This window comes from Anopheles ziemanni, chromosome 3, assembly GCF_943734765.1.
Source record: "Anopheles ziemanni chromosome 3, idAnoZiCoDA_A2_x.2, whole genome shotgun sequence".
Lineage (NCBI taxonomy): Eukaryota > Metazoa > Arthropoda > Insecta > Diptera > Culicidae > Anopheles > Anopheles ziemanni.
In genome coordinates this window covers 73,286,355-73,395,470 of record NC_080706.1, presented here as the reverse complement: position 1 = coordinate 73,395,470, position 109,116 = coordinate 73,286,355, and the positions used below count along the sequence as shown (strand labels likewise).

At 44.2% G+C, this 109,116-nt stretch overlaps 5 protein-coding genes across 6 annotated transcripts in view; 2 read left to right on the top strand and 3 right to left on the bottom strand.

The window, feature by feature from the left end:
* Positions 1-4,009, bottom strand: part of LOC131285439 (chromodomain-helicase-DNA-binding protein Mi-2 homolog) — a 9,044-nt gene extending 5,035 nt beyond the window's left edge. Inside the window, exons 1-3 of the mRNA XM_058314294.1 lie at positions 3,763-4,009; positions 330-2,443; positions 1-203 (exon numbers count right to left, since the gene is read on the bottom strand). The exon at positions 1-203 is cut by the window's left edge and continues 3,872 nt beyond it. Of these exons, the coding sequence (XP_058170277.1) occupies positions 1-203; positions 330-2,443; positions 3,763-3,799 (2,354 nt within the window). The 5' untranslated portion in view covers positions 3,800-4,009. The remainder of the gene's footprint in view (positions 204-329; positions 2,444-3,762) is intronic.
* A 795-nt stretch (positions 4,010-4,804) lies between these two features.
* On the bottom strand, positions 4,805-11,111 carry LOC131288518 (DNA-directed RNA polymerase I subunit RPA1). Its single transcript, XM_058317658.1, has 7 exons — positions 10,325-11,111; positions 9,014-10,237; positions 8,530-8,722; positions 7,952-8,451; positions 6,625-7,880; positions 6,345-6,543; positions 4,805-6,005 (listed from the first exon to the last, which is right to left on the bottom strand). The coding sequence occupies exons 1-7, from the start codon at positions 10,993-10,995 to the stop codon at positions 4,889-4,891; spliced, it is 5,160 nt and encodes a 1,719-aa protein (XP_058173641.1). The 5' UTR covers positions 10,996-11,111; the 3' UTR covers positions 4,805-4,888.
* A 3,510-nt stretch (positions 11,112-14,621) lies between these two features.
* Positions 14,622-32,907, top strand: LOC131287349 (Na(+)/H(+) exchange regulatory cofactor NHE-RF2). Its single transcript, XM_058316390.1, has 2 exons — positions 14,622-14,700; positions 31,412-32,907. Exon 2 carries the CDS (start codon positions 31,756-31,758, stop codon positions 32,695-32,697), a length of 942 nt encoding a protein of 313 aa, XP_058172373.1. The 5' UTR covers positions 14,622-14,700; positions 31,412-31,755; the 3' UTR covers positions 32,698-32,907.
* A 9,807-nt stretch (positions 32,908-42,714) lies between these two features.
* On the top strand, positions 42,715-60,553 carry LOC131285437 (zinc finger protein Eos-like). Its single transcript, XM_058314293.1, has 2 exons — positions 42,715-42,944; positions 58,514-60,553. The coding sequence occupies exons 1-2, from the start codon at positions 42,789-42,791 to the stop codon at positions 60,551-60,553; spliced, it is 2,196 nt and encodes a 731-aa protein (XP_058170276.1). The 5' UTR covers positions 42,715-42,788.
* Positions 60,554-63,998: 3,445 nt separating this feature from the next.
* Positions 63,999-102,865, bottom strand: LOC131286166 (protein phosphatase 1 regulatory subunit 12B-like). 2 transcript variants are annotated; one of them, XM_058315061.1, is made up of 9 exons: positions 102,455-102,865; positions 89,444-89,612; positions 82,554-83,000; positions 82,356-82,481; positions 82,197-82,272; positions 81,991-82,111; positions 80,358-80,454; positions 67,429-68,278; positions 63,999-64,828 (listed from the first exon to the last, which is right to left on the bottom strand). In XM_058315061.1, exons 1-9 carry the CDS (start codon positions 102,532-102,534, stop codon positions 64,359-64,361), a joined length of 2,436 nt encoding a protein of 811 aa, XP_058171044.1. In that variant the 5' UTR covers positions 102,535-102,865; the 3' UTR covers positions 63,999-64,358. The 2 variants fall into 2 exon arrangements, with proteins under 2 accessions (XP_058171044.1, XP_058171045.1); XM_058315062.1 differs by having other exon boundaries at positions 63,999-64,813.
* Positions 102,866-109,116: the final 6,251 nt, after the last annotated feature.

Sequence of the window (109,116 nt, the reverse complement as noted above, 5' to 3'; positions counted from 1 at the left end):
CCCAGGCCCATCTCATCGGCCAGGATCGTGTCGGTGCCGTTCGCCCACGAGTAGCGCAACCAGTTGATGCCCTCCAGCTGGTACGGATGCAACCGCATGCCGGTTTCGTCCAGGTACGGTGGTTGCACTTCGAACTTTTTCTTCAAATCCGTCGTCGGTTTCTCCGGTGGCGGCGTGTAGCGCTTCAGCCCCGTCGTACGCTCCTCCTCCTCGAGGTCACGCACCCGGCGGCTTCCTCGCTTCTTCTTGTTCTTCTTGCTGCTACTGCTACCGCCACCGCTGCCTCCACCACCACCGCTTCCGCCGCCGATGTCCTGCGAGCAGTTGGCGCGCAGATCGAGATAGTACTCGATGGTCATCTTCAGCCCGGGAATGTCCTCTTCCTCCTCCTCCCAGGTGGCCTGATCGTACGGCAGCTCACGCCATTTCACCAGGTAGAGCGTGCGGCCGTCGCGCATCGTCCGGTGGTTGATCACGCGGTGCACCATCAGCCATTCCGGTTTCACGCCGTACCGGTAGAACTTTTCCTCCAGCTCGGTTTCGTTCACGTCTCCCTGGATGTCGCGCATGCGTTGGATGCGCTTGTACCGGTTGTCCTGCTCGTCTAGCGCCTCCTCCAGCTTGGGCGGCTCCTCCATGTCGTACTTGCGCGTGTAGTAGCGGAACATGAGCGGATGGTGCACGTCCAGCTGCAGCTCGGTGATCCAGTCGCAGTGCCAGTACGACTTTTCGGCCCACTTGACAAAGTACTCGCGGCGCCTCGTCGGCCCACCCGTGCCCTTCGACGTGGACGGCTCGTCCGGGTTGATCGGTTTGTCAGTCCAGCGCCAGGTGAGAATCTTCTGCACCTTGCCCGGCAGCGGCGGGCAACTGCAACGCGGACACCGCCACTCCCCGTCCGGAATGTCATCGAGGGGCGGATTGAGGCAGAACGTGTGGTACGCCGACGGGCAGTTGTCGCAACACAGCAGCTCGCCGCCATCCTTGCACACCCGGCAAAACTCTTGATGCTCGTCGTCATCGTCGTCGGCCGGACCTTCCGCTTCGCACGTCGGGCAGGACCACTTGCCTTCCGGCGTGTCCTCCAGCTCCGGATCGAGACACACCAGATGGTACGCCTTCGGGCAGGTATCGCAGAGGATAATCTCCCCGCCCTGCTGGCACACCTCGCAGTAGTCCTGGTGTTCGTGCTCGCCTTCCTCGCCGCCGTCCGGGAACTTGCTTTTCTTCGATTTGCTCTTCTTCTTCGACTTGTTGCCGATCTTCGTCTTGGCCTTCTTGCGAACGGGCGGATCGGACGTGTCGTCTCCGGCGCCGCCATCGGTGGCTGCCAGCCCGGAAGAAGATTCGCCCCCTCCCCGCTCCGGCTTCTCCGGCTTCTCTGACTCCGACTGCTGCAGCATCTTCTCGAATTCGGCATCCGAATCACGCTCCGAAGCGCCGCTCGCGTCCTGATCCTCATCCGACGAGGCGTTCTTGCGCTTGCCGAACTTAATCTTGAGGGTTGGAACTTTCTGCTTGCGCCCACTGCTGCTGCTTCCTCCGCCCTTCTTGTTGCTGCTGCTACTACCACCGCCACCGCCGCCACCACTCTTGCCCTTCTTGCTTTTACGCGTCCTCTCGCGCTCCACCTCTTCCTCGTCCTCCTCGTCCTCGTCGTCGTACACCATGTCCTCGTGCTTGTTCTCCATCTTGCTTCGCGATCGGCTCGACTTGGGCACGTACTCCGGCGTGGCCGGTGCGGCTTCCTCTTCCTTCGCCTCGCCCCCCGCCTCTTCGCTCGGGATGTGCGGGTTCTGTGTGCAAAACTCGCGCCACTTGGCCGCCACTAGCATCATCAGCTTCGCCATCGGCACCTTGGGGTTTTCCTTCGTCAGGATGGGCCGGACGTGCGTCTGGAACATTTTGAACGTAACCAGATTCTCGAAGTCTTCCTCCGAGTACTCGATCTTCACGTCGGTCAGATCGAACGAACTGCACACCTCCTGAATCGAGGGCATCTTTTCCTTCTCCTCCACCACCGCCGACTTCTTTTCCGACACCTCGGTCACCCCCCGGCTGCTGCTGCTGCTTCCCTTCTTGCGATCGCGACCGCGCTTGGGGCGCGCCTCATAGTCGGATTCGGCTTGGGCAGCCGCAGCCGCCGCCGCCGCCGCAGCACTTGCCGCCGCACTGCTTCCTCCATCGTCACTCTGCTTCTGATCGCTTTCGTCGCCGCTATCGTTCTTCTTGCGCTTTTTCTTTTTGCGGCCACGCTTCTCGTCGCTGCTGCGGGCCTTTCGCTTTTTGCCCTTCTTTTTCTTCCGACTGTCTTCCGGCTCGTAGTCGTCGTCCTCGTCCGCCTGTGTCGCACCCTTGGCGTTCACCTCCTCGTCCGAAGCGTCGTCCGCGTCGGCCGCCAGCGATGCGTCGACCCCTTCGTCCGCCAAGCCACCGTCTTCCTCTGCGAAATAATTCAAATTATATATTCCAACATTAAAATTGTGTGTTGTGTCTGGGTACAATAAAATACTTCAAGGCAGTAACCCAGAACTTTGTGTCCAGAGCACAATGTGAAGTTTTTTAGACGGTATAAGCCCTTCCCTCCCTTCCTTTTAAAGTCAGAAAAGGAAACCAGAACCAAAAGGCCTACACTAGAGTAGACTCCATCACTGATAGAGGACTGGAGGATTTTTCAAAACTCCTTGCTTTAGTGCCTAGGATAAGTGAGGCTCCCCAGAAGTCGTTTTATTTTCTATAGAATCCTTGGCGTTTCTCATTTGATTACTCTTCCAGGAAGCTAAAACTGCCCAATTCCTGACTAAAGGTGATAATCGACAGAAAAGATTAGACAGGATTATGCCATCCTCGAGTATCCTTTTTTCCCCGAAAACGTGCACTCATCATTCTATTTTTTACAATACAACATTGTTATAACTCCACCAGACGGAGGTTCCTCCTGCTTCTCTCCTCATAGGACAGTGTCCCTTAGCCTCGCAAACTATGATGAAGAAACAAAACAAGGAAAAAACAAGAAACGACCTCGGGAAAACGGGAAGCGACGAGAGGAGGTCACGAATGGGGACAAAACAGAGAACACGAAAATGAAAAGGAAAAATGGTGACCGGTGCATAATCACATTGGAGTGAGTGGGAAGATCGCACTAGGAAAAGCACGGCGCGGAGGAGGGAGGGTGAAAAAGCAGGCACACCTCGTCCTCCTCCCGTCTACCTTACCCACGGTTAGCCTACGTTTCTCCCCTCACACTTCTTCGCACAGGACCCACCCTTACACCTCACTCCCATCTCTTCTACGTTCACGACTCACCCTTCCTCCACTCAACTTCCCTACCCTCACATACATCCATTTACCACAGCAACCCTGTGACGATTCCTTCTCACGTCTCACCAAAAAAAAACCCACGGCCCCATGGCAGAACGCTAGCGCTACGCAACGCATTGTGGTGGTGAAAGGTTTACGCGCTCACAACCGGGTTCTCCCATATCGTAATTTTTTTTTTGCATAGTGTTTTCAGTAGTTAATATGAAATCGATTCTTGCTAGATATGTTTTTCTACCACAGGCAATCATGGCTTAACAATGGATCAGTGAGTTTTTGGCAGAAGAATGATTTTCCCAACCCATTTCAATTTGTTCCTCTCCCCGACCGGCATATTTCGTTTTATGATGTTTTGATCATCATCCGTAACCGGAAATCAAGTGGATCGTGTACATTCTCGAAAAGAGAACTATTATTTGTTCTATTCCCACTTCTTCTACTTACCGGCAATGGACTCGTCAATTTCCTCGTCGGAAGCCATCGTGGACGTTTGGAAGTTTTCGCACCGCACCGATTTGCTTATTACACTGCCTTTCCCTGGTACCAGGGGATTCGCGCTCACTGTTTACGTCCGATGCTGTACACTTTTCGGTTCGTGGACAATAGTAACAACAAAATAAAAAGGATTTTTCGACCGAGAACGGAGGAAAACGATCACAACCACGGAACGACAAACGCACGGTTCCGTCGAATGTTGCGGTCTGGCTGTCAGAGCCTGCTGCTGCTGCTGCCGCCTTCGTGTTGCGCTTGCAAACCTATCCAAAATCCAAGATGGCGGACCCCGCGGACCACAAACGATACGATCTGCCGCAAAGGGAGACGAGAGTGCACAAATGCGCGGTGGGTCGCTGCGAAAAGAAAAGAGAACGGCGTACACCGCACCACCGACATGGACGAACTGGCCTTCCTACCCGGAACGTTGGTAAAGTACGCGACGCGCGTTCGATGCATTTTGACAGCTCGGGTTTGACAGCTCCGGTGTGCTTTGTTTTCAAACAAATGTGCAAAATTTGCTGGTTTTAATCCCGCGGTCCAAGAAGCATGGCAGCAGATTCTTCTTCGCAATAGAGAAGATAATAGATACATGCAATCAAATTTATGGCGAACTAATATTATCTTGTAGGATTGCATCTCTGTTAACCTGCGGTTCATAGCTTGACATCCCTGTCAGCCCAGGACATCCTTTCTACCGTTATTAAAATTAGGATGAAACAATCCATCAGATCGGATTATATTTCTTTTTTACCTCACACAATTTTGGTTTTTTTACGTTACATACTAATCTACCCATTTCTTGTACTATTCTATCTGCATTACGGAGTTACAGAGAAAATCCTTGGGACACATCGCTGAAAGATAAAGATGCAGTGGGTCTTGAATATTGAAGTTCCTTTACATCTGTGCATATTTTTGCTTTATCTACTTGTTTCCAAAAAACACACACCAACATAAGCGCACAGCCAAAAACAATATAAACACTTTTCGATAATACAAAGTTTATTAAAAATATATAAGCATAACTTTTATGAACGATTCTTCACAAAACATCTCAAAAACCTTAATGCAGTAACTACTGGTTTGATTTAGCGAAATCTTGCAACGCTGACGAGTACAGCGTGAATGCTCCAGTGCCGAGCTTACACGGCTGTCCTACCATCAATCGGGCCGACGGTGACATTAACGGGTCATTTCGACCTTTCAGCATCGCGGCTTTCAAGAAAGTCAGGGAAGATTCGAACGAAATCTGTTGCAAAGGCGATGCATCGACCATGCCCGCGCGGTTCATTGCGACGAAGCGCCCGCTCGCGGTCATGTAGTCCGCCACCAGCAGCAGATGGCGCGGATCGATCGTGATGCCGTACACGCTGAACACATTTTGAATTTCTTTCACAACGACACGCGACGCTGCCTCGATTCCGTACCGCTTGGCCATCGCGTGGATGTCGTTGGTGTACAGCCGGTTAACATCAAGCAGCTTGGCGTGTTTGGCGAGCTCCGGAATGTTGATGCCGTCCGTCTTCAGGTACAGCTGATCGTTTTGCGTGTACGTGATGGCGCGCTTGATCATCGGCACCTGCCAGATAACGCTGTGCGCAGCGGCATCACGGATAACCTTGGTCATATCAACGTCTTTTAGCTTGAGCGATATTTGCAACACGATCTGACACCAACTATAGTTTTCCTTGTCGAAAGTGTATGCCGAAACTCGATCAGTTAGTCTCCGTAGCATATGAATCTCTTCCGATTCATGTAGATCCTTCGAGACCGTGCTTGCGTGCGTTCCTAAAATTTCTTTCCCTATCTGCTCTTCATCCTGTTCGTTTCCGATAGCTGCTTCTTCTTCTGGCTTCGTTTTCCTGCCGGTAGATTCAACCCCTTCATCATCACCATCACTTTCATCTGTGTCTGAGGAGTCGCCGGTACTGGCTCCCTTCGCTTTGTTTTCCTCATCAACCTCGCTCTCTTCGTCGTCATATCCCACATCATCGGTTTTCTTTTTGCGCATGTTCGATTCGGTTGCGTCCGTATCGGTGTTCATGACGCGATCATCGTCATCCGATTCGCTGTCCGAGGCACGGTTATCATTCCGCCCGGTCGTACCTTCTTCCGGTTCATACTGATCCGCTTCGGTGTCTTCCTCGTCCGGGCCTTTCTGTTTTTTTCTACCGCCCGTTTCGTCATCCACTCTGAGAAAACAAAGAAACATAAGAGAAACTTGATTTAGTTATGAATTTCATGACTGTTTAATTTTTTTAAAGTTGTACAAATCTAATAATTTTACTTGGACAAGGCCAGTTTTCGTTTAAACGGATTGGGTATTTGTGTTTCAGTTTTCAATTATAAAAACATACTAGATTATTTTATGCAAGAATGATCTTAAAATACTGTTAAATATTTTACAAAAGAAACCAGAGATTTCGAATAAGGACCAATTTTAAGCGTGCCATTTTTGCGTGTTATTGTATCGTAGGAAATAAATATAAAATTATCATATTGTATTTTTTTTTATTTTGAAAAATACTTACAGGACATTTTTAGTACGCTCTGCTTTTGCCATGAAGGAAAAAAGAATCTTGAAGAAACCTCGGGACATGTGGCTCATAATTTCTTTCGGTGTTACGCGATAATCATGACAGTATGCATCCTGCGGAAGGAATTTGAATCGCAACGTGTGATGCATGCAACGTGTCGGTTGTAAGACAAGCTTCGATTTGATGGTAACATCTAAAAAATTGAGATTGAACGTAAAAAAGTAGAAAAGGATCGACAAAAATAAAATAAAAACAAATCGATCCTGGAACTTACTTTCTAGGACATCGGCAACCGTGACGCGGTTCAAAGATTTGCGCAGCTTTTCAGCGACCGCAGCGAGACGTTCCGGTTTTTTGTGCGGCCGGAATGGAATCTCCAACGAAGGTGTCTTGATTTTTTCCGTCGCTGTCATTAAAATTTCACGCAGACGAGGAATACCCAGTGTGACGTTCATCTCACCACGTCCTGCAAAGTGGAACGTGTTGAGCGTCATCTGCGTCGACGGTTCCCCGATCGATTGGGCCGCCAGCACGCCAACCGGTTCACCGGGTGCGACCAACGAAGTGCTGGCCTTCAGCTGCATCAGCTCATCGATATCGTGCAGTGGCTGCTGCTCACGTTTGTACTCTCTTACCAGCTCCTCGAGTCGCTCCGAAATGACACCGTAGTGCGCATCTGGGCGATACACGGCCGCGGCCGGATCCGGGCAGTGGCTAGTCTTTTTGACATACTCGCGCTTCTCGCTCGGATCGAGCTTTCTCCAGAGCTTGATTAACTTTTTCGTCAACTTCGTGCGCCCCGTAGAACCGTGCAGCTTGTCTGGCTTCGCAAGTTCTTGCCGAACGGCGTCCGATTGGTCGACAGAAAACGCAGCAAACGGTGAAATGCGTTGCTTTTGCACCACCGACCCATGATGCTTCTTCCAGCGCTTGATCTTTTTCAGGTGCTTACGCAGGGCGTCGTTCAGCGGATCCTCTTCTGTTGCCGCCGTCAAGCGCTCCATAACATCTTTGCGCACTAACACGTCCCGGTTTTGGTCGAGAAAGCGTGTCTGCTTCACATTGCCGACGAACTGTACCTTGGAGATGTCCATGCCATCCTCGCCGAACATAAACTGCACGATGCTCCCGTCACTGTCTCGAACGGTCATATCATACTGCACCGACAGGCCTTCCAGGTGTTTGACCAGGCAGCGCTGCAGGTACCCGGATCGGCTGGTCTTGACAGCCGTATCGATTAGACCCTCGCGTCCGGCCATGCAGTGGAAAAAGAAGTCTTGCGGCTGAATGCCAGTCATGAAGCGCCCGTCGATGAATCCGCCCGACTTGGGCGAGGTTTCGAAGTGCGCAAAGCTGGGCAACGAACGGCCCGAAAGCATCAGTGGTGGACGTTTTCCTTCGAGCTCGATTTGCCCGAGCAGGCACGAGATTTGCATGGTGTTCACGGTAGAACCCTTGGCACCAGACTGCACCATCAGCTGAAGGTTATTTTCCGGGAACTGGCTGATGAGCCCTTCGGGCAAGCAAATACTACGGAAATAGTAATTTATATGAAGAAAGTTCTTTTCATTTGTTGGCATTCTTCTGATGAATTCACTTACTTATTAATACGGTTCGTATACGTATCAAGTACGGACTTGTACTTTCGATCAAGAATGGCACGAAACTTGGGATTTTTTGCGTACGCTTCGGCCATCTTTTTGGACAATTCCTCAGTGGACACGGTCGGAGGAAGCTCGAGGGCAGCCGCGGTCGCTTCGTGGCCGGCCGTCGCTCGACACTCACGTATAATCTTCGAGCGCTTCCGATCGGCCTTCTCCTGCACCAGAATGTCCTTCACGCCCAGCGTAAACCCTTCCCACTGGAGGTAGTAGGTGAAGAGGCGCGAAAGCGACGACAGTAGTGCCGTCGAACAGACACCGCCGTACAGCTCGTACATACAATGGATCAGACCGTACGGCGTTGCACCAAAGTGGTTCTTATCGAGAATGCCGCACAGCAGCTCTCCCGCTCGAATGTGGACTTCCGATTCGGACATTTCATTCTCACCCAACGGTGTTCCCCCGTACTGCCAGGGTCGAGCCGGTTGCACAAGCCAATGCTAAACAAAATAGAAAACAAAGTAGGCGATGTTTCACACCTCCAGGGAGCGGCTTCCATCCTCTTACGACATCCTTACCTTGTTGTTGAGCTTCGATTTGCCAATCATGTTGATGTGCGGCAAGTCCTTCGGTATGCTGTTCTTGATGATAGTGGAAATGATTTGTTTTCCCGACCAGAGGCGCACCGGTTTCAGGATTGATGGTGGCAGCAGCTCAATGTTGCCCTTCTTATTGCTTAGTGCCTGGAAGGTCAGTTGTTGGTAGTCCTCCCTATGTGTTGGAGATATTTGTTTTTTTTACATTTTTTAACATAGCTTAGCTAAAAGAATTAACATGATTAACAGATACTGGAAAGGTGAGCTTTTGCAACATTAGTGTAGCGCATGAATGAAACATTTCGTTGCACTCATTGTATCGATCGTTAAGCGATAAATTGATAATAAATTGGTAATTGGTAATTGGTATGGTAAGCCAATATACAGGGCGCGTAACGAATTTTTAGAACAAACTAAAAAGTGTAAGTAAAACAAAACCATAATAGGTTTTGTTTCGTTAACTTACCGGTTGAAAAATTTGCCCCGAATGAACAACTTTACCGCGGACACAATATGATCCTGAATCAATCCACCGAGCGGTGTGCCGTCCTTTGGGACCAGATACTGGTACGGCACCGCTACCAGTCCGTACGCTTCGCTGCGTGCCACTTCGTTCTGCGGCAAGTGGGCATTCATTTCGTCGCCGTCAAAGTCCGCATTGTACGACTTGCAGTTCGAGTAGTGCAGGCGAAAGATCTTCTCCCCCGACAGAATTTTCGCTCGGTGCGCCATTATACTCGGCCGGTGGAGCGTTGGCTGCCGGTTAAGCAGCAGAATATCTCCGTCCTGCAGATGACGATGGACGATCTTGATCGAATCGCCATCTGTCGCGGTACCGTGCGGTGTTAACAGCGTTTTAGCTATCGACTGTCGCTGGGTGACGTTGATGGCCGATAGTTTGCTCTGGCGGCCGTTAGAGTCTTCAATCATATTGGCACCCGGGTACACGGCCGGGCCATTCAGCACCCACTGCCGTAGCTCGGAAACGTTCCAGGGCGTCACCGGCACGGGGTAGGTCAGTTTCTTGGCGAAACGCATCGGAATGCCGATTTCCTCCACGCCGATGTTTGGATCGGGCGTGATGACCGTACGAGCGGCATGGTTCACTCGCTTACCCATCATGTGCATGCGGATCAGGCCTTGCTTTTTTTCTATCAAACGCTTCAGCGAAAAGGCGACTTGGCTTCCCTTAGCCAATTGATTGACGTCCAGCACCTGGTTTACACTGGTCTGGAGGGAGTACCATGCGTGGAACAGCTTCTCCTGCAACGTCTCACCCTTGGCTATTTCTACGATCTGCTGCACTGTGGTGAGAGACGAAGCGGAATCTTCCTTAGGGGCAGACACGTCGAATTGTTTATCCTCGACGGACATTAAAATGGCACGCACGGTGCTGTTTGTAATTAGGATGTTACGAAGCAGTAGCGATTGAGGGTGCTCCACAACAGTTCCTTTTTGCAAACGCCGCTCGGGACGCATCTTCGGTGGTGGAACGGGAATAGCTTCCATGAAAAATATATCCGTCGGGTAGTCGCGTCCGGCATGTGAGACGAGCATCGGCACCAAAAGCTTCAAAATGGAGCCCTCCGTATCGTACAGCTTGCGGAGCTGCATCTTACATTCCCTTGCCAACAGTGCTTCGTTGAATGCTTTCAGTTGGTCATCCGTCGTTTCAATGTTTTTCGCTTCACTGAAAATGGAGACAGATTTTATGAACTCAAATCATGTAAATGAAACGTAGAACAATATGCATATGCTTCCAAAAATGTAAACTTACTAGTACAGTTTCCTATCGCCTTGTGTCCAGCGGATCTTTATCTTTCCATCGTTCATTATAAATTTTGTCATCAGCTGTTTGCAGTGGATGCACGTCTTTACCGTACAATCCCTTATCGTACTGTTCACGATAGCATTCCGGATCGCGCTAGACAGCTTCGTATCGCCCAGCTTATTGTACGGTTCCTTCTGCAGCAGATCCTCGTAGGAACTTAACTCCTCCGGAATCTCTTCCATCGGATTCTGCCGAAGCTTCGCCTTGTACAATTCAATCTCTTCCGCTTCCACAATGTAACCAGCGTTGGCGAGGCGGAGCTGCAACTCTATCAGCGACTTCATCCCATCGCGCAGTTGGATCCGCATGCACGGCATACAGCTTATGCGTAGAATGCTGAACACATGGCGCACGAAAAACGGATTGTAGACGGGCAGGTCGAGTTCGATGTGCCCAAAATGCCCTTCGCATCTCTGGCTGTCGCGGCTGCACGTGGCACAGATTTCACCAAAAGAGCTCGGGCCCATGCATGGATCGTACAGTCCACCGCGAAGGCCTTGGCCCAGTTCATTGAACGAACGAGGTAGAGTTATCTTCGTCACACTTATTTTTCGGATATCCTCCGTACTGAACACGGAAAATTCCAGGTTGGTCGGATCGAGGTTAACAATCGTCATGTTGATGGAGTATACTGAATATTACGTTTGAAAAACCTGCTCAACCGTTTGCCACACGCTTTACGACTGCGCAACAGTCCAGATTAAATAATTCGGAGTTGAATTTACTACCGAATAGTTACACTTTTCACAACAATTTGCACAGGAAAACTTTTGCCGAAAGGCACATGTTCAACACGCGCTAGTCAAGAAAAAAACATCGGAATGAGCAATCTGTCACTTTGACAACCACCAACTTTGAAAGCCGGTACGCAACAAAACAAAATCCAAGGAGCCTAACTCGGGGTCCACACTACAGCGCGACGTCCCGTCACGAAACGCGACGTCGCCTGACAGGCGGCCGAACTCCATACAAAAAAATTTCGCACAAATCGCGCTAGTGTAGAAACAGCGAAAAACGCGACGTTGCGCTAGCTCTTGTCAAATGTCAATTCGAAACGAAAACAAACCGACAGCTGGACAAAACGTAATCAAACCGAATCACAAACGCCAGTTCCAGTTCGGCGTCGCATCAGAGCGGATGGTTAGCAGTGCACGAGGTTCCTGAAAGGGTTAGCTGAAAAGTAAGGTTACGGCACGACCGCGTGGTGACGCCGAGCTGGAGCTCAGGTCAGACAAATCCTAGCTGCCGCACATCTCGTTCTGTTTGAGTCAATCAAGCGGACCACGAGTTCTTGTGTCCTGACAACGGAAGGAATTATCCCTCCCGTGGCCGGCGGGTGGACATATGGCTATTATTAGCCGGTCCTAAAGGACGAGCCCCTTCATAGGAGTTCGGACAGAGTTGGTACGCCTCTGATTACGTGTAAGGGAACAAATTGTTCGACTTAGCGTAGGAGGATATACCCCGACTCGCATATCGAAAGAAGAAGAAAGAAGAAGCCTAACTCGGGGTCCACACTACAGCGCGACGTCCCGTCACGAAACGCGACGTCGCCTGACAGGCGGCCGAACTCCATACAAAAAAGTTTCGCACAAATCGCGCTAGTGTAGAAACAGCGAAAAACGCGACGTTGCGCTAGCTCTTGTCAAATGTCAATTCGAAACGAAAACAAACCGACAGCTGGACAAAACGTAATCAAACCGAATCACAAACGCGAACAAAACGAGCCAGTTCTAGTTCGGTAGTGCATCAGAGCGGATGTTAGCAGTGCATAAGTTTCCTGAAAGGGTTAGCGGAAAAGTAAGGTTACGGCACGACCGCGTGGTGACGCCGAGCTGGAGCTCAGGTCAGACAAATCCTAGCTGCCGCACATCTCGTGCCGTTTGAGACAATCAAGCGGACCACGAGTTCTTGTGTCCTGACAACGGAAGGAATTATCCCTCCCGTGGACGGCGGGTGGACATATGGCTATTATAGCCGGTCCTAAAGGACGAGCCCCTTCATAGGAGTTCGGACAGAGTTGGTACGCCTCTGATTACGTGTAAGGGAACAAATTGTTCGACTTAGCGTAGGAGGATATACCCCGACTCGCATATCGAAAGAAGAAGAAGAAGAACAAAACGAGCAATATTATTCACGAAACATCGGATTTTTCGTTGTACTACTTATTTTTAGGCTTCACAAATGTAATTCAGTTATGAAACTCAGTTTTAATTGATGTTTTTACCAAAGTTTTTTCGGGTGCCGAAACGTAAACAAACTGCTATTCACCAAGTATAAGATGATGTGGAAATATATACCTCCTACGGCGGGTCAAAATATCGTCGTTGCCCGTTTAAGTTTGTTTTCTCAGTGAATTTCAAATGTAGAAGCGCCAAACTCACTCAGGGTGCATAAAATACGTAGCTAAACAAATATCATGCATTACTACCTCAAAATTCAATAAAAAATTTTAGCCGAGTTTGCGCCCCAATGTGATACATAATTCCACATACTCTCCTACCTCTGTCGCGCTTGGCTTGCGCGATTGTTCTGCCGAAACTGGGCTACTTTTAAAACGGGACGTCGCGCTGCAGTGTGGACCCCGAGTAAGTGGAAGGTGGAAACAACTCCAACAGAGAGAAATAAACAAAATTTTGACAACTTTTCGTGCGTCCTATTTCACAACAAATGATTTTAAATTATAACCGCTCATTTGTTGAACCATGCCATTTATTATTTAATTTTTAACACATTCATCAACTAAAGTTGGTTTAGCTTTACAGGCTAAAGAAAAAAGGATCGAATCAGGAAACAGAAATCAACACCATTCGCTCCTCGACGGAATTGAATGGAAAAACATTCTTTCGCCTTCATTTGCCGGTACCGTTACCAATCGGTTTCGTCACTTGGAAAATATCTTTTCTTTGATTTCTTTCGATACGCGGTGTGATTCATGCGATCGTTTTGGAAGCGTTTTTGGTGCAGAGTTTTTCTTGTTTTCGATTACCGCGTTTTTCTTTGTCTTGAACGAAAATCCTTGATATAGGATTCTATGTTACAGGATTCTAAACGACTTTCTCACGTTGTGTATGTTTATCGGTTACATAACATAGGTCGAATTGAATGTTTTCATCGCCCTGGATAACAAAAGTACAATAACATGAAAGAAGAAAGAGCATCAAAAATGTCCACGATCGATTAATTGAGCGAAGTCAAGATGAAACTGGGGCCACACGGTCCCGCTACACCAACACTATGTGTATGATCCTACCGTGTTCGGAATTAGATTTAGTTCATTTTGAACAAAACATTTTTATGCTTATGTTTTGATATTTTGAGAAAACAAAGTTTTCTTTTGTAAGCCACAATACTGAAGGATCCCACCAACCCCATCGATCGATGATTTTATGCAAAGTGGCAACAAAAATGTAAGCATCCGCGGACCGTTCTCTCCGACCGTCTCAGCGTTATACGCGCGATCAAAACACGCGTATCGAGCGGAAAACGTGAGTCGGACATTTCTCGATCTCGCGGCGCGCAGGTGACGGCTCTGGTGGGCCTTTCGGACGACCCACCACGCCAGTCTTGCTGTGACAGGTATCGAGTGAAGTCGTACGGAGCTAGTTTGTCCCGGCCGTTGTGTTTCTTTTTGCCTTGTGTCGCGTACCTGGAGGTGAACTGCGTCGCGGCCTGCAGTTCACGGTGAAAATAAAAAGTGTTGGTTTGCATCGGGAGAGTGAGTTTTTCCTACGTTTGTGTCTGTGGCGGGTTTGCAGGCCCTTTCCTGTTGGGAGTACCGAAAGCTGCGAAGTTCTTGTTTTCTTTCTTCTTGGGCGTCCGCGATCTTGTGCGACCGGGTTCCTTCTGCTTCCTTTTTGCTTCCCATCCTTCGAGGCAACCTGGAAGATAAAACCACGACCGTATATAACATTGCCTTCCCGCAGGTAGCCAGGAAGGGAAGGAACAAGGAGTAGAAGCAGAGGCAGATAGGAGGAGAAGAAGTTTTCGTTCGTTCCGGCCACGGCCAGCGGAACACGACTGGCTGGCAACTAAAGTACACAGTTTATCCAATCGGTAAAGATCAGTGCGTTTGATCCTTTCTCTGTGCTATAGGGTGTGGTGAAGTTTTACCCTTTTCTTTGATGTGAATATTTAAAGAGAACCATCTAAAAAAGATTACCTTCAAGATCTTCTACACTTGCACCTACGAAATAGATTTTTGATGAAGATCTAGACTAAGGCTAGCATATTTTCTTTGCAGTTATCCGTGGTGAAACGTATTTAACGCGGTGTGCCGTACGAGAATATATTTGGTAACACCTTATCAGTAGATCTCAGAGGTAAGAACGGTTCAATTTATAGTCTCTCTAGTTTTTAGCTAACGACGCGAAATAGGCTAAGAGATGAACGTATAGAGCCGTTTAGTTAGGCCTCGACAATCCAGTAGGAGCAGAAGCGCTAAATGGTTTAATAGATATTTCAGCATTAGGAGTGTACGTGCCTGGTTGGTAAAAGAATAATTGCCGGGCGACGATTGCTTAGAAGTATGATGAATGTAGTCTCCGGGGCGCTAAGCACCACTGGCTGGTGGTACGTGACCGATGGGCCAAACTGTGAGCTATAAGCGTGGCGTCTCTGCAGAAATTCCGTTCCACAAGCAACTCTGCCTGCGCACACTGTCGTCATGTCGCCTCGAATGGTATGGCGCGGATGGGGAAAAACATAGCGACGAATTACATTGAAGGGATTGGACACCAGGAAGACATTCCAGGGCGCAAGTGTGCTTGATATCTAGCTGGCTTGTTGGCTGGCTGATGTAGTCAACCGCTACGTGAAGTTCTTTTCTTTAAAACAAAAGTTCAGCCTAGCTGAACACATTTCACACACATTTGAATTGAAGCCTCTGATAATCTTCAAGGCCATTTGGATTACGAAACACAAATAGAGAGAGTCACAATACTATCAGGTTTCTCTAAATCGGCCTGTTTCGATCTCCAAACCACCGTCGACATCAAGTTTATTTATATGCATGCGGATCTGAAACACAACATGCGGGCACGCGAACCCAAAATCTGCCCGAAAAACCTCCGAGCCATCGACACCGCTGGCTTCAAGGTGGACAAGGTCACCACGCGCCACCAGATCTTGATCGGCGACTACTATAGTCGCTGCTTCTGGGGCACCTGTTTTTAAAACTGGAATCGGTTTCCCCGGTTTGGATGGGAAACTTTTAACGCATCAGCAGCGGGGGCTAGCCGTTCTGTTTCGATTTCATTTCGGCCATCGCTTTCGAGCTCCGAAGTTATCGCGTCGCCATTGCCACGACTGATAAATCACGTGTGCGCCATCCAAGTAACCCCTTGCGAGGCGTTGGAAATGGAAGAATCATGGTGTAGAAACGATCGAAAGATTTTGATCTCAACACGACCCCTGCTGCCCAAAGTGCAAATTAGTGTCGCTGGGGAGGGCGTTTGATAGGAAGGCCCGCAGCTGAAGTCGTGGAGGGCGGGAGATCGCGCTTGTTGTTGTCATCCATATTTATCAGCAATGCGCGAAACTTCACAATCTACAGCAAAGTGTCGCCGCGGAGAGGGACAAGAAAATAAAAAAAAAACTCGATTCCGAACAGCACACTTCGCGTAATTCGAATTCGAGAAGGAGAATCAGGTTCCTCTCCAGGCAGGTTGTGCGTGTTTTGCGCATCACACAATACTTTATTCTTATGAATCACCAGCAATCGATCGCCCAGTCAGCATGGTATGGTGAAGGTTCCTGTATCGTGGTATCTCGTTGCCGCGAATTTTCTGGAACCCGCTGCCCGGGAAGACGCAATATGCATGCACTCGATCCGGCTCACCGTTTGGCAGCGAATTTGGTCACCTTTAGTCCCACCCAACCCGAGTGCCTGGTCCGGGTGACAGGTTGTTACGCTGCTTGCCACCTTGGGTTTCGGGTGTACCGAACGCGAACCTGGAGGGTCTTAGGAAATCGCCCCCGAACACAGGCGCCTGCAGTGGAAGAAAATACGCAACACTTTACGCAAAGCCAGTTTCTCGTTCCACTCGCAGAAATTGTGGGGAGTCGTTTGAGAGGAGAAACCCGGCGAACCACGATCACATAATCGTTTGCCAATGAGAAACCGCTGCAAGGGAGGTCTTGAACGGGTTTTGTATTTTCTTTTTTCCTATCTCGGCATGCACTTGCTGGAAGATTTTGGATCAGTTCGAGTGCTTTTGTGGGCTCGCGAAAAGATCCCATCGAACCAAAGTATTGGAAGACAAGCTCCACTGCCTTCAATTAAATCTTGATTATGCCTATAATTTTTTTTTATACTTTTAGATAGACTATAACTATTCGAATGTTATTCTAAAAATGTTTAGAATTCAACAAACGTCTCCCAAACATCTGTTTTGCATACGTGCCTTGTATTCGAACAAACACAATTCCCAACCATCTGTGAACAGAGAACCAGAGAACCTCTATTTGCTCATCGATGATTGGCGCTTGGGTTCCCATCCATCTTTGAACTTCGCAGCTACCGTTTCAGCAGTAGCTACAGTGTGTTTAGGTTCTTCTGCATCCCATAAAAAGAGAGTCACACTATCCGGGAAGCGGCACGTACTTTGTCCCGTTCGGGGCCGGCGATTCAACATGCCAACCGGACATGGCAAATGGTGTGTTTTTTCCATCTTTTTTCGCTGGTGTCGAGTTGTTGTCATTTTTTTTCAATATCACCCATTAAATGACGGCGATCAAGTTACGTCACCTCTAGCAGGCCGGTTTGTTCGAGAAGGAGAGGTCGATACTTGCGGAAAAATGGAAGCCTCGTGATGGGGTTAATTTTTGCGAGGAATTGGATGTTTAACTTTTCGAGACAAAAAGAAAAAAAGCAATCTTTAAAAATAAACATGATCAGCAGAAAATTCTACCTCAAAAACATCCGGGAAAGGAAGTGATGCCAATGATCGTGTCGGAGAATAGACATCGGAATGATTCTTCGTAAAGGCAAATCGTCACAATGAGGTTGTTGCTAGTCTTCCTTTAGTTTCCGGAGTTTAAAGGCCCATTCGGAGTATTAACATTCCTCCAGCTAGTGATGGTGATTATGATGCTACCCATCGAATGAATCATACTTTAGATTTATCCATTTTGATGAGAAATATACTATACCAATCAGTCGCGTTTCCGGATCCTCAAGCTCGATGAAGTGACGTGTTAGATACCTTTGTGATAATCTGTACGTCGTGAGTCATTTATTACTTTGTTATGATGTACGTATCCAATAAGCGTGATGGGAGGACGCTCGCTAGAATGTCCATATTTATTACTAGAATTGTCGAAACTTAGACTTGACTTTTGGTTGATTCGCAAGGTCGTGACTAAATACTTTGCTAACCAGGTAACCGGTAACGATTGAAATCGTGGACCACATCGGCCAGAGCAGACCCAACGGTGCCCTTCCCAAACAATTGCGGAACATATTGTGCTGTGTGTTACGTCCCCGGTCATGTCCGTGTTCATCGAGACGGTCCGTTCAATTCTAGTCAGAATTGAGGTCATCTAACTACTTCCGACTGGCGCGGTAACCGTTTCGATTTGGCGCTTGATGAATAAAAATCAGCAAATTAAATGACGGGAAGGGTAAAGCTATTTTCGATACGAAACCAATCGTATCTCGGTTCAACGGCTGTGAAGAGTAAACGGTGGAGATCAGAGGTATAACAAATAGTGGGGACATTGGGCGAGTGGAGTGAGACGTGACCAAACTACGGACAAAATGCTGGTGTCCCCTCCACTACCGCACCGGCTTATTGGCTTGTCCATAGGGGCCGGTGAGGGCCGTTTGTGGTCCACCGGGAAGTTCGCTGCTGGTGAGTGATGCGGAGAATATTGCCTCGCATAACAATCACGACAACGGTGACCAAACGGCGTGGCACTGACCGCTGGAGCGATCTTATATCCCGCAGATATAGTTCCGTGCCGGGCTGCTTTCAAGTTCACGCAGGGGATGCGAGGGCGCATACCGCCAGGGTCGAGGACTGGCATGAACTATTGGAAAATTTCAATTCGCTTCACGTGATCGGAAGAACTTTAGACGCCACTAAAGTCACAAATTTAGTTCTATTTTCAAATTTCTCGAACGGTAATGATCTGCTCAGAATTATTTGGAGAAAAACTAGTAAGTCCCAATTAATACAGAAAGTCAAAAGGGTTGCTTTTATTAGGCCATGGTTCAGTGAGTCAACTCCACGGTTCCTCAAACCGTCCCGACAACACTAAATCATCGCAACCGGCACGGATTAGTTCGAGTGGAAAAATCGTATTCACACGTAATCTTATTAACGAAAATGAAAACGGGTGAGCCTTCGGATGATGTGCACTATGAGACAATTTATACGAGAGAGAGAAATCTTTCCAAATACCGCCCACCCCACGCCCCAGCCTGCTTTCCATTTTCCTTTTCGAGCCCTCCCGCCCTGACGTGTGGAACCATTAAGAAACGGGCGCAAGTGGTCGTTTGAATTTTTCCGTTTAATTTCGATTTGCAATGCGGACGATCATATCTATACGATCAACCCGTCAAAGCAGGAAAGGGGCACCCACGGATCACGCTGGATGTGGCTGTGTGCATCAGGTGTGCACAGCTAATGAGGATAAATGATCAAATTCATTAGGCGCGATCAGCTGGCTGCCAAAAAAGCCTGAGCTTGAAATCTGTTACGGCTCGAAGATAGGAAGCCGAAGGAGCGGCGCTTGGTTGAATAAACGTTGCTTGGGTTGGAAAAAAGTGAAAACTGCAGAACGGCCGCTAGATCGGATGAAATGAAAATACATTTTGGTGGTTTGAGAAAACAAAAAACAAACCGGACCGGTGAAGTAATGGGGTTGCGAAATGAAAAGTGAAAGTGAAAATCGATTACAATGAGTGCTCCAAATGGTGTGCGTTTTCGGTTTAAGTGAGTGAAATTGGTTCCCTGTTTGAGCAACGAGATAAGGTGCGGAGGACAAGGAACTTATTTCTACAACTTATTCTAATAAGCGTTGGAAATCCTGCATCCATTTGGACCTCTTTTGCTTTTACTTTTGTGACTCTTTGCTTGAAGACACAAGAACCTTCCAAAAGATTACCCTATTGAGGACCAGAGGATCGTTTGTGCAAAGCGTTAAAAAACCATCAACATTCGGATTGTTCCATGCAAAGATGCGAAGAATTTACCTCATATGTCTGAACGTTGCGATCGTTTTAGCCGGAAAGGGCATTTTGTTTGACGATCATAAAAATGAGCTCTAGAAAACCTTAATCTGTTACTTATGTTCTCGAATTAGCCATAACGGAATTTCGTAGAGCATGAACTCCGGCTTGGGTTGATGATCGTTTGGATCGGTAAAACGACCAAACATCAAACTACAAATTGCATTCTCGCCTCGCTGGGCGCTGTGTGATCCTCTAGAAGCTTTGGGTTAGGTTTACTCCACTTTTTGCTCCCAGGAAGCATCAGATGACGCAGGGTAAAAGCTGTGATCATGGGCTACGAGCCAATGACACGGTAGTAACCCACGGTTTCCACATCGCAGGCGCATGTATTCGTGTGGCGCATCGTGGCGCAAAACCGTCCAGGTAGCGTACAGGACTTGGTTCGCGATAGTTTGCCATCGCCTGAAAGTGGATACGAACTCCGGTACCGGAATACGAGAGCCCTTTTCGGCTGCGACGTCCCACTACCTTCCGTCGTAACCCGTATTGGCGTTCTGCAGAGTGTATGGCTGTGGTCGCTGATGTGATTTCCGACCGAGCGTGTATGTGGCGTGTTCCGTGGCCGAGGTATATGACGGTAATAAATATCTAGACACTCATCCTCTACGGTAATAGCACCGTGGAACCGGTTTCGGACCGACGACGAAAGCGAAGTCCCGTGTGATGCCCCAAAGATCCAGAGGAGCAAGCACACCACCTGCAGGCGAAAGGGAGGAAGATCACGAACACATATGAAAGTATTGAGCAATTTCTGGGGAACAGGAGGAGGACGGTCGTTGGAAAAAGAGACGCTTTTCTACACAGGGAACGATCGGAAAGAATTACATCAATCTCTGCTTGCCTTTGTTCGGTCTGTTCTACCTTTTGCCCTGGCCAATGTCGGTAGAAGAGTGCGCGCATTTAAGTCACGCTTGGGAGAAGAAATGACCCTTTACCGGGTTCCGTTCGGCCGCAAGTCAGTTCTGAATTGGTCTGCCCCGATAATTTGCGGGACACGAAGGCACGAAGCTTTCGCGAAGACGATACTATTCGTATTCAGAAGACCTTTAGAAGCGAAGAGAACGAAACAGAACCAATTGGACATCACAGTATATCGGAACCTGGGAACTGGTTGCGACAGCAAAAGGCAGTCAGAAATGACGCCCAAAGCCTAACAACCTTCGTGGAGCACACGATGGGGGGTTGTTAGAACTTGCGGAACTTCGATTTGGTTGACTTACACGTTGGTTCCGTCGCATCCGTGTGTTGGTTCCATCTGGATGGCTGAGGATTGCTTTTGTTTTGAGTTTCTGCCTTCAAATGATTGGCCTCATGTGGATCGCCTGCTGACGGACCATCGGCAACGTCACTTTGTGATGATGAACAAGCCATTTCGGGATGGCCGATGTAGACTCGGCGGTAAATGGTTCCCCCGTGATGGCTCGCTTAACCTTCGAGCGGGACTTCAGGCCTCCAACTAACCTCTCTGTGCTGCTGGTCGCCGTGTCGTGAATGTAATCGTGGCGATCGCAAGATCAGGGAAGATAAAAGTAAGTGGACAGGAGATCTGATAGGTACCGCCGGCGATGATGACGATCGACCGTGCTTTTCTTGGGCAGCAGCACGCAACCTTGGTTGGAGAGTGCTGTGGAATTTGGGAGGAAGCGCTCGCGTCCATTGTCGCACCGTCGCTGGTGTTCCGTTGCTGTACGTTGCACATCTTCGGCATCGTTCGGAGGTTTGGATTACGTGATGCGCTCACGTCATAAGCGTTGTATCTCAGGGAGTTCGTGCGGACCTTATGGCAGCGACGAATGGCGTGCATCGCAGGAATTCGTGCTATGGCAGAGGAAGGAACCTTCGAGTCAGGGTTTGGAGAACGGAAAAAACCAGTTCCGCGGCCGATCGAGTGGAATGCAGTGTGGCGAATATGCAATTTCGGAGAGTGTTATGCAGTGACTTGAACATTTTTTAACCTGTTGTTCCTGACATTCGTAGCAAGGAATTCAAGCTAATGCATATTCATGAAGTTAGGATCGGGCGGGATTATCAATTATCAATGTTCTTTCCGATTCCAAACGACCAAACCGCGGCACAACGTGAGCTACCAAACGCACACTACCATGCTATCCAAGAAGGTGTCGCAACCAGGTCTGTTTGATCAGTTGGACTGAAGCATTTGGCTTATACTCGTTTTTGTGTTCAACGCTTTTTCAAAGTAAAACGCATCTCAAGATGAGCAGAGGAAAAACTGGTTGCATGGAAAGCGCCAATTCTACACCCTTTTTCCCGCAACTAAAGCCAGATGATGATTAGTGTCCCTCTCTCTCTCGATAGTACAAATGATGGTTGGCGCTGAAAGTGTGTGAATATAGTGCTCGCGTGACGATTTTGCAACTACTTTCACTACTTGATCATACCGGGAGAGGCTATCATTAGTCACCCGTAGCTATTTGCTTCCCACTTCGGCCAATTATATCACTGGTCGATTTGGTCTCCGTTGGTACTGTTTTACTTTTGCTCGACGCTACGAAAACATCCTGCACAAATGTGGTGCAATCTGCACTGGAGCTAAAAATAAGCCTACTGGGTAGGAAAACGCTGCAAGATGACTCAGATGCCGCAGGAATTCGTTTAATGTCTAGTCCAGGGATGTCAAACATGCGGCCCGTAAGAACATTGGATACGGCCCGCGACCCCTTTAAAACAATACACCACAAGTGTGGATCCTTGAGTATTGGCTTTCGTTTGAGTAGCAAAATATTCTTTTGTGCATCGTTTCACGAACTGCGAATTGCAAGAGAACTGAATGAACGTCAATTTAAACAATTTCTATACGAAAGTGATACACAAGAGCAAAGGTTATAAATAGATTTTTCTAGAAAAGCGAATTAATAGTGTTCATAGAAAACAAACGTGATAAGCTACAAGAGCATTTTAAATTAAATTACAGATGTGGTGCAATAAGTTAGCTGTAGTAATAATGCACCTTTACATTTCTAAAGTCTTCACTAAAAGCACAATAGTGTTAAACTGCATCATCTATTTAAATAAACTTGATTTTATTTCGTTAAAATTTGGAAAACGATTGATTAAGAAACCTTCTCTTTTACTCGAAATTATAAATTTTATAAGGAGTACAACAAATTAAAAAATGTGAAAGTGTAAAACAGGATTAATTGTTAACATAAAACCACACTGATTAGAACATATTTTCATCAATGCGATCAATCATACATTTTGGCTAGCAAACCTTTTTTTGGGAGGCAATGCGACCCGCGAGTTAAAACGAGTTCGACATCACTGGTCTAGTCTTTTATTGGAGTGCGCCTGTTTTGCAGCACTGCCCGGGACAGTGAGTCATTCTTTTACGGTGCTTTGTCAACGTGCAATGTTTGATTTATAGGTTCCACATGGCAAAATACTTCGTTGAAATTATATGCATTTTACGCTGTGAAGTTGGTGGTTGGGAAAATTTTGTCACCAAAATAAGGATTAATTATACGCATCCTATTTGTACAGCAGATCAGCTGTCTTTGAGAAGAAAAATGCATTCACTGTGTGGAGACAGCATACGATTTCCCCCACTTCAGGGACGTGAAGTAATGTCGTTTCCGCCGCAAAACAAACCTTGCATTTAACGGCCACTAATGATGTGTGTGGCAACGAGGGCGAGGGAATCATAGAAACCCATTACCAAGGGAAAACCTCAAGCAGCTGGAGAAACGTTTATCACACACCCCTACTGTGGCGACTAATGAAGACAAACTTTCGCGCAAATTTATCATTTACTTCTACGAGAGAAACATGCCGCGACATTGATAAAAAGAATGAACTACCATCAAGTAGTAAGTTTAATAATATTTAAAGGATTTGTTGCCTTACTACTTTCTTCAATCGATGTTTCGATGTAGTAGGTATGAAATATGTTTTAAAATTTTGTTAGTAACTTTCTCCCTGACACTCGCTGCCTCTGATAGTTAAAAAAAAGGGAAAACCCAACGGCTGCAAAAGAAAGCATATCTTGTGCCCTTCGACGTTCGACATCAGGAAAGGCAAGAAGGCGTTAAAGTGGCGTTAAATTTTATCGTCTCTTCGATGTCGACGGCAAAATGTCCATCCCTGTCCCTCTCCATACCGGGCCATATTGGGTTTTATCGTACATACCCCCCCCTGCCCGGGGGGTTTAGGTTGTTGCATGGTGTTGTTTACTTGTTCGCTGCCGCTACTAAGACTCGTGTCGGTCGGCGGAACACTCGATGCCGCTGTTTTCTTCTGAACCCGCGCGGCCTGGCGAAGACGTGACTCTTTTGCGTGCAAACAAATCGAAACAGCCCAGAGAGGACAACTTTCGGAACAACGACGGACGGTATGCGGTGCAAGTGTTCGATGTATCTGTTGCTGATAAAATAAGGGAGGCCGTGTGTTTTCGGTGCCGGTACGTACTGTTCAGTGGACGGGTAAATGGAAGTGGATTTACATCCTGCATGCGAACGGTTGCAGTTCGCCCGACTGGATATCGGAAAGAGATAACAAGCAACGCGACTACCTCACCTAAACCCCCGCAAAGGGCAAAAGAGAGGCAACATTTCCGGTTGTGTTTCACTTGGCTCCCGCCACACGACATCAACTTTTGTGAACGACCAGCAAGTGTTAACACTTGTTTGCCAAAACGTCCACCGGATGGGAAAACATCCCCACCGGATCTTCTACGTGATAATAAACGGTTTTCAATGGATCGCTTTTGCGACTTCACAACCCACTTGTCGCACTATTAGTCTTCGTCACATCTCACCCGGAGCTCTTTGTTATCTTGTTCGAGTGTTCCATCAATTATCGGACGAGACACGGCAACATATGTGCTTATCTCGATTCTAGAACATTATCACCACCCCAACACACACACACCAGCCGGACATCTCTGAAGTGATAGTGATAGGAAACGGGGATGTTCTTTTTTCCGTTTCGTTTGCAATCTAGAATCAACGTCCACTCCCGGATGACATTCGCGAAAACAGTGATATTAATGGCATTTGGCCAATGCTGTGCCACCGACGGACAAAGCTTTATTTATTCTGGCCGTTTCCATCGAATGATCGATTCATTCATTTATTTCATTCTTCCTTTTTTTTACATCCCATACATCATCCCGAAGAATATGATCATGACCTTCGGGAGGCCTTGATGGCAATGCCTGTGTGATGGTTCATTATTTAAGGTTATGGTTTTTTTTTATTCTCGCCACAATGCTGGATGATCTCATGGAAGCTGTGGAAGTATGTGAGATCATTCGCGATCATGCACGCGCACGAGAACGTAGGGAGCCTTGGGGAAATGGAGATGCTGGGTGTTGTATGAATGTTATTTACCCTTTCAATTGCGAGGGTTCGAAGGTACTTAATATTGGTAGGGAAATTATTATTGTTTTACAAAAAAAAAACATCTCAAAACATGGCCACTGGTGATTTGTTCTATTGCGCATATCAATTAAATTCTTGATCTGATTCTTTGTGTTTTACAGATTCATGAATATTTTGACGAGAAATTCATGAATCGTAAAATACATCAACTGATGAAAAGTGAAGAGTCAAAATGGATAGAGGGACCCCTTTGTTTTTGATCGCATGATCCACGCCAATGAAAGAATCGTGGAGATTCGTGACAGATCCATGAAAGATTCATGAAGATTCATTAAGGTTTTCGTAAGATTCATTAAGGTTTGAAGATTTGAATCCCTAAAGATTCATGAATCCACCTGAATGAATCTTAAGGGAAAGATTCATATTAATGAATCTTACCAAAAGAATAATTAAGCACAACAGTAAATTAAACTCTTCAAGGTAAAGGCAATTAAAACATTTTTCGCTACATTTGCAATATATTTAAGGATTTCAAATGCACTTTTTTGTGCAAACTGTATGTTTTAATTTTGAAAAAGGATGATCAAGGATAAAGATTTGTAAAACATTCAATTTAATAAAAATGTTCCCAACAATTTTCCAAAACATTTAAAAATGCATAAGATATCTTAATTAAAACTACCGGTGATGAAATAATATTTTGAAAAATCTCCCACAACCTTAGGCTAATATGAAAACATCCCGTTGCGACGAAAGTAAAAGCAAACCTAGCGCAACGTGAAGCAATCGTAATCCGTACACAAACCAAAAGTTTGCAATCTTGGTTATCTAACCAAGTCGGTGACAAAATATTTAACAAAGCCCCGCTTTTCTCCGTGGGGGCCGGCAATATGAAAGATATATTCGTCGTGCAGCGCCACCGCGATCGCAATTAAACTGTTTTCCGAGGGAAAATATCGCTCCGCAAACAAATGCTTACGCTTGCGCGGATTAATCTTCGAACACGGTGCGAATGGCGGATACGTTGGAAAACCGTTTGTTTACTTTCCCAGCCCGTAAGGCATAAACCCGGTCCCATCGAGCTCTCGAGGTTCGATTCGCACCGGCAAACAGTGAATTTTCAGATAAATCGTACACCGGCGTCGAAATCTCCCCACGAAGTTCGGGCGACAGCTCGATGCATTACAATGCAATCGGTGAATCTGGCGATTTTTCGGTACAATGAGCAAAATGTGGCATGCGTAATGGAAAGTGAAGAGCTTACGGCTCGGCGGATAAAGAAGGGGGCGAATGTATTTTCAATAATCCACCGTTTGTTGGGGGTTACGAAAAAGTGAAAATTATGATTGTTATCAGAAACGATCTCATAAGCATCGTGGAAGTGCGGAAAGAAGAGATGGCAGAAAACAATGTTCCACTCCAATAAACGATTATTTGCGATACAAGAAGACAATATTCAGTTAAGAAAACGCAGTTGTAAGGGCACTACATCATAGGAAATATAAAGAAGAATATTCAAATGTTTAAAAATTTCTTGTCGAAACGAAACTCAATGAAAAACAAATGCACCTTGGTGAGAAAAACAAAAGAAACTAGTTTATCTAGCGCATATTCATAAGCTCACGCCGGCTGCATCGGAAGATTGAGCCTTCACCTGGGTTTTACTTTCCGTTTGCCTCTTTTGTACCGATACTATAATTAACCTGCCTTGCCTGCGAGAAAAGCATGTAGCATAATTTATCAACAAATCCATCTATTACTTTTACCAGCGTGAGCACTCGTCTTCGTTAGCGCAGTTTGCTAAACGCCAAACCGAACGAAGTGAAGGTTCATCTTTCGGTTTGTTGCAGTTTATTAGTAGATATTTTTATGTCTTTGGTTTGTACTTATACAATCTGCAGTAATGATGGTGTAACCATTGAAGGGTTTGTTGCAGAACATTAATTTTTCACTCGTTAAATCCGGTGTCGTTAAATCTGTTTCTTGAATTAGTCTCAACAATTTGTACAGTAGTTTTATGGGTTATTTTACTGCTTTGAATGGTATTGTTTTTTAATAGTTGGGTACCAATGTTCGATAAAGAAGGGGTTGGGTAAAGAGTTAAGGTTTTTACTCTTTACCTGTGAGTTATGTTTTAATTTAATGGTTACAATAACGGCTTATTTAAAATGATTGATCGCTGCAATTGGGTAACAGTAGTGGTCAGCAATGCATGTATGAGTCTAAATTTGGGTTAATATTAATGAAAATCCCGAAATTGCTACGATTGATTATTGTTACTACGTAAAACCTACAGAAATTTGTAGACAATCTTTTTTTTAGTGCAACACAAATTTTTACTGTACACGAAATTCCATACAAAAAAATGCTAAAATATATAATAAATGTGCATTTTGTAAAAGAACGTGATTTGATAAAGATATTTATATTGAGGACCTTTAAACCAGCTCACGTCTTTGGTTAGCAAAACCAAGTGACAGAAATGTAACAAATGACTGAAGTAATGGGAGGAAGCGCAAATATGTTTTTGCCTAAACATGTACAAAGTCTAAGCACTAATGAGCATAAAGATGATTTAAATTGATTAAGTTCGCCTAAAATGTAGATGCCTAAACAACCTGCATAATAAATCACCACTCTTTGAGCTTTTTGCGCCGATGTTTCGTTGCAGATTCATCAGCTCATTAATCTTCTGACCCCCCTGTGAACGTCCCTATGATGAAGCTGCTCCACACGAAGATTTGGAGTTGTGCACTTCTCTCATGGCACCCAAAGAAAAAACAATAGACGCACACACCGGAGCAGTATGCTCACCCACAAAAAATACGATGGTCTATTGTTTTCGTGCTCCGTTCCGTACAAGTTCCGTTTTGCGGTGCATTTTCGCGCATTCCCCGAACGGGTAGATCACGGGCAGAAATGAAAAACGCCAGCAAACAATGGGGTTGATGCTGCAGTTTGGTGATTGGTGCTGCAGGGTTGCACATATGCCATGAACTCTGCCACACTGTCACGATTACCTTCACCGATCGTCCACTTCACCGGCTCGGGTGCATCTTTCGTGGTGTTGGAGTTGGGAAGAAGATAATGGTTCGCTTTTCCGTCCGTGGTTGACTGCTTGTACTGTTTCCTCTCCCTTTTCTGCTTGAAACCACCTGAATTTTGCCACCCTCGCCAAGTGGGAGGTAGCTGTTTTACTGAATTTGTTTTGCCCCCTCCTCCTCGCCTTCCCACCCACTCACCGGGTGTGGGAAGTGAACGATCTTCACCCTCATTTGTGCCTCTCCCTGGGTTTGCGCTGGGAGCAGACGATGCTGTAGTGGGCAATTAAGGCTCGGTGCATAAATAATGGCATGCAGCAGCACCATCGATCACAGCCAGCCCCCCTTTCCCTTCGTTTCGCACCCTCGCAAGGCGATGCTCTAAGGGGAGGGATGGTTCAATGAAAACAAATAAATCTCCATCCACATGATGCGCACGCACCCATCGGAGCCGACCGGCCCCAAAAAGGGAGCGAGGAAAAGAGAGATCCGGATCCAAACCGTGGGCTTCCCAATCGCCCCGAAGGCCTTGAGCTATGGCACATTTTCGCCAGGTCAAAACCCAGGGCGTGTCAAAGTCGGCTCTCGGCTCACGAACCACACGCACCAAAGTCACCTGCACGCGGGTCCCCCTTTTTTGCGAGATCGGCCTAGGGTAGGGTGGAATAATTTAGATTTCCCACCCCGTCCGTCCTCCCCCCGACGATCGATGGAATTGGGAAAATGTGCAGCCGAGGGGGTGGCTTCTTCTTCGGTTGGGCAGGCAGCTGAGTGCGACCTGGTTTTAATATTATTATTCGGATGCAACGAATTCAAACAAAACAAAGGGTTTTTAGGGTCAGGCTGTGAGCGATCGAGTGCTGCCCGACGTTATCGATGCAAAGTGCATTCTAATTGGAGATTCGATAGGTGTTTGGGGGGCTTGAATATTGAACTCAGTTTACGTAATTACAATCGAGCGTTAGGGTAAAATGTGGTGATCGCATTTTTGTGCATACCCACCTTTTAGTGTCGCTTAGTAGTTTGTTTGTAATCCATAGGAATTGAACGAAATTATTGTATAGTTATTTGAGAAAAGTAAATTTATACTGTAAATCAATGGAGGTAGCTAGAGATTTAAATTTTACCTTATTTTAGGACGTGATACATGCAAAAGCCATCACATTAGTGCATTTAAGATTAGCGGTTATTTGCAGGTTGTTGTCTTTTAGTCTATTTTTAAATGTTTTTTATTTTTGAAAATTACTTTATTAAGCAAGCAACATTAACCAATTTGCATTTAAAATAGAATAATTTTAATCTTAATTCTTCGCAATCTATTTTGCGCTCATTACGACTAGGTAGGATTTTAGTATTTTCATATCAAAAAAGATTATAATGTCTTTTTTAAAGGTTTGAATTGAAATATGCTTCATTGAATGTTAAATAAGAGTTCCATTCATTTCTTTTTGTGTAGGTTCGATATTCGATTAAAGGCGAAAATCAACATTGCGCACTGTGTTTTATACTTTTTTTTTTAGATTAAATTTGTGAAACGAGAACATGTTGCAAACTCACCTGAGTAAAATAAATAACTACGCAGCATAAATTATAGTGCACGTACTTCGAAAGAGTTGCAAACTATTTCTCAAGCTACACATTCGAGGCAGGTACTTCTCGAGTTGAGGTAGGCTCCGTTTGCGCGGAAAGTTGCCCAATACGCGTTGTGCGGCAATTAATCTTAAGATATGTTTTTATAAACCTCACTCGTACGCCAGGGCTCCACCGCTACCATCCTCAATACGACCCTGAAACGAACCTATGGTGTGTCTGTACCTTTGGGTTCCCTCTACCCAATACTTGAGCGGTCCCTACCCAGCTGGTTCGCCAACGCGATTTATTCGACTGATTGGATTACCCTCTACCTTCCTTTGCAATGCTGCAAGAGGACTAGCAAGTCCACCCTAACTATCTCTTAACCGACATTCTTAAGGTTGAGGTGTGTGTCTGGGCAATCTCTAATCAGCGTTTCCTGTTCGAACCAAAGAGCGTCCGTCAGGTGGCTTTAGCGGGCCTCTCTTTTAGTACACTATCGACGTTCACTTAATCGCCACAACCAAGCCGCCGGAAGCTTCAAACTAGCCTACTTACTCCACTATCTATTGCAGACTTGTTCGGACCAGGTGGAAAGGGGAAGCGAAAAAGCGAGAGGAAAAGTGGATCAGCTACATTGCTGACCCTTCGCCAACGGTAGCACCAGCTTGCGGTCGGTGCATTGCGCGTGCAATGACCTGCAACCGACAAGTAGTGCGCCGGTTGGTAAGGCCATACTTTTGGTGCTTCCAACGGCTCGTTTGAAACGTTGTTGCAGCGCGGCATCGTTTGGCCACGCGAGGACGAGGAGCCGGTGGTACGTGGCGCAGCATCCACCAGTGGGTATTTCAACCTTAGTAAAAAAAAACTTGGCCAAAGAAACCTTACCGTCGTTGCTAAACGGATATATGGGCTTTTTTTTGCAATACAGGCGGATGGAACCATGCTCGAAACAAGTAGTGAACCAGTTTTAGTTGACTTTAGTTGGCGTCTTGGTGTTATGGTTTTTTTTCCATTGAATCCTTCTTTTCCACCCATTCAGCTTCTAGGCTTTAACCTTCCCAATTCTTTCTAAATCGAATCGCGATCATCGCGAATCTAATCACGCACCTCAATGTGGTGTTCAAAGGGGAGTTGGTGGGTCTCCGGGAGGTTGCGGCCGGTTGGTGGGCAAAGAATTCCTACTTTTTTTTGTAATAAATGTTTTTTATGGCACGTGTGTAACGCGCACGTAATGCGTGTAATCGAAGTGACGGTTGTGATTGCGATTCAATGTAGGGGAACTACGGCGGATTGAAGGTTTTCGATGACTGGAGGGGACACCGACCGGTCTTGGGCCTGTCTTGGGCAACCTTGGCAGGCGGACTGTAACCCAACAATTAGGTAGCTGCGGCTACGGCAGGTCACAAGCAATGTTGCTAATAGGCACGCTCAAGTCAAGACGCGCTTTTTGAGGTCTCGTGAAAAATGACATAACCTAGAAGAGGAGATGCAACGAAAAATATTACAAGATACAGTATTAAAATAAGAAATGATTTGTAAAAAAAATCACAAGATGCTAAAATATGAAAAGAAAGGTGGCGAATTTGTCCTAGATTTAATGTATACTACGCTGCAAACCTAAATAATCAATTAAACCGGCGAAAAGATAAACAAAAGAAATACCTTTGGACTGTGACCTTCCCCACAGACGAGTGCTAGGGTTCGACCGATTGGCAGAATTACTCACCGCAGGGACGGGTTGAGAATATAAAAGTATCGGTTGCGTTATGCGTACTAACCACCACTTCCAAGGGCGCTACTGACCGGTTCTTTTTTCAATTCTTCTCGGTTTCACTTACAGATAACGACACGTCCAGGCCGCCTGATAGAAGCGCATAGTATCGACCCAGAGTGGCAGCGAAAGTCTACTGGAGGTGGCTGAAGCGCGGAGAGGGAAAGATAGCACGCCGGCGGGTGACCGCCAGTTCCGATCAGTAGTGTACAACTCATTCGCTCGAGCGGTTGTGTGACGCAATCATTCCGTTCCCGTGTTCCGTCCGGGTTCGTCCGAGTTGGAAGCAGCCCTAGCAGCCGTGTGTGTTTGTGTGTGTATTTGTTTGGTGGAGGCTCTTGTGGTGTGGCGTTAGTGGTGAAGTGGCCTGACTGTGTGCAGTGAACAGCTAAATTACACCTGGACCGATAGGAATGTCGTCGAAGAGTAATAGTACCGCCTCGAACGGTTCGACAGCAACGGCCACGATGGCGGCCAACGGGACGCCCAAGTACGAGGCACGTCTCTGCCACGTGGTGAAGCGGCCCGACTTCGATGGGTACGGGTTTAATTTGCACGCCGAAAAGGGACGCCCGGGCCAGTACATCGGCAAGGTGGACGACGCATCGCCGGCGGAATCGGCCGGCCTGCGCCAGGGTGACCGCATCATCGAGGTGAACGGTACGAACATCACGACCGAAACACACAAGAAGGTGGTGGAGCTGATCAAGGCCGTGCCGAACGAGACGCGCCTGCTGGTGATCGACCCGCGGGCCGATGCAAACGATCTGAAGCTTGCCCTGGCCAAATCGGCTGCTGCAGCGACGGCGGCAGCTACGGCGACGCCGGTAGCCACAAACGGAACTGCAAATAATAACAACAACACAATCAGCAACGGTACGAGCAATGGACATCATGCGAACGGAACGACCGGTCAGAAGAACGATAAGAAAGAAGCGGTAGCAGCAGCATCTGTGGAGGACAAATCGCCCAAGACGAGTGGAAACGGAACGACAGCCACCATCAACAACAACAACAGCATCAACAATAACAACCACAGCAGCAATGGCAACGGATCGACGACGCCGCCGGCCACGATGGAGAAAATCATTGACGACACGAAAAAGGTCCTTACCGTCACCGATGGGGCCGTTTCGGGCAAGATGGCACTGAACGGAACGACGGAACCGGCGCCAGCGTCGCAGACCAACGGAAACGGTACCACCGAGCCGAGCAAGACGACGGAGGGCAAGAAGCTGAACCTACCGATGACCGCGGCCGAAATGCGAGCGCAGCTCGCCGCCCGCAAGAAGTACGACCCGAAGAGCGAAGTGTGCGATCTGCGTAAAAAGTACGAAATCATACAGAAAATGTGAGCCACCAGGCGCGTTTGAAACCGAACGGTTAGTTAGTTTCGTTAGTTTCACCCTTTTGTTTTTGTCCCACGCACCTAACTTTCCTTCAGGACGAACTGTTAAAGTAGCGAACACTCCACCATTATGTTGGGTGTACTAAGCAAAGCCACCTTAGTTAGAGATAGAGTGTACTCGACCAACCACAGCGGAGGCCTTATCCATACCGCGATGTTTTGCCCTTTTTCCCCCTGCCCTTTCTCTTTACCGGAAGCTCGACCGGAACTATTCCGCACCCCAGACTTACACCCGGCTTTGCAATGTGACGTATAGGCTCAGCGCTTAGAGATGTTAATCAACCAGGCAGTCGGCGAGTCCTGTTGACCAGTGCCTTTCTCTCCTAGAGGCACTTCCGCAATGCTTTACCGACCAACAACAGTACGTTGTGGCACCAAGCGGGTGTTAATTCACAGTTTGCTGTAAGAAAACTACGGCTGTTTGCTTACTCCCTGTATTGTTCACTGTGGCGTCCGCAGTAATAACTTCGGAAGCGCTTTGGCATTGGCTTACTGCGATTAGAGAGCATTATTGTGTTGCACTTGATCCCACTTTGGAGACAAACTGGAGCCCGCGACATGCAGCGGAAAACAGTATAAGAATGTGGTCTTTGTGTTGGACCAACAGTGTTTTGGTCAGCGTTGTTGCTCGCAAGGCAGTAACAAAGTAACGCGCTATCAGTTTCACTTTCGACCTGTTATCAGCAGCCAATTTGTTTCCGTCAGCGCAAACGCATCTCATAAATCCCGGGAACCGGTGAAAATCATTTCAAAAATCCCTGAACCTACACGGGAAGGGATGGACGTCATTATATCCTCAAGCAAAAACCACTTGAAGAAGAGGGTGGTTTATTGAACCGTGAACCATAAAACTATTAACCTTGCACGGTGTTTCATCACAAATACCGACCACAGTATCCCGTGGAAGAAGGTGCGCTGCAGAGGCCGGTTTGCTTTATTTTTTCGGCATATACTCCTCCACCCTCCGTTATCAGCCTTGTCGTGCGCTGATAACGGCAACGCAACACACGTTGAGTCAACTATCAGTTCTCCAAACCTGCGAGCGATCGAATCGATACATTTTGAAAAGCAGCGAAATCGATAGAAATTGGTCTCGTAAAATGGCGAGCGACGGGCGGAAAGTAATTGATTTGTTGGACGTACAGGCCGCAATGTTCACGATCGATACTTGCCGATAGCTTTGATTGATGCATACCACGAGGAAGAGAGGAAGGAAAAAATCTAGCTACATAACACTGGCGGGGTGCAGAGGACCAAATTTCCTTTTCTATTCCAAAAACTTATTCCTCAACTTCTAAAGCTTCAAACGAAAATGCCACAACGGTTTGAGAACAAGGTGATTTTGAGCGTTTCCCACGCTCGTTCACCACGTGTACAGATATAATATTTCTATTGAACGCCATGGAAAATGTGAATGTTAACTAGCGGCAGACGGAAGTTAAGAAAATACATGAAAAAAAAATCAGTTAGACGAATAATATTAAACAAACGAACAATACAAACGGTTGACAGATGAGAAGAGGAAAGGAAACAGATAAAACATTGCGTGTGCCAAAATTTTCCATGTTTTCTCGTGCGTCATTCAAAAATTTAAGGTTTTTGTGTAACCAATCATGTACGGGCGTGCGGCCGTAGAATCTTTACTTTTTTGTTTTGTTTTGGGTATGAGATAGACAGAGAGAAGGTTTGCATTTTTGTGTTTTGCATGATGAGGAGAATTATAATATAAACGTATAAGTAATAAGTAATACGTTGTTAGTATGTAGACCTAGTATGACTCTCCAAATCCCAAATTTCTGACATCACAAAGTTCTAACGTAGGCACGCGTTGGTGTAAATTGATAAAAAACCGAAAACATTTATTACACAAAATTATACAAAACGTGAGAATGGTAGGTGATTGCTGAAAAAAGTCTAAATTTAGTGGAAAATCCACATCATGTTTATTGCATCCAAAAAAATAAGATCCGTGGAATGTGCTGAACTGGAGGACTTTGCACCGAGAGCAATGCTGTAATAAGTAGAATAAAATATTTATGATATAAGAAAAAAAGATTACGGTTGGTTAATGAGGAAATGAGAGATAAGTTATCTGAAAGAAATTAACCATAAATGAGTGGGTAAGTATCACAAGTAATCACATGTTCCAAATGCAGTTTTTATAGGAAACGTAATGCAAAATGTTTAATAAAAGTATAAATATTCAGTGAGTGGAAAAAGGGTTTTAAGATTTTGGTACTACAGTAAACATCCTCTCATTTGTATCACGTCCTCTCATTTGTATTTGAAATACCCTGTTTTGGCGTGCACTTATACTTAACACAAAAAAGGCATGGAAGAGTTCTATAAAATAAAAAAAAGAGTGGTTTCAAAACTGGAAAACTTCGGCCATTTGGTAAAGACCTGTCCATAAATTACGTTGAAAGAAATGATGAAAGCATTAGTATTGATTGTGCAGCTAGCAGGAATATGATAACGATAAACTCTAAAAATATCTTTTCCAAAATAAATTTGGTTACTAAAATTTGCGCTATCTACAGAAAACTAGTAAGAAATGATTTTTTTCAGAAAATCGATACAAAAATAGGTAAACGTAAATATCAAAACTGAAACAACTGAATTTTTTTCCCAAAAATCTTTCCGTTATTTACAAATATCCGTTAGAGATTCAACAAGGATGAAAAAGCACACAACAAAACTAATTTTCTTGTGTTGATGCTTGAGCTTTGTAATTTTCTAGCAATTTTGCTTGGAATAACGATTTGCAAAGTAAATCATTGATTGTTGAACCAGAATAAACTTGCGCTCATCAGGTCATTCCCATTCCGTTGAACCAACCCCCTTTGTCACACGGTATCAGATCCTTGAAAGTTCAAACGGAACCGCTAGGTCACCTTCACGCTGTCCCACATCCTTGGCACATCGTGCTTCCGTGCTTTTTAGTTTATTTACCCAATCCATTTGGCACGTTCGGAGGACGCGATCGAAGATGAAAAGTGATATGGTATGGACGCCGGGTTTTGTTTGCTAAGAGTGGAGAAGTCGATCCGGAAGTGAGGGAAGTTCACGCGTGCTAGGAATGCCTAAGACGAGGAAAGGATAATGGCCGCCCAGTGAAGTCCTTCGAGATCAAATACAGGGTTTGTTTTGTTCTCGTCCAACCGCAGGTGAAATCGTACCACGTTAAGGCTAGGGAAGGTGAATAATTCAATACAGAAAAAGTCCCTTTATCGCGTGTGGGTGTAAAGATATGTGTGTAATATGCAAAGTTCATCGTAACGGCGATCACGCTGACAGACTGCACAATGGGCGCACGTGTTTCCGTGCCCGAACCGGATGATGAGGGGGCCGATTCATTTCACTTTGACAGGTGCGTGTCTCAGGTGGTATTGTTTTGCTGGTGCTGCTTCTCCGCTTCGATGTATATTTACGTCAGCCCGAAAGCTAGCTGTCCATCGAAGCTGGACCATGCGAGACGAAGATGATCATTGCAAACAATGCAACTGAAACGTCGCGCCACGATCGCGCATTATCATTTTAATCCCAAAATGGGAGAGTAAAACTATTCGCCGCAGTCACAACATTAAAAAAAAACGGTTATTTGATAGGGAACAACGGAACAGTAGAATATCATTTGGATAATCAACTTCCTCCTCCCTCGGCAGCTGTGGCTTTAAAAAACGTTTAAAAATTAATTTCCCAAACCAACGGCCGGTCACTCCGGACACCCCGGACGGTATTGGCACGTGTTTTGTCGTGCCGCAACGACAAGCGCATTCCCCGCCCCCCCGGGCCATTTGTTGCGTTTTATTCCCGCCATAAAACGAATGACAAAATAAAAAAGACTAAACAGTAAATGCATTGCACATGGGCATCCATTTGTCACTGCGACCTTGAATGTACCGGAGGGAAGCCAGGTAGGTTTGCACATGCTGTTTCCAGGCAGGAAAAATAGAATTGACAATTGGCTTGGACGGAAAATAACATTCCCCCTGGGACGTTACCATTGAGATGAAAACTCGAGTCAATAGATGGCTAAACTGTACAATATTGTTTGGTTTTTACTTATTGGTGACTAAAAATTGAGCAATCTTGATGGAACATATTGAATTGAAAAAAGGAAATATTAAAAATTGTAACAATTCAAGTACAAATTTAAAATTATATTTTATAGAAGCTCATTTACGTATGCAAATTAAGTCGATACGGGAAATAATGGAAAAAGAAAAAAAAATGTAACAAAGAACTCGGGAGAAACAATTCCCGTTACCGAACAATGGAATCGGTAAAGCACCTTCGTCTCGGCGTCATTACGTTCGCCCAAAGACCGGTAAAGTTGTCGTCCATTTGAAAATGTGTTCCGTTGGCCAGAAAATCCTCTAAACACCCGTCGTTGCATCCGTTGAGGTATGCGTTCCACTAATTTCCCATTATTCGGTAGATCAGTTTCCCAACCACGCGCCCATCAAGTACACGTTCCCACTAACGGCTCGTTTCCGGTGGATTTCTACCGGTTTTTTTTGTTTCGTGTTTGTTACGGTCGCCGTCGAAGTGGTTTAAGCCGGCCGGACTTAGTATTTTTTTTTTGACGCTCGCCCATTGTTTAATCAAGTTACAGCCATGCGACACCGCTGCTGGCCGGCCGGGCACACCTAACCTATAAATACATACGATACTCCTCGGCTTGGTACAGCGTATTCGGGAATCGACCGTAGGCATTTTCATTTCCATACGTTTATTTTCTGCTGCTTCGCTCGCGGCTTCCACGTTATGATCGTTTGATTGGTCTCGTTGTACACGTGCGTCGCCACATCAGATGCTAATGGGCTTCTAATACGCGACCGGTGGCTGGTGGATTATACTATCGGAGGAAAACTGGATACAAATGGAGAAGAGAATTGACTGCGATCCGCCGGTGAATCATTGCGGTAGAACTATCGAGAAGATATCTCTTTTTCCCAGCCGAAAGTGGCATTAAATTAAAACGCAGCGACCCAGCTCAGTGAAACATAAAAACTCGCCAACGAACGTGCGCAAGCGGAAAAAGAGTCACGTGGACCTTTGCGTAAAGTTGGTGTTACACCGTCGTTCGTAGACGATTGCTGGAGTTGTCAGAGTAGAAACTGCAATAAGCTGCAAGTGTTGCAAAATGCTTTATACTGATGATGGTTCACATTGGTAAACAAATTTGCCCTTTATTTAAGAGCATATTTCTATTAAATTAAGTTATAATTTATTTCAGAAGTATGGAGCACAAAAATGCTACTGATATCTAGTTAGTAAAACATATTACGTTTTCTAACAAGTTCATTAACATCATCTATCGGACGCAGGCTGATGGGAAGTAAAAGCAAACTGTACCATTTTCTCAGGGTGCAGGGTAGCCTTTCTATTGTCCGTCCTGTCGATCCGACGGTTTGATCAGTTGACGAAATACACTGGCGCTTTAGACTCACTAATGATGTTACGAGAGCGCTGCAATGTTTCGTTGCCGGAATCGAGATGGTTCCTCCCGGTTGCGACTTTTAAGCGAGTGGAAAAATACAGCCGACAGTCGGTAATGAAAAATCAACTGTGATTTATGCTCATTATTTTAGGAAGGTTTCGTACTTTTCTCTCTTCCATTTGCTAAACAGCAACAAACAACAGTGACAGCGACATTGCCAATGATCCAGCAATGCGGCGCAGCAAATTATCGAAGAGTAAGTATGAAGTCGATTTAATTTGGGTAAATGTCAAAATGGAGGAGACAAAAAAGTAAGTTCCCCAAAGAAAGGTTAGCGTTTGTGTCGACATAAAGTCGGGTATGACTTAACCAAACCCTCTCCATTTCTCGAACTGTTTTCACAAATCAATCTTGGCATCGCATTACTAGCGAGAAGGATTTAATTGGTGCCGATCTTTTTTTCACACGGAGTACAGCTTCGATCTTCGCCTTTGCCGGAAGCAAGGTTGTAAATGATACCACGACTCACACTTAACCGGTGATTCGTTGATGTCGAAAAAAAAAACTGATGGGTGCGCTTCCGAACGGACCGAGGTTGATTGATTGTTGCCGGTTTACGATCGGTAGGAAATCATGACCTACGCACGAGAAATGTTAGTGAAGTTATTCTACATTTCACGGCAAGAAAGTGAAATAAGACATAAATCAGTATTTTTTTTCCAACATCTAAAGACACACATGACGTAACTGGACATTGAAAAAACCATGAATTTAATCTCTTCTAGAGAACGGCGTACACAAGCTGTTGTTTAAATTTAGATAAAATTCCAGATGTGGTATCGCGTCGATTGTGTACGTCGTACGCTATAAAAAGCGAGACATCCACGACATGTAATTGATTATGATCAAGGTGGTGTTTTGATAACGATGTGAAGTCATTTCAATCAAGGTGACGAATCGAGCCATCATCAAGCGCCAGATATGGTTCAATTTTACTTGGGTGTGGAATGGTCTCTAATTAAAAGTTCCCGAATTTATGAGTACGATAATGCCTTGTGATTTTTTTTTGTTTAGTTGTGTTTATAGTTTCAAGCATCTTTTTAACATGTGAGTCTCTTTATTACCATTATAGTATGCATTTAACTTTTTTGCATAGTTCGATGCTTCAATTTATTTAAACTTTTTTTCACAAGACCATAGCAAAAACGCGCACCAGACAATTTTAGTACCACGTTTTAGTACAGAAACTTTGCGCGCTGTCACTTTGTGTTTTTGACATACTACATTTACCACAGTTGATTCATCATTTTTGAAATTAATAACGGCTGTTGACGTGAGTAATTTAAAAGATGTAACCTTAACCATGTAAGTTTGTGAGCATAATTAAATTAAAGTTTTAAACTGTCAAGACCTTGCATGTACTCCAAAAATTGTACATGGCAACGGATTACGTAAAAATAGTAATATATTTACAGATGCTTTCGACAATTGACGAAGTGAAAAATGAATAAAAGTTGTACTGTTGCCAACATTTGTAGCCGTGAAAATCGGCTATAGGAAATTGTTGAAAGCTAGTAGGGCGGTTACAAAGTACTATTTAGTAATTACAACACAGCAAACACTTTTTAGTTTTGTTAGTTAAGAAGTGAATGAACCGCCGGTTGTTCCTTGAAAGAACATGAACTTGAAAAAGACATTTTCATCTGAATTTACATTGAATTGACGATTCACATTGAATTGAATTGACGATTCACCAGAACATTGAATTGACGATTGAATTGACGATTCACCAGAAACCGGTTTTTATTGCTGAACACATTCTAATTCTAAACACATGCTAAATGCCGCAAATTTTTGCTTTGAAGCGTGCTACCATGAAAGCACGTGACCTATAAAAACATCTTAAATTTAACCTGACCACGACCACCGCTTTACGCAGAACTGGTACGCAATGATTATTGTCGTTGATTATTACTTTTTCTCTCGCTCAATAACACGTTCTCAAATCCTGAAGACCTAACCCGTTTTCTTAGCATTTTTCGATCTGCCGGTGGTGTGTGGTCAAACGATGCTTATTCAACTGTTTCCCCATGATGAACGCGGCCGGGCAGAGATCGCACCGAAACGGTTTCTCTTTGGTGTGGATGCGCCGGTGAACCCGCAGATCGCCAGCCATAGCAAATCGTTTGGTGCAAAATTCACACTCATATGCCCGAACGCCGGTGTGTGTTAGGATGTGGTTTCGCAGATGGGTTGCCTGCTTGAACCGTTTAGCACAGTGTCCACAAACGAAAGCACGCTGTTCCTTACAGTGCTCCTTGTTTTGATGATTCCGAAGCGAAACCTGAGAGGGTAATGATTTGTTGCAGCTTGGACACGTGACCCAATTTCCGGAATTCCGATCCCCATCGCCGAAGGAAGAGTGCTTTATCTCTCGGTGAATTTTCAGCTGGCGCGGATAGATGAACGATTCGCTGCATTTGGTGCAGTGGTATCTGCGTTCGTGCGTATGCACACGTGTGATGTGCTTCTGTCGGTTACCGGATGAAGTAAATGTGCGATCACAGTGTCCACAGGAGTACGGTTTCTTCTCAAGGTGAACTTTCCGATGTAGGTGCAGATGACTAGAGCTGGTACAGCGTTTTTCACAAACATCACAAACATAACCGTTGGCTGGCTGGTTGACGGAATTTCCCACCGAGTAAAGGTGATGCTTTCGATGCCACTCAAGGGTCGCCCGGTCGTGAAATGTCGTCAGGCAAAGGTCACATACGGCGCATCGTGGGTGTTGTGCCGTTAAGTGTGTTGCTAATTGCTTGACTGTTGCAAACTGTTCGCGGCACAGCCGGCATCGGTTACGTAGCCGAGTGAAACATTTTAAATCGACCACATCTTTTTCGTGGTTGAGTATCTGATGGCGAACCAGCTGAGTTTTACATTTGAAACGAAAAGTGCAAATTTCGCATGAAAAAAGGGCGTTCCGTGCTTTATCCTGCCCCTCCAGAAGTTTTACTTCCGATTTGTTATGCAATCGAGGTTGCGACGGAGGGTTTGGAGTTGGATGTACTTCCGTTTCAACCACCGGAGACCGGAAACGCTCGTCCTGCTCGAGTAGAGTAAAGTCCGCCAATGGTAGCTCCAGTGCGGGCGGCAAATATTCACTCTCAAAGGTGACCTCCTTGGCGATAACGCTACTATCGTTGGCCGCGATCAGTGGTAGTACACAAACATCGTCGTCAGCTGCGTCGAGGTGCCAATCGAGACACGGTCCGGAGTACATCCTTCCGAATGCGACGACGGATCAAAGTGAACTGCCCCAACACGAACCGTTGCTTACGAACTGGCTTCGAAGAATTAGCCGGTGGTCAGGTGTGAACCAGTAGCCGAGGTGTATTTACCCATCGTTTGATCCCGGGATTGTTCTAACGCCTCCGTCCTCGACCACTTGTGCATGGCGCGGTGTGAAACAAACGTGACTCACATGATCAGCGAGTTTGTTGCTTGCGCTCGCTAAACATAAGTTCCTGCCACTGTTTCGCTACTTTCCACCAGTTCATGAACCTTCGCCTGCGTCGATCTTTCGTCGAAGGTTTGACATTCTTCTGCTGGTAGGAGTCGCGGGGTTGCTGACAAGAATGGTGAGGACGCGCACAATTTTGAGACACATTTTCGTGCGCTATTTTTGCACAATCGCACTCGCGTGTTCGGTCTCGTGTGGGATGAAAGGCGTTGTTTTGCCTTCCCATGCTCTACCTTTCTCCTCGTCCACAAACGGTGTGGTGTTTTGTTTACAAATACGTCGTGTGGAAAAGAGATAGAAGTCTAAAGGAGCAAGGTGCACAAATCTCGATTACCAATCTTTGTTAATAACTTTTGATTCTTTCAACCAATAGTCACGACGGACCCCTCAAATGAAAGGTCTTTTTCAGACCAACAATTTTGTGCCAGTGAAGATTTTTAAACCGCTTCTAGTTTTTGAGGAAATAAATAGCTGTATGAAAACAATCACAATGGCGGTCGTGTGTCATTTGTGACATAACTGACATTCCAATTGTGACATCTCAAAATGAGAAAAGTTGTACTAAAAAAGTTGTGATAAACATTGAAAAATAAATTAAACATTATTTTGCGCTGAAGAATGATACCTGTTACACTAGATAAACATATAATTGACTAAACAGAGTCTTTAAAATTATGGACCTTACATTGGAGCAACAACATGGTAATATTTCGACTTCGATCTTTCTAGCATTTACAAGGTGTATACATCCATCAGACGCACAGCATTGTCTTATTAACCTGCCCACCGTTTGATTTTGACAGCTTGTGATTTGTTTTTGCGTTTGTATTTTATAAAAAATGTTGTTAACTCGAGGAATTTCCAGTAGTATTGGTTTAGCGTTCGACCGTGGCGGACGTACGATCGCTTGAAATTTACCGTTGCTTTCGATGCATATCGTAGAAGTTAGGATCGAAACAGAGTTGTTTTTTAACTTGCTGTGCTGAGCGTTGGTCAAGTTTAGTGCGTGAATGCGGTTGCATTGTTGGTTGGGAAAACTGTAGAGAAAAGGACTCACGGATTGTGGCACAGAATGGCTAATGTAAGACATCTGGAGAATGTCTGTCGGCTTTGCCTGACCGATGCCTCCGAAGCTGGGCACATGCTACCGATCTTCCCGGTGCGTGGCGGCAACCCCAACAGTCCGACATCGATGGTCTATCGGATATATCAGTGCACTTCTCTGAAGGTAAGTAACTGGAAGGCTGGATAGTGTGCAATGAAGTGAACGATACTAACGACAACATGAAGAAAAACAGTGACACTTAACCTGGTCCTATGCTGTATGATCAAACCAAGTATGTGAAATGCCATGTATGAAATAAACTGATACGTTGAATTGCTGAAACAAGCACGTCGCTTCATATTTCAACACTTCTTCCAAAGCTGTTGCTGCAGTGCCTTAAAAGTGACTCGGTGCCGCAAGAGTAGTGGTAGTGCGCCTCTTTCGCTGTTCCTGCTTCCTTGTGCCCAATTCCAAGTAGCAAGCAAAGACAAAGGCAAACGCCGACATCGTTTCAGCATGTGGTCTCCTTTGCTCTCTCTCTCGGGATATTGAACAAATCGCAGAGGGTCTACAAGATCCTGTAGCTCATGCCCCTATATATAGCGCAGCTTATTGTAGGATATGAGTTCTTGACGTATAAGTATCTGGTTTTAGAGGTGAAAGAAGCCACCCGGCTCAAAACCTCTATAAACCATACATACTACTACTACAGTTCTTGACGTGAGTCTCACGTACGAATACCAACGCTGGTCGGAACCAACGCTAGTCGAACTCGCACGTACGCTAGACGCTAACGAAAAAAAAATTGGGTTGAGGTTTCGTAGTCAGTTTAGTGGAAAGTAGTTCATGTTTGCTAAACATGCTATTGAGTACTAAGAGCAAAAAAATTTATTAGAAAAATACTTGTTTTTTAGTATACATACTGTAATTGACAGTTTTATAGATAAAAACAGTGATCAATACTGTCATAGCCATTAACACGATTGGTACAAAATGTGACCCTCGTGGGACAAGTTTTGGACCTGATACTTAACAGCCCTTTTAAATCTGCCACTAAGTTTTTTACTCGGCACAACTTACCCTAGAGGGACTAGGCCTCAAAGGCCCGATCTACGGTATATTATAAGGCAGTCGTAATGGTTTCGCCATTTCGAGTGATGCCAGATTGAAGATTCGAACCCAAGACCTCTGACGTGGCGTGTACACGCGCCAACGCTGCGTCTGTACCTCTAATGCTGCACTAGCAAGCAAAAGCAACTTATTATACTTAGATAATGTACCAATAGAACATACAAAATAATAAAAATATGATCGCAGCAATAAGAACGCGTAGGAACCAAAACAAATTGTAGAGCTGTCGTTGCTCCAATGTAGTGTAATTGGCTCTCATTCGAAGCGGTTATCACACACCGATATGGCGTATCTGGAAAGCAAAGTGTTCAAAAAGTGACGTAGGCGTTTTCAACCCTATGTTCGCGCTAGTGTCGCTCTTCAACCACGCATTAGAGGTGCTTGAGTTATACTTGAATTTTCCCCCTATGTGAATAATCAGCCCATGTGTACAGGGGAGGTTTTCCGGTCTCGGTTGGGATTCGAACCTACGCCGTGGAGGAGATGAGCTCCTCCCGCTCATGGGCCTATTTTGTAATCGGCGTAACTGCTCGGCTGTCGCGGACTGAAGGTTAGAAGCGCTAATTTGACCCAAGAAAATATAGCCCCATGAATGGTTTTATCACCTTAAATTATTGATTTTAATATAAGGATTAGAAGCATTGTTTGAGATTTTCATGATTCTTCACAGATCCCCTTATCTCGAGATTCATTACCACCTTGCCGTCCGGAGAACCCCTACGTGGTCCAAAAACCGTATTGGTTTTCATCCTTCTTCTTCTTTCGGTATGCGAGTCGGGGTATATCCTCCTGCGCTAAGTCGAACAATTTGTTCCCTTACTCGTAATCAGAAGCGTACCGACTCTGTCCGAACTCCTATGAAGGGGCTCGTCCTTTAGGACCGGCTATAATAGCCATATGTCTACCCGCCGACCACGGTAGGGATAATTCCTTCCGTTCGTCAGGACACAAAAACTCGTGGTCCGCTTGATTAACTCAGCTAGGATTTGTCTGACCTGAGCTCCAGCTTGGCGTCCGCTAACTATTTCAGGAAACTCGTGCACTGCTAACAATCCGCTCTGATGCACTGCCGAACTGGAACTGTGGTTTTCATCCGATCACATTATTTTGGTGTGGTGTCAAAGCTGTCACCTGACACGCACCACATCCTACTGGCTGTAAATAAACATCAAATTGAAAGTAGACAAACTTCACAGGGCGCTTTGCTGGAACATATGGACTTAGTTGCTGGTCCTTAACCCTTAGAGGTCTACATCACCAGGTTACCTGGCAAAGGCCCAGGAATCAACAGCCGTACTGGTGTAAATCCTCGCAGACTAATAAGAAGAAGAACAGGGCGCTTTGCTGTAAGAGCATATCACGGTTAACACTCTGACGGCCAGGTACATCTATAGATGTAATAGCTCCGTTTCAGTTTGGATCCGATCACATCATTTTGGTGTGCTGTCAACGCTGTCTCCTGACACGCACCACAGACCACTGGATGTAAACAAATATCAAATGGAAAGGAAATAAATTTCGCAATGCGCGTTGCTGTTCGTACGTAAATTCTAATAAAGATTGAAAAAGATTGATCAAACAGGGCGCCCAGATACGGAGGGACTAGTACAAACGCGCCGGTCGTAAAGCGTTGCGACTCCGTGAATTGTGCGGCCGTCAAAGTGTTAATGAATACGGTTGTTCAATAGGAGATTTCATGTCCACCGTATTGATTTTACTCAACTGTCAAATATTGCAAACAAACAAAGTGAAAACGATGAGCATTGACGATAACTTTCCCTTTTCTGGTAGATCATGCCTTACTCAGTCGGTACCTTGTTGAGAAGGCCTTTCTCTTCACCCGCCAACTTTCTGCACTTGTCTGCGGCAACCAGATAATACAGACCTGCTTCAGATAGACATGTGTTTCATTCATCTGCTTCACTAGCTCATTGCCTAATGTTCCATCGACCGTTTTGCACTCAGGAAGACACTGCAACGTATACGCAAACGCCTGGCCAATAGCGATATGCAATTTTTGGTAATCCTCAGGGATCTTTGGTAATCTTGAGAAGCCTAAGAAACCGAGACAGCACCTTCCGGACGTAGTACTCCCGATCGCCGACGTCCAGATAACCGAGGAAGTGAGCAGCATCCTCGTACATCTGCCTTCGTGTGCGCACTCCGCACTCTGCATACAGACCACTTTTGCTGTAAAATTACTCAAAATTTTACTTAAAATCGACGCAATCACCACAACCGCAATAGTACAAAAGTAAACAAAAGTAACTGGACTGTAAAAAACTTCTTTTATTTTTCTTTCGACAATTTGTCAAAATGCTCTTTACGGATACAGTATTACATTGAACCATGGTACGTATATTTAAATAAAGAAAAAAAGAAAGAGCATAAACAGGGCGGCCAGATGCGGAAGAACTGGTGCAAGCGCGCCGGTCGTAAAGCGTTGTGTCACTACGAATTTTGTGGATATCAGAGTGTTAAACTTAGGTCAATCATAAAGACGGTTAAAGTCTTGAATCTTCAATCAAAGATTAATAAAATCTCATTCACAAAATTTTAAGACTCGATCACTTCACTTTTTGGTCGCGCTATTGGAGTGGTAAGGATGTACAGAATATCAGAAAAATCCAATCCCTCCTAAAGAAAACCAATAAAGGTACTAAACAGACGTAGAGATGTAAAAAATCAAGAAAAAATAGTTGCAGCGTTTTGATGCAATGAGCTGTCAAATTGTCTCTTTCCGAGCATCCAGACATGGACCAAAACAATGTAGTCTAGTGTCGAGTTCTAGATCGATGCATTCCCAGGAGCGTGGGCTGGAATCCCAAATATAACTGGGTTCTTCTTAGATATAGAGAATCGTCCATCTAGGGAAAAAGTCGTGTTTTGTTAACCTTAGCGCAGACATAAGCGAAGACGGCAGTAGCGCCAAACAAGAGGAATAGAAGTACACTAGAAAAATCTATATTTACAGAACTCTGAATAACAGGTATAGAAATTGTTGAGATATATATTGTATACTGTTCAGATTACTGTTTATTTGGTATGCTTTGTAGATATGTTTGTCCATTCTGTGACATAAAGAAAAAAAACAAAACGAAAACTGTGATAACTTGCTAAAAAACCACTGATCTCTAACTAAATTTTGTTTCCAGCCGATTTGATGATGACCGGTCAACTTTTAAATGGTGACTAACTTACTGAATATCGTGTTCGGTCTGGTCAGTTTATTTATACTTCTTTTGTGACCTAGTTATTATATTTTGTGTAAACTGTTGTTAGTTTTGGTCAAGCTATTGTGTTATGGTTATTTGTTGTAACCGCGTGGCCGTATGTTTATTTTACATGTTGCCTAACACTTGATCTGCGCTACTATGTTTTAATTTGAACTTAGTTATTTCGACATTTGTTTCATTGTTGTATTAAGCCTTCTTCTGATTCTAAGATACGTGTTCGGATCTCATTGTTCTCATCGTGTGATCAATTGAAGATTGTTTACATCATCTTACAGAACGCTACGCTTATCAACAATGTTGATTCGTGCTCGCGCTGTTTTCGGCTATTCTGTCTCATGCGTACAATGTTGTTTCGTATTGGATTGTGCGTGAATTCATCAATCCATAATTTGCTTTAGTTGCTGCAACATATTATTGTTGAACGTGTTCTGACACGTTCTGTTCTGAAATCTCCAGTTTGTTGACTTCCCTAACATTGTTGTGTGTTTCTTAGAATCGATTAATTCTTTCTTTGTAGCTTGAGTTCGGTTAGCAGATTATTCCATTCTGCTACAAAACCTAAACATGGAACTCGACACTGTGATCTTTTTTTACTTTAAGTATACTTATTTTTATTTTTATTAGATCAGGAGACTTTGCCAAATAATGCTATATTTGTAGTAGTTTTGAATGGCACTGTAATCATATTGGGGTCGAGTCTCATTCATGGGTAACGGTAAAGGACTTATAGAGAATTGCGATACATTTTGTTCGAACACAAAATAGAAAGGATATGCTATGCCTCGAAGAATGTTCTTACGAAAATTCGGCTGTGCGATACTACGGCATCAAACCTTCGAAAAAAAAACCCGCGTAAACATGTGGAGAAGATTGTTTGCTCTCAGGAGGTACAAAAGCATTCGGTTGTCCTTATGCTCCGAGAATATTTTTCGAGCACTGGCCAACCAACATCTGCAGGTAGAATTTTTCCATCGAAAGCAGGCAGACAATGAAACGATTACACAAAAAAGGGCGAAAGAGTGAACGAGAAGGCAAACGTCACGACGCCTGTGCGGTTATGTTATCGCCGGCTTTGCTAAGGATCCTGGCGAAACGAGACGCAGCACGAAGAAGGTTATTCCCTTTCCGTGCTTCTCTGTGCTCCGTTGTTCGCACTTGCTTCAAGGAGGCATCAGCTGCCTAGCTTGCTTGCTTGCGGTTTGCTTCTCTCGTTTCGCTCTTTCGTGTGACGCGAAGATTTTGGACCGGTTTCTGTTCGATGGATACCGCGATGATGATGGCCCTGCGGAGTGTGCTCTTCTCGAGCCCACGGCACGATATGCTCGGGTCTTGGGACTCGAGCTCTCCAGGCAGCAAATGCCGTGTTTGGGATGCAGCTTTGTTTATACCCGCAAACCGCTTACCTCTCGTGCCTGGCGGTGACCTACTTCATCCGGGTAGGCGTTTGTATCGGACGTGCGAGGCTCATCCGCAGCACACGGCCGTGCACTGCTGCGGGCTGGTCTCGATATAGGGGTCTCTTGCAATACTAGCCTTCCGATCCCTGTGTGCGCGTTCGGGCAACGGGGCACATAACGCAGCCAGTCGCCATGCTATTCTCCGGCGACTGAAAACTGAACACGTTTTCTTCCTTCCGTGCCGAGTGTTGCTCGCCGAGCGAATCCATCGCCTCCTGCACCGGACACATGACATGACGGCGGCGATACGCGACGCTCTGCCGTCGGTTTGCAATTGATGGGCGAAGAATGGGTGTACGGCTGGAGGGAAGGATTCATGCCGCACCACCGACCCACGCGTGGTAGTTGCAAAAGTGGAGGATCAACGTCCACGCTGCTATCCACGTTTCAGATCAGGCAATGCTATTCACCCGTTTTGTTCCGCGATCCACGAGGAGGCGAGAAAATTCTGCAACTTCACCTACCCACCCCCGGCACCGGCCACAGGTGGACAGGTGCGGGAAATATTCCGAATTGCCTTCACTGCATCTGAGCAAACCATGAGCTGAGCTCAATCACAAAACGAGAAAATTCGTTCGTAGCAACCGTAGAAGTGTTCCCTCTTAGTACCTATCCTTTCTGTCGCTCGTTCTCTCTCGCGCACCCGCAGCGGACCAACGAGAAGATAATCGTGTGCTCCGTTGCTATGACGTCCGTTCGAAAAGTTCGCATCATCCGCTGGTGGGTCGGTGGTTCCTCACTCGAATCCCTTGAGGAGAGAAGGGCCCTTAACGTCGACGGTCCGCGACGACATGAAGCAGCTTGCTTCAGCTAACCGGATCGAACGTGCCCGAGTCCCTTCTCGTCATGGCAGACGATAGCGCCGCCACCTTCGATACCAGCATCGTGCAGCGACGCACTAAACGGACTGTGCAGAGAGCGCGGGTACAATGGCCTTCTACATAGGCACTTGTCAAGGTTTACTACGTCTCAGCGTCCCATGCTGCGATGGAGAAAATAACGGCAACGTGGCATATGTCTACAGTTGGTACGCTCTGCGTCCCCGGTGCGGTCGAAATTCAGAAACGGTTGGACGGATTTCCAACTCACGGAGCCGCTCGTTCGTTTGTTCGTTCGTCCGTTCGGTCGAGTTGGGTGCGGTTGTTTCTCCGCACACCCCAGCGCATGTTTTCATCTCCTTATCGATGTTGGATCGTATGGACGGTTGCTCATGCCGTGTCTGTAGCACGCTGTGCGCTATACATGGTCTGAGGTTTCGGTGAAGCGGCGTCATGATCTCCCTTGTGTGGCATTTGTGTCATGTCAGCAATTTTTAGTATATACACCGCACAGTTGGTTCACAGTTTATACGTGAAGTATATAGGACTGTTCCGTTTAATGGTTTGACTGAAATTGTATATTTAACATCAGGAGCTATGTAGCATAACCCCTATCTAGTATCTGTGGATCTGACTCTTAGTCCCGTGAGAAGCAGTACCTGGTTATAGGTTGTATTATGTAACTATTTCAACCTTAAACATTATCTAATATTATTCTAGATTATTTGCCCACATTCTACATACGAATACGCTTAGACCATTGTGCGGAATTCGCTGAACTCTGGGTAACTTTGGACGTGCTGTCCTTCAAAAGCGGTTTGACGAAGCGAAACGTTCCTGAGACTTCTGTGGAATAAATGCGAGCTTCCGTCCCATTCCCGAAGCAACAACTCTGATGCTGTGCGGGATTTGTTTCCAAAACCCACGCTCCACTTTCCGCTCCCATCCCAATTTGCTCTCCGGCAGCCGCATTGTTCGGTGCGGCGAAACCCAGCACCATCATCATCATCATGTACGCTCGTACAAAAATAATCGATAAAGTGCCAACTGTGCCAAAAGTTCCATCGTATTTTGCACCACAGCACAAGGTTGAGTTTTCTTCTGCACGAGAAACGGTCCTAGAGCAGACACCCTGGACCGTACTCTACCCGCTTCCGGTAGAGATGGAACAGACACGCAGGGTTGGTAAACCCCGCTAGGCTAGTGGCACAAAATGTGTTAGGGCAAGGCACACGTGAAGAGTGGTCTTTAGGACTGCGGCTGCTCTGTACTGCTTCTATTTTTATACGGTGGTAGTGCTCGTCCGTTGGTCTTGACGTGTTCGCTCGGGGTCTCGTATATGCTTGCGAGACTATAGCCCCGGGCGAGTGCTGTTCAACGATCAAGTTTAATCGATAGCTGCTGGAGCGTTTGCGCATTCGTTACTGTGGAACCGTACATAGTACCAAGAGGCCCTGGAGTTTGCAAAGGTAGCGCAGGTTTTATGATGTAACTTGAAAATTTAGCACAGGAGATCATGAATTCAATTGTTTATACACTTATCAGTTTTCATTTTAGATGAAATATTTTTCAAAAACAATATACTTGCTAGCATATAATTTTGAAATTTGTTGTTATATACTTTGACAAAACATGGTTTTAATACTTTTCTTATATTATCCAAAATTTTGATTTATTTATTTTGTTTTTGTAAGATATTTTCCTTTTTTAAATAATAAACTCCCATAGTCCTGCTTTAGTGAACAAACGCACCAATTCTTAAATAGTCACTTTTTTTGTGAATTAAGGATTATTTCATGCTGCTACTAGTAGAAATTTGTGTGTGCTTGGTTGAAAGGAAGTTTTGGGTTGATAATTGAAAGAAAAAAAAAGAGATCAAACGAAAACCATTGCCTCCAATCTCCAGTCCACTACATAAAGAACCATTTCATAAGAAAAGATACCCTCACATCTGTTGGGGTTTTTGGGTGGGACAAAATACGAAATCTTGTTGCGTTCTTTCGGTATCGATTTTCTCCTACAATTTTCATCCCACTATCCCGCCGGAAAGAGATGGTCCACGAATGTTCTGCGATCTCTCGGGCCATCCGACCGGTCTGTGCGACTCAACGAACGACGATAGGGATCAGAAAATGTTGTTCGTCCACTTGAGGCACGAGAGTGACCGTCAGGGTGGAAAGGGGTCGGATACCACTTTCGGAAGAAGCTCCGGTGCTGTGCCTTTCCGTTGGACGATTTAACCGCAACCGTCCTCCACCGCCGGCTCTCCGCCGCAGGTGACGGTGAGTTTTCGACGCTTCACGTTGACAGGCAGCGTCGGGCTATAGCATCTTCTCTCGACGCTGTGTAGCTCGATGCTCTCGAGCGAACAAAGAATTTGCAGTGGCACCGAGCTTCAAAGCATGCCCACTCGGACATACACACGCACGCACACACACACAGATGGGAAAATGTGTGTCGGTTCACACAGACTCCCGGTGATGATATTGTCCGGTCTCTGGGAGTTTCTGCTTGGAACGATCTGTTAAACGAGCCCGAGGACAAACCCCCTAAAGAGGCGTCGTCGGGACCTGTTAAACTTCGTGTCCTTGTACCGGGGGGTACGCTGTTCGTGATGCTATGGACATATGCCTGTCGAGGGAAAGGGAATTCGAATTGTGTGACCGAAGTTTTACTTCTTCTCCGGAGGGTAAGGTATTTTTTGTCAGTCATTTTTGCGCCGCAAACGAAAAATCGGTTTTTCGAAAAAAAAACATTCAAAGAATTTCTAAAACATGGTGTTGTAAACACTTTGACATTGACCATGTCAAAGAAGCGTAAAGTATTTTCTAGAGTTAAACATGATCATTACGATCCGCCTTTACTAATCCTATTTAATTTGATAAAAATAATTCAACTTTTAGGAGATCAAGTAGAATGTTGTTATTGATTCTCCTTTCCGGTAACGTCTTACAATATTTAAATGTTTTACTTAGTTTCATAAGCTTTATTTTTAAGTTATTAAATGAGTAATCCCCCATTTATTCTGACCTCACCATCATTTACTCTTACGAGTCGCACACTGCGTGAATCAGGAACTCCGCAGCTGCATATCGCAGTTGGTGACATCGCCATCCTGACGTAAACCATAACCAAGCAACCCGGTTATAGGTATTTCGTTTCAGCCAGTCACTCGACTCTTAGCAACCCCTATAATACCACCAGCAACAGCAAGAGCAGCAGCAACAAAGAGCTACAATGACGAAGCCTCTTGAATACGCTTGCTTCTCATCTGCTCGTAAATCTGTGCGACTGCTCCACTCAACCACTGGTTCTCGCGCCGTGTCTTTCACCGTCGTGGCACGTCGCACAAAACCCTCGCCGGATGGTGAGGCACATCAAGTTCGTTCGTGCACACGTAGCAGGCTGGCAGGAAAGATTTGCGGAGCATGCGCATCATCATCTCGCACAGCCCCGGAATATGCTTTTTCTCTCGGTGGTCGGTATCGGTTGGGAAATTTCTACAAAATCCGAACACCACATGCTCCTCCGAGGGTGGCTGCCAGCGTTTGGCTAGTGCCTGCCGCAGCCGACCGGATGGAGATCTTCTCTGCAGTAGGCTCGTCCTGGAAGGTCATCCATCCAGCGCGGGTGGGGGGAGGAAGCTTAGGCAACAGCAGCATCAGGGAACGATTTCAGCTCTTTGGGCGTGGATGAATATACGATAGGGTCCGGTCCACCTGACCTCTGTGTTATGTTTGTATGGCTACTTTGATGGATGCCCCTGTGACGACAGGCATTAGCTCTATCGATTAGTGGGAGAGGATTTCTTGAAGCAAGCATCCTTTATAGAATTCGGGGAATCTGGCATTTGTATATTTTCGCACGAATTCCTTTTTCTAAAGCGTAAAAAATGCATCTCGAGAAAATATTTGTACTCCTTGTTGGATATAGACATAAATTAGGTTATTTTATTGTTTAGAAATTTTGTATAGACGCCAGCAGTTTAATTTTGGAAAACATTTTTTATTTCGTTGCTAAATATTTTTGTGAGTGTGAATATGTCTCCCCAAACGCTCGTGGATACTACTTTCCTCTAAGCGTTCCTCCCAAGCTTTAGACTTTGTTAGATCCTTGATAAAGTATTCATATCTTGATCACGATTCGTAGCATCAATAAAATTCCGACACGAAAGAGTCCTGCCGCGAAGAGCGTTCGCCGTGTATCCGTTTTCGTTGCGAAGCTCTCCCATCGACTGGTGATCCTGTACTGCGCAAGTGCCACCGCCACCGCTTGTGTAGGACGATGGATGGTCGATCCCGTGATATCCATCTCTCATTAAAGGTAAATGGTATGTGCGGAGGTTAAAAGGTGTAGGATGTGTTGTCTATTGATCGATATGGACGCGCTGCTAAAGTTCTGGGAAGTACTGAACTGTAGCACATCCCGTAGCCTACACCGATTGGCATCGGTGTATTTCGGATCGGATTGGAAGAAAACCGGGAGTAAATAATATCGGTTAGTTTGTTACATTTATAAATGATTTTTCTTTGTTAAGATGTTTTTTAACACTTTTTCCCGTTTTATATGAATGTGAACGAACTACAAACTTTGCAAGCGTTTTACCACAAAGGTTACGATCCCTAACCAAGACTAGATTTTAACCTGAACAAGAAGACTCACTATTCACTATCCACGTAGTGAAAAAGATAAGTCTAGTACGAGTATATCGTTGAAGTACTTAGTTACAGAATTTGGAAAACAGCGAGTTGCACAAGAACTCACCATTTCCAGTTTGTCCGATTCATTTCACATCAATTTTGCGAACGGCCGACAAAGTCGCTTTATCTGTTGTTTTTTTTTTCAATCTCCCGAACGCGATTGGCAGCTGTATTCACGATCGCCTTATGGTTTAAAACAAAAAACAAAAAAGAGAACAGAGTATTTTGCTTGCTACATTCTTTCTTGCTTCAGAAGAATGTCGGTTTGTAGATTAGAATATTGTTGTACTGTTGACGTATCAGACTTTAGTCTTGGACGCGTGGCTAAAGCATTACCAATGGTCCAAATAAAACTCAAGATTCAGTGCACTACAAAAACAATGCGCATTCGCTAGAATAATGATCCCGTTTGTGAATGTGCATTAGACCTTGCAAACAACAAGTACTGATTGAAAGTTTGGCTATGGAACGGAGACTATATCACTCATTATCAAGCTCGAAGGGTATCGAAATGCGAAATATTTTGTAAATCAATGACAATGTTTGTAAATTAATGAAATGCGTCTGTATTACAAATCTTTATCAGCGGTAGACTTCACATAAAAAAACAACTGAAAAGCTCGATGTGATTAAAGACATCCGACCCGTCAAATTCGTTCTACCATACACGCGAGAAATCAAAGTAAAACCAAAAACAAAACTTCGCAACCGCACAAACCCGAACCGTACAGCAGCGAGGCAAATTGATAAGCATAAGCAGGCAGGGCTCCACATGTTTTCGCTATGCTGCTTCTTTTGTCCAAGTTGATTTTTGCGACCAATTCGATGATTCCACAGCCCAGCCTCACCGCAATACCGGACGGCCAGTTGATAACGGAGCCGGTATAAATATATAAGCCCAACCACGAGCGTTCGGTGTGTCTAGTATGCTCTTTATGTCTACTGCGTGCAGCTCGTTCTGTTATAGTACCGATATTTCAAAGAAAGGTTTTTGAGGACGTTTAATGGCCGGCTTAGCTTTTTAACTTTTTTATAATACTTATAATCCTGACGCAAAGGTACACTAGAAATATCGTAACACATATTAACCTGAATGTTGTCTGTTCGTTGTGGAAATACATAAGAGCCGACTTGTGGTGTACAACACTGTTCGGTCGGTCTATCGCCTGAACTGACTTGGCCTAGATGATTCCGGTTTGTTTTATACTGCTTTAATCGTTTGGTTTCTATCATGAGCTTCAATTTTGCACCCATGAAAATTATGCCTAGCGTCGTATTCTACAAGCAATTGGATTCTTCTTTTCTTGGTGGTGTCTTATTGGTCTTTGGTCTTTTCCGTTCTGGAACAATGTGGTTCCTACCGGAGTAACACTAACTAGGTCTATTTTGATGACATCGCATTATGGTGGCAGATTTTTTTTCCAATATATTCGACGAGGGACGAGGTAGAAACATTGTTAAGAACCTTAAATTTTCTTAGGTTAAACTGGCACATAAGTTTTTTTTTCGTTTACAGATTTGTGTTTGAGTGAGTTTGTATGATTTGGTTTTCATACTCCATTCCAAAGCATAGCATTTTCGCACCGCTTGTTGCGATTAGTTCATTTTGAAAATTTATAAAGTGCTGAAAAGCCGCTTGTCAGTTGGCAGTTGATATCATGCCTCGAACAAGTAACAAACAAATTACGTTATTCTGATTTTTATTTGATTTTATTTATTTTTAATGTAGGTTGACCTGGTTTACTTTACTGGTTTTTAAACCGCCGTATTGTTATCTGTAATTCTAGAAACCTACATTTCACACCCCATAAACAAAATGCTAGCACGTTTTACGTCAAATGTGATAGTCATTTTGATCACTTATCTCTTACGTAATTAATTAATTTAAACATGAAGTATTTATTTAACGGGTCTCTGTATTTCTCGAATAGATTTCTCTTTTATGTTGTTTTTTCAGGTACAATTTGTTCTCGTATTTTCTCTGTAGGGTTTATATGTACGTTTCATTTTCATGATGTCTTTTTTATACGGCTTCTTTATACGTCTCAAATCTCTTCGGTTGTCCAATAGATTTCGTATCTGCTTATCATCTCAAAGGGAGGATGCCAGGGGAAAATGCTAGCATTACATACAGAACATGCGACTGTTCGAGTCGCTTCTAACATGGAAAACAGACGCTGGTTGGATCTGTCTACCAGTCCCCCTGACCATTTAGTCTCCTTATGCCCATCCACCACAGGGGTTGGGTTCCCTCTTTCCTCTTACCCAGTTTTACCGCTTCGCACCTAGTGAAAGAATTGCATAGGAGGTAGGAAGGGAGAGCCACTGATAGACTTTGGAGTATTCTTCTCTTTCGAATTGTGTAATAGATGTGTCCGTATATCTATTGAATCCAAATTAAACCTTGATAAAATGAGTCACTTGAATTCTATGAGTGCAGAAACTGACCTGATTCCATGAACCTTTCGTGTAGACTTTTCTGCACTCCACCTGACTTCCTCAACTCAAGTATTATTTATCTCTGGGTTATTTTGAAAATATGTTTCGCTTATCGACGTCACCCTGCTTGCCGTTCTCGCGCGCGCATCGTTCGTTGTTTTTTTATAATATCCGCCTTGAGACGGAGGGTGTCGTGTTTTGTTTAGCTCGAATGGCAGAATCTCGACGCGTGTCGCGACGTGTTTCCGAGTTCGATCAGTTTGTTTGCCTACGTTGCAGTATTTATCTTTTGAGGATGAATCGGAACTGGATATGATCGAATCGCTTATTGGTTTAACTTAGCGAGTGGCTTAGACAGTTGTCGATTTTCTTTCCGGCCTGTGATTTGAGGTCAGCTCTTTGCTATCGATATTTGTGTTGTTTTTTCTGCTGAAAACCATAAGCATGCATCGCTTAAGGGATACATTTGGTTAAGCGGTCGGAGTTGGCACCTTCATCCTACAGTAGTAACGTGCAGGTGACGGTACAAGCGAGGCCGAGTGATGCCTTGACAAATCCATGAGGGATATCTCAGTTTAGGCCCCTACCACGGTTTCTCTGTTCTGCTCTCTGTCTCTGCTAGTCTTATATTCATTCCACGTCGTCGATGTTAATGTGGTCGGAATGTGAATAGAGACCCGCTCGCAGGTATACCAGCAAGCCAGTACATTTACCTGTTTGGCTTGTTGTTTAGCCTCCTTTCTACCTTCGTCAACGCTACGTGGCTGCCTTTCGCGAAAGGTTGATACCCAAGACCCGTTTACCCAAGCTTGGATGCACGGAGCTACATATACCCGACCGTTTGGGTTGAATGTGTTTGGAGTATGGAAAGAGAACCGTCTATGCAACTCTCAAATCCGTACTCTGTCGAGACGCTTTGCTTGCTTAGCTCTAGAATACATTGCCTTGGAATCTTGTCCGAATGGTTTTCAGCGGTCATTTTGACCGCTCTTTTAGAAATGCTGTAACTTCCGTAAACGCGATATAACAACGACGAAAACCGGGGCTAGCGGTCAATAGTTTATGTCAAATCTCCATTTCTCCTAAGTTTATAATACGTACTAAAGACGTAAGACTACATATGCACATTCATCTTATCTAAATTCTCAGCGGTAAATATGATGGTGTTCTTCAAACTGAAATAAAGCTTATGTGTTTTTCCATCAAATTAATAACCATCAATCGTTTTATACTTCGTGTTACTTCCTTGGTTTCCATGCCGTGTAGGGTTGCAATAATACATTCAGTGCTTCATTTCAAAGACGTTTTTGAGCAAAGTAGTCGGAAGCGGCACCAAGTCGTTTATTAGTTCATGTTCGGATCTTCTGTCATACAAACTGCATTACATCGTACGAGTAAAGAACAAAGCACGTTACTATAAATTAATTTTGAACTAATAGGGCCTATTATGAAACTCGATCGTTAGAGAATTTCCAACTAAAAGGTCACATTCGCATTATGCCTCATCTTCGAGTTTCCGTTCGGTTCCCGTTCGAGAACTTTTTTGTCGATCAAAGCAATCTGTAAAAAAAGTTTACTTAAAAGTAGCCGTTTATGGATTCAAAGAATCTTCAAAACTGACGAAGTTTAATGTGTTGAAAAAGAGCGATCAAATGACGACTAAAAACATTCGGGCCTCATTAAGTTCATTCTCATTCAACAGAAAAATTTGAAACTTTTTTCATAGATGACTATGACGATGATGATGGGTCCTCCATCTCTTACCCCAATACAGATCTCTCAGTTGCTTTGAATTTTAAGAATAGCATTATTTTGTTTTGAAAACATCTTCAATTGTTTTCGTGATACTAATAGACGCAATTTGAATTCTAATGTTGATATAAAAACTAGGTTAACATTAAACAACAATCGAAATTACTTTTCTCGATGGTGTATTTTAGTAATACTTCTATTTCTCCCTTCTTCTTCCAGCTGGAGCAGAAAGAAGGCATTCCATCGACGATATGCGAGTTGTGCAGTGTGCGGCTGGAGGATTGGTACGCCTTTCGAGAGCAGTGCCTCGGGTCGGACGAGTATCTCCGGGTAGCGCTCGCACACATCTACTGCACCGACGTTCAAGCAATGGTACAGCCGCCTCCGACTGCATCACATACCACCACCGCCCTCAACAACGGGATCACCTACGCGCAACAACATCGCCCACCGACGAACGAGAGTGCGTCACGACCTTCGCCAGCACCACCGAGCGTCCCGAGTCCCAACGACGGCCCGCGGTCGTCCAGCTTGGCGAAGCGAAGAAGAAGCATCTTATTAAGCGAGTGGTCGGTGGACGATGGAAAGGGGCAAGCGACCGGCCAGAAGGTGATCGTGGAGCTGCTAGACGATGGTGTCGTTCCGGATACCGGTGAATCGGTTGCGCCTCCGAAACGCAACGATCATCAGCAAACGTACGAGCCGATTTTATCCTCGGAGCGCCCGAACGGAGGAGAGACACCTTCTGCTGCCGTCCTACCCGAGGACGCCAGTGGGTTGCTGGAGCAGGCGACCTGGTCGAAGGAGTACTGTGCGCGCGTAAACAGCCTCATGGTGCTGGTGGCCGGAACACGACCGTACAAGTGCAAGATCTGCCGGAAACTGTTCAAGGCCCGCTCGAACCTGCGGCGCCACATCAAGGTGAACCACGCGGACGAGGTGTTCGAGGGCGAGAGTCCACCGCCCGAGTGCTACGACTTTGGCCATATCGACCGTGCGGGTGGTGCCGCCTTTTGGAAGCCACCACCGTTACCGGGGATGCCGGATTCCTTCGCATCCGCACAACAGCAAGTGCTACAGCAGCAGCGTCCTCTACAGCATGTCGTGCACCACTCCGCCGATGGTGTCCAGGTGAAAAAGAAGCGTAGGAGTGTGAATGATCCACCAATCACCGGTCCGTACCAGTGTCAGATTTGTCCTCGAAGCTTCAAGATGCCGGCACATTTGGCGGTACACATGAAGACGCACCAGCGGGTCGAAGTGGCCGTGGTACCGAGTGCGATCGAACTGCAGGTCCAGCAGCAGCTTCTGCAAAGGCAATCGCGCACCCGTACCAACATCGAGCCGACGGACATTATTCAGCTTTCCGATGATGACGACGAGGACAATCGGGAGGAGGAGAAGCGTAAACTGCAGCAGCAGCAGCAGCAGCAGGACGTGAGCCGGCAAAGCGACGAACTGGACGATGGTTTTGACGAGGAGGAAGGTAGTCTCAAGGAGGGTGCATCGAGTGAACAACTGCAGCCTGATCCTGTGTCACTGGCGATCGTAGAGATGGGTGCCATCAAAACCCAACCGATCGAGAAGGAAGACGATGATGATGATGATGATGATGTTGTCATACAGGATGTGAAACCGGCGCTTACCCAAGCACCACCACCACCACCACCGGCGGAAGTGCCGGTGAAACCGAAACGAATCCCCGCCCCCGGTACCATCCCACCCGGGCCACTCTCGATGAAGCAACGCTACCGGGCCTCGATGGAAAGTGCCGCACTCGCTGCTTCCCGAACGCAATCTCCGCACGAAACCAAACCGAAACCGTTCCAGTTCATTGTCGCACGCCCAAAACATTCCCCAGCGCCGCCGCCGCCGCCGCCAGCGACCGGGGCGTCGGGGTCATCCACGTGCACACCTCCACCCTCACCGGTGGCGGCGTCCGAGACTCAGGCCGGATCATCACCCCCAGCGGTCATCACCCTCCATCGGTGTCATTTCTGCCAGCAAACGTTCCCCCGGGAGGATCTGCTGCGGGAGCATCAGAAAACGCACCAGCGCGATGCACCGATGCCGTTCCGGTGCCGCTGGTGCCAGAAAGGGTTCCGCTATCGGCAGAACTATACGCTGCACGTGGAGAAACAAACCTGCCGGTTGCTGAATGGGGAAGCGGGAGGAGGAGTGGGAGGCAAACCGCCCGCGACGATGCCACCGTCCATGGCACGTCCGATCGCCGTGGCGAATAAGCGAGCCGCTTGGTGACGCACGGATGATGGTGATGAGGGCGATGACGGTGGTGGTGGAGATGACGGTGGGGAGGGAAAAGATGATCAAAACAGTGCTTAAGCGAAGGAGGGAATATGCCCATTCGCCGCCAAGATATGCCATATAGAAACGGAAATACACTGTGAGCAATAGGTTTACGCGGGGTGGTCGTCGTCGTGTACATAACAGATAGAATACGTTAGTGTATTAGGGCGTATGGTAGGAGGGAGTAAAGGCTTGTTTTTAGCATTAAAAACGATTATTTTACCCCACATGTACAAAAACAATATCTTCCACTACGAAAAACAAATACTCAAACAAGGCACAACTCGAACGAATGGATCTGCGGAAAACGGATATTTGTTCATAACTCTCAACCAACCGGAGATGAAATGTTCCTAGAAGGGTCAGGAGGTATTAGAAACAACTAACAGAAAACTACGTCAAGGGGCAAATCTTTGCTTAGTACTCTGTGTTGCTGATTGTCATGATCCCATACAAAATGTAAATAAGAACACATCGACGAGTCGCTAGAGCGTCAGTTTTTTCGCCATTTTCACTGTTAAAAAAAGGGGATTTGGACAAACCGTGGCGAGAGAAAGCCATCGTTAACTCATATTCGCCTCGAATGTCGTGCATCCTTCATTTAAAAATATGTATATTTATGCTAGTGAAAACATATGTCCCAGTTGATGAACGTACTCTTCCCGTTAATTTAATTCCAGGTAGCATTAAATCGCTGTGTGGTAGAAAAATGAGACTGTTACAGAGATTAAAAACATCGTTCACAAATCATCTTTTAACGAAAGGCCATGAGTGAAAGTGATCTGTTTCACGAGACTTTTTTTTTTGTAATTTTATCCCGAAAATACTTGTCTGCTATCTATGATAAATAAAGAAACTAATGAAATACAGCTGTGGAAATGCAGTTAAAAGCAAAAAAACGGTGTTTTGTTTGTTTTCCTTCGTGTGGGATTTGATCCTGCCAACTTCCTTCGGTCAGCCAAACGACGGGAGTAAAAATACATGTTTAGCTCTTCAACACGTTGGCTGCCATGGACATTTCGACCGATTTACCCGTCAGGCCACCGAATTCGCCTTAGGAGCGTTTGCGAGTGCATTTGCCCATTTTCGTCTGGTTGTCAATGCCGATCAATGTAGCGCACAATGATAATTGAATTTCGCCAAATTTTATCTTGCTCTTGCTCGTTTTGTTACCATTGCTGCGTATTCACCCTTTCCGTTCGAAACGAGCGTAGTTTTCAATTGTAGCTTTTTTGCACGGTCTAAGTTGTTCAATTGGCTTGGACAGTTGCCTCCCGTGCAACATGTTATGGTTACTCTAGTCGCATTTTGGATCGCTTGGTGCGTGCATTGCTGATATACGTTTTGTTATATGTTGGTTAAACAATCACAATACTATTGATAAAAAGTTGAAAATACTGTTAATTTCTAAAGAGATTGTCGCAAACATCTCTTTGTTGATAAAAAAAAAAAAAACAGGACAACAAAATACAAAGAACAAAGAAGAAAGGACAAAACAGAACAACAGATTTGTGAAAGTTATTTCAAAATTGTACATCAAACATAATTGATTTTATTTCGACAGCATTAACGCCTAGTCTTTCTTCTTGAATAAAAAAAAACAAATAGTACGAAAAAAAAGGAAGAGATAGAAAGAATTAATAAATTTACTTTGAAGTACGCGAAAGCCACTAGAGGACGTTGGCAGTCAACGTGTTAAGATCATTTAACAAATATAGTTTCATGTTATTCCTGCAACCCTGCCTTAAGAGAATCCATCTTGCAATAGAAAGCTGTACCTGCAATGTCGTTTCGGATATGCACAAAGCACCGGACACAGCGTAGTAAATAGTTCATCGTTTTTAACATAGAATATATTCTCTCCGGTCGGGTTTTTCACAATTGCTTTTCTTTATTACCACTGCTCCTTCTCGGTCTCTGTTCTATCTATATATGTGTATCTCATATATTTATATATTATATTATATGTGTGTTTTCTGGAAGGAAGGAATCTCTGTTCATTTACGTGCTTTCTTCTACCACCACTCTTCTCGTTTCATTTTATTTCTACTACCAGCAGTTTAGTAGATGAAACACATTTCACTGCCCTATCGGAACTGGATGCTTTGGGTGATGAGGGGGTGATAATGGTGTTGATGATGATGCTAATGGTGATTAAGAACGAACTTTCTTCTTTTTTCTTGAAAACAAAACAAAACAAAAAAAAATAACGCAAAACAAACGGAATATGGGACGCAAAATAATAATAATAATGATAACGATACATGATAAACGACTTTCTAGTCCCGGGTTTAGGCGCGGCGTGCAATCTAGAGCTAGTACGAGGGTGAGTGAGGGAAGTGACAAAAATACTTGTTCGATTCGTTCGTGACTACTACAGCTATTATATATACCGGTAGGTGAGGAGGGTATTGCTCGCGTTTTTCGGAGATGTGTTGACGGAGAACAGAAGCATCATCCGCATGCGTGCTTATTGCCGTTTGCCGGTGTGTCTTAAGTACATTGGTCACTAGGCTTGTCCTTCCCGCGCACAACGGGTGCAGAACGAAATGATACTCGGCAGCTACATCTCATCGTACATTACAGTCGTATTTACAACCTTTTAATTGTTTCAAGCACCAAGGGAGAACGGATGTTTCCCGGGCGCAAAGGAAAACTAATGGGATTGGGCGGGGGGAGGGGGGATACTAACGCTGGGTTGTAAATCCACATCACATCATGTTCACTCTTATTTACGGCAGCTATTCTTTCTTTTAAAAGTAAGTTCCTCTCACTCTGTCTTACCACTCCCATCCCATGTTTACACCCCTAGCTATGTGCTTCTGTTCAGTTCTTTAGTTTACCATTTCATGTTTTGATTTTTCACACCCTATGGTGTACACTTCCCGATCCCTTTTCGATTTTACGTCCTCGTGTTAGTTTGCTTTTTTGTTTTTTATGCTTTTTTGGTTTCAATTCATTTTGGATCCACTGCCTCTCGACGCCTTTTGGTGCCACTTAGACACTTGCGTTCGTCCGGGGCAATTATTAGTAATTACATCATCCTACTATCGAAAGTATTGCTTCGGGTTTTTCTCAAATTTTTTTGTTAATTTTAAATGTGTCAACATTTGCTTCAAATGATCTGGTTTTAATTGATATAATTTATGCGTCCAATGTATGGTCAAGTTAATATACTTTGATTTAAGTACCGTTTCGTTTAAGTCGTTTCCTTTTTAGCAACAGACAGTAACAAGAAACAGAAATTTTGAAGGGCTGTCAGTTCAAATGGTGGTTTTTCAGCTGACAGCACTGGCTGCGCGAACCGGGAACGAACCGGGAAATTTGACATTGTCTATTTCATCGGAGTTTGTTCGGCAGAGGTAATCGAACCGGGTACGCGTATTTATCGCTAAAGCGCCCTCTGGGCGTCAAAGTAGTAACTAACGGTTGATTTTAAAATTCGACGACCCGTTGGGATTCGTGAAATTCAACATTACACTTTTTAGACGCCTTTTTACATGTTTTTGATTTCGGTGATAAGACATTGAACGTCTTCTGTACTTCTGGCTGTAAATAGCTCAACAGCTTAATAATAATATATGTGACCGGTGCTCTGATCTCTGCTTTGCTCTGTTCATGTCTGTCGTTGCTAATGGTTACACATGGAGACTTTGATGGAGCTGAATCCTCCGGTTGCGGTTGTTGAGTTGTGTTGTTGAGGGGTTCGAAAAAGGGACGACCGAGATGTTCTGTCGGGGTTAGCGGTCGCTGGTTTTTACATCAGCACACAGCACCGCCGGGAGCGGGTGCTGTCGCTTACGACGTCACTGGTGTTTCCGCTGAACTTGGACAGCGTGCCGCCGGGTGTGCCGCCTTCGCTCTCGCCGATCGCCGCCACCGAGCCGTGCAACGAGCCGTTTCCGGTTCCGATTACACTGCCATCGGCGTAGTGTGACTGCTGCTGCTGCTGGTGTTGCGTCCGGTGGTTGTTGAGGTGGGGCGACGCGTGCGGATGATGCAGATGGTGATGGTGGTGGTGCAGATCGTTCGATACGAGCGAGAGCTCCAGCGGCGTCCCAGATCCACCACCACCGTTCGGGGACGCCGATCCGCCCCCGTTGCCGATGCTGCCGGAAAGACTCGGAGCGGTGCCGCTCAGGAGCGAACCATTTTCCGGGCTGACACTGGATCGGTTCTGCGAGCGGTGCTTCTTCAGGTCGGCCAACGTTCCTGCGACGGAGGGATCTTGGATTTATTGGTTTTTGCATCGAATTGGGTGTGTTTTTTTCCGCGTGCATGTGAGTGTGTGTTCGAGTGGTTTAATTTAGAAAATTATAACAGTGTTGACAAGAGTTTTGTTTTTGCAAGTTAAACAAAAGAGTTGGAGGTTAAACGAAAGCAAAATATTTTTTTAAGATAGAAAGAGGTGGAGTGGAAGAAAAAAGAAAGAAAAGGACAGTTAGGATAATTAAAACGTCAACTGAATAGTGACAGATCGTGGACATGTTGGATGGTTGATGCGATCGAGCTGAATATGAGCTGCTCCGTGCACCACTATGACGTCTCCTTCCGCTTTTTAAACAAAAACAAAAACATTACAATGCCACCTAAAAGTTTGGCCGAATGGAGAATAAAAAACGAAACCACAATTTAAAGTTTAAAATCAACCTCGGCACACACAACAAGCCCTTCCCGGAAGGGTTCGAGTGGCGCATTGGTCACCGCCATCGAGAAGAATCAGCAAATGAGCGAAACCACAGAAACCCGTGCATCAATTTATGCATGCAACGATCCCTTTCTTTTAATTAAACGACACCCGCTCACCTCGCCATCGGGGAAGTAGGAGCATCCGGGTTTGCAGAGTGGTTTAACCTACGAATTAATGAAAAGGGAGCGCAAATAAACCACACGCCCATGGAACGACCGGATGGGGAGGGATTGTGGGACAGAATCGGTGAAACTTTTTCCAAACTCAATTACGCGCCCGATTGAAGGGTGAAAATTAAAGATTACTTTTTTTCTCAAACAATGTCAAAAAAACGAAGTAATTAGGGTAAATGTTTTTAAAACACTTTAGCACAGTTGCGGTAACTGAAATGGGAGAATTTAATTTGAATAAATCCTAACCGTTTAATGGAACATTCGTTGCGAAATGTAAGTAACGACTTTATCTCAAATATCTAACATTAATTGAAACTGAAATAGAACAATGGAACAAAATAAACATCCTGTTTTCCTAAACCAGTGTGCAAAATTAATACTTTTGTAAAGGTTTGATGTATCAAAAACTATGAAAAAGGATATTATTGGGGTCGTCTCTTTCAAATTTTAAAAATCACTGATTTCTGAGAACCAGCCAGGTATCCCCCAATCAGATCAATTAAAAAATTCGCGTAAATTTGGTGCACCTACGCTTAGCCCCCTATAATTTTATTTTTACTTTCAATAGACAAAAATAATACATCATTTGAAAAAGTATATTTGAATGCTGCTTGAAAATTTATTATAATATAATGAAAAGTAAATTGTTTGGCTTTGGAAAGCATTTTTCCCAGTAAAATTATTGTTAACTTATATGGATGAAGACTGTATTGTTGTGGAAGGAAAATATAGAGAAAAAAACCTTGTCGGTTGTTGCTCTAAAAAAAAGTGAGCTAATATGAACCAACAAAAAGGACATGGTCGATTTAACGATCGTAGTCCGCGAAATAGCATAAGAATGAAGATCTATTATTTTACGGTGTATTACCCCCAGACGTTCTTGCATAACAAAAAAAAAAAAAAAAAAGAAAATGCAATTACGAACCCTTTCGATTCGTAACATATTCCAAAACATATTGAACACGAAAAATTGCGTCCAATCAGTTGAGATGATGAAGGCTTTTCGCGGGTTTTTTTTCGCTCAGTTCCAAGAAAAGGGTTCCTTTGTTTGGAGCACTTTCGCTTTTTTACTCGTTACCCTATCGCCTTGTAAGAAGGCAATCAAATTGGGGTTTGTGGGTTGAGCAAACACCATAGGCAGTTTAAATCGACCATAAACCAATTCGTCCACCGAGAGGCATCTTCGAGGCAGACATAAAAGAAGGAAAGGTTTCAGTTCCGCCGCGCCACGGTTCAATGGAGGCGCCTGGTATTTGGTCGAAAATTCGTCCCGAAAACTCTTCTTTTTTTCGGTTGCGGACGCAGCACAATTTTATGCCAGGTTTTTAAAGAGCCTCCTTGTTCAATCCCTTCCATGTATTTAAACAACCTAAACAAGAAAAAAACCCGGTGACCTTTGCTCTGTGGTCGTATTCCTAACCTCAAACTCCCGTCGTTCTTTTTTTGTGCCCCACATTATTCGCACCTCCTTCGCGAGGGGCTTTTGGGGCGCGCAACTTATCAGTTTGTGGTTTCCTTTTCTTCGTTCCCTTCGTACCTATTCTCGGGGGAGGAATATTTGACGAAGCTTTTCTGATGAACCGAGCGCATGTTTTTCCAATTTCACATTCTCCGCTTTGTGATTGGTTTCGGTTCCGTCGTCGGTGGAACACGAACGACACGGTGGGTTCACGGTTCAAGCAATGAATAATCGTATGAATTTGGTGTGATGAAGAGAAGGCTTAAAGCGGCTGTTTTAAACACAGAGCCACCTGGCACGTGCTGCATGGGAATGGAAAATGGAAAGAAAAAGGGGTGCGAAAGCAGTAGCAATCATAAGGCTGGGGCAGTGGGTGGATGGCACGAGGAAGCAGTGGTGTAAGCGGATGTGCTCCGGTGGACAGGTAGAGAAGGGACACTCGCTTCCTTCCCCTGTCGTGTCGTGATCGTGCGTAGTTGTGTGGAAGTGACGCCGAACTACTTACCGACTAGGACCGTCACCTGGACGTTGATCTTGCCGTTCTCGCTGTTGGAGGTGGAGTAGACCTCGGCGGCGGTGGTGGTGGTGGTGGCGGTGCCGCCCTGCCCCGAGCTGGCCGTCACCGCGGCGGCACTCAGGGCGCCCGAGGGGCTGTTGTGGCTGTTCGCCGGAATGTTGTTGAGCGCACCGTGATGGTGCAGATGGTGGTGGCCGCCACCCTTGCTGACTAGACCGCCGCCCCCGACGCCCACCCCCTTCGACTCGATCAGGTACGTCTCGTCGTTGTCCTTGCCGTCCGGCGAGCGCCGATCGTACTGGTTGAGCGTGGGCGAGTCGTCGCGCTGGTGGCCGTTCTTGTCGCCGCTGCTTTGGTTGTTGTTGATGCTGTTCATGTGGCGCACGCTCATGTTGCCGCCGCCACCACCGGTTCCGTTCACGTGCGCATTCGGTCCAGCCCCGTTCGGGAGGCTGTTGTTATTTACACTGTTCAGATGGGTTGCCGTGCCGTTCGGATGGTGGTGGTGCGGGTGATGATGCGGGTGATGGTTACTGGTGTGATTGTTATTGTTATTATTGCTGCCATTGCTGCTGATGATGGTGGTGGTGGTGGTGGTGGTGGTGGTGCTGCTGCTGTTGGTGTTGTTGTTGGGCGTGCTTGTGCTGGAGGAGATGGTGTTGATGGTGGATGAGGAGGTGGTGGCATGCGGGGAGGACGCGTTAGTGCGCACGGAGGATGAGACGGACGAGACGGACGATGGCTGATTGTTATTGTCACCGTTTGCTGCCGTCGCCGCGGCCGCGACCGTCGTCGCGCTGGCCGCCGCCGCCGCCACTCCGTCCGGGGTTGTGTAGCCCTGAAGGAAGAACGAAAGAAACAAACGAAGGAGGAGGATGAAAAATGGGTTTTTATGGCAATGATATTTCCTTCGTCTTCATCATCCTTCATGAATGTATTTCATCCCAAATTGATTCATTGCTTAAAGATAAAATATAGAAAATTTGATCAATTATATTGTTGTGATGCAAACACATTTTCTTAGCAATGATAAAACCATAAAAATTGTGTATTGAGTTTTAGATTTCAAAAATTGTCACAGTTTGTGCATTGAATTGCACACATAATATCGATGATCATAGTTTGCTTATCGTTAGTTATTAGTTTCCGACATTTTTATTGACGTTTGCTGTATCGATTTACACAAATTATCGTAGTTTGCGTTTCGAAAATTGCTGTTACACATTGGAAATCTTTCTGCTGTAATTTTGTGTACAAATTTCTGCATGACAATGGCTTGTAACTTATTTGAAGTACTCTTAAAACTGTAGATCTAATTTTTTAAATAAAATTATGTACGGAACTATAAACACAGGACGGTGTAATTTGAAAATCTATGTAAAAAATGAAATTTTTAAATCCTACGATAACTAAATACGACTGTTTTTATAAAATACATCACTGCAACAACAGCATGAACTAAGCAATATTAGGAATATTACATATCTTCGTTCAAATAAAATGAATTAAGAAAATTCTCCGAATCCGAATGTGAACACAAAAAGAAGAACTGTTAGTACAAAACATCTTTTTATCAAAACGAGTCAACAATTATTGGGGGGCGTATTATTCACGTGAACATACGGTGGTATTTTTAATGAATAATAGCAAATGAAAGTGAATCAATCATTAAGTGAAACATATTCCGTTTTCTTGTACAAAAATGTAAAATATGTGATGATTAGACTCCGTTATAAATAAATTTAAACGTGGGAAAATTATTGAAAAGGTCGGATTTGATTGAAAATTCCAAAGCTTTAGTCATTTAATTTGCTATTGTATTTGATAAAAATGGTACTTCTAAGCCTATAGAGAATAATATATCTCACTTAAAGTTTATAGTTGCCGACAATCTTTTACTGAATGAAAATCATCAAGCTGTTTACGGAACTATTTTTCATTCCAGACAATTGCACATCCATCTAACCGTCTTCGAGGGATGTTCAGTCAAGTTTCGCCTCCATCGCTATAAAATGTAGTTCAAAAACAAATGAAGAAACCTATTCGGGCATGGCATTTTTTTCTCTCTCCACACGCTCGATGGCCTTTATCTATTGTTTCCGCCTGAACGGTGCGACGAGAACGTTCGGCGAATGGTCTCTGCCGGAACGGAACGGTTCGTTTATAATTCATTCATCAAATCTGCACAGCAAAAGGAACGCGCCGCTCGGTGTCGGCGGGTCATTCCTTTCGTAATTAATTAATTTAAGGAGCATCATAATCATTGCCGTTGCCTTTGTCCTGTTTGAGTACGTGCGCCGCTCGGAGCCGGCCGGTCGCGATACCTACCCGATACCGAAGACCGATGATGGTGTCGTCCAGTGTGGAGTCTCGCTTCTTGTCCCGCTCAAGATAAAATACGCGTCTCATTTTCGATTTAATTTTGAAGGAAAGGTTTCCTTCGCGGCACTTTTAAGCGTTCCCTTGATGTGCTTTTGTGAGCGCGCACAGTTTGAATATGTATAAATTCCACCGAATCACTGACTTGAAGAAACGCTAAACACTTTACGCAAATTTGGAAAATCTAACCGACTAAAGAGAATAGGGGGGAAAAAACATTGCTGGGACACAATTTTCTTCGAGTGATAACCGTCAGCGTTCTCTCGCTGCTGTAATCAAATATTGGAACTTCCACCATGGGCTAAGGCAAAGTTTTCCTTGGGCAAACTTTCGCGCAAACGGGGCACGGGAGGACGGAAAACTTGGCGTTTGTTTTGCATGTTTATTTTCGCTTACTGCATAATGCTTACTGGGTGAGGAATAATCTTCGGATTATTTTTCGAGCAAGAATTAACACGCCCTGGGACAAGGATGGATGCCGAAGGCAAACAGAAGTGAGCCCCGGAACAATGCAAGATGTTGACAAACTTCTTGGAAAATAGAAAAAAAAGTAATACTACATCAACGGTAAATCGAAGAGAAAAAAACAATGAAACAATTATTGAGAATAAATAAAGGAGCAAAAAGATGAAAAGAATTTTTCGTGTCCTGCTTTCGCTCTTCCTTGGAAGGTCCATCGTCGGATTCTCACGGTCGTGTTTGGATCTCAATTGAAGAGATAATTAAATTTTGATAAAACTTTTCATCGGCTCTCCTCCGGATGATGCCGGTTACATTATTTAGCATTATTTTTCAAGCGCATCAAGCGCTTTGCTTTTCAAAGTCTCTTCCTCAGTCTCTATCTTGTCATCTTTTTAGAGAGCTTACTAGAAGTTATAGGGTGTTAAATTTAAATTTAACGTGAATTTTCAAGTGGAAAGAAGTGAAATCCAATGCACTTTCAATGCCCGCGATGGACTTTATTGCACTTTTTTACAGCACAAAACTAACCTTGAACGGGGACGTCCGTTCAGAGCCAATTTAAAAGAAATAAGAACTCAAATGCTTTAGAAATGCAGTGGCGAATTTACGCCATGATTTATGACCGTGCTTGGTTTGACCGTCTCGCTTCGCCTGCATAAAAAGACCAGAATTGAGTTATGGAAAAACAAAAACCCAAAACCCAAACCCACCCATAAGCTCACAAAAGGCGCACTTCGTGGGTCGAATATACGAAGGCGAATGCAACTAAACTGCGGTCATGTCCTTCCAATGGGCTTCGGTGTCCTCGGCCGAGCGGCGCAGATAGGCATGAAGCATCATCACAGCCAAGCAGAGGAAGACGCTTTTTGGTGTTATTCAGTTCCTTCCGCCACCCTCGGACCGGTCGGACGGAAGCAGGAAAGGCGCGGTTAAGGGTTCACGGTTGAAGGCGGTTACGCTGTCCGGAAGTCGAAGCCGGTAAGCTTTCGGTGTGTACCAACGTTGGTTCGACCTTCAACCGTTCGAAAGGAAAATTCGTTGAATATGCAGCAACGCAAGTGCGAGGAACGTAAACACCCAAAATTCGACGTCCTCCGCAAGGTCGTAAAGGCAAATGATAAACCTCAACAAGAAATTCATTTCCAAAGACAAAAAGTACGAAACAATGATCACACAACAATTGTCCGATTATGGGCATCTTAAAAAAAACTGTTGATTATAAACGAATCATTTTATTGTTTGTCATTTTATCAACTTGTTTACCACTTCAAACAAAAATACAAATTACGTAAGCAACGCCACGACTTGAGCCAACCAACACGTAATGACAACGCGTGTTTATAAATAAAACAAAAGTAAACAAAAAAGGTTTGGCTTGGGGCCTGCACGATTTGCACAAATTGTTTAAAGCCCAAGTAATAAAACCTAATCAAAATAAAAACCACCAACGGGTCGCTGAAAACGTAGCTCAGGCTTGGTTGGTTTTTTCCTTATGAACTTATCACACACATAATGTGTCCGTCAAAAATCGGCACCTTATCCGGTGGACGTGTGAAGGCGGAAAATAGTTAGTATACAGTGGTAACACTCGATGAAGAATAGTGACCGGAGTGTTGGGAGGGGAAGGCGTTCCGATGGAACAACAACACAAACGGAAACCAAGCTAGCTGAAAGTGAAACCTCGGTTTGCGCGCCAACCGTGCGTGGCCATCACAAGGTGGTGGGTATTATGGTTTTCCCGTTTGGTGAAGAATCTCGCTATTGCTATTTTCCTCTTTTTTTCTTCATGCTTTGTTCAAAGACCTCCCTGCCAGAGGGGCCCTGCATATTTCGTACGGAGTAATTGTAATTGGTGATTCGCGCGAACAGTTACAACCGAGAGGGGGGACGTTGTAAATGATTTCGGCTGGGGGGGGTGTAAATGGCGGAAGCAGTTGGTTGGTGTCCTACCACGCGCAAAGCTGTGCGCAACTTTAATTTGATAATTGACGTGGCACAGCCTTAGGCAAAAATGCCAAAAAGTGGTAAAAGAGGAACCGCCGTCCGTCCGTCGGTATGGACTCAGAAAATAAGCCCGAGCCCTTTTGGGGGGCGTTGGAATGCGAATGCGTTGATGCGTAGATGCGGTGCGTGCGTTATAGTCGGTGAAGTTTGCAAGCGGCAACAACCGGCAACGCTGGAAAAGGGTTAGCATTTTCCGATCGTTCGAGACTCCAACCGACCGGGTCGAGGGAGTGGTCAATCGAATGTGATTGATTTCCACATACCCACCCTAAGTGCGGGGTCGGTGTGCTTGGGAAATTGTGAAATGGTTTGTGCATCTCGCAGCACAGGACACTGTCCTCCCCTGTTGGCAATCGGTATTAGATATCATTGTTTCTACTACTAGAACTTTTGAAAGCATATTGTTGATTTTTTCCACTCTTTTTTACACTTCCTTAGGTATTTTAGGTATGATTTTAGGCATTTTTAAATTTGAAAGTTATTTTAGTAATAAACGGAAAATCGGAATATCTTAAATAGATTTAGCGATAGGAATATGACTCTCTTTTAAGATTTTAATCAAAGCTAATAACATTTGCATAAAAAAATAGACAAATTTTAACGACTTTTCATGAAAAACCGAAAAACACCAGCAACTTTCTGTTGAAAGTAAAATAAAAAGTAGCAATTCTTTTAAATTCATAACAAGTTTGACAACTGTATCATTTAAATTGAATTAAAAACGTTAAACCAACTACGTTTGATTATTTGGTGAAATATCCAGTTTTATCGCGGACCACGTGACTAAATATCATTTAAACCCCAGACGTCATCAAGTGGTAAAAAATCCTGGTACTTTATGTAGCATTTGAAGCTTGTTATAGTATATTTCAAATGTTTTGGGGTCCCTTAACTCCCATAGAACGCCATATCGTGGCTAAAAACCAGCGGGAAAGATTTGCACAAAATTGCTGTTCCGGCGTATGGAGAAGTGTATAGTGTGCAGTGCCTTACCGTAAGGTCGGCTTACCGGCCGTCGGAATATTTTTTGAAAGTACTAAAAAGATGTAACTTTATAATAAAATTTACTTCATTCAATTAGCTTGGTTAACTTTTTTCTTATCGCCGATGAAAATTTGTCTATTTTTTTTAATGCAAACTTTAATCATCATGATGATTCTAATATTTTAAGGACTTTTTTAAACAAAATTTACTGTTTAAAACAGGCGGAATGATATAAAAGTTACCATACAAATTTAAATTCTGAACAGGGATTTTAACCCTAAAGCCTTGAATGAGTTAGTAAAAGTATATTAGTAGCTAGAGGCAAATGTAAATCCCCGTTTGTGATTTATTAGTGATTCTAAATCACAAGGAAAGATTCGATAAGGAATTTAAATTAATACTTAAGACTTAGGATTTAACTGACAAAAAACATATAAATTCGGTCGTGAAGGTTTAAAACATTGAATTCATTAGTAATATTTTGTTTGGTCCTTTGTTCTTACTCAGCAACAGTTGATGTGCAGAATAAGTAAAAATAAACAGTTGAATGTAAAAAAAAAACTATGAAACTGCAAACGCTTTTATCTGAATACAATGTAATATTAAAAAGGACTGTGTATGGAATCAACAATATGTTTAGGTCATAGGTCACATTGGGAGGAGTAGGATGTTTCGCTTTAACACATCACAAGCCACTCTAAAACGAGTTTGTACTTTTTTACAACACCAATCTTATTTTGTTGCATACTCCCGAAAGAATGCTTGGCATACATTCAAATTTTTTCGTTGCGAACTGAACCAAGCGTACAGCAAGTGGCAGTGGTTTTGGTTCTTCATTGGTCGCCGGGGGGACGACTTCACACAAGCCACGAGCCGTACATCAAGCCAAAGCACATCCAACTTTATGGCGTCCCCTTCGGTGACGGATGGATGTTGGGTCCGTAAAGGGAATGCCGGAGAGTTGAAAAACAAAGGTTCAAAGGCACACTTTACGAGTCTGTATATTGGTGAGGATGTTGCCTGGTTTGTGATAGTCCAAAACGAGCTTTAATTAAGATCCGTTTGGTCGACAAAGAATGCAAGATACAATGCTGGGGACCTTCACCAACGAGTTCCTCTATTCGGTTGGAATTTGTGTTATTTCTGAAATTGTGGCTATGTTCAACGACTCCAGGTCCGTGAATTAAGAGTTCGTTAAAATACATAAATATTTTATCTGCCACATTGTAACAAAGTTTGGAAAGCGTTATCTGCCATGTTGTTTCAGTTTACCACCATTTCAAGGTTTATTTTTGATTGAACATGATCGATGGACGCATTCCACCGGGATGTTGAATATTCCGTTCATTGCGCCAAACAACTCGACTTTGATGAATCGCTATTGAAGTAATTAAATTTCCATTCGTTTTCCGTTCATCTCGACGCCGTCTAGAGGTTGGTTAGTGACAATCATAATTCACCGAAAGTATTTTTCGTCCGAAAGTCCGAGAAGAAAAACGATTGCAATCAAATCAAACAAATTTGATCACCATCGGCTATCGGGTGAGTGTAAGCTCTCGCAGCTTTGAAATGGAAAATCAAATCAAAATCAGCTGGGGGAAATTGTGGACAAACGAAAACTCGCGGCGAATGTTGGCGCCTAATTCATACTCCGGCTCATAATGTGAATTCACTTGGTTGATTTAAAACAGTTATCACTACCGCTGCTGCGCATTCGAAAAAGAAAGTGAGTGCGGTGGCCGAGGAACACTTTTTGGAACACCAGACCGTCGGTGTTCAACCGACGCCCGGGCGGTAAGTGGACCAACGCGCAATATTAGCTGTTCCACCTCGAGGATTCGCTGCTACTGCTGGGAGATATGCGCCCGCAACTGCACAACTGGTGATTTAAATCCTGTTTTCCACTGCATTTTCCCGCACAAAACAAACACGCACTCCGGCACACGCCACCTCCGTTAGCACGGTTGCGTTTTCCTGCCCACGGACCACAGCCGATGGCCCTCACCCGGGGTCGCCCTCCAACGAAATTGCACTTTAGTGAAAACCACTCCCGCACCTTCATCGGTGCGCTTCCCCCACGAACGGTTTCGTTTTCCACCTTTTGCCACTTGTGCCACTCTTCGGAGGAAAAAAAAACACACACAGCAAAAAAGGATCAGTTGGCGCGAAGCTGGTCTAAAGCACCACGTGCGCACGCGTGCCGTACTCGAACCGTCCGACCGTTGAATGCGAACTGAGCGCGCTGTCCGTTCCGGCGCACCTCCAGGGGCCGACTGGATGTGTGTTCCGTATGCATTCCCCCTCCTCACCACACCCCCCCTTTGAAGGGCGAGCGGTGGAAAATGTTTTGGTTTTGCGGATCGACACCCGTCCGAACGCGACGTCGTTCCGTTCCGTGGGCGTCCACCAGTTTTCATGGCGTTTTCATTTAAAAGCACACCAACATTGCATGTATGTCTTGGTGTGGGTGTGTGTTCGAGCGGGCGCGCGCGTCTGTGTCACCGACACGGTGCCCGGTTAGGGCCATCATCATTCCGATAGGGCACCATTTCTATCACCACGATTAGAAGAGGCTTGGTTTTAAAGTTAAAAACCCACGAAAAATGCATGAGCTTCAACGAACGCTTCATCATGTTTTCAAATGTTGTTACCCTTTTTAAAAATGGTTGTGTGGTTGTATTTTCTTTTTTTCGTGGCTGAATAAATTGGCCAGGTGCGTGTCTGCTATACTTGGGTCAAAATAAATGTGCGCTTTCAAGGGAAATGCTTTTGATGAAGCATTGATTTAGTGTGTTCCATTTAGTTCTTACAACTGTATTCGTGTTCATACGTTCTTGAAACGTGTGTGATTTTTTTTTAATATGTTTTCCTTCCATTTATCTGTTCCGTGTCTTAAGGTGACATGATAATGTTGTTAATGACTCCTTTATTACTCTACACATATGATGTTCCACACGTCAGCCCAAGGTTCACATTTTTATAATCATTTCATTTGTTTTCAATCGATGTTCACACCTTACCGCAAGGATGTTAACATTTAGTGTATTTATTGAATCGCAAAGGCCACCGGCGTGTACTTGTCGATTGCATAAAGCTTGGCAATTTCCTTCCCGTCACGAATTCGAAGGTGAAAAGCGGATTTAATGAGCGGATAGCACCTTAAGCACATCCACCGGAACATTGGCCGCTCATTTCGCGCACCGGAAGCGACCACGGGTATGCGTGTGCACGCGGTGGAATTTAAATTGGATACAATGGACAACAAACTCGCCTCTGCAATGCTGTAATTCGTAAATTGTACAGAGGTTCTTGCACGCTGGTGAAGGTGAGGAGTGAAAGTTCTTTTCAACGGCGCATGGCGTAAAGTTCTGTACTGTAACTGCCTTCCACCGTAGAGGTTGCTACTGTTTTCTCTTTGGATGCGAAATCGAAAGATAATTCTAAATTGCTCAACCTATTGCCAAATCAAGCTGGGGCAGAATAAATTAGCACCTTTTTCACTAAACTAGCATTTTTCTTTTATTTGAAACCAACTAGCTTAAAAAGTAAAACGCGAATGTAAAAGCTATACATAAACGGCACTAAGGTAAAGCTGTACCATTGAAGCTTGTAAAACCAAGCCAGACTTCGACATGTCAAAAATTCGAACCAAATTAATCTTCATCGATTAGCGAAAGAGCATAACCACCAACGGCACAATGAACATTGTCAAGTGACCATTGAACCGAGCGTTACGTAAAAGTACGCCTGGACAGACGAATCGAAGCGGGTTCGATGCTGCCCGGTGCAGCATAAATGCGTGCAACAATGTACACCAATGCGTGAAAAGAGAGTTCGATGAATTTAAAAAAGGGAAAAAGAAACCTTCGCAACATACTTGAGAAAGTAGTTGCTGCCCATCTCAAAGCCGTTGGGTTCGTTAGGTTTACGTTTTTTTTTTTTTTTCTGCGATTAAACCTGCTTCCATTTGTTTCACGGCCATTCAAATTTACTTCTTATCATATGCTGTTTTGACGTTATCTTACAACAGAGTTTAAACCTCACCACTAGAAACAGGTGTCACTTTTTTGTTTGCTCGTTTATGCTACATGAAATAATGATACACCGTTCCGAAAATCGATGAATGGACGAGTCGACCGATCGTTCCGATCAACTGCCAGAAAAACGTCACCGTCAAACAAACGCGGCGGATGCGTTCAAGCGTGGTCAATGTTCCGCATTGGTTCCGCATCAAAGTTCATCACATGGCGCAAGTTTGTTGAGCTGGAACGGATACCTTGCGCCCCATGCCCGGAACCATCCTTCTCGGTGCTTGTAAATGTTAATCGAGCGTTAGCACTCGTGTGAGTGATCGATTTTTTCACTTGCTCGAACGTACTGATATTTTACGACACTGGCTGCTGGTTGCAATCGGTAGCCAAATGTGGACATATTGACAGGTAATTGAACGACCATCTAGGGTACCAGGTAAATCAGTTCAGGTGTATACATTTAACAATACACAGCATACATTTAACAGTACCATCTAACAACCATCTGTCAACATTTATAGAAGGTAATATTAGTTCAACTTAGTCAGAGTTTTCGAAAGGAGGAAGAACGTTGTAATCGGAAAATGGAAGGGCTCTACGGTTTTGGTGTACCAAACAATTACTATCATGTTTTCGATTAGAATGGTTTCAAGACAAAGAAAACGTCACCTTCCAATGGCTTTTAGCAACTAGAATTACTTCAAAATACATAAAATAATATTTTTAAAAGGGCATTTATTGCAAGTTTAAATAAAATGTGTAGCATTTGAAACATATTAGAAACATTTAAACTTATACAGAAGTTCTATACAGCATGAAGTAAATGGATATTTTTCTTTTACTACCTAATAACCAAGTGAATTTGGTTTACTTTCCATTCAAAACTTTTGATTGCCAATTTTGTAATCTTGAACAATGCGAAGAGATGAGAGTTCCATAATTCAATAGGAAACAAAATTGATTTAAAAAAAACCCACCTCTTGCGCTCGTCAAAACTTTTAAAACGGGCGATGACAGTTTCGTGCGAAGCAAATGCAAACAGGATTAGAATGGCCCCCAGCTGCCCATAGGAGACAAGGGACGAGATAAGTTGAATGTGATGCAAATTGAAAAGAAGGGGGGGAAAACACCACCATTTGTCGGCAAGAGAAACAGGAATGGACAAAAATAGCTGATGGGCGGTGATACTGTCCTGAACCGGACGTCAAAAAGTTAGACGGAAAAAAGTCGGCCACTCGCCGGGAAAAAGGCTTCGCACCGTGTGGAAGGTGTTTCCCCCATATCGGTATGATGTTGAAGTGTGCTTTCCAAAAGTTTCCACCAACCAATAGAGCCATCAACGTTTGCACGGAGTGGGTACATGGAGAAGTCCGTTCATTCATTGTCCCTCGCATCACTTGTTCGATGACTTCCAGCCTGAAGTCAGGACTTCCTGAATTAAATCCTAGGTTTTCGATAAAAAAGGTTCAATATTCAGTCAGCGACCAGCTGGTTTTCAGCGTACTAATCTGCCATAAATATTCAATGCTCTTTTTAAGCTTGCATTCTCTCTGACTGTGCGCTCGAGCTCGAGAGCCTCGGGATGCATCCAATGAACCCTTTTTGTCCAGGGTATTTTTTTGCACTCGAATGCATTTATCATCAACAATCGATTCCGTCACACGGGGCTTCGAAATGTGTTTTGCTTTTATCGGGCACACCCGAATGCCTACCAATTTTAATTGAGTACGACACAATACCCTGGAGGTACGGAGCAGTAAATTGAATTTCCAGTCTGGCGTATAGGAAAATTCTGTACGTTTAAAAAATGATACACTGAAAAGCTCCATTTTGTTTCCATTTCATAGCCCTTTATCACATCACATTGTTAGCACTGTTGCCAAAAACAAAAAGAATAGCGAGTCGAGCTTCGAATGATGAGACATGATTCGATTAATTGGATGAGGGTCAAATAGGCGAAACAATCATGTAAGGGAAAAACACTCAGTTTTGGATGCTTTGTGAAAGAACATTAACATGTGCAACTTCACATGTTTTCCTCACGTGGGCACAATACAACGACGTGGAAAGTAAAACGTTGGTTTAACATTGTTGAAAAGAAAAAAATGGTGCTACCATTCATTTTAATGAAAACATGATTGACCGATAAACCAAATAAAACAAGGTAAAGACGCTATGTCTTCCATTTTATCTGTAATGATTAAAATAATATTTAAAATGTATGCTTTTGCGCCAAATCTCACATCGTTCTCAACACAACTGAATGTCAATAATGAATCACCAAATTTCAGTAAACATGTTCACTCGCAGAATATCATTTCAAGCCACCTCAAGGACATTCAAACTCTCTCAAAAAAGGAAAAAATACACCGAAACACGTAGCCCCATTAAATGTAACTTAAAGAAACATAAAACTTTACCGGTGAGTAGCGAGTTCCGAAGGTTTTACGACTGGTTCGCCGAAACAGAAGCATTAAGCACCCTGTTCCCGATAGAGGTATCATCTTTTGAATCCAGCTTGCCTTGCGGCGATTTAAGTGCCTTCTCTCGAACGCTGGTGTCGCCGCATCCTGAGCGGCTTATTGTTATTTTACAACAAGCCCGTCCCTATTCAACCTTCTGACGGACCAAAATCCTCCCATCGGATCCACTGCACACCCGGGGGGGAATTAAATTAGCAGTCGCGACTTTGTAACTTGGGTGAGCTTTGTAAACTTTTAAACTTCCCCAGAAAATTACGTTTCCTCCACCGAGCGTCAACAAATTGCACCGCAATAAATAGGAAGCAGTCTGCTTCTTCCATGGTGAGAAATTAAAACTTAATGAATCTACTTTTCTTCCGCTGAAGTGGAATGAGATCTGTGCGGATTGTGATCTTTCATAGGCTTCGTCGGGATTGTGGTAGCAATTTGGTGTAGGATGGAGTTACGAGAAATAATTCTCAAAACCATTGAGCACGGGTAAAGTTTCATAGTTTGTTGATCGTTTAGAAAGTTGCTCTGCTTTCCACAGGTTTATCCTTGGCAAAAACGGTTGCCGTGCGAAACGCAAACTTACCTCCTGAGCCTGTAGTCGAAAGCGGGCCTCTTCTACGGCATCCTTTTTGGTCGTGAGTCCTTTATCTCGTAGTGATGTTCGTCGCACCGATTGTGCCCTGTGGGAAAAGGAGAACAGTACCATTAGTGAGTCGTGGGATGGGAACGGTGAGTTGGTATGCTGGGACACGGGAAATGTTTTTCAATTAAGCAAAACGGGTTACCATTGGTGCCACAACGATTACCTGGCGTTTCGCACTATTTGACATCGACTGCTCGACTTGCTGCCGACATGGTATGCTAACTTGTTCCATTGAAACCCCTCAAAATTCTCGAGGGCACTATTGAAGTAGTTTCACTCGGTTGAGAAAGCAGTCCCGGTTGAACAAAATCACTCAGTTCACTCATATTCCGCCCGTCCCCCCATGTTTCCACTATGTATGTTACCCCGCATGTCCACAAACTTGCTCATCGTGCAACAACATAGAGTCCTCGCCATATAATTTGAAATCTCAGCTGGCTCTGCTGTTTGTTGTTTTCATTCGTTGTAAGTGGAAGTGCAGGCAGCCTTTGCAAAATTAAGCAAATTAAACCAGTTTCAACGAAGAAAATCTAGATTAGAGGTGATTATAACATGTGTATTTAGTGGGAAGAATGTTAAAACGGTAAGTGGAGGCCATATCAGCCGTGAAAAGTACTTCAAAAACCTACAACCAACTTCAAGCCGTACCGCATCGGGTAAGTAGAAGAACGTGAAAAATCACCAAGCAGAATTATACATCTCGTGTGTTTTTCTATTTTCAGATGAATAAAGTGAAAATAATTGTAAAGTTTGTAAAATGTTAGTTAAGAAATAAACTGGTGTTGTAAATTTACGATTGGTGTTGTGTTCGTTTCCGAAGGGATGGATGACATTTTAGGATCGGGGATGGGGAAGTTCATCAAAGTAACTCATATTCATTCGCACGGTCACCCAAAACGCCTCGAACTCTTGCTGTCTTCGAGGCGAGTTTGCGGTTAGTTCGAGGTGCTACGTGACAGAAATCGATGCAACTTTGTGCAGCCGGGGTGTTCTTTACCGACGAGAAAGTTGGTGCGAACAAATTTGATAGCTAATCGGATCCAAGCAATCAAGTGAGTTGCGGTGTGAAAACTCTTTCAGATTGGAAGTTTATAGTACATCGCCGGGGGGTCCGCGACAGCCGAGCGGTAGCGCCGATTAGAAAATCGCCCCATGAGCGTCGGGGCTCACCACTTCGACGGCGTGGGTTCGAATCCCAACCGAGACTGGACCCTCCCCTGTACGAGAGGACTGACTATCCACGTACTACAACAGGGAAACAAGTCTCGTAAGCCCTTAACGGGCAGGCATGACCAAGAGGTCGTTACGCCAAGAAGAAGAAGAAGAAGAAGTACATCGCCAATATAAAGCTTCAATTGCAAATTTAACTAGAAACATATTTTATCAAAAAAATCGCAAACTATTCCTTAAAATGTAGGAAATACTTTATCAAACTTCGCACTGTTTTTTTCCTTATAACAATCAGCGTAACTAATGAGCAGACTGCTATGATCGACAGATTAAGTATTGAAACAAAAAAGTGGGTTTTGTAGGATTGCCTCGTGTTTCTCCGACTTTGCCCCATTATACTGACCTCGTGTTGTTGCTCTGTGACCGCCGTACTCGTTTCCGTTGCGCTTCGGCTAATCGTTTGCTCTCCTGTTCGGTCTTGAGTTGTTCTATTCGTTCTCGTATTTCAGGATCTTCGCAAATATCTAAAAGCAGTCAAAAAAGACCAGTCGTTAGCGATTCTGTTTTTTGTGAACCCGCACAGTGTACGGCGTCGGTTTTTCAGCTTACCGGAAGGCGTTTCGTCGTTCTTATTTTTGGCATTCAGATCGGCTCCGCTTTGGGCAAGCATCTCTAGCACTTCCAGCTGGAAAACGAAACGGCATGGATTACGTTAACGGATTGCCATGGCAGGGATTACAGTTTTCTAGCAATCGTGTGTCAACTTACGTGACCCCAGCAAGCAGCGGCATGAACCGGTGTCCAGAGATCGTTATCGACCGCGTCGGTCGCTGTGTGATGCTCCAGTAGGAACTCGACGACCCTCGTGTACCCGTTGGCGGACGCTATGTGGAGCTGTGAAATACCCAATCCATCGTTAGTAAACGCTTGGTTCATATCGTCCGCGTTTCCGTCGTCCAAGCTTACCGGCGTTGCACCTTGCGGGTCGGGTATCTCCAGATCGCCCCCCTGCAAGGCAATGTCCTGGAGGTCGTGCAGCATCTGCGTTTCGGTGGCGGCCCGCGTCTCATCGATCAGTTCCTGCGTGACGCCCCGCTTTGACATTTCCGCCTCGATGTAGTCGAGCGCTTCCTCGTCGTCGCAGATATCGTACGGCATGTTACCGTCCGCGTTGACCGCCAGCAGGTTCGCACCGCGCGCTATCAGTATCTTGACCAGATTCAGGTGTCCGCAGGTGGCGGCCGCATGTAGCGGCGTCCATCGTTCGCTGTCCTGCGCGTTCACGTTCGCACCGTAGTCGAGCAGCAGGTTCAGCATCTCCGCGTTGTCATCGATGCAGCACTGGTGCAGTGCCGTCAGTCCGTCCATATTTGTCGCATCCGGTGTGACGCCCTTCTGCAGCAGCTTGGCCACCTGGGAAAATTCGCGAATAGAGAAAAAAAATGCTAATAGTTAGAATCGAACGAGTGAAACACGAACAAACTGCGTCATACAACACAATCCTGCTCGCTTACGGCACATAGGAAGCAATCAAGCACCGAGTACCGAACGGAACCGGATGCAAGTATCATTTCCCACCGTCGATAATGACCACTCAGCGAGTGCTCAAGTTTCAATGGTACCCTTAGGCTAGTGCGGGTGGTAGCCCTAGCTCCAGCGTTACAGCATCAGCATCATCATCATCACCATCATCATCACCATTATACTTTGTTGGCATTTACTGCAAGTCGTTAGTTCATAGACCATAATGGCACTCTTGGATGGAGCTTAAGTCCTGGCCACTGCACTCAGTGACCAAGGGCACGTCGTCGCTCCGGGATTTCCACTAAGGTCATGTTGTTGGATGATTCCATTGGCAAACGGTGTGGACATGTCGATGTTGGCTTAGTTTGAAAAGCGCGAAACAGTCACAAGAAAAAAGTGGAAAGATGTACACGCAGAAAGGAAACCGAAACAAAAAAGAGCGAAAGACAAACAAAAGAAGTCTTCCCTGGTGTAATATACTATATCACACATTGCAACTAAACGCTACCGGATGGCGATGAAACTCCCATCGGAGCCGGGGATGTTCCAGATGGTGTGTTTATTTGTCGCCATCTCTGGTGTTTGCTAGCAATTTCTGCGCAAGACATCCCCAGTTGTAACCCTCGGGAAGGACTTCGGACCAACTTAGTGACCCCGGTAGCCAGAAGATGGTGACAGCACCGGAAGTTCTATTCTTGACCGAGGCGGGGAAGATGATGAAAGCTTCATCCGCCGTAGATCCGGCGGGGTAAAGTTTATCCATCCGCCGGGTGTACTTGTGGTGGCAAAAGTTTTGTGTCGCACCGTCCTGGGAACCGCTGGACGGGGTACTCAGCAGCAGGACATCCGTTGGGAAACAAGTTATCGCTGAGTCAATTGCGCTAAATTGAAATTTATTATTTACACGCAACCGAACGACGGGGGTTTTCGTTTCCAGTGGTGTAAAGGATTCGCGAAGTTTTCAGTAGTTTAGCAAATATTTGCTAAAGCTTTAAAGAGTTTCACGAAACTAATCTGATATGGTAAGGTTTGACTTAGTTATTAATGAGGTAGGTTAATCTATCGTGGTAGATAAAGGACTCGACCATTGGAACGTGAATAATGATCGTCGACTAAAGAAGGGCAATAAGGACATAAACTTCAGGCGCCCACATACAAAATAGTTTACATTGACCTCGTTATAGCAGCACGTCCCCCGGCCCCTAGGGCTGGTTAACAGGGATAGATTCGCATCGAATGCGATAATTAATAGCCGTCGCCCGCTCATCCTCAGCTTATCTGATTAAGTACGGTATCGTTCGGACCGGAGGACTCGGGACGAACGAGTCGAACTCTCGACTGGCATTGAACGCGGGAGGGCATCCGGAAAATTGCAAAGTGCTATCCCTGACCTGCACCTACATCGACTCGGCGCTGACCTGAAGCCTGACAGAGGTCCACAGCTCGTTTGTCTGGTGAGCGTGTCAACTGCCCCAAACCCCGGAGCTGAATTGATCCCAGCGGGAGTTGATGAAGCGGAGCAAAAGTAATTTATTTTCTATCGTGGAAGAGCAAGAAAAAAAGGCTAGACATAGGTTCCATACTCGCGCAAGGGTTGGGGACTATGGGAACAAACACAAAGCGAAGGTCCTCGGAAGTCCCACTGCGGGAAGGCATATGGAAAAGTTAGTGCTGTGTGGATCATCTTGCACAAGGGTGATTTTTTATGACTACGATTGAATCCTGTGATTTACTTCCCTGCGGCGAAGAACGTACAGTGTGGTTGCCGAAGTGGTTTGGAAGTGTTTTGTATATCGGGGGGGTTTATTGATTTCCATCGAACACATCCCTATCGATCGGGGTAGGATTGTCTAACTCGGATTGCCTCCATCCTAACGTCCATCCCATACAACATCGTCGAGCTAAGGCGCAACGTTGGATGAAGCCGGAAACTCGACTCGTGATAGAATTGATTCCATCAACGTCTCCATTTGTGAATAGACTCCAGCATCTTCCGGTAGATGCGAAGGAGAGCAAAGGATGAAGTGGTTTAGTATTCCGCTTTCGTTTCTCGGCTGCAATGAGTAGGCGTTGCGAAGTAGCAGAATTACTTAGGAGAAAATGATGCCTAATGGCGTTGACGAAGGGCGTTGTGTACAGTTTGATTTTCTGTAATTGTATTTGTTTCGATAAGTAAACAACGGTTGAGACCGGGTGACACGGCATGATTACATTTATTTTATTCGGAGCGAGACATTTCTCTTCGATTCACAATTACTTTAGCTTCCAACTTTTTACGTGTTTTGCAAGTTAATTCAATCATTTAAATTATGTAGCTCCTTACTTTAAATATAAGTCTATATTTAAAGGAAAATGTATGTCTTTATAAATTAACTTCCACGCAAAATAAAACCCAAACCTTTTTTTTTATTATACTTTGACGACAAACGTCCATGGGACATTCGTTTCGAGAGTAACGCTTATGGAAACTCGTTCAGGACCAGCTGTAAGCGTCGTAATGGAAACTGTCACATTCCAATAATATAAACTGTTGCTAAAGAATGAACCCTCCGCTGGCGGGAAGGATGGGAGAAGGGAGGACATCAACAAAGTTAGAGTTACAGCTTGTCAGCACCACACGGTCGAAAGGCGAGTTGGAATAGGTCAGTACGTTTGTTTTAGCCTCTCGAGTTGGCTGAGTACGAGAAAGTAAGCAGTTGTTGTGGCTTGTCCAGTGTGGGAGTGTGGGAAATTGGAAAAGTGTCCGGAAAATAGATTCCACTCTCGCCTGACAGATGTTAAGACTCGAACCGTCAGGGGCAAGAATAAATATCGAGTGAATTGGTATTTGCGCCTTCTTCTTGCTACCCTAATCATAGGCAGGGACCTTCTCGTAAGTGTGAAAATAATAAAATAGGATTTGGTATGTGTGTGTGTGCTGTTGGTTGGAAAATTTACCGATGACCAGGTGTTTTACTGGAGTGCATCATGGCAGGACATATCAATTGTAATAAGCAGGGTTTAGGGACATGGCATTGATTATATGTATTGAAATATTGAGAGACGGTACAATTAAGGGAGAATTTCAAATGTCCAAAAACTCTTAAGCACAATCAAAGAGGGTAGAGATTGTTTCATTTAAAATCCTACATTTTTTAGATAGTATACAGTGAGTCATAGCACTTTGCAATCACCCCAGGCTAAGCCATCCATTAACGGATTATTTTACTAGCTCAAAAAACCACAAACCCTACAAACGGCCATTACTTGGCGATACCTCGAGTACCGAGCGTCCGACAATATTTAGAGATCGTTACACACCAAGTAAATGTCATCACGAAGTGAGAAAGATGATGATGATCACGACGACGTTTGTGAGTGATAAAATTCGAAACCAACAACTCTCGTTTCCGAGAAGGGCCGAGTGGACCAGCGAGTATCTCTTGTAGTAAATCCCGCACAGTGTTTGTTTGCTGTAAACAAAACATACTCCAAACGCGTGATATAAGGTTGGGTGGTTGGTTGTAAAAACAGAACTGCCCACAAAACCAACCAGAGATATCCGCACCGCAAGGAATTAGCACAGGAATTGCAGTTTGCGGAACGTGGTCCAGGAAATGTGTAACACACTGGCTGCAAAAACAAAGAAAACCATTAGCAAGAGACCATTAGCAAGTAAAACAACACACGGAAAGAGAAGTGGCACCATTTGGTCTTGCAATATTCACACTGTAAGCAGGCGAACTGAACCAAAACAATGCGTCTGTTGGAGGATTACCATTGAGAATGGTATTTAAATGAGACCCCATCGGTCAAGATGTGCCAGTTACACTGTCCTCCGTTCCGTTGCGCATCGCGTGCCTTCAAGGACTCGCCCCGGTCGGCATTTAAATAATTTTTGAATCAATGCTGCTTCCCACGCTAGTCCACCGAACCTCGGGGTAGAGTGTTTGTCGTTCCGGCGGGAAGCATTTTCATGATAATAAATTCCCCCGTTGGGGCGGCGAGGAGCAGGAGGGGCAAGGGTGGCCACAGGCCAGGTAAAGTGACAACAATTGTACCCTGATTGTCATTAATTATCCTCAGCCCGGGGGCCGCTAAACACGCCATATCGTCGCCGGGTAGTTTGAAAAATGTACTCCATATCATCGTCTTGTGTTTGGGGCGCCTGAAAGGTATGCAACTGGATTACATCACATTAGAGGCGGCGGACCTAGCGGACACGAGCAAACGCCACTTCGCGGCCTCACATGCCGGAGTTGGGGAGGCTTTGGGCCGGAAGGTGTCCACCTCCAGGAAAAGGGGAACAAACCCTCCTTTCGGCAAGGACCAGGAAATGACAATTTTCCACAATGCCGTACCATGGCGCCGACAATGGTGACGAATGCTACGAAGGTCCCGCGGGCCCAAGCGGGTCTCGTGCGCCAATGATAGATCATTCTGCGGTTCTAGTGCACCTTCTAGCCTAGAAAACGTTTCACTCGCTGCACTTCTGCCTATGGTTTGGCACCGTTTAGGTCAACTGTCAACCGCGGGTGGCACGTATGTGCAAAGGCACTCTGCAACGTGTCCCTCCCTTGTGACATAACTTTAAAATCGCGCACACAGAAAAGCAGGGCTGACTGCACTGACTAATAGCAACCGGAAGTGCACCGGGAGCGAAAAGTGTGGAACTACTAGTTCGAACACATACACATATACGCGGGCGAAATAAGTGATTCAGTGACCTAATTCTCGGGGTCAGCAGGTCCTTCCGATTTCCATCGGACTGCTCTACTGCCTTTCTTGCAGCGGAAATCACGTGCCACGGCTGGGAAACGATTTCCGGTGCACCGAATGGCCCGTAGCCGGAACTGGGAAGGACACAGTGCCTCTGAACGGCGACGGTTGGAAGTTGACAAGCACAGCAGTAGATCGAAAAACTGTGCTATGGGGGGACTGGCGATTGATCCCCTGAAAAAAACTAAACGATTTGTCGTTATCTTTCGCTGACTTCAATTTGAATTTATACTCAATCTAAAATTTATGCCATTTCTTTAACGGGCATGTATTAATCCATTGTTGAGTTATCTAAATTGACACATACATTTTTTGAATACGTTCCTTCGCTTTTTTGCTAAAAGAAATTATTGGCTGAATAGGTCCAATATCTTGTATTAAGAGATATTTACACCAGAATCCAAAAAGAGAAAATTGGGATCGCAACGCAACTTTCGATTATAATATATAGAGAAGGGATGAATATTTTATGTTAATACAGAAATATGAAATTGTTTTTTAAGGTGGCATAATCTATCTGCTTTATAATACACAGCTTTTTTACTTTAATCGAGCTACCGGAAAGATTAAGAGGTGCATAAAAAGGCCAAAAACATCCAAACGTCTAAAGATCAAGTCAACAAGTAAACTTGTAACCGTATACGGATTTGATAAATAACAAAAAAATGAAGTTATAACATTTGCAAAAAAGCGGTCAAAAAGACCGCTAAAAAGAATTCGGGCATGATTTCAGACCAAATATTCTAATGTGAAATAAATTTAAAAAATTATAGGCTTTCAACTCATGGATTGATATTGTTTAAGTTAAAAGATTTCCAGCAGTCAAATATCTTACAAAAAATCCAATTTATATTTGAAGCGCCCTAAATTCGATCATTGTTGAAAACTATTTCAATGATCTTTTTCCATGGGAAATTCCTTTAGATAAAAAAAAATCCATAGCAAAATTCCACTAGATAAATTTCCTTATCTTTGGAGATGATGATTGTTGAAAACTATTTCGCTGATCTTCTCCCATAGAAATTCCTTTAGATAAATTCCCTCATCTTTAGTGATGGTAATTGCGGAAAACTATTTCGATGATCTTTTTCCCTAGCGAAATTCCTTTAGTTGAAGTTTCAACAATCCACGGAACCACAGAAAACTTTTCTTTCCAAACTGACGCCTCTCGTGAAATCAAAAACTGTGGCAAGGATGACCGCCAACTTTAAAGCATACTAATGGCATTTTCCTAGACACTTTAAGGTTCGCATGTTTAGTGTTGAAGAGCATCAAGGAGATGTAATAGGAATTTAAGCTATCGGATCGATAAATTATCATCTTTTCAAATACCGCAATAATATGAAAAACCATCTCCGGAATGATGCTCCAAGCACCACATAATGTGAAAAATAACATGAAAAATGTAAGGCAGATGAATCACAAATTGGAAAAGTTTGGGGGAGGGTAATCGCTCCAGCATTCCATCCACGAAAACTTTGTCTGTGAAAATTTTGAACTTTAAGCCCGCCCCTTCACATATCGTGCATCAATTCCTTTTTTTATCCCCAAAAATGCGCTGATCCATACGATACCTCCGCGATGTCGTTCCGCGCTGCGGCCTCCAGCAGGACGACGCTATCCTCGAACGTGATGTGTCGCTTGTAGGAGGACGTTTGCGTCCCCATCCGGTCCCGGCTTCGCTGTGCCTTCAGCCATTCTTTCTCCTTCTGTTTGGCTATCTTCAGCTGCTGTGCTCGGCGCCTGAAAGTAACGGAACGGGGAAAGGACACTCTTTTAGCTTTTGATGAACTGACGGTAGGTAATTTTAAAGTAACTGCCACCTTTGCTTGGGGCTAAAAATGGCGGATATTTCTAGGAGGAAGTTTTCTATTGCTTGGGCTAAAAATAAAGTGATTCTAATCATTACCCTTTTTTGGGGTAATCATCGTGCTAGTGAGTCATGGCCGATGCAGTACACATTCTTTCACGCGTACCTGAACTTCCTGCGAAGCGAAAAACGGTCCTCAAAACAAAGGAAGCACTCGAAACGTAAGGAAGAAAATGCTTGGGCCGTTCAAAGTTGACGGACAAACCCTGGGGGTTAATCGCACGTTCAACCTCAACCAAAACACACCAACCGTTGACCGTTTGAAGCCTTGGCAGTGGGCCAACGGTCATTTTGATGGTCGACGTCATGCAAACGTTGCCCTCACGGTTTTGCCCGACGGTTGCACGGAAAACCCCCATTTTCCAGGCATACTCTGACGGACAGATAATCGGAGTTCGAGGCTATCGACAAAGTGAGCCGCACTACGGACGATTCGAATGAAGCAACACGGACTCAACGAAATAACCTCTCATTTTCCGTTGGCACGAGGCCAAGGTTTCGGTAGCGCGCGGTCAAAAAACCAATACGACACCAATGGCCAGCGAGAGGCACGTTTTGGTCTCGGTCAGAAAAGTATCGCGAGAAAAAGGAGAAAAGAAAAACCAACACGCGATAGTGTCGGCAGCCGCCCTCGAAAAGGTAGTTTCTTATTAATGAATTTGGAAATGGGTGGCCATTGCTTCCTTCTGCACCGTTGGCATGAATGGCATTGAATGGCTTGCAGTGAAGTGAAGAAAGCTGAACACGGGTTGCTTGCGACCTGGTTTGTGACGCAGAAAGGTCAAAAATAGTTTCCTTTTACAAGAAACCCTTTTTTCCATTGTAAAGTTGTTTTAAACATAAAAGCAAAACTAATTTTCAATAAAAATGATAAAGAAAAGTAGCGATGAAAACAGGCCGGAGAAATAACATTTATTTTATTTAAATGAAACAAAATGAGTCTACCTAATGACAGTAAAATAAAACAAATGTAATTTCAGGTGATCATGAGGTAAACACCAAACGCGTGAATTATTAGTGTCGCGGCAAACATGACTGCAGCTATTAATTTAATCGTACCCATTGCGTTCTCCACGTACTCATGCGGGCACGTGCAAACATGTTTCCACATAAAAAAAAGGTGATGATGAAATGAAATTATGGCGCTGTCAGTGATTCATTAAATTTTCCTGCGCTCAATTAGTTCGGTGAAACGAGAGAGTTTGACCAGAAATATCATCGGTCGGTGCAAAAAATTACTTTCGTGTGAAAAAAACGGAACAATTTACTTGAATTTCGTTGGCAGCAAAATGCGTGCGGTATTTGGAAGCATGCGTGTAGCCAACACACGAAAGAGAAACTGGTAAAGTGGTCAATAAAGTAGACTAAATTATTTGTTAAGCATTTAAACCTAAAGAAAAGTATGCTTTTTTTATTACTATGGTATGGAAACAGTGATTTGAACTGATTATAATTTAAAAATAAATAATTTATTAGCAAAAAAAGCAAACAAGAAGGAAGTTAGAAAAATACAAGGAGTATGCCGACTACGAGCACTTAAAATGAAATAAATAAATAAACTGATTATAATTTAAAAAATAAATAATTTACTTGCAAAAAAAAGCAAACAAGAAGGAAGTTAGAAAAATACAAGGAGTATGCAGACTACGAGCACTAGAAAATCGATCGATTATAAATCCATCTTTAAACGTTCTACAATTTCGCGCAAACGATGTCAAAGTGACCAAAGAGGACCAACGTAATGTATCGAACAATCGTTAAATTATGCAGAACCGCAAAATGCGGCGACAAATGCAATCGAATCGAGGTGGTTGGCATGTCAATGCGATTGGATGATAGGGCATGGAAAACACCCTTGCGACCCTTTCCGTGTAATATTGCGTGAGAAGCAGACAGCAAGTAGAGGACACGATGAAAAATACCGTGGGAAAATGGTCGGTCGGAGAAACCTGCACACGGCCGCAAAGTTGGTGTGAATAATTGATTCGATGTTATTGGAGGATTATGAGTTTTTAAAATTCAGGATTAAACTTCGATCGGGTGCCAAGAGGAAGCCCGTAGATGGTAACATATTTGAAAGTAAATGTAAGGATTAAAGTAAAATATAACGAAATAAGAAAACAACACAAATAACAACGAAGTTACTAAAATAGTTTAGAATGAGAAGAAATTAAGATATTTTGCTTTTGTAGTCAATGCGTTAAATAATCAAGGAAAAGTTTAGTTCATGAATTTTTCTTTCTAGCTTTTCAAAACAAAAGAGTGACCATTCAGTCGGATTTTAAATTAACAAACTGATTTCGTGTAATTGAATGAGGCGTAGAATATTGGCAAAAACAACACCTTCCATAATTTACCACAGTTGTGTACGAGAACAACTGGGGTAAAAGGTGATAAATGTTACACTTCCCAGTTTCTAGTTCGCTTCATTATGCCATCATCAGCCCCATCGAACATTGTCGTCGATGCAATTGAATGATTGATTGCATATCAAATGCAGCCCGTCGGATTGATGTGCTCCATGAACGAGCCATTTGCGTGAATATTCATTTTTCCACACTTCGCTCACACGACAGGAAAACACAACCGGAATCTCTAGGATGGATGGAAGAATGCATCCACATGCCGGGAGTGATGGAAAATCTATGAAATGCCAAAACCATCGTTCTGATTCCTATACCATGCCTCATGTGCACCCCCCGCGTGGTCAACCAGTCTGGCGCAAATCTCAACCACAACCACAACCAACACCACCAACCAGTGGTAGGTATTAATGGACGGGCTGAATCCCTCATTTAACACGTTTCATCGACGACGAGCAAGTGCAGCGCCCTATTGTACGCCGTTGTTGGGTGATGGATTTTCCGCGACATTCCTCGCGCCAGAAGGGAGGACGGACGCGGCAAGGTTCCAGTGTTCGATCTCGCACCGAAGTGCATCAAGAGCGTTTACCCGGCCAGAGTGCAGGGACGCCCGTGTGTCACTTTATCGATCGACTGATTGTATTCATCGGTGAACGAGCGCGGAAACGCGGTGCACGAGGTGGACATTCCGCTGGGGGCTGATTGAATTTCAATGAAGTTTTTGGTCGCACGAGTCGAGATGATGATGATGATGATAATGGTGACATACTACTCGCTCGGAGCAAATTGCAGCGACTACTTTAATTAGAACCATAACCTTTAAATTTACCTTGAAAGGTTTGCGGATATTTTAAATTCTTTAAAGATTAAACGGTGATGTGTAAAACATAAAATTAAGCACAAGGAAGTAAGAGCGAAAGATGAACATTTTTTATGTTGGATATCTTAAAGCACAAGTGCATTTTAAGGCACTTCGGACTAAATGTTTAATACTATTAGTTGCGTAAACTCAGCCTCAATATTGAACGTTTTTACCTAGATAACGTTTCGAAATTGGATTTTCTCCGTTTAATTTCTACTTCGAGAATGATTTACAATTTCGCATTTTGCTATTCCTATTTACACATTTTTGGCACATTTAAAAATCAATTTATTAAATTTGCCTTGAAAGGTATGCGGATATTCTAAATTCTTTAAAGATTAAACGGTGATTCTTTAAAGATTAAAAATAATGCATTAATGACAAGGAAGTAAGAGCAAAAGATAAAAATGATACATCTTAAAGCTTTTGGATATTTTGTAAAATACAATTTGCATTTTAAGCACTTCGGTCTAAGTATTTAATTCTATTGGATGCGCAAACTCAGCCTCAATATTGAACGTTTCTACCTAGATAACGTTTCGAAATTGGATTTTGTTAATTTTAATCCCTGCTTTGAGAACGATTTGCAATTTCCCATTTCGTCATTGCTATTTGGCACATTTAATAATCAATTTAGTGAATAAATTAAGCACCTCGTGGCCGAACGGTCCACTGGTTACCCTCCGCCTCGCTACCGTTCGTCTCGTTTCCTCTTCCAACAGGAATGTTAATGCAACATTTGCATCCCCTTTCCGAAATCCAGCTTAGCCAACCTTACATCCGACGGTTCGAACGAGTCGGCGAGTTTTGCAACCCATGCATAGACGGGGCAGAACAATGAGTTTTGAAATAACAATCGATGCCCCCCAGGCCTTTGCAGTGTTGCCGTTTCACTCTTGCATTTCGTCAAATTTGTGAATGCTATTTTCGCCCCATGGGGACGTGCATTCGGAGCGGCATTTTACAAACGTAGCGAAATTTGCCGATGCACCCAAGCAACACTAATTGCAATCATAAACTTTAGTCGCTGGGTTGGGTGCAGAAACATACACAAATGCACGTCCAAATACACCTACACTAACCTGCACGCATACGCGTTCGGTGAACGTTTGGAAGCGTTTTCACGTTCGGAAAATTGACGTTTAACCAAACACACCAGCTGCAAACATGCATTGAATGGTGCAAGTTCGAATCAGTGCTAACATGCTACCGAGAGAAATAAGGAGAAGGAGAGAGTATTTTCTGCGGATAATCAATATTTGCATCGCATCCTTTAGGATACTGTTTGCAATAGTGTCCAAGCACATTGACACGTACCGCATCGGGCAATTGCGTAGAAAATGGGTTTTCCCAAAACTTTGAATCGAGAAACTGTTGAAGGTTAAACGAGATGACGTTGTGGTACAAGCAGACAGCAACAGACGTGGACGTATGGTAGTTGGCCGGTAGGAACAAGCTTAAAACAAATAAGCAACCAAACAAACAAACAAATGAACGAACACGAGCGAAAACAACAAACCACCAAACGTCGCCATTTCAAACGACTTGGTTGACGTCGGCCCGATGGCGCACACGATTGCATGAAGTTTTCCTATTTGCACGAAATGAAACGGAACGGAAACGAAATGAAACGAATCGGAGCGTAACGGGGGCGCCTGGTTTTTTTTCAAGATGGTCAAGCACGATGGCGCGAGGATAACGAGACATTTTTGGGGGAGTTCGTGTGAGTGCATTAATAGAAAAATACGTTTCCCCAAGACCTTGGCTTTTTTTAATACAGATTGTTGTTGCTTCTATCAATAGCTCCAGTTAAAAGTAAAAAAATTTAAAAAAATAGACAACTTTAAAACACTATGGAAAACAGCTGAGCAAAAATAAATGTAAGGTTTAAAGGTGTAGCTTCTATATTCTTTATTACCTTTTCCTTCCAAACTCTGACTAAAACTCTGCTCTACTACTGCTCGTTGCTCCTTTTATATCCTACCATTTCTATTTCCATGTCTACTCGATTACTTTTTCGCCCAACTCACATAAATATCATATGAAAATATGAAAAGCAACCATCAGTAATAGTAAACGTTTACTAAAAGAAAAGACTTCTTCAATTCTCATTTGAAAGATGACAAATCTCTAATTTCTGTAATGATAATTTCCCTACCACGATTCACCTTATTTGCATAAACTAAACCAGACGCATTTGAAATGTGGATTCAAAATTCTAAAAACAAACATTCTTTTTGATGAAATTTGGAAGCAGTTTGCCAACCTCTGAGATAAGGGTACAGGATAAACAAAATGGGCTTAAATCTGGCAGCTTTACAAATTGCCAATTGAATTAGGAGACATAAGTTTTTGATTAAATTTGTTTGGGTCTAAACCAATTAGGTGTGAGCGAAAGGATAACGAAAGGCTAGTCAGAATCGAGCACGAGTGAAGTCAAAATGAAGCAAATACTTTCGGCACGTGAGACAGTCGAATACTTTTTGCAATCGAAATGATGTTATGGATGTTTTACAAGCGTAACGAAGCCAAAACATATTGACCTACGGAGTGTAGAAATTAGGTGAAAGCTTTTCCAACTACAGTTTCAGCGAAAACAAAGTCTCATTGAAGACCTACAAAACTGAGCTGCAAAGTCCATACGAAATGCTTTCGCAGGTCATTTGATAAAGAGTAAAAAACTTAGTTTTGATAGCTTTTCTGATGACATGTTTAGTGCAACATAACATCAATTTTCAGATGCCTTTCAGCGCCCTTCACCCGGGTGCATCGCTTCTGACTAGACTTCACAGACGATCCCAGATTGTCTTTCGAATAAATTACTTTTCCTATAGCCCCGAGCTAAGGGCCACGAAACTGAAAACTGCACTTCTAACGAAGAGCACTGTAAAGCTGTCCGGGTTTATGGATGTTGATGATGTTCTGCATGTTTTATCTCCCTTGGTACTTTCTTCTCGAAACGAATGCCAATAAAATTCTTGTTAGCCAGCTGTCGGCAAACGCGTGAGCTGATTTCGCCCATTGTGAGAGATGCTTTCTGCGTTGATTAAGAGTTTCCGACGGAACCCCACCACCAATGCTGACTATCATCTTTTATCGTCAGCTGGGAGATGGAGTGCGCAAAAAGAAGATAATGATATTTAACATTCTTATTGCGTCATCTTGCAGACAAGAGTGCAGTCGTACAAACACACTACATTTTCTTTTTAACTACCCTGGGGAGATGATGATTTTGACGAGCAGCTTCTTTTTGAACAACGCTGAAATGAACAAAAAAGTGAATAGGGATGCAAGAAAACTGAATGAAGCAATCCAATCGTGCAAAATGCTAGCGTATGGGTCGGTTGTCTACATCTCCGACAGACCATCATATCCGGATGAATCTTCCTTGTGTGTGTGTGGAGTAAACATATGCACCACCAAGGGGCCACTGCAAGAAAAAAAACATGCACTTAACTCCACTCCACCCAAACCGGTATCGGTTGTTTACATTTAATTACGCTCATGAGAAGCGCTCGGATCCAGCAACGGATACAAAAAATAAACGTGGTTATCTCCTCCGGGTCTTGTTTGCTCGCAGCCTTCTGAAGAGTTGTATCTTTAGCAAGGGCAAACCGTTTTTTACCGTTTCAATGATCCCAAACAACCTTCCTTAAGCAGTTCAGTCACGAAGAAAATGTGTTCATATGATTTTTGGACTAGGGCAAAACCGTTAACAGCAAACTTCCAGCATCGTGCTTATAAGATCGGCATCGAAAAGAAAAAGTCGTAAACTCCTATCAATTGCATGAAACTTCACCAAGGGTTCTATAATTGCTATTATAATAACAGTATGTTTTATTTACATCGCTATTCTCGCTAACAAAACTAAATATGTCAAAACATTTAAAAACACCTAAAGTTAACGCTTTGATTGAAAATGTCCCATATAGTGGGTGACCAGAAACTCTGATCTTGCTACGCTATAGTAGTTGCAAAAATTGCTCATAACTACAATAAAAAGTATATTAGAAACCAAAAAAAAAATAAACAGTCACATGAGTTGTAATGTTGTATAATGTTGTCAAAATTGCAAAAATAAATTAAAATGAAAAATGCACTCAATGTATCCGAATATTTGCATTAGAAGACAAAAATGCCTATACCTATTATATATGGGATTATGCCTAAGGACTTCCTTCATTGACGGGCAAATACAAAACTAATAGGACAGAATCAAAATGATCGCCTACACTAGCTACTTGTAACATAGTTGTTCCTGACGAGGCAAAAGTGCTGTCATATGGTGGAGTACTTTTCATTTTTTAAACCTCTCCCTTGCCGGTAGAAAAGGTTCTATTTCACAAAGTGCTCAAACGGCAGAAGTGTTTGAGAGTGCACCTTGCCGGTATATTATGAGCATCTCGTGATACTGTTGAGCTTCTAAGCCCGGAGGACGTTACAGCGGAAAGAACGGAGGGGAAAGCACGGTGCAGCGGCACTGAGGAACTAGAAACACATTCCTTCGCTTGCTATCTCCGTTGTCTGGTGAACTAAACACAACCACAGAGACCGGAGGAAACCATTTCTTTGCCCCCAGGGGGAACATCGCATACTTCTGTGGCCCGAGAGAAAGGTTTTGAACTTAAGCTGGATGGTTTCTCGGGACAAGGACATCGACGAGGGCCTTGCAGGATAGGAATGCCAAAAGAGCTGCATTTCAAAGCTCCCCCGTTCGGCTACTCCACTCCCAACCACAAGGAACAAGGGAATTTTGCTGAGCACACACAATTTCAGGTGGAAAAGCTGTGTGTTACAGACCGATAAGGTGTACGGTGCCAAACCCCAACACATCGTAAACTTCGGGTCGGACACAAAAGCACAAGTCCATGTTCTGGTGATTGTTGATTGCAGGTGGTCATGGGTAGTTTAGCGGATTTTTATGTGTTTTTAGAGCCAAGAAATAGACCGTACCACCTGTAACGTACAGGCAGTAGCAACGAACATGGAAGAAGCAGAGATATCAACACCTGTGTGAAGTATTTACACCTTCGTCATGTAAATTGCGTAATAACGAAGATTTTACGGGCGTGTGAATTGTTTGGAGTTGCCTTTTCGCGTGGAAGCTCTCTTTCTTGGGTATCAGAATTTGATAGCATTTTTTCAAAATTATTCCTTTAAATTATTACCATCTTTCTAACCCTTTTCTTTAGCAAGAACGCCACAACACCAAACACCTCGACTGCTTTCCTTGCTGTTCTTTTGGTGAAACCGTTTATGAATCTTTTGTTAGCCGACATGAGTTTTCTTCTTGATACTCAAGATGGCAACGGAATGTATAAATAATTAATTAGTCATACGCGATGCGCAGACGAGACAATCAGTCAAAGTGTGTACACGCGTCATTATTTATTCACGAGTTCTGTAAGGCGTTTTCGACGAGGCAGCGAAAATTTCGGTTAAAAGTTGATGAAAGCATAACGGTACAGCGATTATTTTTTTTTTTGCGACGGAAAAGCTTTAAATATTGGTTTAAAAAAAAATATTTGAAGCTCATGTTGCCGCGGAAGGTTTAAACGGTTGTGCAAATTGATGGAGTCCAGGGGTCAGACCTGGTTTTATCGGCTTTGTTTTTGGACGGTTTCAGCCGATTTAATAATGCTAGTTCCTAGAAGGATGGGTTAAGGTTAACAGCATAATAAGACTACATAAATAATAAAACGGACCTCCCAGTGACGGGACAGCAGCGCAAGAATCTATGTTGTGGCTGCCAACGTCTATTTTCTACCGATCCAACTCTTGCGGGACGAGCACGTGGCAATGCGATCGCAAAAGGGTTTCACCATGTCATGGTGTATGGGTTAAAATATGGATGAACCTGGCAGCTCAACATCGTTCGCAAGGGATGTTGCTTTGCTGTAGCTTCTATCAGACGAATGCTAATTGGGTTTGCACACAGTGCACAGCGAGATGGGATCAGTTCAACGAAGAGAGGCGTGAAAATATTGTGATCGATTTTTTCTCCTTCTGCCCGAGGCCTTCTGAGACCCACATAATGTGATGTTTGTTTGAGTTCATCAGGAAGTAACAGAGATTCGTTGCGTTGAAGAGACACCATCAGTGCTATGAGGGAAACCAAGGCAGCGGACATTCCTGGCACAGAGCAAAATTCTTCAATTGTACAGTGTCCAATTTAAAAAACGATATAAATTTGTAAACGCCAATCAATGTCAGAAAATAGAAGTATCCCGGCACCGGCCGGTTGTCGCTAACCGAATTATGATGATTTATTGAGAATTGCAATTTAGAGGAATAAATCAAAGCCAATCAGGCTCGTTCAATGTGAATGTTTGTTTGGCTCTTTTTCTGTTTTGGCTCTTTTTTTTCGGTACTTATTGCCAGAATCTATTTTCGATCATGCTATTATCAGCTATCATGGAGGTGTGAAAATGTTACTTCAGTAGCCTCATCCAGTATTTATTGTGCTAACAAGCTAATGGCTTTTTATAACTTTAGAACTGGACACATTATTTGATGGAAAACAAAACTTTTTTTTAAATTTTAAAGCACCTACAGCGGTTGGTACTTTTCCATAGCAGTTGAAAAATTAAATTAAAACCATAATTGAGTGGTGCAAAATACCTTCTAGGAGTTGGTAACCAAAAATGAGGACATAAAAATATTGCTTACAGTTTCCACGACACCGAGTTGCGTTTCAGGAAATTTAATTATCTGTCATTGTTTACAAACACAAGATCCACGGTATTTCCCTTCAAGCACGAATGAGAAAGTGAAATACTGAATAATTTTCAATGAAAAATTTTCAAAGGCACAGTTTCATAAGAATTGGCACGCCATAAGCTTGGCTCGTTTTGTGCATTTTGTGCGTTAATTTAAATTTCATGAACGACCGACACCGAAAGAAAGAAAAACTGCGTTGCTAGTGAATGTGAAAATTTGCAAAGAAAATTATGATTACACTCATGTTGTCATTTACAGACCCGGTATTTCCATTCATGGTTCTGTTCCTTCCTTTTTGTATTTGCCTAAAGACTGCTGTAAAGCCGCTTTTGCTTATAAAAGCTGGTGCACAACGGAGAGCCCCCGAGGAAAAGAAATAACTTCAGGCATCATTCATTAAATGTAGCTTGAAATGTCTTCACTTCAACCGTACACGACAGCACACACACGAACGCCGACATCTGCCCCGGAAGGCGGACACCCCCAACCCCCACATTAGACGCCGCAGGATGATAATGAGCGCTGGGAAAAATTTGCATAATTATACATCCCCAGGATGCTCGGTGAAAAGTGTGGGAATAAATTAAATACCGGCCCATCTGACCCTCGCCATATGAGCAATCTTAACGGGTGGCATTTTTGTACGATGCCCAGGATAGGGTTATAGCAAAAAAAAAAGAAGGGTGCCATAATGTCACAATAAGTGAAATTTAATTACTAAAAGAGGAGAGTTGAAAAAAAACATTTGTTGTACTTGTATCGCTGGCATGTTTTTCCACGCTGATGTTTGGATCGGCCACGAGTTACACCGCCGCCACCACCGACACCGGTGACACTACCACCAACGCCTACACTTCCACCACCACCGCTCGAAACCTCCGGCACTCGGTATTGCATTGGTGTGGGATGTGGGATGTTTCCTGGATCTGTTGCAAATTTAATTTTACCGACGAAAACTCTTGCAACGACACTGTAACGCCACTTGTTGTTGGTTTTTGCAAACCTCACACACGGTTAAATTTTTTTTTCTCTTCCAAACTCGAAGTACAACTCGGCCGAGTTACAAAGAGTTTTCACGGGTTGTTTGGTTTGATTCTCATTTCCGATTGATTGAGCTTTCCACGGTATGGAAAGGACCTTCCACTTCCGTCCTCAGAAACAGGACAAACGCGGTAACACTATCGCACAAAAGTGAAGCACCTTCAACGCCAATGCACCACGAGGGCGACCACATTGGGGAGAGATGGTTCGTTTTTTTTTTTTTTTTTTGGTTGGAGTCGAAGAACGTAACAAGCGATTCGTAACTGCACCACCGAAATAATGCAACGCACTCTCGCACACTGCCGGAGCGAACAGATCCCGCACTGCACCGAGAGGAAAAACGCACAAATCGTGGCTCGAGCCTACCGAAACCGGACCCGGATCGTACTGCACTGAACCGGATGCGGTGGCAGCGGCGGCTTAGCACCGCGGGCCCGCGAAAGGGAGCGACTTTTTTCCGTAATGAGTCAATTTTCACACAGGGCGCTCACTTGCGGGGCTGACCGGAGCCGGTGGTTGGCGAGACGGCGGCGGTTGGTTATCAGCCGGTCGACCGGCTTCCGAAGGTCGTTGCGTGAAGGTACACGGGGGCGGTAGCGGGTGGTGGTGGCCAAGGCGGTGTACCCACTTCGGTCGGGATTTTATTTTTCAAAGCGCTCACACTAACATTTTTTATGTGCAAGGCAGGGGGAGTTGTGGGGAATTAAAAAAAAAACAAATACACACCTCCAGACGCACTGAAACTATGAACTATGAAAACACGAGAAAATAATGCTTTAAAATAGGAAAAACAAAACCATCCACTCTCTGCGTGGTGAAAAAAAGCCGAGGTGAAAATAAAATAAAAGGCACTGAAGAGAAAGAGAAAAGCTCAGCCCGGCCGGTTAGGTGGCCATCATCGCGATAACCGCAACCGAAACACCACACCGCACCGCACCGGAGTTCGCGGTGAAAATAGAAAACGGCCAACAAACATACACACGCGCATAAATGAATGAAATGGATGAGCAGGCGCAACCGTCGGTCCGATTACGGAAGAAAGTTTCCAGTTGCAGTAGATATGTGCCTGCCAGCGGAGGGACGGAGGTGAAAGATGTGAAGTGAAAATAAAACCGAGACACCGCGGTATATATTTTAGGGAGGAGTACGAGCCCACCCTTAACGGAACAGTACTGAAGAGAACCGAAAACAAACGTGAAGGTAAGAGTGGAAGAAGGCACAAAAAGAGAGAATATATCATGTATATGGATAAGGGAAATATAGGCTAAGGAGGTAAAAAGAGGCCCAATGGCGCACACACATCGGACATGCTAACTGCCCTTAAATGCAAGATTTAAGCACACCACCACGAACCGTATAACAACGAAAACTAACGAAAAGCACCGCATCGAGTAGAAGAGAGATGGAAAGAAAATTATTTTTAAAAAATGAATAACTAAACCAAACAGAAGAGAAACGAATGAAAAAAGGGAGAAATACACAAAATAACAAAAATAAAAACTTGACACACGAAACACCTTCATGAGCGACCACATCTTAATGACCACTTAGAGATACGGTCAAAACGCAACTGATGAAATTAAAAAAAAAGAAAAACAGAATAGATAAAGATGTTCACAAATAAATAAACCAACAACTAACAGAAAATGGGCAGCGAAACGGTTAACAAAAAAAAAAAAAGAAACGTAAGTAAATAGATTCACACGCCGTGCGGCGGAAAGCTACTTACATGCGCGCGAGATGCAGCCGGTCCTGCGTGGAGAGATGCTCGACCTGAGCCATCTCGGAGACTAAATCGGCGTGCTCCATTTTGCCGATGTTGAAGCTCAGCTTGCGGCCCCCGCCACCGGGGGCGCTGGCGGTCGGCGGAAGGCGGCTGCCGGGAGCCGCGATTGCGGTAACGATAATATTCGCTGCCGCCGCCGTCGTCGTCTTCGTCGTTGTGTTCGTCGTCTTCGTTGCTGCTCCTGCCTCCAAGCGGGGCGCGTTTGTAGCGGCTGTGGTTTACCGGTCGGCGCCGGGCATACACACATACACGCGGCCGTGTGCCTACGGTGCAAGCCTACCAGCACATTCGGAGGAAGTTATTCACACGCTTCTTCACGCCACTTCCTTCCTTCCGGTTTGCCGATCCGACAATATTTTCCTTCGGCTGCCTTTTCTTTTCACGTGCACTAGTGTGCGTGAGTGTGATCACGAACGAATCAAGCTCTCAAGGCGCGATGCCGTTATCACCCAGCGATGACCATCCACTTGATGGAGGTTTCTTTCTTCCTCCTTGCACTACCTACAACAGCTGTTTACTCTTCGCTCACTAAATCTTCCACTCATCCCCGTCGACCGGGATGCTGTAAACACGGCACCAACACACACATACTGTGCGACGCCACCGTCACCGGGGGAGGGGAAGAGGGGGTTTGTTGTATTCGGCGGGTAGTAATGTGATAATTATTGTACCATTTTTCGATAGCACCGTAACGCCCGCGATATACGATACGAAGCGCGTCCGGGGCGAAGACACACGCGAAACAGTTTAAACCGCGATCTGTGATCTTGAACTTGATCGCACATTCACCGGGCACGGCATCTTGCTTCTTTTTTCACCGGAACACTGAAATACTCATAGACACACACTGGATGTAATAATTTTGAGCTAAAATTGAAAGATGGAAAATTAACTTCTGTTCTTAACGAATCTACTTTGAACCTAATTAAAATAAACTTTATCACTGCACGGATTATTTAAAACTGTTTATAACTGGTTTTATAAAACACAAATATGTTGGAAGAGTTTTCGTATCTGCAAAGAAAAAAAAAACAAAAAGGAAATTATTATACATTTTTAGAAATCGTTAAGGTCTAAATAGGTTGATCAAGTAATAGGAAATACCTAAATCCAATTGGATTAAAGAATGTTCAAATGAATTTTTCATTTTTCTGCTTACAATAAGAAGTAACTTATCGTATTTTATAGATATGTTATTCATTTATGTTATGTAAATTTCCCCATGATTTCTTCCTGATGCTTTGATGGATTAATACTTCGGAGCCTGTTGTTTTTTGTTAATTGTAACAAAAGAATTTTTATTTGTTTATTTACTTTTGATTTTGTCCTACGTTGGTCTTTTTATTTTATTTGTTTGATTTATTATAACTTATACTTAAAAACAATTGCAAGATCGTGCCATTGGCCGATTTCTCCTTCTACGCCATAAATCCGAACCGATCTCTTCCCTTCGCTGGGAGGAAAGATTACGCCGAGAGGTTCGTTAAATTATTTGCAACCGAAATTGGCAGTAAACGTTGGCAACAGCGTTGTCCAGTAATAGGAGGGATCAATCATCGCCCAACGCCCATCCACCACCAAATGCAAGGGTACGCTTTCAACGCACGCATTAACGATTTTCCGCGGAAAGTGTCGGAGCGGAGGGAAAATGGAAGGAATATATTCGTTGGGAGGGTGTGGCGGGTTGCTGTAGCACCCACCGGTTGCTCATCGCCACTCTGCACGGTGGGCACTTGAGCATTTTCCACAGACCTAATTCCGCCTCCGTTCGAATTGGCGGCTTTTTAACGCACTTAAAACGTCACTTAGGCGCTGATTTCGGCTACTTCTATAGACGGCTAATTCGACAAGCTTTCTTCCTTCGCCAGTGCGATGGAAAAGGAAACCCTGCCGCCGGAGAGAAATGGTGTGTTCATTTCAAGCATCTTCATCAAGCAGTTGAAATGTGATGGGGGAAAGATGGTCAGTCCAATCCGGTTGGTGTGGATGGAACAGATTAGACGCAAAAGTGAGCTCGTGAGGGTGCCGACACGGCAGTGTAGTGATTGGATCAACAACGAATCAACTAGTAAAACGAAACAATGGTAACTCAATCGAATTTATGTCGAAAATAACTGTATAGGTGCTTAACTATAAAGAGGCTGCTGATCCCGTTACAGTTTATTATTAATAGGTCACGAACCGTTTAATAAACATGTGATGAAGATAAAGTGAGACCAATAAAGTAGTGAAAATAAACTATATAGTACTTAAGGCCGAACTAAGAAACGAGTTTCCAGCCGTGAGAACGATTAACTCATCAGTGAAAAGTTTTGACTTTCATAATACCCGAGTGAACTTAAATAAAAGTGAGAAAAACTTTTCTCAAAATCTTTCGATTACTTTCGGGAGTTTTAGCAAATAAATAAAAAAAGAAAAAAGGCAAATAATTTTATTTCAAATACTTCGGGCAGGCAGTAAATCGGTTCCATTTTCGTTTCCAGCAGCGTAAATTCCTACCAACTCAAGTAAACATCGACCGGAGAGACACGTGCGCACATCGAGAAAGGTTGCAGAAAAATTTATTAATCCCATCTCTCCCCCCGGGTGGTAATAAAACTATTTGCACAACCCAATTACATCTCGACTGGCGATGCTTTCGCGCGCAAAGAGTTATTTACGAGATAGCCGCCACTGGCTGCCCCAGACAAACCGAAACATGGCGGGTAGTTTGTTGCTTATCGTACCGGTTTATGGCACTCTACGGTGTGAATTACCTTTTTTTTTATTTATATTACAAGGAAAAAGAGTGTATGGTTCAACGATTGCAACAAGATTAAGGACACGGTTCCTCTAAACCGGTCGGTGAGAGTAAACAGTGCGACGTCGCCGCTGGGACACTGTACCCGCAGCATGAAGGTTGGAAAAGTGGAAGATTAATGGAAAACTCTTCCCGTGTTTACTCTACATGTCCTGCCATTTGGAAAAGGAAGGGTGGAAAGTGGATACGATTTATTCAACACCATTTTACACCTCTTTCATTTGGATCCAGTTAAAGAAAATATATCATTTTACGTATTGCATAACAGCATTATAACATTTATTAACCGACTTCTTGCTAAAAAAATTGCCAATATCATTTAGTGGACATATAAACAAGAAACGGTTAGAAAAAACACACACCGAATAGTGCAAGGGTAGAACAGCAGCATGAAGATTGTTTTATCACTTGTTTTCATAATAATAATTACAAGTGCATACATCTTCATCTCTAACGCAGTACGCCCCAAGAGCACAGATCACGATCACCTTCTTTTCTATTACTTGTGCGTTGTCACATAATTGAGTTGTTTCCGATTGCTTTCATGATTAGAAAAAAAATAATCACGCGGTACATTCACGAGCATACTCGACCAGAAAAAGCTTGCCGTACTCCTTCGGAATATTAATCATTCGATTCAGGGGAACCTCTTAAAACGGGTTCCTAATATTTCGATGTTTTGTGTGGGAAGCAAAAAGTAGAAAAACATACGCAAAATGAAGCGCTCCATCCAAGAACGTTCTTTGTCGTTAGGAAAGGAAACACAAGCAGAGAAGTGAAAAAGGGACGGAAGCCCGCTGGAGCCGCACGGAGGAGAAATTATGCGTAGCGAATATTACACCGCGAATGAGGTAAATCGGAAGCGCACTGATTTACACAGGAACGTGACGAGCGTGTTCAATCACTTAAAGTGCGACATTGATGAATGAAACCGTCCATTTTGTTCGCGTAAATATTCCAGGTAAAATGTAGTCGCCTTGAATTAGATTTTTCTCGGTAAAAATGACATGAAAAATTGGTGAAATTTGTTTAAATCAAAAAAATATGATGTTACCCAGACACAGCCACTTTGAATGATAATAATATTTGCAATTATTAAGGTCCACCCGTTTACGAGCGTCTATCAAACATAAAAAAATATAAAAATACCAGCTGACGTGTCTGTCGCGTTGGCGAAACATTTAAAATGCGTGTTCAGCAGAACGTACGGTAGCGCGAAGCAATAGAAACAGAAGGAAACAGATTTTAATTAGTACTGTTTATAATGGCCAACTAAGCGAGATTTATTGATGCGCGCCCGCAAACGGCACCGTCGTGTAAAAGTTTGCAGCGGAACATGGGAGGTAAATTTATAATTTGATTACTTACTAACACCTTAAGCTGCGAAAATGCGTTAGAAGGGGTTTAAATGGAATTAAATTCACCCTACTGCTAGCCGACACGATAACCGTGTGCGATAGGGCAGACAGCTTTAACGAGCAGATTGCTATAAAGTACGCAGCCAGCTGGGTATTACGAAGGACTAGGCGCCTCCATCGAATAACGTTTCGTTTCCAAATACATTTATGATTCTAGATTTGATCTATTATTACTATTTAAATTAAAAAACATCATTATTTTCATAAAATTATATTCGAAAATTTATAACTTTTTAAAAACCATTTTTTTAAAAAGAGGCGAAGAGTTGTTTCACTCTCACGCCATCAGCCAAACGATGTTTTTCCTCACGGGCTAACGGGGTCAGAATAATAAAGTACATGATTAACACTTTTGCCCGGCACTTAAGCACTCGTTAGTAGAATCGAAAACAGCTAGATTAGCACAATTTCCAATTCTATCATGTCATCATGACAAATCCAAACTTTCCCAACCGGCTTGAAGCGGCCCATCAACTACGAAGCTTCTTGATCGCTGCGAACGACCGTTAATACATTTTCCACGTCAAGCACACTTATCTCCCCTAAGCCCCTTGGTCGGTTCCGTGCACCAGATGCCTTCGGGGCGATTGCTGCCGGGAAGGGGCAAACACTAGAGATTAATTGCTGGCGTCTGACACGCCGACTTTCGAGAACCTCTGCCATTCGATTGGTTCTGCGGTTCCTCCTACGCACACTCCGTCGCTTCTTTGCCCCCATCCTCTTCAAATATACACACCAGTTATAAGGGTACGGCTATTATTTTAGCCTTCCATTGCCAGAAGCGCGATTTGTTAATTGCAATCGTTTCCGGGCATTTGACTGGTCTGGTCTTTGCGTACAATCGGATAGCGAAATTAACCGGTCATCGATTTGGCACCGTGGAGGAAACTTGCCAAAATCAGCTGGAATGGATCAAATGGAGATTAGAACAATGTTTTCCATCCCTGCCAGGGTATCAAATCTGCTCTGGTGGATGCCAGTTGCCTTCACTTTAACCGTCAAAAACTAGTATGGAACGCTTCAACAACAAAAGAGGTTTTTGCTCGTCCTTCAGATGGGCAAACTTTGCATTGGACCATCGCCAAACTTATCCCCGGCTGGTAAACAAAAGTATTAATAGGCCTATTCGCAGGATGGGAAACATGCATCCCTGCTCCTCTTCGAGATCTCACGCGCCCTCGTTAGACATGGCCGACTGCTATAACCCGGTGCTATAATTACGGTGTGAGTTATTTCCCTTCAGAGATTACATCGGGACAGATTTATGCGTAATATACTACACCACTTTTGTGAAATGATGCGACGAGCAGAAAACCGGTAATCCGCTCGAACACAAATCAGTAAGGTGATTCCGAGTACCCGTTCAAACGAGAAAGAGTCGACAAAATGATGATTTATGAAAATCGAAAAAAGAAAGGAATATTTTCTCCGCGAACTGAGAAAAAAAGGATTACGATCACTTTATCAAATTAAAAATAGTAGATTAAGTTCATTTTAACACAAATAAATAGTAAATAAAATACATTTATTTTAATTTCAATAGCCACTGAAACAAAAGAGGACTAGACCAACATTTTTCACGTAACTTTATGAAAGATGTAAGCGAGAGAAGTAGGAAGGAAACAGATTTCTGAACACATTCAAGTATAAAGGGCGTATAACTTCCTTGTCAAATAGAGCAGGAGCTTTTCTTATGTCTTCTGAAAGAAACATGAAGAGGGAAAAGATAACTCTCACTAACGAGTAAAGTGTTTTTTTTTATAATTATCGGAAAAGCTTTTCGCGATGATCCTATTAGCTAATCAAACACTTTGGTGATTGTTTTCCGAACCGAGATTCAGTAGTTTACAAATCAGCGACATTGGTGTAATAAAACATCCTTGCACCATTTATTTATAGACAAATTAGTATGTTGTGTCTACTTTTTATTAAAGTAATTGATTTATAAATAAAATACAGAACCGTGTTTAAAAATGTGTAAAATAAAATTAGAACCAAAAAGAGTTTCGCGAAATGAAGCTCTTTTATAAAACACGGCATTTCTGTTTAATTCAATCATATTCCCAACATCAATCGGATTCCTCACATGTACGTTCCTGCCCAACAAAAAACTACCAAAAGCTCATGGATCAGCTTGAATCGTTTTTCGACTCCGAGAATCTAGGTAACGATAGAATAGGCAATAAATTGCCAACGCTCTATCGCTACCGGGTCATGCCCACACTATCCCGACGTGCCAGAACGGGAGTCGATTGCCATGACCTAAAAATAAAAAGCCCTTCAAATAGGGAGTTATTTTTATCCTGCTTCGGGTCGCGTCCATCGAGGCGCTATCCGTTCCAGAAATGTTTCAGCTTCAAAACGAGGTTAAGCGCACGAGCACATCC

Coding starts and splice junctions, on each gene's coding strand:
- LOC131286166 (XM_058315061.1), bottom strand. CDS start 102,534: ATGGAGCACGCCGATTTAGTCTCCGAGATGGCTCAGGTCGAGCATCTC. Junction 82,482..82,553: donor ACCCGCAAGGTGCAACGCCG/GTAAGCTTGGAC, acceptor GGTATTTCACAG/CTCCACATAGCGTCCGCCAA. Junction 64,829..67,428: donor CCAGGTGACGGTCCTAGTCG/GTAAGTAGTTCG, acceptor AATAAATCCAAG/ATCCCTCCGTCGCAGGAACG.
- LOC131287349 (XM_058316390.1), top strand. CDS start 31,756: ATGTCGTCGAAGAGTAATAGTACCGCCTCGAACGGTTCGACAGCAACG.
- LOC131285437 (XM_058314293.1), top strand. CDS start 42,789: ATGGCTAATGTAAGACATCTGGAGAATGTCTGTCGGCTTTGCCTGACC. Junction 42,945..58,513: donor ATCAGTGCACTTCTCTGAAG/GTAAGTAACTGG, acceptor TTCTTCTTCCAG/CTGGAGCAGAAAGAAGGCAT.
- LOC131288518 (XM_058317658.1), bottom strand. CDS start 10,995: ATGACGATTGTTAACCTCGATCCGACCAACCTGGAATTTTCCGTGTTC. Junction 10,238..10,324: donor GGCGATAGGAAACTGTACTA/GTAAGTTTACAT, acceptor CTCCATTTTCAG/TGAAGCGAAAAACATTGAAA. Junction 6,544..6,624: donor GGTTGCCGATGTCCTAGAAA/GTAAGTTCCAGG, acceptor TCAATTTTTTAG/ATGTTACCATCAAATCGAAG.